The 122,001-nt window shown below is 44.4% G+C and overlaps 3 protein-coding genes, 3 non-coding genes and 2 pseudogenes across 8 annotated transcripts in view; 5 read left to right on the top strand and 3 right to left on the bottom strand.

Annotated features, from left to right (window-relative positions):
* Positions 1-1,322: 1,322 nt before the first annotated feature.
* GAB3 (GRB2 associated binding protein 3) lies at positions 1,323-91,106 on the bottom strand. 2 transcript variants are annotated; one of them, XM_032398748.1, is made up of 11 exons: positions 69,049-69,238; positions 46,332-46,635; positions 43,759-43,960; positions 42,857-43,311; positions 24,435-24,490; positions 23,770-23,989; positions 21,404-21,485; positions 20,187-20,289; positions 6,325-6,438; positions 5,093-5,205; positions 1,323-1,716 (listed from the first exon to the last, which is right to left on the bottom strand). In XM_032398748.1, the coding sequence occupies exons 2-11, from the start codon at positions 46,594-46,596 to the stop codon at positions 1,710-1,712; spliced, it is 1,617 nt and encodes a 538-aa protein (XP_032254639.1). In that variant the 5' UTR covers positions 46,597-46,635; positions 69,049-69,238; the 3' UTR covers positions 1,323-1,709. The 2 variants fall into 2 exon arrangements, with proteins under 2 accessions (XP_032254639.1, XP_032254640.1); XM_032398749.1 differs by lacking the exons at positions 1,323-1,716; positions 69,049-69,238 and adding an exon at positions 91,035-91,106 and having other exon boundaries at positions 1,723-5,205; positions 43,759-43,957.
* On the top strand, positions 14,831-14,977 carry LOC116628435 (annotated as a pseudogene).
* On the top strand, positions 32,455-34,034 carry LOC116628426 (annotated as a pseudogene).
* Positions 35,612-35,718, bottom strand: LOC116628436. The gene has a single exon (XR_004298622.1). It is a non-coding gene; the product is annotated as a U6 spliceosomal RNA (small nuclear RNA).
* A 13,813-nt stretch (positions 91,107-104,919) lies between the features above and the next one.
* Positions 104,920-116,726, top strand: DKC1 (dyskerin pseudouridine synthase 1). Its single transcript, XM_032398758.1, has 15 exons — positions 104,920-105,103; positions 105,867-105,934; positions 106,563-106,649; positions 107,976-108,067; positions 108,386-108,570; positions 109,196-109,260; positions 109,639-109,765; positions 110,001-110,131; positions 110,547-110,690; positions 111,639-111,759; positions 113,025-113,143; positions 113,824-113,927; positions 114,407-114,515; positions 115,266-115,385; positions 115,647-116,726. The coding sequence occupies exons 1-15, from the start codon at positions 105,088-105,090 to the stop codon at positions 115,710-115,712; spliced, it is 1,554 nt and encodes a 517-aa protein (XP_032254649.1). The 5' UTR covers positions 104,920-105,087; the 3' UTR covers positions 115,713-116,726.
* LOC116628437 lies at positions 110,230-110,367 on the top strand. Its single transcript, XR_004298623.1, has one exon. It is a non-coding gene; the product is annotated as a small nucleolar RNA SNORA36 family (small nucleolar RNA).
* Positions 114,205-114,333, top strand: LOC116628438. Its single transcript, XR_004298624.1, has one exon. It is a non-coding gene; the product is annotated as a small nucleolar RNA SNORA56 (small nucleolar RNA).
* A 699-nt stretch (positions 116,727-117,425) lies between the features above and the next one.
* MPP1 (membrane palmitoylated protein 1) overlaps positions 117,426-122,001 on the bottom strand; it is a 27,881-nt gene continuing 23,305 nt past the window's right edge. For both annotated transcript variants that reach the window (XM_032398752.1, XM_032398753.1), the window contains 4 exons: positions 121,700-121,780; positions 119,760-119,962; positions 119,483-119,557; positions 117,426-118,086 (listed from right to left, as the gene is read on the bottom strand). In XM_032398752.1, the coding sequence (XP_032254643.1) occupies positions 117,910-118,086; positions 119,483-119,557; positions 119,760-119,962; positions 121,700-121,780 (536 nt within the window). In that variant the 3' untranslated portion in view covers positions 117,426-117,909. The remainder of the gene's footprint in view (positions 118,087-119,482; positions 119,558-119,759; positions 119,963-121,699; positions 121,781-122,001) is intronic.

Here is a 122,001-nt window from a genome sequence, read left to right as displayed (position 1 = left end):
TCCCAAGTCCAATCCTATCTAACTTAGCAGCAACTGTCCCACGAATCCAAAAATGGATCTGAGCTTTTACAAAGTCTTTCTCATTTTCTTTTCTTTTTTTTTTAAGATTTTATTTATTTGAGAGAGAGAGAGAGAGATCACAGAAGGAGAGGAAGAGGGAGGAGATTCCCCGTTGAGCAGGGAGCCCAATGTGGGCTTGATCTCAGGACCCCAGGATCATGACCTGAGACCAAGGCAGAGGCTTCACCGCCTGAGCCACTGGGTACCCCAAGTCTTTCCCCTTTTCCAGGGTAGGTCTTGGTGGTTCTGAAAAGCTTTGGGTCTCTGGCTCCTGATCCCTAGAAGACTTTTTCACCCAGTCTTTCTAACTTTTGTTTGGGATGTTGACCTCATTCTTCAAGTTGCTTAGGGAAAACCCCCAGACTCATTCTTGACTCCTCTTCATCTCCTGGCACCTGTCCAATTCTTCAGCAGGTTGTTTCTATTCAAACTGTTTAGAATAGGACATCTCACCCCTTCTATTGATACCCCCGTGGGGGTCCAAGCAACTGTCTTCCGGCGGGTGTGAGTGCAGTAATCTGCCACCTGCTCTCCCTGATTCTAGTGTTAACCTCTTATACTCTATTCTCAACAGAGAAGCTACAGTAATTCTTGCTTTCAAAATGTTGAGTCAGATCATGTGTCTCCACTGCTCAATTCCCTTCACTGGCTCCATTCTCACCCAGAACATAAGCAAAGGTCTTAACATTGACCAACAAAGCCTCTTGGCTGTGCATTCAACATTCTAGGTTTTCTGAATTAGGGCCCTGCGGTCTGTTCTCCCTGCCGTGAGTGCTTGGTCACATGCAGCTCCTGGCTTACTCCCTCATCTCCTTCAAGTCTTCCCAAAGCTCATATTCTCACCCTACTTACTCAAGCAGCTGGCCCCCCACAGACCCACACACAGGCAATTCCTTTCCCACTGCTTTTTATTTTCCATGCCATTCACTACCTTCTAATACAGTAGAATGTACAAATTTAGTATTTTCAATTCCTGTCTCCCGTCTTGGGTTGGTGGTCTAGTAACTACCGTTACATAACAACCACACCCAAACCTAGTGACTTAAACCAGCCACTTAGTTGGCACACACACCTCCTGCTTGGGCAGTCCCCGGGGGTCAGGCTCACGTGTGCTCCACGGGATGGCGCGGGTGGTGGCTCAGTGTCGGGCTCCGAGAATCTGCTTCCAAGAGGCCTCAGTCCCACAGTCTACGGGCCAATGGCCTCGGTTCCTTTCCATGTGGTGCAGGCTTCCTCATAGCATGATGGCTGGGTCCTAGGGTGCATATCCCAAGAGAACACCAGCCCTGTGGGCCAACCTGCTCTGCTCTGGGTCAGGGGCTTGGGCTGGGGTGTGCTGGGAAAAAGCATTCATGAGGTCAGCCTCATACTTCTCAGGGGCAAGTAATTTCATGTGGCTTCTTCTCGTCTCTCTGCCTTTGGCCTGCTGCCCCAAACCTGAGCCCCCACCACTCCGGTTGTCCCTGCCTTGCTTCATGGCGTAGAGAGGCCACTGACCCAGTATCCAGAGCAGCTGGGAGCCTCAGCCATGGAGAGAGGGTGGTGGCCCAGGACACTTCCGCTGGGGAGAGGCAGGCTGGGGCTGTCGCTTTTTAAGGTCAGTAATGAGGAAGATCAGGGAGGGTCACGGACTTTGCCAATTACTGCAGTTAGTTTCTGATGAAGAAAAGAGGTGTCAAGATGGGGTTCGGCGGAGCACCGCTCAACTGTTCGTAGCAAAATAACGTGGATGTAGGTGATTCCCTGTGAGTTCGGTTAGGTTTGCTGTGCTTGCAAATGGCAATGGGGGCCTATGTTCACATACTCAACTTTCCAAGTGTGCTCTGCACTTATATCGAATGTCATCACTTTAAACAAATAAGAGAGAACTTGAGTATGATTCCCCCTTATAAGACTTTTATTAATGCCAGAAATGAAACAGTAAAAACATAATGAATTTTTTAACATCAGCATGATTATCGGTACAAGGATGGTATTAACAAGGACCGAGAAGGCCTCGAGAGGAGAAAGTCAGGCCTGAGGGGAGCCTTCAGTCTGACTCAGATCTAAAGGTCACAGTTCAGCGTATCCTTGCTCTAAGGAAGAGGCCTGGACATGGACTTCCACAGGATGATTCTGTGCCTTTGAGCTCTTCCCTCCCCAAGGAAAGCTTAACTCCCAAAGTTCCTGGGCTTGTGGCCTTAGGGACTTGCAGGCTTGAAACCCTTCTGCACTGCACAACCCGATTTGGAGGAATTTCCTAACGAAATGAGATGGAATAAAGCAAAAAGGAACTACGGAAAACTGTGGGATCGATGTCTGCGCTGTCCCGCTGGCTTCTGGGAAAGGGCACCCGGTGCAGCGTGCGCACATGCCGTGTCCACTTGACCCGGAATGCTATCTGGGATCATTTCCATTTTTCAAAAAGCCCCAAACCTCAGCCCTGGTCAGATGTGTAGCCCTGTTACACCTGCATTACCTCCGCAGGAAAGCAGGATTTGGCCGGCATCGTTCTGACCTTCACACAGAGAAAGGACTCTCTCAGGAGCATGCGCTGCTGTCAGCTCAAAGTGACCTGTACTTCGTATCCCTGAGTCCTCGTGCTTTTGGGTAACCATCCATTAGCAGCCTTATCAAAGCGGGACATAATCACACACACCCTGGGAAGGAGCGTGAAGGGCATCTTTTTTTTTAAATCCCTAATTAATTGCTCCCAAACAGGTCACACTAGTCGAGTGTGTACTGCTTCGTGTGGTCACTACTTCCAGGAAATATTCTGTAGAAAGAGGTTTCGGGTGTGGTCAATCGGCTGCCATTTCACTACTGACAATTTCAGCTGTAGTTTTCTTTTCTGATCTGTCTTCAGTCTGGGGTGGTTCTTGGCACTTGGGCATATAACTTTTCTGCACCAGCCTCTGTCAGGTAATCGGGAATCTAAACACAGGTGCCCCCCCCCCCCAAAGGCAGGTACCATCTAGAACTGACAGCCCTGGCCTCTTGCCTGAGGCTCTATGACTCTTCGCAAGTCACACAGGGAAGAAGGCAGCTCCTTACAGGCTCCGACCCGTGTGTTGTGTCATGGTGTGGGCTGCAGGGACCTCTCATTTCTCCGCCCCGGCTCATGAAGGACTCTTACATCATTTAAAGCATTCAACAATTTCCCCTCACTTTCCTCCGGGAAGAAAATGAGGTCACCAGGTCCTGCTGCTTTGAACGTCAGAAATACTTCTTTAATGGTCTGAAAAGCCAAGACTGACATTTACTTACCTTTGGGGCAGTTTGAAACCTGAAAACCCTACAGCAAAGCCTACAACTGCCCCGACTGGCCCTGTCATCAACCTGCCTGCCTAGTCAATCCATCCTCCTATAAGACACAAAGCCAGGCAGAATGGTGGACCAGTATCCGCTTACTTCCCAGGTGTTCGATTTGTCTTCTGGCTGCAGGTGCTCAGAACAATCAAGAAGGGCCATTAAATAAAACCCTGTGCCCGACTGAGACTTTTGTCTGGGTCCCCTGGGCCCCAGTGCCCCATCAAAGAAGGGGTGACACGATGCCTTCACGACAGAGTGGGACTGTTTGCTCTCAGGATTTAGTCATTGCTAAAACAGAAGGGAAAAATTCATTGGGAAATTTGAGGATGGAACTCATTGTTTTTTGTTTTGTCGTGTTGTGTTTGTTTTCTGGTCATAACTGTCTATCACTCAAAAGCTTGGGTCCACCATAAGACAGCCAGGGACGATTCGTGCCTTCCCGAGGTGACAAAAAATTCTTCCATCAGCACTAGCCAGCTCACGGGAAACACATTGCAAGGGCACCACGCAATCCAAGAACGGATTTCACAGTGATCGTCAAGAGGTATTTCTAATGGTAACTACTGATTATGTGAGAGTTTCCCATTTGAACACCACACAAAGAAAACCTGGCTTGACATGCATACCTTTCAAGTAAGAAAGCACCTGCTCAAAATCCTATGAAAGGGAGAGGAGATGCTGACTCATCTCGTGTCTGCACGGGTTCCTCATGTCTCCAAGGGTGACCAAACTGATAGATTTCATCAAAATCCTCTGAGGCAGTGTAAGATGGTAGAATGAGCCTGCGATGGGCAGCCAGGCCAACTCTATTCTAGGCCTCACTCTGGGTCTTGGCTCTGTGAGGGACCTTAGGCAGTGTTCCTTCTTCTGGTTCTCAGTTTTCTTTCCTTCCAAGTGGGGGCAACAATCTCTGCCAAGCCTAGCTTCTGAGGTTGTTTAGGAAAGAGATGAGATGATGCATGTGAAAACATGCCGAGAAAGGCCAGTGGCAATGGAAGTCCCAGCGTCATCCCATGTGCTTATCACAGAGCCCGGGACTGACTGCCCCTGTCACTTGAATTGTCTTTCTCTGGGGATAGAAATGATTTGTCTGTTGGACTCTTTGAGTAAGGAATGCAGATTCTGCCACCATCTATGGGTTTGATCCCCTCAATCAGGTCTTCAGGGGCTGGGGCAAGATGGTCTCCAGGAGCCTCTCTGCCAGTATAGTTTGTGACCCAGGAAGCACAGAAGAGAGGTCAGAATTTTCAAGCATGAGAGTCAAATGATTCTGGTGGGCAATACTGGCTCTGATCTGAACTCCCAATGCCCCGCTGGAGAGATTCTCAACCAAACTCTGGGGAAAATATGCTCCCAAGTCTTGTTTTTATTGATCCTATCCTGCCGGAATGAATGGCATTTTCTACATTACAGTCCGTGGCTCTGGAATCCTCCATCGCTGCCTCTCCTGTGTGCGGAGCCAACTCCAAGCATCCCGGAGGCTCTGGGCTAGCGTGCCTGGGGAAGGCCACTGCCGAGACGGGTGGGGGTGGGGCTGGGAGCTGGGAAACTACCTCCTCCTCCTCCCCATTCAGTGTGTACAAATACATCCTCTCTCCCCAAGGTTCTTGCCAAGCCCACAGAAATTACAGATTCTCTCTGGATCTTGACCTGCATTGACCATTGGTGCAATTCTGGCAAAAAAACTCAGAGCAAGCCCTGAGCTTCCCTGCCCCATACATGGCCCAAGCACATGTCTCACACTTTAGATTGCCTCTCATCCGTCCACTCCTGCTTTGTGCTCTGGAGGGCTTGGGTCTTCTGCTCATCCACCTGGACATAGTCGACTCTTTGCTCTTCTGAAAGGAGAAGTTTCTAAAGGGGGAGAACAAAAAGGTTTTCATTACATTGAATAAAAAAAAAATCAGGAAAATGTCAGCCCTTTTGGGGTAGATTACAGCGTCGTTAAATATTTGCTGTCCCTTCCTCCTGGGTCATTCCCTGCAGAACCCTTACACTTTGGGTAGATGGTTAAATATCTCTTTTCCTGGGCTCCCTTCAACTTCGTTCTAGCCATTCGGCCCGCTCTGACCAATATAACGTGAGTGGAGGTGACACATGCTGACCCGAAAGGGAAAAGACCTAGCACGTGATTCTGCCACGAGACCAGCGTGCCTCAGCTGGGGGGGCTGCTTCTCCTGGGCCCTGGATGGAAGATGACCTGGCCTGCAGCCGACGGGTCTGTGGGCAATAATGGAAAAGGCCTGGGGGGTTGTCTGTCCTGACTGCAGGGCCCTGCACCAAAACCGACTGAGGCACCCTCTTGTACTTGTTGGTCTCCCCCTTCTGACTGGTTTTTCTGGAATATCAGTTCAGGTTTGGGGAATGAAATTAAAGGTCAAGGAGAAGTGGGAGTTCATTTGGCAAAAGGAAAGGGAAATCTCCCAGATTTTTTTCTTGCGCACACACACACAAAATGGAATCATACTGTATATCCTGTTCAGCTAAATTGCTTCTCTCATCAAACAATATATATTGTTCGGCACATTTTAGATTTACAACCACCCCTTGCTCAAAAATATTTAGCTGTTTTGCACTGCTTACCATTCATTCATTCCGTGGCTTACACTGTGTAGTGGGTGACCAGCTAGGGTCGCTTACACGTATTAACTCCTTTCATCCTCACGACAGGCCTCGATGTCGATGCTATTATTTCTGGTCCCCACTTTACAGGTGAGAATACTATATAAAGGAGTCAAAACTGCCCAGCCTGGCATTTGAGGCTCTTTACTGAGGGGTTCCATTTCCAACTGAGAGCTCCCCAGAGTCTAACCAAACTACGCCGTTCCTTCTTCCCTAAGCAGACCCCTCCTACGCCGATACATATCGGTATATTTAAGATCTTCCAAAGAGAACATGCATGGTTGAGTCATCAGGAAAATCTAAACAGAAAAGGAATCTCCTGGGAATTCTCAGACACAAGGTACTTCCTACCTGCTGTATAGGGGCTGGTGATGCTGAATTGAAGTCCAGAGCTAAATAATCCAAGCTGAATTTCTTTGTCCATGTCAGAGCACCGCTGCTTAGGGAGTTGGCTGTTCTGTGATTCTAGAAACCAACATCACAGGACTCAGGTTAAGGATATCTGGCCGGGCTGCCCAAGGGAAGGAGGGCGAGTCACGTCTCCACTTGAGCATCGGCCATCAGATCACAACAGAGTGTGATGAGACCTGCACAGAGCAGCCTCCCTGTCTGAAATACAATATAGACAATTCAGCTTTCACACAAAGCTATACCTTTATTCACCACGGAAACAGTTGGCCAAAATCTCCCTCAAGAAGAAACTGTTTTAAGGATATGACAGGCCCAAGATACCTTAGAGACTAAATCCCCAAAAGATCAATCACATTTATTAAAGTTCTAGTAAAGTTGCCCCAGATGCACTCAGACACTTTATACAATGTGCACAGTGTAACGTGTGCGACACACACCGCTGGACTCCCCACTCAGCCTCAGAAGCACCTGTTGCCCTTCTACGACCTCCTTCTCTCCTCACCAGAGACTAAGCACTATATTGAATTTTGCCTTTACCACTCTTTTCAAATACGGTTTTGACAGTGTGTAAGTACCCTTAAATCACATACTTTAGTTTTGCCTGTTTTGAACTTTTATCTCCGACTTTACTATCACCAAACTATTTCTTTTTTTTTTTTAAGATTTTATTTATTTATTTGACAGAGAGACACAGCGAGAGAGGGAACACAAGCAGGGGGAGTGGGAGAGGGAGAAGCAGGCTTCCCGCGGAGCAGGGAGCCCGATGTGGGGCTCAATCCCAGGACCCTGGGATCATGACCTGAGCCGAAGGCAGACGCTTAACGACTGAGCCACCCAGGCGCCCCTATGATATTTTCTAAATGAAGAGTCGTTCCCACTTTTAATGTAATATTTTCCCGAGTGGCTTGTTTTTGTATTTTAAGGAATCCTTCCGATGCTGAGGTCGTAACTTGTTGCCCCATATTTTCTAAAATTATAAAGTTTTGCCCTTCACATTTAAGTAATAATGTAGCCTGAGCTGATTTTAACCTATGGTGGTGAAATAGGGATACAGGGACGCCTGGGTGGCTCAGTTGTTAAGCGTCTGCCTTCGGCTCAGGTCATGATCCCAGGGTCCTGGGATCGAGCCCCACATCGGGCTCCCTGCTCGGCGGGAAGCCTGCTTCTCCCTCTCCCACTTCCCCTGCTTGTGTTCCCTCTCTTGCTGTGTCTCTCTCTGTCAAATAAATAAATAAACTCTTTAAAAAAAAAAGAAAAGAAATAGAGATACAATCCATTCCTTTTTTGTTGTTTTTACCCCACATGGATAGCCATCCTTTCTCCTGTGATGCAACCTCTAGTCACATATTAAGTTCCCATATGTGAATAGATGTTGAGTTCTATCAAATACTTGTTCTGCATCTGAGATAATCACGTCATTTTTTCCTTTAGTATGTTAATGTCTTGACTGACTTAAAAGATTCTTTTAATTTATAGTTGTTATAGCTCATCTCTCAGAAAATATTAAGGAGTGCACTTGTTGCAATGAACACAGGGTATTGTAGGGAAGTTTGAATCGCTATATTGTACTCTGAAAAACCAATATAACACTATGTTAACTAACTGGAATTAAAGCTTAAAAAAAGGTAATAATAGATTTTTAAAAAACGTTTCCCCTTCTGGCACAGTTTTTGTTTCCTCTGATCTGTTTTGGTCTCTACCCTTCACGCCAGAGCTTTCCAGAAAGGTCTGATGAAATCATTGGCTGTCTGCTCATATTTAAGAGCCAGAGACCCTAAAGTTGACTGGAAGCTTTGAGTACATTGGTGGTACTTCTCAACTGCGGGGTTCACTTCAGGGGGATCCTACTGGATGGTTTTCTTGGGTAACCCTCAATGTCAGGACCTAGGTCTTCCTCGGGCTGCTCAAATAGCCCAGAGAACTATCTTCTGATCTCCAGGACTCAATTGGAAAGGTCTGATTGTCAACATTGTGGAAAAGAGGGGCTAGGGAAAAGGTTCGGGAATGGTTCTCATATCCATTAGGCATATTTACCTCATCACCTCGTGTTTAGTATAGTATTCTTGGTCATATGGGTCTAATGTCTCCCCCCACCAGTCCAGAGAACCCTTGTTTTACTCTCTCCAGAGACTACACTTCAACTTTTCTGTAGAGACGGGAAGTCATAGAGGTCCACCACCATGCAGTGAGGGAGGGGCATTTTGAGATTTACCTGCTGCTTAGGCGGACTTTGGACCACTACCTCTTCTTTTCCTTTCCCTTCAGCCCCACTTCCAGAACTATGTGCCATGGACAAGTCCTGAACCTTTTGGTATTCTGTAATATATTCTGCCTACCCCCCCCACCCCGGTGTATTTAGGTGTATTCCTGGGTCTGATAAGTCATTTACCACACATCCATCTGCTTTCCAGTTTCCAGTGTCACTGCTATTATCTTCTTCAATTTTCTACGCCCTTACGGGTTTATGCCTTTAACAAATCCCTTTACTGGCATTTTAGAGGCTGTTTTGGGATGGAGGGAAAACAGAAGCCTGTGGTCAATCTGCCATCTTTACGGAGATGTCCAAGAACAGAATCTGAAATGTTAAACCCACTTTGTATACCTGGGATAAGTTCAACTTGTTTGTGTATATTCTCAGCTTTTCATAGTGCTGGATTTATTTTGCTAAAATCTTCTTTAGGGCTTCTTTTCTAACAACTTTATCGAGCTGTAATTCCAGACCATACAACTCTCCCATTTAAAGTGGTGCTCAGCGTATGCCCATATTTGTGCAATCACTGTCTCAATTAATTATAGAATATTTTCATCACCCCAAAAAGAAATCCTGCACCCCTTGCTGTCACCCCCAGTCTCACCATCTCCCCAAGCTCTAGGCAACCACCACTAATCTATCTTCTGTCTCTAAAGACTTGTTATTCTAGCCATTCCATACAAATGCAATCATACAGTATGTGGTCTTCTGAGAGGACTGGCTTCCTCTCACTCAGCATACTGTTTCCGAGGTTCACAAATGTTGTTTCATTGCATGGCTGCATAGCATTCCACTGGGTGGCTATACCACATTTTATTTACCACGTCAACAGCTGATGAACATTTGGGCTATTTTCACTTTTTGGCTATTAAGAAAGTGCTGCTGGGGCGCCTGGGTGGCTCAGTCAGTTAAGCATCTGCCTTTGGCTCAGGTCATGATCCCGGGGTCCTGGGATCGAGCCCTGCGTCTGGCTCCCGGCTTGGCCGGGAGCCTGATTCGGGAGCCTGATTCTCCCTCTCCCTCTGCCTGCCCCTCCCCCTACTTGTGCTCACTCTCTCTCTGTCAAATAAATAAATAAAATCTTAAAACAACAACAACAACAACAAAGGATGGGGCACCTGGGTGGCTCAGTCGTTTAACTGTCTGACTCTTGATTTCGGCTCAGGTCATGATCTCAGGGTTCTGGCATTGAGCCCAGCATGGGGCTCCATGCTCAGTGGGGAGTCTGCTTCTCCCTCTGCTCCTCCCCCGCTCGTGCTCTCTCTCTCTCAAATAAATAAATAAATAAATAAATAAATCATTAAAACAAAGGACAGAAATGGTTGAAGAAATAGACATAATGAAATAAGAATTGAATGACTGTATTCAGGGAAAAAAGTGAAGAGAAAGATAAAATCAGTCTCAGAGATGAAGCCTAAGTCACAAGATTCCCAGGGAAAAAGAGATTCAACTGAAAATTTAATGAATGTCATTGAAGAAATGCCAGAAAACAGCTAAGAGAATAAAAAAGAAAAAGAATCACAGAAAAAAAATGGTTGAAATAGAAGACAGGCAAACAAGATGCAGTATACATATTTATTATTAGATTCCTCATAGAAGGAAAACCAAACAATGGTATAGTACTAATATTAAAAACTATAATCTGGGGCGCCTGGGTTGGCTCAGATGGTTAAGTGTCTGCCTTCGGCTCAGGTCATGATCCCAGGGTCCTGGGATCGAGCCCCGCATTGGGCTCCTGGCTCAGCGGGGAGCCTGCTTCTCCCTCTCCCTCTGCCTCTCCCCCTGCTCATGCTTTCTCTCTCTCTGTATCTCTGTGTCTCAAATGAATAAAAAAAAAAAAACTATAATCCAAGAAAAAGTCCACAGATAAAGTAACACCTGACGCTGCATATTGGAAGGGCCCACCAAGTACCTGGATTAACTGGATGGTCAATTTTACCCAAGATGGTAAATTCTATTACAACGGCTATATTGATAAAATGCCAGAACAAAAATAAATAAATTAGGGACGCCTGGGTGGCTTAATCGGTTAAGCGACTGCCTTTGGCTCAGTTCATGATCCCAGGGTCCTGGAATCGAGCCCCACGTTGAGCTCCCTGCTCGGCAGGGAGCCTGCTTCTCCCTCTCCCTCTGCCTGCCATTCCGCCTACTTGTGCTCGCTCTGTCAAATAAAAAAAAGTGCTGCTATGAACATTTGTGTGCAAAATTTGGTTGGACATATTCTTCTTTAGGATATTTTAATCTGTGTCAATGAGTAAAATTGGTCTATAATTTTGTACTTATGTTATCGCTATTTGTATCATGTTATTTTAGCCTTATAAAATAAGGTGGGTAATATTTCCTCTTTTTCCATTCCCTGGAGGCATTTGTATAAGATTGTAATGATCTCTTCCTTTTGGTAGAAAGTGTTTGTACAATTGTTTGGGCCTCATGATCCTTTGTAGTAGAATTTTCCCTACTGATTCAGTTTCTCTAGTAGTTATATAATCATTCAGGTTTTCTATTTCTACTTGAATGTGTTTTTGGATATTTTCTGATAATTTGCCTATTTTCACCAAAGTTGTCAAATTCACTGGCATGGAGTTCAAAATATTCTCTTATCATCAATCTCTGGCATATTTGCAATTATTACCTCCTTTACATTTTTAATATTGTTTATTTGTATCCATTGCTTTTTCTTGATTAGTTATGTTCAATTTTAGTCTTTATTTTTTTTTTAAAGATTTTATTTATTTGACAGAGAGAGCACAAGCAGGGGGAACAGCAGAGGGAGAAGCAGCCTCCCCACCGAGCAGGGAGCCTGACGCGGGACTCAATCCCAGGACCCTGGGATCACGACCTGAACCAAAGGCAGACGATTAATGGACTGAGCCATCCAGGCGCCCCTAATTTTAGTTTTTAAAGAGCCAATTAGGTCAGCGTTGATCCTCTCTAATTTTGTTATTTTGTTCATTTCTGTTCTTGTCTTTATTCATTTTCCTGGGGTTAATTTTTTTCAATTTATTATTATGAAAATGTCCTAATAATCAGCCAAAATAAAGAAAATATACTGTGAACACCCATATCCCCACCATTTACATTCTACCACTAACATATGACTACATTAAATTGCTCGTGAGTCTTCAGACTGAGGACTAGTATCTTTCATGCATCGTGAGAAACTCTGCCATTATCCCTTTACATATGGTTTCTCTATCTTTTTTATTATCTCCTTCTAGAACTCTGACTGGACAAATGTTTGATCTTCTCATACTATCTTCCATGTCTCAAATTTCTCTACGCTTTTATCTCCTTGTCCTGATTTACTAGTAACTTCTTCACAACGATCTTCCAGTTCACTAAATCCCTCTTTGGGTTTAATTTGCTCAACCCATCCATTGAGTTTCTAATTTCTTTTTTTTTTTTTTAAGATTTTATTTATTTATTGAGAGAGAGAGAATGAGCAGGGGGGAGGGGCAGAGGGAGAAGCAGGCTCCCCGCTGAGCAGGGAGCTGGATGCGGGGCTCAATCCCAGGACCCTGAAATCATGACCTGAGCCAAAGGCAGATGCTTAACAGACTGAGCCACCTAGGCGCCCCCACTGAGTTTCTAATTTCATCCCAATTTTTATTTCTAGAAGTTCTAAATGGTCTTTTCTAATCTGCCTGGTCATTTTTTTAAAAAGATTTTATTTATTTGACAGACAGAGAGGCGGCGAGAGAGAGAACACAAACAGGAGGAGCGGGAGAGGGAGAAGCAGGCTCCCTGCTGAGCAGGGAGCCCAACATGGGACCCCGGGATCATGACCTGAGCCGAAGGCAGACGCTTCACCGAGTCGAGCCACCCAGGCACCCCTGGTCATTTTTTAATAGTATCTTGTTAGTCCAACTTTCAACTTATCTTATTTCTTTAAATATATCAAACATAACTATTTTATTTTCAAAATCCAATTATTTCCAATAATGGCTTACTGCTGTATTTGATTCTATTGTTTGTAATTTGTATCAATTCTCAGGATTTGTAATTCCTTGACATTTTTGGTCCCAGAGATTCCCCTTCCTTTCTTGTCAGGTGAGTTTTGTTTTACAAAAATATATTCTCTATCATTTTAAGATATTTGATGTGGTGGTCTGTGATTTTCATGGTAGCTTGCCTACTGAAGCTCCCCATCAAATTAAAAAAAAATAGAACAAATGTAGTTCCACTTCCTTTTGTTTAAGATTGGGTTTTTAAGTAATCTTTACACCTTACATGGGGTTCGAACTCACAACCCCGAGATCAAGAGCTGCATGTTCCACCAACTGAGCCAGCCAGGCGCCCCAATGTAGTTCTACTTCTAATGTTGGATTAAATAGTCTTGACCACCCTTCCTGCAAAGAACAATATTTCATTTTTGGTAGAATTTGGTGAATTGTTTCTAAAGGACCAAAATAGCCACAGAAACCTGGAGGAAGATAAACAAAGCAGGAGGACTTATTTTCCTCGATACCGAGACTTACCAAGCTACAGTAACTAGCATAGTGTGGTACTGTCCAAAGATAGACACGTAGACCACTGGAACAGATTTGAGAGCCCAGAAAAAGACCCATACACACACGGATACTTGATTTCTGGCAAAGATAGCACTGCAGGATAGTGGCAAATTACAGTAACTTTAAATAAATGGTGACAGATCAATTAGAGAAACATATTAAGGGAAAATGAAACTTGACTCCTACCTCAAATCATACACAGAAGTTAATTCCAGGTGCATTGCAGACCTAACCGGGAAAGGTACAACTATAAAGCTTCTGGCAAATAACCAAAATTCACCCAAGATTACATAGATCATGTTAATGGTCCTGCAACTATTAAAGAAATTGAAGTCACCCACATGGTTTCACTGATAAATTTACCAAAAAACTTAAAGAATAAATAACACTAATTCTACACAATCTATTCCAGAAAATAGAAGAGAACACTTCCTGAGGATTCCAACATTACCTTGATAACAAAACAAGGCAAAGACACTATGAAAAACCTGCAGATCAATATCCATCGTGACCATGGATACAGAATACTCAACAAAATGTTAGCAAATCAAATCCAGCAATAGATAAAAAGAATACTACACCATGACCAAATGGGATTTATTCAGTGAATACAAGACTGATTCAATATTCAAAAATAAACCAGTGTAGTCCACAATATTTACAGTCTAAAGAAGAAAATTAATGATCATATCAATAAATGCAGAAAAGCATTTGATAAAATCCAGCATCCATTCATGATAAAAAAAAAAAAACTCTCAGAAAACTAATAAAAGGGAACTTTCTTACCCTGATAAAGAATCACTATAAAATACCCACAGCTAACGTACTCAATAGTGAAAGACTGAATGATTTCCCCCTGAAATGGAGACAAAGAGATTCATCTCACCACATGTATTCAACATTGTACTAAAAGTGTCAGGCTGGTGATAAAGCAAGTAAAAGAATGAAGGAGCATACAGATTGAAAAGGAAGGAATAAAACACTGTATTTACAGATGAGATGATCATGTAAACAGAAAACCCCAGGGAATCTAAAGAAAATAAACCTCCCATATTTAATAAGGGAATTTAGCAAGGTCACAGGACATGAGGCGAACACACAAAAAACAATCATATTTGTATATACTGTCAATGGACAACTGAAAGCTGAAATTACAAAAATGCCATTTACAATAGCTCCAAAAGGTGAAATACACAGGTAGAAATCTAATAAAACATGATAACATCTATATGTTGAAATTATAAAATCCTGAGGAAAGAAATAAAGAAAATCTGAATCAATGCAGACATGCCATATTCATGAATTAGAAGATTCAGCATAGTAAAGATGTCAATTCTCCTCAAATTTATTCACACTTGATCTTAGCCAAAAGGCCGAGAAGCGATTCTCCTCAAATTTATTCATAGATTTAATACAATTCCAATCAAAATCACATCAGGTTATTTTGTTAGATAATGACAAGCTTATTTCCAAAACTGGAAAGGCAAAGGGGGCAGAATTAACAAAAAAAATTTTTAAACAAGAATGAGATTGGAGAAAATATGCTTCCCATTTTAAGATTTACTCTAAAGCTTCAGTAATCAAGACTGTGGTATAGACAAAATGATAGACACATAGATTCATGGATCAGAATATAAAGACTACAAAAATATGCCCAAATGATGTTTTACATAATTTGAGGAGAATCGCTTCTCGGCCTTTTGGCTAAGATCAAGTGTGAATAAATTTGAGGAGAATTGACATCTTTACTATGCTGAATCTTCTAATTCATGAATATGGCATGTCTGCATTGATTCAGATTTTCTTTATTTCTTTCCTCAGTGCAAAAGTGCAAAGGCAAGTCAATGAAGAAAAGATTGTCCTGTCAATAAATGATACAGGAACATTTTGGACAATCATATGTAAAATATCATCCTCTGGGGCGCCTGGGTGGCTCAGTCGTTAAGCGTCTGCCTTCGGCTCAGGTCGTGATCCCAGGGTCCTGGGATCGAGCCCCACATCGGGCTCCCTGCACCGTGGGGAAGCCTGCTTCTCCCTCTCCCACTCCCCCTGCTTGTGTTCCCTCTCTTGCTATGTCTCTCTCTGTCAAATAAATAAATAAAATCTTTAAAAAAAAAAATCATCCTCAACACCATCTCATACCTTATATAAAAAGTAACTCAAAATGGATTACAGACCTTACATAAAACCTAAAAACATGATACTTTTAGAAGAAAACATGAGAAAATCCCAATGACCTAGTAGGGTTAGGCAAATAGTTCTTCGACATGATAACAATCCGTCAATGAAAAAAGTCCATATATATATATATATATATATATATAAAGAAGAAAGTCAATAAATTGGGCTTAATCAACAGGCAGTCATGTCTCCGCCACCGGCTGTAGCAACATTTTCCTAGCTGTGTCTCCTGAGGCAAGGGAAATAAAAACAAAAATAAACTACTGGGACTACATCAAAATAAAAGGCTTCTGCACAGGGAAGGAAACTATCAAAAGGTTAAAAGGCAACCTACAGAATGGGAGAAGGTATTTGCAAAATATATAAAGAACTTCTTATACAACCCAACACCCAAAAAAACAAACGATCCAATTAAAAAATGCGGCAGAAGACATAACAGACATTTTTCCAAAGAAGGCATCCAGATGGCTAACACACACACGAAAAGATGCTCAACATCACTCATCATCAGGGAGATGCAAATCAAAACTACAATGAGGTATCACCTCACACCTGTCAGAATGGTTAAAATCAGTAACACAAGATAGGGACGCCTGGCTGCCTCAGTCAGTAGAGCATGTGACTCTTGATCTCAGGGTTGTAAGTTCAAGCCCCACATTGGGTGTAGAGATTACAAAACAAACAAACAAAAAAACAAAACAAACCCACAAGAAACAACAGGTGTTGACGAGGATGTAGAGAAAAAGGAACCCTCTTGCACTGTTGGTGGGAATGCAAACTGGTGCAGCCACTCTGGAAAACAGTATGGAGGGTCCTCAAATAGTTAAACATAGAACTACCCTATGATCCAGTAATTGCACGACTGGGTATTTCCCCAGAAAATACAAAAACACGAATTCAAAGGGATACATGCACCCCAACATTGATAGCAGCATTATCAACAATAGCCAAATTATGGAAGCAGCCCAAGTGTCCATTGACTGATGAATGGATAAAGAAGATGTGGTGTGTACACACACACACACACACAGGAATATTATTTGGCCATAAAAAAGAATGAAACCTTGCCATTTGCAACAACATGGATGGAGCTAGAGAGTATAATGCTAAGCAAAATAAGTCAGTCAGAGAAAGACAAATAGTATATAATTTCACTCATATGTGGAATTTAAGAAACAAAACATACGAACAAAGGGAAAAAAAAAGAAAGAGAGGCAAAACAGGAAACAGACTCTTAACTATAGAGAACACACCGATGGTTACCAGCGGGGAGGTGGGTGGGGTGAAGGGTTAAACAGATGATGGGGATTAAGGAGGGCACTTGTGATGACCAGTGGGTGTTGTATGGAAATGTTGAATCACTATATTGTACATCTGAAACTAATATAACACTGTATGTTAACTATACTGGAATAAAAATAAAAACAAATAAATAAATTTGGCTTAATTAAATTTAAAACCTTTGCTTGCAAAAGACAGAAGAGAATGAAAAGGCAAGCTCCAGACTCAAAAGAAAATTTTTGCAAGTCACATATCCATCAGGTAACTTGTACACAGAATAGATAAAGAGCTCTCAAAACCCAAAGTAAGAAAACAAACAACCCAATTAAAACTTGGGCAAAAGGATCCAACCGATAGATACTCCACCAAAGAAGATACATAAATGCTGAATAAGCACACAAAAATGAGTCTGACGTCATTTGCCATGAGGGAAATATATGTTAAAACTACAATGAGATACCTCTACCTACATGTTAGAATGTCTAAATTAAAAAAACCAAAAAACTGCAGGACCAAGCATGCTCCAGTGGAGCAACTAAAACTCTCATAAATAGTTGATGGGTGTGCAAAATCGTACAGCCATTATGGAAAAGGTTTTGGAGTATCTTGTAAAGTTACACATACAATTGATGACCCAGTTAAACATAGTTGATAATCCAGCAATCTCACTTCTGGGTATTTACCCTAGACGAGGATTTTTCAACAGTGGCATTATTGACTTTTGGAGTCCGATAATTCTTTGTTGTGGGGAGTTGTCCTATGCATTATAGGACATATAGCATCATCCCTGAACTCTTCCTGCTAAAATGCTAGCACCACAATCCTCTGTGTCAACCAAAATGGTTGTGGCAACCAAAAATGTCTCTAGACATTGCCAAATGTCCCTTATGGGGCTAAGTCATCCCCCATTTCTGCTCTAGAGAAATGAAAACTTAGATAATGCAAACTTATGCCCACACAAAATCTGTTAAAGGCCCTCAAGATCAGGAACAAGACAAGGCGGCCCACTTCTACAATTGCTATTCAACAAAGTATTGGAAGTAGTTTAATGGGTACAGAGTTTCTGTTTGGGATGATGGAAAAGTTGTGGAAACACATAGTGATGATGGTTGCACAACATTGTGAACATAGCTTAATGCCACTGAATTGTACATCTAAAAATGGTTAAAATGGTACATTTTATGTTCTGTATATTCCACTTTAGTAAAAGATATCAAAAAAACCAAAATCTGTAAAAGAACGTTGCTGGGGCACCCGGCTGCCTCAGTCGGCAGAGCATGCGACTCTTGGTCTCGGGGTTGTGAGTTCGAGCCCCACATTGGGCATGGAGCTTACTTAAGACAAAAATTGTATAATGTTAGTAACAATTCTATTCATAAATGCCAAAAAACTTGAAACAATCCAAATGTCCTTCAGTGGGTAAGTAGATAAACTGTGGCACATCCATACACTTGAATAGTACTCGACAATAAAACAGAACTGCTGACATGTGTTATGACTTGGGTGAATCTCAAAGACATTATACTGAGTGAAAGAAACCAGTCTCAAAAGATGGCATACTCTATGATTCCATTTATGTGGCATTCCTGAAAAGACACAACCATAGCGACGAAGAATAGATCAGTGGTTGCCAGGGATTAGGGTCGTGGGAGGGTGTGACTATGAAGACGTAGCACGAAGGAGTACCTCGAAGTTGTTCAGTGTGCTGATTGTGGTGGTGGTTACGTGAATCCACGTATATGTTAAAATTCATAGAACCGCACACCAAGAGAAAGTCAGTTTCACTGTAAGATAATCTAAAAACTAAAAAGTATTATAATGCCATAATAAAACATTTAATGTGAGATTGAGGGTTTAGAATTCTACCATAAAAGTCTTACAAAACTATTGAAATTATAGAATGTGAAAGTCCTGTAAAAAAGAGATCACATAAGTTAAAATTTTCATTCTTCTAAATTTTCTATAATTTCACGAACATTGAAAGAAACTAAAAAATGATACATAACTTTAATAAAGCAAAACTTGTATTTCAGCCCCTGGCCTAAATTTTTACATTCAGATCAGACCCTGTTCTCAGAGAGAAAAAAAGTTAACATATACGATTATGTGCAAAATCAAAATCAAACCCTATGAGTCATGTAGGCTTGTTACGTGGAACAAGTGAAATGATGTAACTCAAAGTCATTTGAAATTATTATATTACTACAGTTGAAGAGACATACAATTGAATGAGATGGGATAGGCTTTAGATAGGCTTTAAACACACCTATATGGTGCTTTCCCCACAGCTACCTGCCTTCAGCCAGTATTCTGGGCTCTTAATCTACCGTGTCATATGGCCTAATAATGCCCAGACAGTCATTAACTAATGATTATAAACTTAGGCAAGAAATCAATCCATAACTGTGCTGTTAATTAAATACTGGGCTTTCTCATAACCTCAAAGATCAGGGATGAACTGCTAGTATCTGGAATGACTCTGCATTTGCTTCTATTAGGTTAGAGATTCACTTCCCTTTTCTGTTCTCTGGAGACAGAGCACAGCTGGTCAGTATCCTTTATAAGAGTGTTTTCTTCTAGAAGTTTCCCAAGGGCCATTACTAAGTGTGAAAAACATCGGGAAGACCACAGCAGATTTGTATATGAGTCACCTTCCATCTGCATATGGTTAAGTGAACTTACAGCACAATTTTTATCAAATAGAAAGGTAAAATGAAGCATTTAATTACTGTTTCACTGGAGATGACCGTGTTTAGATTTTCACTTGCCTACTAACCTCACGCATAGGAGGGCCACAACTGTCTTTTCAAAAGTACATATAGTCACAGTGCCTTGAATAGCAGTCTTCTATGATCTCTTTTCAAAACTTCATCGGTCAAACACAGATTCTCTCTGGAGTTCCCTACATTAAGTTCCAGAACAGGCTCGGTCCTGGCTAACGTGCTTCATAATTCCCAGAGGTGCTAAAAATCCCTCTGTCTTCAAAAACCCATGCTGCCAATAGAATCCAAGGTAAAGAGAACGGAAGGAACAACACAGGGCAGGAAGGGGAGATTAATTACTTAATTAAAGGATAGAGATGTCACGTCCCTATCTGCTCAGATCTACAGAAAGACCCTATAGCCCGAGTCTCCAGAGACTAAGACACATTCACAGCCCAGGACACTGTACTCCCTCCCACTGGGATTCAAGTGACTCATCCTTCAGGTGGTTTGGCAGAAAGGAACACAGGGTATGTGAGTTTGCTCTGCACATCCAAGGAGCTACAAAGTCATTGAGATCAAACAGGATATCACAGCCTTGGTGAAAAGAATGCCCGACATTTCCATTCTCCCATTACACGTGCCTCAACCCTGGGTGCTCTTGCAATAGCACAGCCTCAAAATGCTAGGAGGAGCTGGATATTGCAGGAAAGAAAACCAGCTTCAAATCGATTTGTTCCCAGTAACCTGGTATCACATTCAAGTGACTGTTTTCAGATTGCAGGGGGCTTTCTCAAGTTCATGTTTTCTTTATAATGAACTCTTAAGAATATACATTGGGGTGAAGCATATGAAGAGTGTGAAACAGAGGATTACCATTTGGATGTAGCTTTCTTCCTCTTCTCTGGAAACAGAATTGGCAAAAAATCTTGCAGAATTAATACCGTTTCTTTCTGGAGACAGAAATCTGGTTCGATTGCTGAGAACAAAAATATAGATGAGGTCAAAGCAATGTCTTACAGCTGCTCTGAAAGCCAGCCAGGAACTGACATGGTCCCCATGGGCTTTTCAGCCCTCCCCTTCCAGATACAATTTCCTTCTGGCCAAAGCGATTCCTGAAGCAGTAGAGACTGCCCAGCTTCTGTCCCATTCTGGGGCGAATGGCTCCCAATTCTCAAGGGTTACTTTTTTCCAGACCCTCCATGTGTTAGAGCTCACAAGCTTTCTAGAAACAGACCAAGGCATCATATCATTTAGAAAAAAAAAAAAAACACAAACAAAAACAAAACGCTCCTTTGGGGCTCTCTTGTTTCCCCTCAAAGTTTACTGGCAAAAGTAATGAGGTGTGACCATTCCTCTGATGGGATGAGAACAAGACTGCAAATCAATTTTCACCCTACTCCTGAGTCAGAAGCACAGACTGCATCTCTCTGCAGTCATGACTGGAAATAGAGCTCTTTGCAGGGGTGTGCTTTGCAAAGTAACTGTATCCTGTGGCCTAGAGAGAGAACCAGGAAACTACTGGGCCAGGCCCACGACTCTGAAAATACAACCGCTAAAAGATGAGATGAGAGAGTGCAGACACATTTGGGGTTTGTCTGCCAGGTCCACGCACCATCCCTCTTTCTCTGAGAAGTCCCTCCTCCTACTCGTTCACAAGGCTGGGCTTCTGGAAGCCGTACTACTGGCCCTGCCCCCGGGCCACAGGTGACTCCACTCAGGCTGGGGCAGGCCAACTCCCTCTCCCAGGAAATGTGAGTTGGGGTCAAAAAAGAGCCTATCTCTGCTGGTACTGGAATTATAGCATGTAAATAAGCTCAGGATCTACGGTCCTGTGAAGAGAGAAGCAGACGTGAGAGGTGGAGAGTTCTTTGGGTTCCCAACAGCTCGTTCCTAACTCCAGCATCCTGGGACATCCAGTTATATTCCTTCCTTTGTGATCTACAAAATATTTCTGGCTCATGATAACAAACCCCATCTCTCCTTTGACTTAAGCTAGATCAAGTGGGCTTCAGCTACATTTAATCAGAGTCTTAACTAAAACCGGGAGTGCCTGTGCTGGATGAGGTCCCTTTGAGCAATCAAAGACATACCAAGGTACAGTGCAGGTCCTGGTTAGAGACGCATGTTCCCGGATGGTGGAGAGGTTTCTCAGGTCCAGGGGAGGTGGCCGTGCTACAAGATAATACACGATATCCAGTACAGTAAGTTCTCAGGAGTTAAAGGCCAGAATCGAAAGACATGCATGGTTCTACTAGGTGTTGGGAGGCACAGTGTGAGCGAAACAGATGAAAGTCTCTGACCGTATGTAATCCCAACACCCACCTTACACTCGGCATGTCCAAAATGGAAATTCTACCTTTCTTACTACAGGCAGAGATGATCACCCAGGTTCTAGTCTTCCCCTCTTCCAGTTCATTGTCTACCTGATAGTCTTTCTACCTAGAACATTCTTCCCCATCTCTCTGCCTGGTTAGTCATCTTCAGATCTCAGCTCAATGTCTCCTGCCTAGGAAGGCCTTCTTTGACCTCCAGACAAGATCAGGCCCCACATCATGGGCTCTCATGAGTTCTTGTATTTACCCTTCATAGAGCTCCTTGCAGTTTGTAATGATATATTCATCTGTGATTATCTGATTTGGGTCTAGACTGTGCTCTGGGAGGACAGGGATTTTTTGGCTCATGTGTTGCAGTAGCCTTGGCATGTGGAGAAGCTCTTGGCACCGGACCCTTACTCCACCTCAGTCGTCCACCTTGTTGAGTTGGTGATGCATGTATCCCTCTACCAGGGCCTTGACCAGGTTCCTTTTGTTTCCCCCACTAGACTACATGGTAGAGACTATTTAAGTCCCCTCCATAGCATCAGAGCCTCAGTTTCCCAGGAACCTCTGAGCTGGGCGAGGTACTGAGCTGGAAAGGACATGTGAGTCACATAGTCCCTGGGGAGAAGGTCTCTCCTGGTGGCATGACACCCTGGCATCGGTCTCACCGACCAGCCAACTTGCGGCTACTCCCCCTGCCCTCTCCCTGTTGGGCCCCAGGGTCCACCCCTGTCAGAACCTGTCCTCTTGGCCCAGGTGTCCATCTTCACAGCCACCCAGTGAATCCCCAGCCCTGAGTCCATCCAACGTGTTCATGCCTCGGATTGCCAGGTCCCACAGAGCTGCACTGGCCATACATGGCTATCTAAATTGATATTTCTTAACATTAAATAAAATTTAAAATTCAGTCTTGGGGATGAAAGGTATAGCATGGGGAATATAGTCAAAAAAATTCAGTTCTTCAGTTGTACTAGCCACGTTTCAAGTGTTCAACAGCCACATTTCTATCATCACAGAAAGTTCTGTTGGATAACACTGCTACAGAAAATTAATTGAGCAAAATAAATAGCGACCTCAAAGTTACATGTCCCTGTGAAATTACTCCTGACCAGAATGAATGATTGTTTCCTCTGAAACTCCGAAGACAGCGTTTGTTCTCTTATTCGGTACTGACTGGATCATTTTTCTTCCTCCAGCTGGTTCTTACCGATCTTCCTCCCCCTCCCACTGAAGAACCTGCTTCCTCATCTTTACCTCCCACCCAGTGCCTAGCACAGCGGCATACCCACAGCAAACGTGCTGTAGATGTGATCTGACTCGAACTGAAGGAGGGGAGACTAGAACGACCAGGCATGAGTAGGGGCCTTGGTTACCAATTTGGGGCAAGGCCGCCTGAAGCAGTAGTTTTTCCAAAGAGCGAACAGAGGTGGGAACCAACCAGAGATCACAATCATTGTACCAAATAGTTCCTAGTAATCACACACACCTACTGGGCAGGTGGCAATGGGCAAGAATGAAGTTAGCAAGTTACTTTGACCTGCTTTTCTTTCCCTCTTCTCCTTTCTCCCTCTCTGTCCATGCTGTTTGCAGACCAGAGAAGCTGCCTGGGAACAAGGCAGAAGCTTCGAGGAGCTCTGGGCCTATAGGATCCAGACTGCTCATTGCCCCCAGACACCTCTGCTGATGGGCATGTGCAAGGCAGTGAGTGAGAAATTGCATGTGACCAGGTCTGGCATTCAGGAATTCCTGTCAAAAGTCATTCTTGGCTACCTCACTGTGATTATATTCAAGTCTGTTTAAACAAAGAGATGCCAGGCGGGTTTCATCACCATCGCTTAGTTCTGGGCCTTTGTTAGGGAAGCAGCTGAAGGTGAGCCCTCTGGAATGAACTTGGCTTTGCAGGCTGTATTTGCAGGACCACAGTGCCTTAAGTCCTATGCCTCCTTTTCTCAGTCTGGGGTGGCAAGCTTTCCCAGCCCTTCCCATGCAGTCTCGGCCATTGCTCCTTACACTTCCCAGCCCTCGGAGGTGGTTCCTCTAGTGCTTTCTTCCCAGAGTGTCAGGAAGGAAACTTTTTCACATGGCCTCTAGGACCCGTACCCCCTCTCCTGCATGGCGCGCCTGGTCAAGTGGCTTACGTTTCCTCTGAGGCTTGAGATTTCTGTTCACTGGCGGAGGCTCCAGGTCCACAGGCAGCTCAGGCAGCGGGCTTGAGATGCTTCCTGGGCTCATTGGGATGTAGTCGTCATGGCTGCAGCGGGCTCCAAGACCAGAGACGGCCGCCTGGGGGCCCATGGGCACGTAGCCGTCTTCGGCCCCGCCTGAAGCCGTAGGGGACATGGGGGAGAACCTGCACGGCTGCAAGAAAACAGAACGGTCATGCAAATGGCTGCACACGGGGCTTTGGTTGCAAATTATCCAAGAATAACCTCGAACTTCCTTAGGAAAGTCCAGTAAGCTTCCAACTCCAGCTCTGCTTCTGTACCTATTGCATGAGGTGAGTGAGACTCTCCTGAAGGTGATGCTAGAAGACAGTGGGTTAGGACTGTCTGCAGAGGCTCTACATATACTGTGATGCCTGAAGTCCCGCCCCGAGCCAGACAAGGGTCTGAACCATTAGAACTGGCAGGGTCCTCACAGAACACTCAGTCCAGTAGTTCCCAGACAAGTGCAAGCCTTAGGGGAGACTGAAAGGGTCCTCAGAGACTCAGTGCTGAGTCTCAAAAGACCTAAAGGGAACATATGTTGGTCAGGCTATTTTTGGTCAAATTGAGGCTTAAAGGAACTCAAGTGCCAAACTTACCAAATTTAAACTAAGCCGCTTGTCTCGGTGTCTTAATGATTGGCCTTCTACATCAGCTGTAAGAAACAAGCCAGGGTGGTGAGAAACGCAAGACGGTATCAGTTGAAACTAGGTTCCAAGTCCCTATGGACCTCAAGTCCCTATGGCCCTATGCTCAGCTCTGGAGAGGAAGAGAAGCATAACACAGTTTCTATACGCAAGGCTTGCTATTACGTCTAGTTGGGCAGTCAGAGCACATTCACCAACAGATGGAAATCAGACCAGATTTGGAAGTTTCTGTATCATGGCTTCAGTTCTCTTAATGAATTAGGAGGACATATAGCAAAGAGTTAACAAATGCCTGTTGCATTTATTATATGAATTTTCTGAGCATAGAGATGATAGAGACAGAGAGGGAGGTTTGAAGAGAGAAGGTGTACAAGATCCCTTGTGATAAGCAGACAAGGGGCAGCACCACAGAGCATCACTGAGGGTGAACTGGAGACCTGTGATCATGATTTTCTGCAGCAATAGCCAGCCACTCAGGTACAGGCATGGAGAAAGAGGAAAGTTGGGTTAATCCAGGACTAGAAACTTCTCAGATGGATGTGACAAACAGTGTGACATAAACATTTAGAATAATTGTTGAACTGAAAGAAGACATGTCCAGAAAGCAGAGCAGTAAGATAAATGGGCCTAGACTCAAATGAGATATGATTTTTGGGAATCAGCAGCTTAGAGATGGCAGTCAAAACCATAAGAGTAGATGAGTCTAGCTAAGTTGCAAGTGTTGAGAGCAGTTTAACTACAAAACCCTACAGAATCCCAATATTCAAAGAGCAGGAAGATGAGCAACCACAGAATAATGTTAGAAAAGTCCAGTGCTCTCAGCAAGTGGGTACCAGGGAAGTGTTCCTCAAGGACTTGGAGATATGAAAAGTCAGGTTGCCTTGGAAAAATATACTGAAGAGTAAACATCATCTTTTTTCAGGGAGGGGGGCAGAGGGAGAGGGACAGAGAGAATCTTAGGCTCCACGTCCAGCATGTGAGCCCAACGCAGGGCTCGATCTTATAACCCTGAGATCATGACCTGAGCTGAAACCAAGAATCGGATTTGGTTTCTGATTGGTTTCTGAGCCACCCAGGTGCCCCAAGAGTCAACATCATCTTAAAGTGAGAGAATAATTCCCAGCTCAGAAAGATGTAATGGGAGATTGTGCATTATAAACAGATCTTCCTCAACTTCCTTTATCGGTGATGTCCTGATAAAGCCACCCTAAATTGAAAATATTCTAAATAAAAAATGTGTTTACTACATCTAACCTACCAAACATTACAGTTTAGCCTAGCCTGCCTTAAACGTGCTCAGAACACTAACATTCACCTACAGTTGGGCAAAATCAGCTAAGACACAAGCCTACTTCATTTTATTTTTATTTTATTTTCCTGCCTGGGAAAGATCCAAATTCAAAACTCTAAGTACAGTTTCTTTTTTTTTTTTTTTTTTTTTTTAAGATTTTATTTATTTGACAGAGAGAGACGCAGCGAGAGAGGGAACACAAGCAAGTGGAGTGGGAGAGGAAGAAGCAGGCTTCCTGCGGAGCAGGGAGCCCGATGCGGGGCTCGATCCCAGGACCCTGGGATCATGACCTGAGCCGAAGGCAGCCGCCCAACCGACTGAGCCACCCAGGCGCCCCAAAACTCTAAGTACAGTTTCTATGGAATGCACATTGCCTTTGCACTATCATAAAGTAAAAACATCCTAAATTGGGGGCGCCTGCATGGCTCAGTTGGTTGAGTGTCCGACTCTTGATTTCAGCTCCGGTCATGATCTCAGGGTCCTGGGATCAAGCCCCACGTTGCCCACCCCTGCCCCGCTCAGTGGGGAGTCTGCTTGTCGCTCTCTTCCTCTGCAGTGCCCGCCCCCCACCCCCGCTCGTGCACACATGCGCACTTTTTCTCTCTCTTTCAAATAAATAAATAAATCTTTTTTTTTTTTTTTTTTTTTTAAATCCTAAATCGAACCATCATAAGTCAGGGACCATCTGTATACATACACACATATTTTTATTTCTTTATATATTCCTTTTTAACACAAATGGTGGCATATTATACTCCCAATTCTGCAACTTGATTTTTTCACTTAATATCTTGGAGATCAGGGCAGAGAAACACAATCAAGAATTTCTTCATTCTTTTATTCACTGGTATTGTGTTTCATTCTACAGATGGATCATAATTTGAGTATTCCTCTAATATTAGGTATCAATTTTATTTCTAACACTTTGCTTTAAAACAAATGATAGGCGGCACCTGGGTAGCTCAGTCAGTTAAGCGTCTGCCTTCGGCTCAGGTCATGATCCCGGGGTCCTGGGATTGAGCCCTGTGTCCGGCGGGAGCCTGATTTGGGAGCCTGATTCTCCCTCTCCCTCTGCTTGCCCCTCCCCCTACTTGTGCTCACTCTCTCTCTGTCAAATAAATAAATAAAATCTTAAAACAACAACAACAACAACAACAACAACAACAACAAAAAAGGATAGGGGCACCTGGGTGGCTCAGTCGTTTAACTGTCTGACTCTTGATTTTGGCTCAGGTCATGATCTCAGGGTTCTGGCATTGAGCCCAGCATGGGGCTCCATGCTTAGTGGGGAGTCTGCTTCTCCCTCTGCTCCTCCCCCGCTCGTGCTCTCTCTCTCTCAAATAAATAAATAAATAATCATTAAAACAAAGGACAGAAATGGTTGAAGAAATAGACATAATGAAATAAGAATTGAATGACTGTACTCAGGGAAAAAAGTGAAGAGAAAGATAAAACCAGTCTCAGAGATGAAGCCTAAGTCACAAGATTCCCAGGGAAAAAGATTCAACTGAAAATTCAATAAATGCCATTGAAGAAATGCCAGAAAACAGCTAAGAGAATAAAAAAGAAAAAGAATCACAGAAAAAAAATGGTTGAAATAGAAGACAGGCAAACAAGATGCAGTATACATATTTATTATTAGATTCCTCATAGAAGGAAAACCAAACAATGGTATAGTTACTAATATTAAAAACTATAATCCAAGAAAAAGTCCACAGATAAAGTAACACCTGACGCTACATATTGAAAGGGCCCACCAAGTACCTGGATTAACTGGATGGTCAATTTTACCTAAGATGGTAAATTCTATTACAACGGCTATATTGATAAAATGCCAGAATAAAAATAAATAAATTAGGGACGCCTGGGTGGCTCAGTCGGTTAAGTGACTGCCTTTGGCTCAGTTCATGATCCCGGGGTCCTGGGATCGAGCCCCACGTTGGGCTCCCTGCTCGGCGGGGAGCCTGCTTCTCCCTCTCCCTCTGCTGCTGCCCCTGCTTGTGCTCTTTCTCTCTCGCTATCTCTCTAACAAATAAATAAAATCTTTTTTTTTAAAGATTTTATTTATTTATTTGACAGAGAGAGACACAGCGAGAGAGGGAACACAAGCAGGGGGAGTGGGAGAGGGAGAAGCAGGCTTCCCGTGGAGCAGGGAGCCCGATGCGGGGCTCGATCCCAGGACCCTGGGACCATGACCTGAGCCAAAGGCAGACGCTTAACGACTGAGCCACCCAGGCGCCCCACAAATAAATAAAATCTTTTAAAAAATTAATTAATTAATTAAATACCCAGTTCAAAGCTAGAGAAAGAACAACACAGAAAACCAAAAGACATTACAAAATAAAGATAAAAGAAAACAATAGAGTGTAGAGAAAGAGTAGACTTAATTTTAAAAAACAAAATCTTTGGGGTGCCTGGCTGGTTCAGTCGGTGGAGCTTGTGACTCTTGATCTCAGGTCTGTGAGTTCAAGCCCCACGTTAGGTGCAGAGATTACTTAAAAATAAAATCTTAAGGGCGCCTGGGTGGCTCAGTTGGTTAAGCGACTGCCTTCGGCTCAGGTCATGATCCTGGAGTCCTGGGATCGAGTCCCACATCGGGCTCCCTGCTCAGCAGGGAGTCTGCTTCTCCCTCTGACCCTCCTCCCTCTCATGCTCTCTGTCTCTCATTCTCTCTCTCACAAATAAATAAAATCTTAAAAAAAAAAAATCTTAAAAAAAAAAAATCAAAATCTTTGTTTTCTGCAGAAAAAAATAACCAAAAGGCAACCGACTAGTCAATCTAATCAATAAGGGGGGCGGGGGTAAGCACAAATATCCAAATAAGAACTGAAAAGGATCAAGTTATCACTGAAGCACAGGAAATTAAAAGAAACACAGAGACAATTCTGTACCAATTTCTATACAATTTTAAAATCTAAATGAAATGGATAATTTCCTAGGAAAATAAAGTATACCAAAAGTGACCCAAATAGGAATAGAAACCTTGGGGCACCTGGGTGGCTCAGTCGTGAAGTGTCTGCCTTCCACTCAGGTCATGATCCCAGGGTCCTGGGATGGAGCCCCGCATCGGGCTCCCTGCTCGGCGGGAAGCCTGCTTCTCCCTCTCCCACTCCCCCTGCTTGTGTTCCCTCTCTCGCTGTCTCTCTGTCAAATAAATAAATAGAATCTTAAAAAAAAAAAAAAAGGAATAGAAATCTTACACATATAAAGTACCACAGAATAGAAAAAATCACCATGGTGCTATCTCCCCAAAGCACCAGGACCACATGATTTCCACAGAGAATTTTACCAACCTTTCAAAGACCAGTGCTACACAAATTGTTCCAAAGCATAGAAAAATAAAAACATATTTCTAATTCTTTTTATGAAGTATAACTTTGGTAGCTCAACCTGATCAAGATAAAGCAAATCAGAAAACTACAGATTAATATCACTTGTGATTATCAATGTAAAAATCCTATATAAACTATCAGCAAACAGAGGAAGGGAGGACTATTAAATTGGTTGAAGAAAGAGCTCAGCAAAGCCATGCCCCAAAAAGCAATGATAAAACGGTACATAACTATAAAAAAACAACTATTTTGGGACTCTTCAAATTTACCGAAAGCATACAACAAATTGAAAAGCATTTATTCAAGAAAAACTCCTGGATACCAGATAAGAACAGTGTGAGTCTGTGGCATTTGAGCTTGGGGAGCTCCCAACCCCCTCATGAAGACCAACAGCTCTGCTGTCCAAGGGGACTCATTTGATTTGGATCAAGCATATAAACACCCCACCCTCTAGGTGTTATCAAAAGCAGTGGCGACCAGTGACAATCATGGTGAGCAGCAAACAAGTGGACCAGCCAGAAACACAGCAAGATGATCTAGGCAATGAGTCAAGCAAAGCGTACCTTGATGAAATCCCACACTCCCTTGGCAGGTCTGGGAAGCTGTGTGGACGCACGAGGTACACTCATTTAGAAGAGGTCAAAGAGGTAGGTAGCTACATGAGGCCTTGCCCACATAGAAAGTAAGAGCTGGGACAGACTTGTAAACAGACTGAACTTTGAATGCATTTCCCATCCCATGCAGTGATCCGCTGGCAAAGGGTGGAAGCCTCGCTGGCTCAAGAGTTTCAGCATATACTCTGACCGACCACTGCTGACCAGTAAACTATGCTGACCCAGACCTCTAGGAAGCCAGAATTAAAAATAAAAGTAAGGAACACAAAAGACAAAAACTAAGCAGAGATTTCAGCAGCTGCACATTGTGTGCAGAAGTAGACTCCAGAAAATTAGTCTGAGCAAGTCATTAAATAAACATACACCATAATAACAAATCCTAGGTGGAATCAGAATGCAGTTGCTATAATATATTATCTAAAATAGCCAGTTTTTAAGGGCTCCTGACTAGCTTAGTCAGTAGAGATGCCACTCTTGATCTCAGGATTGTAAATTTGAGCCCCAAGTTGGGGATAGAAATTACTTAAATAAAAATCTTTAAAATAGTCAGTTTTCTTTTTTTTTAAGATTTTATTTATTTATTTGAGAGAGAGAGAAAGAGAGAGTACACAGAGGAGAGTAAGAGGGAGAAGCAGGCTTCCCGCTGAGCAGGGAGCCCGATGCGGGGCTCAATCCCAGGACCCTGAGATCATGACCTGAGCCCAAGGCAGACACTTAACCGACTGAGCCATCCAGGCGTCCCATTTAAAGAAATTTTTATTTTATTTTTTATTTTTTTTAAAGATTTTATTTATTCATTAGAGAGGGAGAGAGAGCACACAAGCAGGGGGAGAGGCAGAGGGAGAGGGAGAAGCTGACTCTCCGCTGAGCTGTGAGCCCGACATGGGACTCGATCCCAGGACCTGGAGATCATGACCCGAGCCAAAGGTAGACGCTTAACTGACTGAGCCACCCAGGTGCACCTAAAATAGTCGGTTTTCAACAAAAAATTAAAACAGACACAAAGAAGGGGTAAAATAATGATCCATACACAGGAAAAAAATCAGTCAATAAAAACTGTCTCTGAAAAGTTCTAGATATTGGAATTAGCAGGAAAGACTTCAAAACTGCTATCATTTTTTTAAGAGTTTATTTATTTGAGAGAGAGAGAGAAAGAGAGAGCACAAGCAGGGGGAGAGGGAGAAGTAGACTCCCTGCTGAGCAAGGGACCTGATGCAGGACTCGATCCCAGGACCCTGAGATCATGACCTGAGCCAAAGGCAGCTGCTTAACGACTGAGCCACCCAGGCGCCCAAAACTGTTATTATTAATATGTTCAAAGAACCAAATGGAAACCATGTTCAAAAAATTACAAGATAGGGGCACCTGGGTGGCTCAGTCAGTTAAATTGCCTATTCTGGATTCCAGCTCAGGTCATGATCTTGGGGTCCTGGGATAGAGCTCTGCATCAGGCTCTGCATTCAGCAGGGAGTCTGCTTCAGGATTCTCTCTGTCCTTCTCCCTCTCCCCTGCAAATGAATAAATAAATCCTTAGGGGTGCCTGGGTGGCTCAGTCATTAAGCATCTGCCTTTGGCTCAGGTCATGGTCCCAGGGTCCTGGGATCGAGCCCTATGCCTGGCTCCCTGCTCAGTAGGGAGCCTGCTTCTCCCTCTCTCCCTGCACCTCCACCTTGCTCATGCTCTCTCTTGCTATCTCTCTCAAATAAATAAAATCTTTAAAATAAATAAATAAATCTTTAAAAAAAGTTATAAGATAATATAACAATGACTCATCAATAAAAAGATAGAAATTGGAAAAAAGCAAATGGAATTTTGGAGTTGAAAAGTACAATAACTACAATGTAAATTCACAAGAAGTCCTCAAGAGAAGATTTGAACTGATAGAAAAATCAATGAACTCCAAATAGATCAATATAAATTGTCCAGTCTGAAAAAGAAATAATGAGAATGAAGAAAAACGAACAAAGCCTCAAAGACTTGTCACCATCAAGTGTACTAACATACATGTAATTAGAGTCCTACAAGGAGAGGAGAGAAGGGAGAAAAAAAAAGGAGGAAATTCTTTTGAAGAAACAATGGCAGAATACTTCCCAAATTTGATGAAGAACATTAATCTACATCTAAGAAGCTCAAAGAACTCCAAGTAAGCTAAACACAAACACATCAATACCTAGACACATCATAGTCAAATGTTGAAAATCAAAGGCAAGGAGAAAATCTCGAATGCAGTAAGAGAAAACCAGCTCTCTAGGTACAAGAGAATCACAGTAAGATTAATAGCAGACTACTCATCGGAAACAATGGAAAGCCAGAAGGTAGTAGAATTAGAAATTCAAAATGCTGAAAGAAAAAAAATCTGTCAAACGAGAATTCTACATCCGGCATAACTGTATTTCAAAAATGAAGGTGAAATAAAAACATCCCCAGAGAAACAAAGATCGAGAGAACTTACTGCTAGCAGATCTTCCTTATAAGAAATACTAAAGGAAGACTCTAATACAGGTTGAAAGGGAAATGACACCAGATGGTAATGCAAACCCTCACAAAGAACTAAAGAGAATCATGTAGGGTAAATATAAAAGACAACAGAAGTATATAATTTTCTCATTTCTTCTCTTAACTGATTTAAAAGACAAATGCATAAAACAATAATCCAAAACTTATTTGGGGAGAAGAGACACCTCCACAGTTGCCGCCGCATCGGGGATTTCTGGCTCTTTTTTCGTCGCCTTAAATTCGGATGTCTTTTATGAATAATCAAAAGCAGCAAAAGTTAGCGCTATCAGGCCAGCGTTTTAAAACCAGAAAAAACGATGAAAAAGAGAGGTATGACCCAACTCAGTTTCAAGACTGTACTATTCAAGGCTTCACTGAAACTGGTGCTGATTTGGAAGCGGTAGCAAAGTTTCTCGATGCTTCTGGAGCCAAACTTGATTACCGCCGACATGCAGAAACACTCTTTGACATTCTGGTGGCCGGCGGAACGCTGGCCCCAAGCGGTATACTGGCGGATGACATGATGCGTGCAGATGTTTGTGTGTTCGCAGCACAAGAAGACCCGGAGACCATGCAAACATTTGCTCAGGTTTTTAACAAGTCAATCAGGCGCTACAAATACCTGGAGAAAGGTTTTGAAGATGACGTAAAAAAGCTGCTGCAGTTCTTAAAGGGTTTTTCAGAGTCAGAGAAGAACAAGCTGGCTATGTTGACCGGTGTTCTTCTGGCTAATGGGACACTTAATGCATCCATTCTTAATAGCTTTTCTAATGAGAATTTGGTTAAAGAAGGGGTTTCAGCAGCTTTTGCCGTAAAGCTCTTTAAATCATGAATACATGAAAAAGATACCTAGGGGCGCCTGGGTGGCTCAGTCGTTAAGCGTCTGCCTTCGGCTCAGGTCATGATCCCGGGGTCCTGGGATGGAGCCCCACATCGGGCTCCCTGCTCGGCCGGAAGCCTGCTTCTCCCTCTCCCACTCCCCCTGCTTGTGTTCCCTCTCTCGCTGTCCCCCTATCTGTCAAATAAATAAATTAAATTAAAAAAAAAAAAGATATCTATGCAGTAGCTGCAAGTCTTTTTTCCTGCCAATAAACATAGCGTTGAACACTTCACCAAGTATTTCACTGAGGCAGGCTTGAAAGAACTTTCAGAATATGTTCAGAATTAGCAAACCCGAGAGCTCGAGAGGAACTCCAGAAAGAACTTCAAGAACAGATGTCCTGTGGTGATCCATGTAAGGATATAATTTTGTATGTCAAGGAGGAGATGAAAACAAAAACAAAAACAACATCCCAGAACCCATTGTCATTGGAATAGTCTGGTAGCAGAGCAAGCCATCAGGCACTTGAAGCAATACAGCCCTTTACTTGCTCAGTCTGAGCTGACTGTTACTGAAGATTCAAGAGTATTGCTATGACAACATTCATTTCATGAAAGCCTTCCAGAAAATAGTGGTGCTTTTTTATAAAGCTGAAGTCCTGAGTGAAAAGCCCATTCTGAAGTTGTATAAAGATGCACATGTTGCAAAGGGGAGAAGTGTCTTCCTTGAGCAAATGAAAAAGTTTGTACAGTGGCTCAAAGGTGTTAAAGAAGAATCTGAGTCTGAAGCTGAAGAAGGTGACTGAATTTTGAAACTACACCCTCAGTAAAGCGAACAGGCGTTGTAGATAAAATGTCATGTCTCATGTGTCCTGGTTCTTGCATCTTCCTACCTCCCTATATCAAGCACGATGTAAGGGCTTTCATGGCAAATTTTAACTGTTTCTATGGTTACTGGAAATGTTGGGTTTAGTTTCTAAAACCAGGTTTTTTTTTAAGGTTTTATTTATTTATTTGACAGAGAGACAGACAGTGAGAGAGGGAACACAAGCAGGGGGAGTGGGAGAGGGAGAAGCAGGCTCCCCGCCGAGCAGGGAGCCTGATGCGGGGCTCGATCCCAGGACCCTGGGATCATGACCTGAGCCGAAGGCAGACGCTTAATGACTGAGCCACCCAGGCGCCCCTAAATAAATAAAATCGTAAAAAAAAAGATAAAACTTAAAAAAAAGAAAAAGGACGTCCTTTTATATAACTGCAGTGCTTTTTATCAAATTCAGCAAATTCGACATTGATATAATATTATTATCTAATATAAGCAGAGAACTATCTGACTTTTTTACAAATATGAACCATTGCATTGAATGGATATAGAATAATGTATTTAACCATGTCTCTATTAATGAACATTAAGGTTAATTCCAATCTTTCACAATTTTCAATCACCAACCATGTACACATATAATTTTTTACATGTGAAAGCATTTTTTTTTTCTTAAGACTCTATTTATTTATTTGAGAGAGAGACAGACAGCATGAGAGAGAGCGAGCACCAGCAGAGGGGAAGGGCAGAGGCAGAGGGAGAAGCATGCTCCCCGCGGAGCAGGGAGTGGGGCTCTATCCCAGGACCCTGGAATCGTGACGTCATCTAAGCCAAAGGCAGCCACTGAAGCGACTGAGCCACCCAGGCGCCCCATTTCTGTAGGTAAAATTGCCCTTCACAGGAGTTAAACCAATCTACACCATCTACCAAAATTACAAATACTATACAGTCCCCATTCAAACACTGCTGCTGTCCCAATACTGTCCTTAAGAGCAACTGTAGGCTAAATTCCTAGAAGCGAAATTGCTGGGCCATAAGGTATGTTTCTACTAATGTAAAAAAATCACCAAGATATATTCTTTTTAAAATTTTTAAAGTTTTTTAAAGTTTTTATTTTGATCACCCAATGCCCATCACAAGTGCCCGCCTTCATCCCCATCACCTAGCTCACCCAACCCCTCACCCCACCTCCCCTCTGCTGACCACCAGTGTGTTCTCTATAGTTAAGAGTCTGTTTCTTGGTTTGTCTCTCTTTTTCCCTTTGCTCGTTTGTTTCTTAAATACCACATATGAGTGAAATCATATGCTATTTGTTTTTCTGTGACTGACTTATTTCACTTAGTATTATATTCTCTAGCTCTATCTATGTCATTGCAAATGACAAGATTTCATTCCTTTTTTCTTATTTTATTTTTAAGTAATCTCTACAACCTAAGGCTCAAACTCATAACCCCAAGATCAAGAGTCGCATGCTCTACTGACTGAGCCAGCTAGGCGCCCCTCATTCTTTTTTATGGCTGAATAATATCCAAGATATATTCTTAAGAGGAAAATCAATGGATACGGTAGAGTGTAAGAATGCTACTATTTGCATTAAAAAGTAGATTATATATGCATATTTTCTTGAATATCCAGAAAACTCTCAAGAAGGATATGGGAAAAGAATTGGGGGTAGGATTTGAAACCAGAAGGGTCCTCAGTTAGGTAGTCACTTATCAGAGCCTGTTTCTCCACCCATAAACATTAGAAAAGGAAAGCAAAATAAGGAATATTTCATGAATTTGCCAGTCATCCTTGTGCAGGGGCCATGCTGATCTTCTCTGTATCATTCCAATTTTAGTGTATGTGCTGCTGAAGTAAGCACTATGTACCTTCTTATAATAGTGATTTTGAAATATAAATATTCCTTTAAAAATTAAATAAATGAAATTTGGACTCAAAATATGAGTTATACAGCAGATTAGGCACAACCGAAGAGAGACTTCAAAAATTGAAAGAAATTACTAGAATTCAGTACAAAGAGATGAAAGATGTAAAAGAGAATTCAAGAAACACACAAGACAGAGTGTGAAATCTATAATACATATAATTGGACCCCCAGAGGAAAAATAGGGACAATGGAGAGGCAATATTTGAAGATATAGTAACTGTGAATCTATAAGCCACAAAAAGAATTAAAATCATCCCAGAATGAAGTTAGGAGATGCCAGAAGCAATGATAAACTAGCAAAATACTTAATGTAAGTGAAGCTTAAAAAAAATGACTGTAGGGGCGCCTGGGTGGCTCAGTCGGTTAAGCGTCTGCCTTCGGCTCAGGTCATGATCCCAGGGTCCTGGGATTGAGCCCCATGTCCGGCTCCCTGCTCGGCGGGGAGCCTGCTTCTCCCTCTCCCACTCCCCCCTACTTGTGTTCCCTCTCTAGCTGTGTCTCTCTCTGTCAAATAAATAAAATCTTTAAAAAAAAATGACTGTATAAAATAATACCAATGTTTATCCTATGGGATTTAAAGATAGAAGTAAAATATTACATGGTATACGCAAATAATGAATCATGGAACACTACATCAAAAATTAATGATGTAATGTACGATGATTAACATAACATAATAAAAAATAAAAATAAAAAAATAAAATACTACATGGTATTAGTATATTAAGTTGGGAGAGGTAATTAGGTCTAAAGCATTCTAATGTCTTTGTATTACGTTGGGAGAAGAGTAAGGATATTGATAAATTTCAGATATTAAGTATGCATGACAAAAATATAGAAGGTAATCACTAAAAGTAGAAATGGAATGTATAACTTCCAAATCAGTAGAGGTTAAAACTGAAAAGAGGTAAAAAACAAAACTGAAAAGAGGTAGCAAACTCAATTCAGAAGAAAGCAAGGAATGAGATTACATGTAAGAAATTTTGTACAAACAGGAAAAACAGAAACCACAAAATAAAATGGTAAAAATGAATCTAATTAATGTAAATAGGTTAACCTTTTTTTTTTTTTTAAGATTTTATTTATTTATCTGACAGAGAGAGAACAAGTAGGCAGAGAGACAGGCAGAGGGAGAGGGAGAAGCAGGCTCCCCACTGAGCAGGGAGCCCGATGCGGGGCTCGATCCCAGGACCCTGGGATCATGACCTGAGCCGAAGGCAGCCGCTCAACTGGCTGAGCCACCCAGGCGCCCCAATAGGTTAACCTTTCCAGTTAAAAGAGAAAGACTGTCAGACTAGATGAAAAATTTAAGTAACAATACAAAAAAATAGCTGTATGTTTTTTATAAGAAACGTATCTAAAATTTAGTCATGGAAAAGATGAAAGCCAAACAGTGAGAAAATACATACCATGCCAATACTAACCTGTTGGTTAGTATTTATTAGTAGTATTTAGTACTTAATACAGACATAGTTATGTTAATATCATATAAAATAGACTTTAAGACAAAAACATTACTAGAGAGTCATGTCAAATTGATAAAAGTTTCAATTCACTAGGAAAATATAAAATCCTAAGACGTATGTAACTAATAACATAGCTTTTAATGATACACAGAAAAATCTGACAGAATTATAAAGGAGAAAGAGACACTCACTCTTCAATCATAGGGGTAGACTTGAACATACCTCTCGGTGACTGCTACAATAAAGGAAACAGAAAAACAGTGCAGATAGAGGAGGGATGAACGACATGATCACTGAAGAACTTGACCTGAGTGACCTGCATAGAATACCTCACTGAGCAATTTCAGAGTATGCATACTTTTCAGGTATATTCAGATTATTCACAAAAATACCTGTGTATTGAGCTGCAAAGAAATCTCAAATTTCTAAGGACTGAACTAGAGGATGTTCTCTAACCAAAATATAATCAATGAGAAAAATCACTAGAAAATTCTCAGGTTTGGAAATTAAGAAATGCAGTTGTAAATAATGTATGGGGCAAAGAATAGAGACCACAATGAAAACTAGAAAATATTTTGAATTGAATGAAAATGAAAATATGACATCTCAAAATGTGTGGGATGTGGCTAAGACAATGTTTACAGAAAATCTGTAGCCTTAAACATGTACGTTAGTTAAAAAAGAAAGGCAGAAATTCAATAAGCCACCCATCCATTAAAAGAATTTAGGGAAATATGCAAATTACCTCCAAGGACGTACAACAGGAGTCAGGAAACTTTTTCTGGAAAGAACCAAATGGTATTTTTTTTTTTTTTACAACCCCTTAAAAGTGTAAAAACCATTCTTAGTTGGTGGGCTGTAAAAAAACAGGCCGTTGGTCAGATTTGGCCCATAGGCCACAGTTTGCTGACCCAAGATGGAAGGACAGAATAAAGATATGAGCAAAAGTTTATGCAACAGAAAACAAATATACAACTGGAAAAAAATTCAACAAAGCCAAAATTTGTACTCTGGTAAAAAACAAACAAACAAACAAAAAACAAAACAAAACAAAAACCAATGCAAAACAGGAGTGCCTGGCTGGCTCAGTGGGTAGAGCATGTGACTCTTGATCTCGGGGTCGTGAGTACAAGCCGCATTTTGGGCGTAGAGCTTACTTAAAACAAAACAACTAGTAAAAATGATAAACTGCCAGCAAGACTGATTAAGAAAAACAGATGAAGGCCAACATTATGAATATCAGGAATGAAAAGAAGCTATTATTACAGATCCTACAGATAGCAAGAGGCTATTATAATCAATTTTATGACAATAAATTTGAAAAATTAGGAGAAATAAACAGATTGCTTGAAAAATATAGAAAATCTGAATAGTCTATTAAAGACTAAAGAAAGAAACTGATTCCTTAATTTAAACACCTTTCCTCAAAGCAAACCCCATGTCCCAGTGGCTTTTGTAGTAAATTTTAGCAATCAACTAAGGTAGAAATAATACCAATCATACACAAATTTTTCTAAACACTAAAAAAGAAGAAAACTTTCTAGTTTGTTTTACGAAGTCAGCATAACCTTTTTCTCTCCTACCAAAACCTGACAGAGTTATCAGAAGAAAAGAAAAGTATAGGACAATCTCCCTCAGAAACACAGATCAAAAAACAAGTTCAAAACATGAGCAAAACAAATCTAGTAATTTATTTAAAGGATACCCTTTATGATGAAGTTGAGTTTATTTTAGGAATGCAAGGTTGGTTTGGCATTCAAAAAAAATCAACCAATAAACTTCCTCACATTAAGAAGATAAAAGAGAAAAATCATATGATCATAAAATGTTTCGGGGGGCCTAGGTGGCTCAGTCATTGAACGTCTGCCTTTGGCTCAGGTCATGATCCCAGGGTCCTGGGATCGAGCCCAGCATCGGGCTCCCTGCTCCGCGGGAAGCCTGCTTCTCCCTCTCCTACTCCCCCTGCTTGTGTTCCCTCTCTCGCTGTGTCTCTCTCTGTCAAATGAATGAATAAAATCTTAAAAAAAATAAAAATAAAAATAAAATAAAATAAAATAAAATGTTTCAACAAATTCAATATCCATTATGAGTTTTAAAAAATAACACTTGGCTAAGTAGTGTTATCAGAGAATGTCTTTAATCTACTGAATGGTATGAATGGTATTGACAAAAATCTGCAGGTCACATTATAATGGTGAAACGCTGGAATAAGAGAAGGATCCTTGTTATGACCACTCAGATTCAGCAAAGTCCTAGACTTCCTAGCCCAAGCAGGGACAGGAGAAAAAGTAAATGAAAGTATGTGTTATAAAAGATGAAATGCAGTTATTATTAGTATTTGCATGTGATATGATTGTAAACAAAGAAAATGCAACATAATCTCTAGTTTAGAAAAGCTAGATACAAAATCAAAACCTCAAACTAAATTAATTTTTTAAAGATTTTATTTCTTTATTTGACAGAGAGAGAGAGAGAGCACAAGCAAGGGAATAGCAGAGGGAGAGGGAGAAGCAGGCTCCCCGCTAAGCAGGGAGCCCAACGTGGGGCTCTACCCCAGGATGCTGGGATCATGACTTGAGCCGAAGGCAGACGCTCACCAACAGAGCCACCCAGGTGCCCCAAAACTAAATTAATTTTTTAAAAAGTTTTATTTATTTATTTGACAGAGAGAGACAGCGAGAGAGGGAACACAAGCAGGGGGAGTGGGAGAGGGAGAAGCAGGCTCCCGCTGAGCGGGCAGCCCGATGCGGGGCTCGATCCCAGGACCCTGGGATCAGGACCTGAGCCAAAGGCAGACGCTTAACAACTCAGCCACCCAGGCACCCCTAAATTAATTTTTAGATAGTAGCAAAAAAGTTATTAAAATACCATTGACAATAACATTAAAAAAAGAAGAAATATGTGGAATTACGTTAATAAGAGATATGCAAGACTTCACTAAAAACTATAAATCAAATTATAGACAGAAATCAAATAAGACCTATATAAATGGAAGGATATTTCCTGTTCATGAACTGAAAAACTCAACATTGTATGGATGTCAAATCTTCACAAGTTGGATTTGTGTCTGTATGTTTGGAACCTGACCAGCTGACTCTAAACTTGGCCTAGAGGGGCGCCTGGGTGGCTCAGTCGTTAAGCGTCTGCCTTCGGCTCAGGTCATGATCTCAGGGTCCTGGGATCAAGTCCCACATCGGGCTCCTTGCTCGGCGGGAAGCCTGCTTCTCCCTCTCCCACTCCCCCTGCTTGCGTTCCCTCTCTCACTATCTCTCTCACTCTGTCGAAAAATAAAAAAAAATAAAAAATAAACTTGGCCTAGAATAGGCATGGTACCCTTTAAGAACAGATGGGAAGGGGGCGCCTGGGTGGCTCAGTTGGTTAAGCGACTGCCTTCAGCTCAGGTCATGATCCTGGAGTCCCAGGATCAAGTCCCACACTGGGCTCCCCGCTCAGCAGGGAGTCTGCTTCTCCCTCTGACCCTCCCCCCTCTCATGCTCTCTCTCTATCTCATTCTCTCTCAAATAAATAAATAAAATCTTAAAAAAAAAAAAAAAAGAGCAGATGGGAAGACCTCAAGACAGAAATGTCAATAATTAAGGGATTGTGGCATTGGTGCAGACTGGACCATGGGGCCCAATGGGAGAGAAAGCAGAGCTGAGAGGCAGACCCTCCCATACACAGCATTTCCTTTATGGCAGAGGGGACACTGGAGAGTGTTGGGAATTTGAGGGCCTTTGCAATCGAGGGTGCTGGGTCACTGGACAGAGATCCATGTGGACAATAATGAACCTTGACTCCACTCTGCTGTTACACACAACCATTGATTCCAGGGAGACCTCAATGGGTTAGGCAGAATAATCAATTTGACGTACTCCCTCTGCTTTATTGGATCCATTTTGCTTCTATCCATCACTGTCGTTTTGGGTCTTTGTTTCATGGTCAAAACCTCTGTGGTTTTTTTTTAAGATTTTATTTATTTATTTGACAGAGAGAGACACAGTGAGAGAGGGAACACAAGCAGGGGGGAGTGGGAGAGGGAGAAGCAGGCTTCCTGCAGAGCAGGGAGCCGGATGCGGGGCTCGATCCCAGGACCCTGGGATCATGACCTGAGCCGAAGGCAGATGTTTAACGACTGAGCCACCCAAGCGCCCCAAAACCTCTGTTTCAATGAGTTTCATTTTGATGAGACTTTGTTGCTTTCATGTAAAAGAATACAACCTAATTGTTTTAGGTCTGTCTTGAAATTTTAAATTATTTCAATGTTTTGTTCTCCAATTTGAGACCTTTTTAAAAAGATTTCATAAGTGGGCGCCTGGGTGGCTCGGTTGGTTAAGCGACTGCCTTCGGCTCAGGTCATGATCCTGGAGTCCGTGGATCGAGTCCCGCATCAGGCTCCCTGCTCGGCAGGGAGTCTGCTTCTCCCTCTGGCCCTTCCCCCTCTCATGTGCTCTCTCTCTCATTCTCTCTCTCAAATAAATAAATAAAATCTTAAAAAAAAAAAGATTTTATAAGTAATCTCTACACCCAATGTGGGGCTTCAACTTACAAACCCCAAGATCAAGAATCGCATGCTCTCCTGACTGAGCCAGTCAGGCACTCCTTCAATTTCACTTTCCAAAATCTGCTTACATACTCTTTCAGTTTTCCCCTTTTGCCCACTGTTCACACGTTAGCACGTTAGGACCCTTTGTGTACTCAGCTACACTCATCTCATCGAGGTTGGCAGAAAGTAACGTGTAAAGGTCGCATCACTAAGGGCACTGGGGGAGGTCTCTGCCAGAGTGCCTTAGCTCCACAGTCAGAATGAGAAATTGACACAATTTGAAATGGGTTTGCATTCCTTAAACTTGCAGAATTCCTTTAAGATATGACCTTATTGGTAGCAGTGTGGGAGTGATTACATTGATCATATTTGGTTGGAACATTGGCGGGGGGCGGGGGTGGAGAGAGGGAGGGAGAGAGGGAGAGAGGAGGCAGCAAGGCAACCCCATCAGAATAAACAGCTTTACAGAGAAAGGCAAAAGAGGGCTCCAGGAGGGCATGCCAACAGACCAAGCTGATAGGGCTGGGTGAGAATGACCTTAATAGTGACAACTTGGTAAAAAGCTATACCACTAGCAGACAGTCAGCTAAACCTGGAAAGAACGTGTCAGGTGGGAGGAGGAATAGGGCCGATGGGATTGCTGGAAAAGAAAAGAGCCATGGTCTACCATCACACTTCTCACTAAGCACGTGAGAGCCAAAGAATGGAATCTGGCTGAACGGAGGCAAAATATATCACCTTCTATACCGAGCGGGACCCTGAGTGACTCCAAACAAACACCAGGAGCTTAGTCTCAGGTAGGGAGCTCATCACATGGACAGAGGCATGGCTAAGGGACAAGGGCTCTGACTTCCTTCAGCGGCCACAGGGACCTGAGGATCTCTACAGGTGGCCAGACTTGAAGGGGAATTTCGAGCATTCAGGGTGAGTGCTTCCACCAATGGCCTGGCTCTATTGGAAGACCAGACTGGCTTGAGTCAGGGACACCTGCAATGTCCTCGTGTGGACACAAGGAGTAAAGAGGAGGCAGGCTTCACTCTCACTGTCAGTATCCAACACTTACCTTTCCAGGTCCTCATGTTATCTAAACCGGAGAGAGAGATTCTTCTTGGTGCCATAGTGCACTCTGGCTTCTTGAGCTGCTTCTCTGGGCGCCGTTCAGAGAGATGGCTTGGCTTCGGGGGGCGGGGAGGTGGCATGTTGGACATGATGTCTAGTTCTTTTGCCTCATAGGGCAAGGAACCTTGGTTTTTATCTACCTGAATGGTGGAATTTAAGGAAGTTTCTGGCAATGGTGAAGAACAGTGATCCCTGGTTGGCCCATTGATATCTCTGCTCCATATCAGGGCAGCCTGAGGCCTCAGGGAAGGCGCCTTCTGAGAGCCACTCCCATGGCGTGAGGGGTGGGCCAAGTTACTGGGGGGCACGGGCTGCAGGCAGTCAACAAAAACGTCATCAAATGAAGTCTGTTCCAATGAGCGGTCTGAGTTTGACCAGCTATCACATCTGGTGGGCAGACTGGGGGGAAAAAAAGCATATAAATGTGACTGAAATGGAGCAAGTCCCTGGCAGAAGTCAGAAGAGGAAGGCCACCTATCCACGACAAAACCCATGCTGGCCTCTTTCCCATGCTTCCACATTCCCTCCACAGCCCTCACCAAGCCCTGGATGCAGGAACCAATGGTTTGTTGATTTTTGTCATCCTATCGGTGTCAGATACATATGAAAATTCAAGGTTAGACATGAAAGCCACATGCATGACTCAGCCCTCAGAGTGGTTGGTGGTGATCTGTCCCCACCTTGGCTGCCGCAGGAAGAGGTGAGGGGAGACACACCCGCTAGCAGATGCTACAGCTAAATGGACTGATTTGGTCAGGCATGCTGAGCACACATCTCAGCGCTAGAGCCCGCCAGAGAAGGCAGCGGAGGTTCCGCAGACACAGAGAGACGTGCACATGAGCATACCTGGCGTGCCGCGGTCTTCCAGTCTCACAGTTGGACAGAATCAGATAATCAGGAAGGGAGAGAAACTCTGACTCACTTCTGCTTTCCTCGGCGGCTACGGAATTCGTGCTTAGGTCATCTCTCGGCAAGGAGGTGGGAAGGGAGCTGGCAGGGGATGGCTGGAGGGAGCAGGGCATGCGAGAGAAGCTCTCCATGGAATCTGCTGGAGAAATCATTTCCTGGGTTAACGTTTAAGAATGGCTATAGCACTCACTCACAAATCTCAAACAGCATCTACGAGGCCAAATAGAAGATGCAAATCACAGCTGGTGTTTGTACTGATGGAGGAGACCATTTCCCCAAGCTATAAACAATGTCTGGGGAAGAAGGCCAATGTTCCAAGACTGAAGTGTTGAATCAATTAAGAGTAAAAAAAGCCAAGCATTCTTGGCCTAAAAATCTGCAGTAACATAGTCTACTCACAGCTTCTTTATGGCTCTCGGCCGTAGCCCTGCATTACTGTTTATTCACTCAACAAATACACACACACACACACACACACACACACACGTATATTTATGCATAACATGTATGTACATACTTACATATGCATGTGTGCAGATATGTACATCTGCATATGCAGATATATGGGTATTTCTGTCTATGCAGAATACCTTCTATTGCACCTACTATGCGCGCAGAACTGTTCTAACTCTGCCAAGACAGACTCTGCCTTCACTGGAGTCTACAGTCCGCTAGAGGAGACAGACAAATAAAACATAAATAAAGAATAATGGTAATGATGTGTAAGGAAAAGGAAAGAAAGAAATAGGGTGTGATGGCTGGTAAAGCCGACATTTCTCAAGGAGCATGATATTCAGAGACTTCCAATGAAAAGCCGGCTTTTATTTCCCCTTTGAACCACGCTGGCAGAAGTTCAGGATTCCTGAGTCCGAGTGGCCAAGAACTGCCTGAGTTCAAGTCCAGGCTCTACTGGAACCGTAGGCCTGCTACCTACCTGCTGCAAGTTTCCTTCTTTGTAAAGCACATACACCACAAAATCGCTCTGAGGATAAGCTGAGCTAATACACAAGAGCATTTAGCAGAGCTCCTGGCTAGAGTGCACATGATGCATTGACTAGCTAGGGTCGCTGGATACAGGACCAAACACTGTATGTGAAAAGCCACAAGAAAGGCCTCTGGGCGTGGTTCTCAGATGAAGAGGACTCTACTCTTACATCCTCTTAAAAACTAAGGGGGGGGGGTGGGCTATAGGGAATGATAAAGGTCATAGGGGGTGGTTTCTGGCTTCCTCCAAATTCCCACCAGACCTGTCCACTTTCTGCCTGGTGTCTGACTCATTCCTGTTCCACTTTGGATACTGGGAAACATGTTATATATCTATGTTTTAGGATAACTCCTGGATGAGGAAAGAAATAGAGGAGACACATAACATTGCACACGGATATGTATGTAGTTTGGGCTGAAGGTAGGGACTAAGGTGGCAGAGAGCGAGCGGCAAGCCTGGAAGAATTGGTCAGGGACACTGTTTGCACCGAGTTGGACTCTGGCCGGGAAGGATTCACTGCAGCTTTGCAAGTAAGCTTCATCTGTTGTAGCAAGGATAAAGAGCTTGCCATCACTTCATTTCCTTTTATTTCAGTGCTTTCGAAGCTCAGTAATGTGACTGAATAGCTAACTGCACTTACTAAGCTTCCCAGGTTCATGAAAAGAAAAGGATTTTGTCCTCAGGAAGCACACGGTCCCGTGCCACCCTAGAGAGCTGCAGCTGACTCCCCACCGCCACCTAGCGTTCCAGTGTGTGTTTCCGTGGCAGGTGATAAACACACAGTAAGGGTGGAGACGTTGAAGCCACTGGAACTTAGGACTGATTAACATGCTAAAGGAAATCAGCGTCAAGATCTCACAGGTTGAGGATCAGGGGCTCCACAGCAAACTCCATGAAGGTAAGTGAATTGTAACGCTAGGTGCACAATACATAGGAATACATGTGCTTGCACGTGTATGAAAGAGAGAGCAAGAGTGAGCAAGCCCAGGAGCGGCCCAGGGCAACCTCAGAGCTAATTTGTCCTGCACACAGCTCAAGCCGACTGGAGATATGAGAAATTCTTCCCTGCCTATGAGAAGTAGCCGAGTTCTGTCTTCCTACCTCCCCGGGCTGAACAACCCAGTCGACAACAGAAAAACTGGAGTTCCGTGAATTACCGAGAAACCCTGATATTTAATATTTCCCGGAAATCAGCAGCAGCAACAGCGTGGGGAAAACCAGAGCCCTCCAGGACATCCTCACCCACATTCTACTTTTACTGCATCTGTTGTCTGTGGCTGATGCAAGCAAAGCTGTGGAGTGGCTTCGAAGCCACTGAAGTCACTTGTAACGTTCAGGCCTGAAATCTAGAACCAGGTGAAAGGAAGGCACCTCTAGCCGCGTACTTTGTGGGAACAATTCTGCTATCAAGCGGCCTGCGCAGACACGCTCGAGGCGGCGGGGGGTCCCGGCCCCGGCCCCGGCCCCTCCCGCGGCCACCCCCCCACCGCCGCCCCGCGCACGGGAACCCCAGCTCTGCTCTCACCTGCGCCATCCTCCAGCTGGCCGAGGTTGCAGACCTGACTGATGCTGTACACCCACACCAGCATTTCCACCTCGGTCTTGGCCACCAGATAGAAGGTACGAGAAGTCGTCTTGACAATGAACACGAAATTATTCTGAAACTCCTTCCGCACGAAGCCGGGGCCCACGTGCTTCCAGACGGCGCACTCGCTCAGGTCGATGGCGCGGATGGGCTTGCTCGCGTGCTTGCTGCGGTAGTACTCCAGCACGTCGGGGTTGCCGCTCATGCGGCCCCGCCGGAGCACAAACCAGCGCCTGCGCCAGGCCTGCGGAGAGGCGATGCGACAGCCAGTTACTGCACGCACGGCGCCTGCCTCGGGACAAGGACGGCGGAGAAATCAACCGGCCGTTCCGACAAGGAAATGCACGGCCACCCAGCTTTGGATGAAACGACTAATGCACCATCTTCAAGTCTGTTTTATTCAGTGACCGTAAGGACGGGTCCTCAGGACTGGAGTCGCACAATCGTCACCGTGGATGCGGCAAAGGTACGTAAAAGAAACGGATGTATGCTCACGCTGAAAAAAAACCTCAGTGACGAATAAGAAAGCTTTCTTACCACCATCCGGCTCAGTCCAAAAGCCAAGATCAGACATTCAAATCAGACACAGATGAGGAGTGCCCACCATCGTATCATCTAACACTGTTATTTAACTTCTAGAGAATGGCTCAACAAGAAAGGAAGAATCATACACATTCGACTTCATCATCTGAAGTTGACGACTGTCTTTCTGTAAACCCCCAAGTGCTTTACCAGAACCCATTTAGTCTCCAAAACCATCCTATGGGAGAGGTAACTATTTTTATGTCCATTTTCTGTATGAGAACATTGAGGTTCAGAGAAATTAACTAAGGTGTCCAGCTGCAGGAAGGGATTTGAACTCAAGTGAGGATGGAAGAACTAGTAATGAGTGTGAGGTAAAAGAAAAAGTAGAGAAGGGGAGTATAGCCAATTCTTTAGGGTTGTCTGACTATAAAGTGGGAGAGCTCTGGGCCAAAGGATGTTTTTAAATTTTATTTTAGAGACAGGGCAAACAGTGGGACGGGGAGACAGAGAGGGAGAGAGAATCTAAAGCAGATTACACGCTGAGCACGGAGCCCGACTCAGGGCTCAATCCCATGACTCTGAGGTCATGACCTAAGCCTAAACCAAGAGTTGGTCGCTCAACCGTATGTGCCACCCAGGTGCCCCCAAAGGATTTTTTTAAAAAGATTTTATTTATTTGACAGCGAGAGAGCACAAGCAGGGTGAGCAGCAGAGGCAGAGGGAGAAGCAGGCTCCCCACTGAGCAGGGAGCCCGATGTGGGGCTCGATCCCAGGACCCTGGGATCATGACCTGAGCCGAAGGCAGACGCTTAACGACTGAGCCACCCAGGTGCCCCTTGAATTTTTTTTTTTTTTAAAGATGGAAGACACTTAAGCATTCACCTCGTAAATCACAGTGTTTCCCAATCCGGGATTAGGACGCCCCAGAGGGCATCTGACAAGAGGCGTGTTTTGCATGTCCTAAAGGTTGGGGGTGGAGCAGGACAGGAATTGTCTGGCCCAAAGCTATCATGCCCTGTTGAGAAACACTAAAACAATTAAAAGGAACTTTCCTCAGTGCAACAGGAATCTCAGAAAGAGCCAAGCATTGAGGTAAAATGATCAGGGAAAGCTTAGTCCATGCTCAGAAAAGAGAATGATGTTCCAAAGAAACATGGCTCTGCATGCCACAGGAGCTACTAGGGAAGACTTAGGGCTCCTCGGCTCCCCACTTACCCCTGACCTAGAATGAGCTACGTCCTTGGGTATGAGGCCTAGGAAAAGATGTTTATTTGCAATTGACCGTGGCCCCGCCATTCTAAGGAGTCCTCAGTATCTGTAAACTTCCCTGCCCTCTCCTGGAGAACTTCCTCAAGTTCCCCATTTTCTCACAGGCTGACGGGCCAGCAGCAGGGCTCTTAACCATTGGAGATACTCACTGTTGCAGTTGGCAAATGCCAAGTGGAGAGATTTATAGCTCTGTGGTTTGCTCTTCTGAGCAGGGGCATGTGTGACAGCAGGAAGTGTGGGCTTCTGCCAGGAGGCATGGTGACCACTGGGACAGGAAGTCTTGTATCTCGAGCTTCATGTATGCCTGACACATTTATAAGCCCACCAGCTTAGACCAGGATGCCAGGGGAAAAGGAAAAGCCGCTGTCTGGAGTGTTCTCAGATCCCTCCCTGCCCAGGGCACATGAGATCCAAGGCAGCAGAGAACCTGGTCAAGCACTGAAAGGGGGAAGGCCAATCATCACAAATGGCCTACTATGTCTCCTCAGACTAGAAAACCCTTTTGAAGCCATGGCAAGGGGCAGCCATGAGAAGGTGGGCAGCCGCTTCACGCTGGGTTGGGACAAGGAGGGGAAAACGGTGCCTGGCAGGTGAGCCCTGGCTTGGTTCTGCCTTTACAGACACTGTAAACCTCTGAGGAGACGTTTGTCCACTCGGAAGGGGGACAAACCAGTGTGATTAAGTCCTTGTTTTTGAGACAGGAGAAATAACAGCATGTTTGTGTGCTCATGGGAATGATGCAGGAGGACGAGAAAAATTACTGATTCAATAAATTCCTGTTGCAAAAACATGGCATCGGATGGGGTGCGGCCACTAAACAGGAGAGAAGGAGCTCAAGCGTCACTATGGGCTTTGGAACATGGGGGGATGGGAAACTGGGCAAACAGGAATATGAGCCCTAATCCCTGGCTTCCCCGAGATGGTGCAGGCCCAGGGAAGGGGTCCAGAGGATGAGGGAACACCACGTGTGCCTGCTAAGGAAAGCCTTCATGGGGATCCTGGGGTACCCCAAACTTTCCAAAGGCGACTTTGGTAGGGAAATGTGAAGAGGAACTTTGTTGTACTTCCCAAAAATGATTCTAAAAGAGGAAGTCAAACCGAGTGCAGAACCAAGTTTTAACTTAATTGCTCTTAGTTCTATGGGAACAGCTTTCTCATCCTTTAATAGTTTTGGGGGGGGGAAAGTAATATCAAGAATCACCACGCATCCTGCCAGATGATGGAGACAGAGAAGGGGGTGAGAGCTGGTCCCTAAAAGAGCCTGCTATCTGGCTGGGATGGTAAAGAGGTAGAAATATGAAATGGGTAGATTTCAACCCAGGGCAATGACTGCAGCGGCAGAGGGGTCAGCCAGGAGCAGCAGGAGTGCGAAGAGGAGAATGACATGGACATGTCTCGGCTCCACTCATTTGTTCAACAACTATCTCTTGATGGCCTACCATGCAGACCGTGGGAAAACAGAAGTGCACAAGGCACACGCCCTGCCACTCAGTCTTGTGGGCAGCAGGGCAAGCGGGCAGATGGATAAACAGACAATTGTTTAGGGAGGTAAGCACTATGATAACGGAAAGCCAAAATTCTAGGGGAACACACAAAAGACACAACTCTATCAGACTGGTGGGCCTGGGGAAGCTTCCAGGATGGCTAAGCTGAGCCTGAAGAAGGGCCAAGGAAGCAGCCAGGGCAAAGGCACTGTGGTGAGAGCTTATATTCCAGCTATTTTGTTTCTTTTTTGTAATGCAAGTGTCTGACTTAAGCTTTGATTGCTGAGGCATCCATTTCAAAGAGGCTTCTACTTCAAAGACACTTTCTCCCAGGAACACATGGCCACAACAACAAGATGGAGAGCAGGGCCCCTCACCCCACCGAGGCACCGAGGTTTTAGAGATCGCGGTGGATTTTGGTAACTGACCATTTGGGCCGCTTGTTTTTTCTCTTCCCACGCTTGTGTTTCAAACTCACCAATAGTAAGCCCATGAAACCCTATGCCCCCACCCTTGACCCTAATAAACGCATAACCCCAGGCCCCCGTGAGCACTCTCTCTACCGACGACCTTGCGGTGTAGCCCCAGGGGTTCTGCGTCATTTCCAGGCCTCGTAAGTAAAACACTTTTATTTCTTCAAAATTTCCTAATGGTTGTTGCTAAGGGGCATCTTGCAATCATAGTAAGAACCACAAGGGCTGGTCCAACCACAGCAATGGTTACTGAGGGGCTGAGACCGGCCTGACAGGCACCAGGATGGAAGACGCACGGACGGAGAAGGGCAGGTAGGTGGCAGGGCTGTGCGGCAGGCATGGAAGCAGAAGGAAAAATGACAGTCACCCAGTAACTTCAAAAGGAAGCAGCATAACTCACCAGCCCGCCCTCCCTCAGGGTTTTATTTTACTTTTATTTTGTATTTTTTATTTTTTTTAAAGATTTTATTTATTTATCTGGCAGAGAGAGACACAGCGAGAGAGGGAACACAAGCAGGGGAGTGGGAGAGGGAGAAGCAGGCTTCACGCTGAGCAGGGAGCCCGACGCGGGGCTCGATCCCAGGACCCCGGGATCATGACCTGAGCCGAAGGCAGACGCTTAACGACTGAGCCACCCAGGCGCCCCTACTTTGTATTTCTTTTAAAGATTTTATTTATTTGAGAGAGAGCATGTGCGCGCACGAGTTGGGGGAGGGGCAGAGGGAGAGGGAGAAGGAGAGGGACAAGCAGACATCCCACTGAGCAGGGAGCCCTTCTGGAAGTGGGAGACATGTGACAAAGACCCCTGAAAGCAGTTGGCCAGCACCAAAGCCTGGCTGGCTCAGTCTTGATCTCAGGGTTGTGAGTTTGAGCCCCATGTTAGGTGTAGAGATTACTTAAAAATAATAAACTTAAAAAAAAGATACAGTGAAACAGTGCCACAAGGAAGTTACCAGATCTGACTAGGGTCATGTCAGAAGGACTCTGGAGTCAACCTAAAGAAGCTCCCACTGGCCAAATATGGAACAATTTGAGCTTTAATGAATATAATAATTACAGTGGCTTGAAACCCCTCAACTATGTTTAAATCCATGCATTCATCATGATATTAAAAGAGAAGAATTTTTCATCCTCAGAGGATGTGAGGGAACCACTTCATTAATCCTGCAAGCGGGTAAGCAAAGGGAAAGGAATTGATCATTATCCTGCTTCTCCTAGACAAGCCATACCACTGGGAAGATGAAGGGAAACATCTTTTTATAAATGTATTCTGACTAATAAAGGAAAATAAATGATAGAATTAGAATATCACCATTTTGCTATCCCCAGAGAATTAGTAGGGATACGTATTAAGCATCAACAGTTGCTAGCTCAGGAAGCAAAACAGGCAGACGTTCTGTGCCTTCAATAGCCTGGCATTCGGGTGTAATCAGCCAAAACCCAGACTGTGGGAAATTTGGCATCTCAAAGGCCCAGGTTCTTCCCCAGATAAACGATAAGAAAAAGAAAGGATGGGGGGCAGGCTGTCTATGAGATCAAAACTTTATTTACTTTTAAAGATTTTATTTATTCATTTGAGACAGAGAGAGAGAGAGAGCGAGCACATGAGCGGGGGGGGGGAGAGGCAGAGGCAGAGGGACAAACAGACTCCCCACTGAGCTGGGAGCCCAATGTGGGGCTTGATCCCAGGACCTGGAGATCATTACCTGAGCCGAAGGCAGGCGCTTAACCATCTGAGCCACCCAGACGCTCCAAAACTTTATTTTGTTTTTAAAGATTTTATTTAGGGACCCCTGGGTGGCTCAGTCGGTGAAGCATCTGCCTTCGATTCAGGTCATGGTCCCAGGGTCCTGGGATCGAGTCCCGCATTGGGCTCCTTGCTCAGCGGGGAGCCTGCTTCTCCCTCTCCCTCTGCTGCTCCCCCTGCTCATGCTCTCTCTCTCTCAAATAAATAAATAAAATCTTTAGAAAAATAAAAATAAAGATTTTATTTATTTGAAAGAGAGCGAGCGAGCATGAGCGGGGAGAGGGGCAGAAGACAGGGACAAGCAGGCTTCCCACTGAGCAGGGAGCCCGATGCGGGGCTCGATCCCAGGGCCCTGGGATCATGACCTGAGCCGAAGGCAGACGCTTAACCGACTGAGCCACCCAGGTGCCCTGAGATCAAAACTTTAAATTATAGTGCTTAGGGGATGCTCATTGGAGTGACCAGAACATTAAAAAATTGCAAAGAAGAGATTTCTACACATGCCAGGGTAAGACTAACGTACAGGGAGAAGGAGGTCGTGACTGAGGTGAGGTACATGGAGACGTTTCCGCCCGGGGTGGTAACATTATCTGCCAACTGGCTGGTGGTTAGAAGGGGGCTCATCTAATAATAATTAAACCATAATTTGTTCTATGTGGTTTGCTATATTTGTGTTTTCTTCTGTGATAAAAAGGATTTTATTTTATTTTTTAAAAGATTTTTATTAATTTATATGAGAGAGAGAGAGTGTGTGTGTGAGAGAGAGAGAGAGCGCGAGCACACGGGGGGGGGGGGGGCAGCAGGCAGTGGGAGAGGGAGAAGCAGGTTTCCTGCGGAGCAGGGAGCTGATGCGGGGCTCGATCCCGGGACCCTGGGACCATGACCCGAGCTGAAGGCAGATGCTTAACACTTAACCGACTGAGCCACCCAGGTGCCCCAATAAAAAGGATTTTAAAACAATTCCTCTGGAGAGGGCATGTTCACGGATCCATTCGATAAACGGTTATTAATTGCCTACCACGTGCCAGGCACTGTGCACAAAGGGAAGAAGAGAATTTCTAGGCCCACAGAGGGGCCTCACATCCTCTGCTGCTGTCTCTTCTCACTTGGGAGCTGGCTTCCATGGCTGCACTGAACTCCACCTTCTCTCCCCTTGGACCTCCTCTGCCGGGCAGCTCATGAGCAGCTCGGGAAGCCAAGATGGAAAGGTGGGGAAGTCAACAGTTCTGCATAGACTGTGAAGACGAGCATGTCCTGCACCAAGAGGATCTAGAAAGCAAAACCGCTATGCAAACAATGAGCCACAATTATGACTCAGAGAAATAGAGTACAAGAAGGGGGGGCTGGATTAAAAGTCAGAACCTGCATTTGAATTCTGATTCTACGTCTGACTTTCTGGGTGACCTGGAGCAGTTAACTTGACTGCTGCGAACCTCAGCATCTGCAAATGGACATGATATGCCTTGGCCTGCAGTGAAGCAATGAGAAATGGACAGCAAAACATTATCAATTTGAAAGTAAGTTATAAAAAAAAAAAAGAAAGCAACTTATAAAATGATGATGGGACTTGTCACCAGGGCACAAGGCACTGCTTGCCCTGGGGAAACTGCTTCTCCTCTTCTGGAACCCATACCCCCTGCCGTGCAATAGTGGGTTCTGAGGGCTTTTCCAGTTCTGATAATCAAAGATCTGTTTCCCATCAGCCTTTCCTGCCACAGCCACCAAGCTGACTCATGACCACCCCACCAGTATCATCTCCAACAACAAAAACCTGCAACATCCTGTAACCTTGCGGAAAAGTGTTTATGCTCATTCCTAGAATCTGAGAGAGGCTAAAACTGAGCTCCTCCAGGAGGGTGTGTCTAGATCACAGGTCTGTTCATTTCTATGGAATTGTTAGCGGAATAACTGAATCTCATCCTTCTAAGAGTAGAAGCTATGTGTTGTTCTCCTCTTAAACCAACCCAACTTGCTGACTTCATAATTTACAAACACCTCCTGGTTTGTTTCTCGATACACAGTGACCCACCAGGTTAAACAAAAGTGCAAGTGCCGGCAAGGCTGAGGTGGGGCTGTGCAACGGTGATCTAGGGAAAGGGGGCTGAGACTTGAATCTGAACTTCTCCGTGTCCCCCGCCCCCCCCAGCTCATATGCTGAAGTCTTAACCCCCAGTGCCTCAGAGTGTGACTGTATTTGGAGACAGAGGCTTTACCAAGTTAAAGTGAGGCCATTAGAGTGGGACCTAATCCAATACGACTGGTGTCCTTATAAAATGGAAAAATTGGACACATACATAGAAGGAATATATCGTGAAGATGCAGAGGAAGGAGACGGCTATCAACAAACCAAGGAAAGAGGCCTGGAATAGATCCATCCTCCCAGCTCTCAGAAGGAACCAATGCTGCCGACAGCTGGGTCTCAGACTTCTAGCTTCTGAAATCATGAGACAATCAATTTCTGTGGCTTAAGATCCAGCAAAGAAATACATTCCTCAGCCTTTATTATGTATTTGAACCACCTGGGAGAACTTTTATTTCCAGCCACATTGGTGTACCTGGCACTGAACTTATCTCCTACCCATAAAACCAACTAGAAAACTACACCAAGTATATGCAACAATTGCTTTTAAACACTGGATGACAGTCAGTGCAGGGCTGGGACCTGCATGAGAAGAGAAACAAAAGAGGTCAGCCCAACGACCACCCTGGCTTTCAGCCTATAGGCCCATTTCCAGACTACAGTACAGGGAGGTGTCCCAAACAGATTACAGCATTCTTGCAGAGTTGGGAAGACAGAGATAAAAATTCTGGATGGTTGAGATGGCTGAACTTCACAGGGAAAAGTACCAGAGAGGAGGGAGCCAGGTAAGTAAAGAGTTCCAGAAATCCACATAGGAATTCCCTCATAAGACTTCAGCTGAATACTAACAAGCACGTGCGTGGGGTTAAACTCCATGAGGTGAATGCAGTAACAGCTACTGGAGACCCACAAACTGAACAACCACCAGAGCTCACACAGGGCTGGGACATGTCTGAGTTCTGATCAGCTAGACTAGAAAAACCTGAAACATTCAGTACATACTCTTAGAAAGGCCACAGCTTAGAGTTAGAAATAGGCCAAACTAGCCCTGGAGTGTAACTACTCTAGCTTTGCCCTAAGAAAGCTTAAAAAGAAGCCTTGAGGGGGCGCCTGGGTGGCTCAGTAGGTTGAGCGTCCGACTCTTGATTTCAGCTCAGGTCATGATCTCAGGGTCCTGGGATCGAGCCCTTTGTGGGGCTCCCTGCTCAGCGGGGAGTCTGCTCAAAATTCTCCCTCTCCCTCTGCCCCTCCTCCTGCTCTCTCTCTCTCTCTCTTAAATAATTAATTAAATAAATAAATCTTTAAAAAAAAAAAAAAAAAAAACAGCAGCAGCAGCCTTGGAATGATCAAGCTGATCTTCAAGTTACTTAATTGCCTGCCAGAACAAAGTTCAGCACTTTGTAAAGGAAGATAACAAAATCCAGATACTCTACAATATAATATTTACAATGTAAATAATCCCCCCAAAACTACTAAAAATGGAAAGAGTCAGGAAAATGTAGCTCATAATCACGAAAAAAATCAGTTAATACACAGAAGCCTAAAAATCACAGAGATGACAGAATAAGCAGACAAGAATTTAAAACAGTTATATTGCTTGAGGTTTAAAGGAAAACATGTTCATAATGAGAGGAGAAATAGACAAGAACAAAATCGAACTTGTGGAGGTAAAAAATACATATCTGAAATGAAACATTCATTGGATGGGTATAACAGCATATTAGACACTGAAGAAGTGACCGGTGAATGTGGAACACAGAAAGAATACCTGGGAGAGAACAGAAACACCCAGGGAGCTGCTAAAAATGCACAGAGACTAATTCAGCAGGCATTTGTAATGAATATCTCGGCAGACTGGGATGCATAAAAGCAGCCCCCCTTTCTTTTTTTTTAGATTTTTAAAAAATTTATTTATTTGAGAGAGAGATAACAGAGGGAGAGGGAGAGGGAGAAGCAGGCTCCCTGCTGAGCAGGGAGCCCGACTTGGGGCTCAGTCCCAGGACCCTGAGATCATGACCTGAGCCGAAGGCAGATGCTTAACCCACTGAGCCACCCAGATGCCCCTATTAATTTCTTTTAAAAGATTTTATTTATTTATTTGACAGAGAAGGAGAGAGCACAAGCAGGGGGAGTAGCAGAGGGAAAGGGAGAAGCAGGCTCCCCGCTGAGCAGGGAGCCCGACGTGGGGCTCGATCCCAGGACCCTGGGATCATGACCTGAGCCGAAGGCAGACGCTTCACCGACTGAGCCACCCAGGTGCCCCTAGCAGCCCCCCTTTCTAAAGGTAAGTGGCCAGAGATGAGAAGAAAGGAAGGAGTCAAGAGACATAGCATACACAAAATTTGAGCAGAGAATTCTAACCTTTTATGGGTTATGAACCCCTTAGAGACATGATGAAATACACGGACCTTCTCTCATCAGAAACACGCAAGTGCCCGCATGCTCTCTATCTTTCTCTTGCTCTCATTCTCTCCCACACACACCCCCACCCCCCACCCCCCATCCCCATTCTGGACTGCCTTCCCTTATCGAACTACACAACACTCTCCTTTACTGGCCTCTTCCAGTTTCATATCCCTTAACTACCATGTATTTGATGATGATTCACAAAATTATGTTTCCAACCTGGATTTTTCCCAGGAACTTCAGACCCATATAACCAACAATCAGACATCTCCACTTATATATCTATCTCTTAAACTTAACATGCCCCAAAACTAAGCTCTCAATTTCATGCCTCTCAAATGTACTCCTCTTCCAGCCTTCCAATACCTCAGTAAATGCTACCACCATCCATTCATTTTCTAAATCCAAACCTTGGGGTGATCCTTGCTTCCACTTGCCACATCCAATGCATTAACAAGTTCTTTTAACTCTACTTTCAAAACATTCCAAATCAACCCACTTCTCTCTATGCATCCCCTACAACCACCCTGGTCCGAGTCACTCACATCAACTCTCAACCCCAATAAATTCGTTCTCAACAGAGAAGTCAAGGACCTTTTAAAAACCTAAATCTGATCATATTGTTCCATTGATTAGCCCCTTCCGAAGGTTTCCTGATGCCTTAATAGTAAAATCCAAACTCTAACGTGGCCCAGAAAGTCCCACATGAACTGGCCCTGCCCATCTCAATCACCCTCTTGCTCTTTCACACTGGTCTTTTTGATGTTCCTGTCACTGAGACTTCAACTTCATTGTCATCTCCTCGGAGACCTTCTCTGATCATCCAAATTAAAGTGGCCAGCCACAATCATTCTCCACAACATCACCCTATCTTCATTTCCTCCAGGCCACTTTCAATACCTGGTATTTTTCTTGTTTGTTCGAGATTTGCTGTCTGTTCCCCCACCCCCCCACCCATCCCCCACTGCTTTGTTCTGTGGGCTTAGCACTGCCTGGCACAGAAGAGTTGCTCAGTAAATACTTGTTGAATGAATGAATTCCACACAATTTCACGGTATCATAGACCTAGGTTTAAAATACTACTCTTGAGAAACAGGACTAGCTTTGTGGGTTCATAACAAACCTAATCACCAGGATTTCCTCTTCATATATCTATGTGCCAAGAACTGGGGATGTGATGCTGAACCAGGTAGACATGATCTCTAAGCTGGACTTTAGGCAGTCAGGCAAGGCTTGGTACTGGACCTTTATTTTTTTTTTTTAAGATTTTATTTATTTATTTGAGAGAGAGAGACACAGCGAGAGAGGGAACACAAGCAGGGGGAGTGGGAGAGGAAGAAGCAGGCCTCCCACCAAGCAGGGGGCCCGATGCGGGGGTCGATCCCAGGACCCGGCATCATGACCTAGGCCGAAGGCAGACACTTAACGACTGAGCCACCCAGGCGCCCCTATTTATTTTTTTTAAAGATTTTATTTATTTATTTGACAGAGAGAGAGCAAGCACAAGCAGGGGGAGCGGCAGGAAGAGGGAGAGGGAGAAGCAGGCTCCCCGCTGAGCAGGGAGCCCAACGTGGGACTCGATCCCAGGACCGAGCTGAAGGCAGATGCTTCACTGACTGAGTCACCCAGGCGCCCTGGTACTGGGCTTTTAACTCAAACACTATAAATGCTCTATATCCAGACACTGCAGCATGTTGTTCAGGATTAAACTGGGGTGTGAGAGTGATCAGTGAAGCATACCTAAGATGAGCTTTTATCAGTTACTACAACAGATAATCAAGGCTGAAGTTTATAAAGGATCGACCTTAAAAGTTTGAGCACTTTATTCGTGCACTCAATTTTACTTGTACAATAAGATAAACCTGGCTGGGTTCGAGCAAGTTTCTTGGGCTCCAGAATTCACTCCAATAAAACTGCAGTGGCCCGTCTGGATTGTGTCCATTGTCGAAAGACACTGAAATGAACTGAGAAACATCCTGAAAGTCTCTGAGGCTGTAAAAAGACACCTCGGGTTTAAACTTCTTTTCTGGCCAGAGTGATTACTGGCCCTTTGTTTCAGCGGAATTGGCCCCCTGCCCCCTCTGCAGTGGTGAAATCCCAAAGCTATGAAATCATTTCCTCCACATACGCACAGGATGGGTCAGCAACCTGCCTTCGTAGCCAGGCTTTCCAACTCAGGCTGAAGGAACAAAACCCACATGTAGCTGAGGTGTTGACCCTTCAGCATTGCTGTCCTCTCAGCGATGGCAGGTTCGGACTTAACCTGTCAAGCGACTGTGTGGGCCTCTTCGCCTTCTGATCCATCAACGTGCTCCACTCTGTCCTGGCCAAGAGTATCCAGAGCTCCAGAATTTGCTGCTCTGATTCCAACTGCTCCGATTGCTTCTAAGCATTGCTCTCCTCCTGAGCTGCTCCTTCAGTGGCTGTGGGATATGCCTCCGATTAGAAGAGAGCTGTTGCTACGAAGCTACTCTCTGGGCGACTTAAGCCTGTATGCCCTGGGATGGCAGGAACATGTCCTGTTTGGGTCCCTGAAGTGCCTCCAGCATCTTTAACAGTCTTGGCAACGCCATACATATGTGATGTGTGCTTGGGGACTGACGGACAGCCTGCAGCATGGGGCTGTAAGGAGTTAATAGGAAGGACCCTCGTGTTGGAACACGACAGCAGTGGGGCTCACGTGAAGCTCCATGTGCCGAAACCGCATGCGAATGAGACATTGATGCTGGTCGTGCAAGAAAGTGACACTAAGGGAATGAGACGCCACCAGCCTCCTCGGGATCTCATGAAATAAGCTTACAAAAAGATCCTCGATCCACAAGAAATCAAGAAAGCACAGAAAAGGGAAACCTCGAAGACGTGGGGCAAACAAAAGGCACAAATCAGATGCTTGATTTCAATCCAAGTGCATCAACGCTTACATTAAATGTAAAGGGACTCAAGGCTTCGGTGAAAAGACATTTATTGAATGGGATGTGTGCAGGGGATAGAAAGAGAAATAGGACGCAGGCTCTGCTTTTATAATGCTCACAGTGGTCTTGTGGGCCAAGTGCCGTGACAGAATGTGCTGCGTGGATGAATTCACAACTGCAGAGACAGAGGACGAACCTACAGAGGTGGCAGCTGGGTGGTGGAAGATGTGGTGGGGGTAGAACTGATAGGAACTGGCATTTCTTTCTCTGACACGTTTATCAACTTATATTCATAGTGCTGTGAAGCGGTCAAGGCAGCTAATTTTCCAGAAAAGGAAGCTGGTCCTCAGAGACATGAAGTGTCTTGTTCATTAATCCAAGTTTCATGGCTCCTCTTTCAGTGTTCAAGAACATTCTTTAACTTAAGAAATTGAATAAAAATTATTTGAAATTAGAGACACCTGGGTGGCTCAGGCGGTTAAACGTCTGCCTTTGGCTCAGGTCATGATCCCAGGGTCCTGGGATCGAGCCCCACCTCGGGCTCCCTGCTCCGCGGGAAGCCTGCTTCTCCCTCTCCCACTCCCCCTGCTTGTGCTCTCTCTCTTCTATATATATATATTTGACATATATATGTGTAATAAATAAATAAATAAAATCTTTTTAAAAAATCAGTTGAAATGAAAGAAAAGGAAAACAGTAGGAGTTGGTTGGTGACCCAGGAAGATATCTTAAAATGTCACCAGGCAGGTTTTCAAGCTGGTTGCTCCTACCACTCCTGCAGTTTACTAGGAAGTGTGTGGGGGGAAACAGTGACAGAGTATTACCCTCAAAGTCACTCGTTAGAGCCCTTTCCGCAAAGACTGTGTTAGCCCACAGAACTGTCAAAACCATTTCCCCTAATTTAGCTCTGTCTTCCAAAGTGGAATATTTTTGTCTCTTTACATACATTCTTCTCTAGAGTCCAGAAGACACGGAGGAAGAAAAGACAAGAGAAATAAGACTTGCCCTTGTCTGATTTACTGACTTCATTTCCTCTTGCATTCCTCCTCATCACTGTTCCTCTATGAACAGGTTTCCCCCATTGGGTTTTTCTTATTGGTGTGTTGCTATTGAAGTGGACTTAGTGAATGCTAGTTAGTGTTTAGAAAACCTAACAACTCAATCACTGCCTGCCATTTGTAAGGGCCCCCAGGAATGTTGGATGTGGTCCCAGAACATGAGATGAAGGGGAGCATTTGGTAACGACTTGGAGCTCCCATTCTCTTCCCAGTGGTTTCACCATGAAAACGCTCAGGAAGTTTGGGGTGTGTTTATGGGTTGCAAAAGGTGAAAATCATCAAAGAAACAGAATTCTGGATAATGTTCTACTTTCTCTCCGCCTTCTACTTCCTTGCCAAGGGGGACGGCAAAAGCCATGGGACCCAAGGGCAGCAGGTTGGGAATTTCCAGGAGCACGTTATACTGCTCCTCTTTGTCCTGGCTCAGTGCCACTAGCCCTGGGATTGCTGGTGACCCTTCAGCCTGATGGCCTGTAACCTTCTGTTCGCTGCCAGATAGAGCTAGGACTTGTCCCAGGCATGGAATAACTTCCTGTGATTGTCCTGGAGATGGCCTGGCCCACAGGATCAGCTTCCATGGTTGTCAACAGAGGCAGAAAAGTCCCGTATCTCTGCAATGTGGTGAGCCTTGGAAGGAGGAATCCTGAGGAGGAATGTTCAGCAGAGATAAGTGTGCCACACTACATGACATGGACTTGACCTTCCTCATGTATTGTCAGTCCAAGTGCCACTGACTGTCCTGGCTAGTTTCTCATTAGTTCTTACATGGCAGATTCTTAGAGGTCATTAAGACCAGCTAATCAACTTTGCAGGTGTTGTGAACCTGGAAGGGTCACCAATACATTAGGTATCAGGCTCAGGATGCAAAATGATGGGTTGGAACAATGGGCCAAAACCAACACAGGAATAAACAGTTGTTTGAAACTAGTAACTAGTTTCTGTGATAGATTAAGAGTCTGAGGTAGAACCGAAACACAAAGGAGGTGATCAAGTCTGAAGGAACATTTGAAATGACAACTTGACCACTGAGCTGGTTGATGGGGAAATCTTTTAAAGCAGGGTACCTGCAAAGGCATGAACGTAGAATAAACTTTTAAAAATCATCCTCATCCCAAAGTGTTGGGTACAGATAATGGTGATGGTTATACAACATCATGAATGTATTTATATATTTTTTTTTAAGATTTATTTATTTTAGGGGTGCCTGGTGGCTCAGATGGTTAAGTGTCTGGCTTCGGCTCAGGTCATGATCCCAGGGTCCTGGGATCGAGTCCCGCATCGGGCTCCCTGCTTGGCAGGGAGCCTGCTTCTCCCTCTGCCTCTCTCTCTCTCTGTCTCTCATGAATAAATAAATAAAATCTTAAAAAAAAAGATTTATTTATTTTAGAGAAAGAGAGAGTGAGCACAAGAGCAGGGGGAGGGGCAGAGGGAGAGAGAGAATCTTCAAACAGACTCCCCGTTGAGCACGGAGCCCGACTCAGGGCTCAATCTCTCGATCGTGAGATCACGACTTGAGCGGAAATCAAGAGTCCAACGCTTAACCGACTGAGCCACCCAGGTGCCCCATTAATGTATTTAATGCCACTGAGCTTTACACTTACAAATGGTTAAAATAACCAATATTCTATTATGTATATTTTACTACAATAAAAAAGTGACAAAGCAGTACTTGCACATCCATGGGTGTCTGTCCTCTAGGGACATTCCCCACTGCTCAAGGTACGAGGGCTTCCGGGACTGTCACCGAAGTACCAGAGCAACAGAAAGATCTGAAGTGACACAGATTTCGCAAAATACACAGCAATAATAATAGTTAACACAGGTGTCCCAGGAACCATTCTAAGTGCTTTGGATGGATTGAATTAAATCATTTAACCTTCGCATGGACGCTGTGAGGTACACACTCTTCATACATATGAGGAAACTGAGGTGCATGAGCTAACATGCGGCAGAAGTGGGCTTTGAACTCAGACCATCTACCTCAGGAGCCCGGGTCTTAACAGTGTGCTCTAGTGAGATCAGAAGCTGCTATCCACTGACTACAGCTGTGTAAGTCAAGGAGCTTAGAACGCCCCAAGAGTGAGTCAGGAAGAAAGGAATGAGGGGAGTGCTCACTTCACATTGGAGCAACGCAGAGCAGATTAGCCTGCGTAGGGCTGTGTAAGGGTGGCACGCAAATTCGTGAAGTGCTCCCCAAAAATGAAAGGAATGAGGAGAACTGGGATTGGGATTGTGGGAGAGTGTGTATTTGGGTTACAGGGTCTAGGAGAGGAGAAAATACAGCACCATTTTATCAAAATGAGCTCAGCCTAGCAAGAGATCTTCTCATTTTCCTCAAATACAGGAATTTGGAAAGCATTTGGAAAACCTGGTCTCTTGGGTTATTAGATATAAGATATCTGAGCTTTAATGCTGAGAAGAATCTTTTTAAAATGCCCCAACAGTGCCTGATGCCTAGAGGGAGCTCAGTAAACCTTGCTGAATAAATTAGTGAATCTCTCTATTTCACTGCCTGGATTGAAGATTCACATTTAAAAAGGAAATTAGAGGGACGGCTGGATGGCTCAGTGGGTGAAGCATCTGCCTTGGGCTCAGGTCATGATCTCAGGGTCCTGGGATCGAGCCCCACGTCGTCTGGCTCCCTGCTCAGCGAGGAGTCTGCTTCTCCTCCCTCTGCCACTCCCCCTGCTTGTGTGCTCTCTCTCTTTCTGTCTCTCTCTGACAAATACATAGATAAAATCTTTTTAAAAAAAGAAATAAGATAACTAAAAAGGAAATTAGAACAGTATTGCAAACACAGAGGTGGACATTTACCTAACCCTGGCAGCTGGAAATGCTTCCTAAAAACATGGTACCACTGCCAGAAATGCTGAAGAGAAGACAGTGCCACGGATGAATTCCTAAAAAAGAGAGATGTCTGTGCTTGACACACGTGTGTTACGTGCGAGCCTGGGGTGTAGGCAGGTGGAAGGGAAGGGAAGAGAGGAAAGTGAGCAGGAGACGGAGGGAGCCATCCTCGAAGGGTCCAGCTTGGATGGTGGCAGCACGTCAGGGCGGGTGGGGCATCAAGCCCTCAGCGACAGCTCTAAACACTCTTCTGACTAGAGGAAGTTGCCAAAACCACCTCCCAGCCTCTGGCCAGCACAAACTGTGAATCAATAGAAGCTACTCCGCCCAAGAGACCACAGGGCACCCGTGTTTATTTAAGCTCCTGTCTCAGCACGGGAGAAGTGAAGATCCCAGACGGTGCCAGCCTGGACGCTTATCCCTGGAGAGTAAAAGAACGTTCTCAGTTTCAACTTGGTTTCATTACTTCCTTTGCTCAAGGCACATACATCTGCTGCGAGGAAGAACCCTTTATTGTTTACAGTTAAGGCAAACCCCCTTGGCCTCCTCACTGCTGACCCAAATGCCCTTCCTTTCCCCCAGGAACACATGTGCAAGTCAGGGTTCAGAAATGTGTGTTGAGTGAACTGATGAGAACTGGTCCAGAACAGATGCACTCAGACAAGATGACACTAACCAGACTCACTTCCAATTCAGTGTATGAGTGTGCTCAGCTCAGATGGGCCCTCGGTGCCAGCAGGTCATCGTGATGCTCCCCCCCCCACCTCAGCATATCTCCCCTCGCCTTAAACCCACTGTCTTCCCATCACTGTGATTCCGAGAGTCCGGAATGGACCAAGTTGAGGATTTTTCACTGGAATCCTTGAGAAATCACTTTCTTATTTTGTCAAAACTGCGCCCTCCGAAGAGGGTGAGGAGATGTACAACTGACCTAGGGTCTTTCCATGAGTTGGTTGGATCTTCCTTTTGTATTCTGGGTTCTTTTCATTCTTTTCGATGAGTTTCACGGAAGGGGATTATGTGCAAACATGTACTCAGAAATATGTTCCTTCTTTCTGCCAGCTTTCTCAGAAACCTCTTCTAAAGCTCTGGTAGTCTCATAGACCAAAGCAAAAGAGTATCTGGTTGTTTAAATTTGTGTAATGAGGGGCGTCTGGGTGGCTCAGTTGGTTAAGCGACTGCCTTCGGCTCAGGTCATGATCCTGGAGTCCCAGGATCAAGCCCGACATCGGGCTCCCTGCTCAGCGGGGAGTCTGCTTCTCCCTCTGATCCTCCCCCCTCTCATGCTCTCTCTATCTCATTCTCTCTCTCAAATAAATAAATAAAATCTTTTAAAAAAAAAAATAAATTTGTGTAATGAGGTTGGATGTTATTTCTTATGTGTCATGTCTCTTTGTAGACCTCCTTCCGTAAACAGCTGTTCATATGATTTGCCCATTTTTCTACTGGGATGCTGATCTTTTTCTAATGATTGAAAAGGATTATTCATGAAGGTAAAGGATATGAACTTTTTGCTTGCCACACATGATACAAAAATGTTTCACTGTTTGTCATTTGCCTTGGAAGTTTATATTGTTTTTGAAGTACCTAATGCCTAAAATAGTGCTTGGCAACATTTAGGAGGTGCTCGCTAAGTATCTGTTGAAGGACTAACTGAATGAATACACGAATAAACAGAAGTTTTATTTTCATATAGCAAAGGTTTTCCCTGTCCCAAGATCAGACTGACATTCTACAACCTCTTCTAGAAATTTTGTCATTTTCTTACATTTAAATACAATACATCTGCAATTAGTTTCTCGTATCTGTAGTACATGGGATTGAGCTATAATTTTCTTTCTTTTTCTTTTCTTTCTTTGTACTGGAATCTCCTTACCTAACTTGGTGTCAGGGTTATTGAAGAAGTTTCATTTCTTTCATAGTTACAGTATAGAGCCAGATAACACGTCAGGGCCTAAGACTTTGGCAAGGCAACATTAGAATTCTCATTTGGGGTAAAAATTTGGGTGAGGTTAAATGACCACTTCAACTTCAGTTTAATTTCTAATTACATGGTTCTCACGACCAAAGACCCTAAACCACTGATTTATTGTCAGCACTGAAAGCCACAGTGTAACAGACTTGCTTCTTGTGAAATAGGAACTGGTGGTGATGAACTGAAACAACTACCGAAAAGGGACCACAGAGCAGCCTGCTGGGGGACCCCGGCAGCATGTCGCTGCCGCTGCCTTTTACTGAGCAACAGCGAGGTTATTTGTCTCCGTGGGAGGCAAGGAAAAATTCTTACCTGTGAAGAAGGCAAAATAAGCGGAGTTACCAGAATAGAATCAAGTCTCCAGTGACAGGCATACAGACACGAGTAAGTCACACAAATAACCCCAGTATAGCGTGGCAGACGGAAGAGAGGCAAGGCCAGTGGGACAGACTGAAGAGGCTCCATTTGGCAGGAAGACAGGGCATTTTCAGGCACGGGGCACCAACCAGCAAGGGAAGGAACCCTGACTTTGAGGTCAGTCACTCTAGGCACTTGGGGAGAGAACACTGAGCAAATCTGCTCATGGGCTCACCGCGCAGGGAGCGAGACAGACAAGTAAACAGAGGGGGTGCTCTGCAAGGGAAGGAAACTGACTTTGATCTATTTCCACTCCAACACCCGCCCTCAGCTACTGAGACAGCAGATGTGGAGCCACCCCAGCCGGGGCCTCCCAAGATGCTTCAGGGCCGGGTTACACAGGGTCTCTGGGCATATCCAGCCTGACACAAGTTGGAAGCCTTCTGCACTCCATGATTATAAAAAAAAATTTTTCTATATTTTTCGTTAATCTTTTATTGTTTAATTATTACAGGAACACAATTGTGAGATGCTGGACAACTCACAGAAACTATGTAGGAACAGAGCTATAGATTTGCTTACAAAAAAATAAAAAATACCTACATGGTGAAAGACTCCTTGAACAAAGTTGAAATAATGAATATATAGTCAGCTACAATTTAATAAACAAAACACACAAAGAGCTTCTATGAAACACTAAGATAAATATAAGTGAGTAATAAGAATCAGCAAAACATATGAATAAGCATTTGACAGAAGACACAGATAGCCCGAAATCATATAGCCAGACACCGCTAATTAAAGGTGTGATACCTTGGAGCGCCTGAGTGGCTCAATCCATGATCTCAGGGTCGTGAGATCGAGTCCTGTGACAGCCTCCATGCTCAGCGGGAGTCTGCTTGAGATTCTTTCTCTCCCTCTCCTCTCCTCCCCCTGCTGTGTGCTCGCTCTCTCTCTCAAATAAATAAATAACATCTTCTAAAAAATAAAAATAAAAATGGGATACGTTTGCCTATCAGATTGGCAAAAAATGTTCAAACATGTGCAGAATGCTGTGTATTCATTGCTGTTTACGTTGTTATTTGTAATGGCTAAAAATCAGAAAGAAACTAAATATCCATCAAAAGGGTGAATAAATTGTGGTATCAATGTGCAAGCCACACACATATCCCCCTGTTACTCTCCTTTGTTGTCATTCGTTGAGTTCCAATTTCCTCATCCCACTTACAAGTCTGAATGAAATGAAGAATAAAGTTCCTAACTCTAAAACAGAAGCTAAGTGTCAAAAAACTGAGAAGAGGCTTTTCACAAGACATCTTTCTGTAATGTAGCCCTCTGGGTCTGTTCCTTGCACAGGCTTCCCAATCTCAGTATATGGCAACTCCACCCTCCAAATGCTAGAGGCCAAAACACCCTGGAATTCTTGATTCCTTTCTTTTCTGTCACCAAAAACCAATCTATCCTAAACGCCTGCTGGCTCTACCTTCAGCATATACCTCCTCACACTGCCCCCTCCCTGTCACCTGGGTCACTGCAGCCGCCTGTCACCTCTTCTACAATCTGTGCTCAGTGCAGCTGCCAGGCTGATCCTGTTACAATTCATGGGAAATCATGTCATTTCTGTGCTCAGAGCCCTCCAGTGTCTTCCCTCCACCCTCCGAGGAAGAGCTAAAGGCCTTAGTACGCATGTAAGGCCCTGCTGGAGTCCCCCACTCCCTCCCATCCCCTCTGTGACCACATCTACTTCGTCTTCACTCCCTGGGCTCCTCGTGTAAGGAGTGTGGTATGCAGATTCCCAACCCAAAAGGTCTCTATTACAACAAGAGCAATCCCCCAAACAGGAGCTGCAGATGTTGGAAGCAAAAGGCCACATCCTCCAGTATCATTCTGTGGTACTAGTCCTAATAGTGGTAGTTGTAAAATATTAACTGGCGACATTTACTGACCACTAACGAAGTCTCTAAAACAAGAGTGAATGAGAAAAAGAATATCACCATTTATAATCCTTAATGAAGTCATCACTCGAGGCATTAAGCATCAGTGACGGCTGCAAGCACAAAAAGACAACCAGGGGCGCCTGGCCCTGGCTCGGTCGGAAGAGCACACGACTCCTGATCTCAGGGTTGCGACTTCGAGCCCCACGTTGGATGTAGACATTATTCAAAAACAAATAAATAAGGGGCGCCGGGGTGGTTCAGTCGGTTAGGCGTCCGACTCTTGGTTTCGACTCAGGTCATGGTCTCATGGGTCGTGGGATCAAGCCCTGGGTCGGGCTCTGCGCTCAGTGGGGAGTCTCTCTCTCTGCCCCTCTCCCCACCGGCATGTGCGCGCTCTCTCTCTCCCAAGTGAATAAATAAATCCTTAAAAAAAAATAAACAAGTAAACTTAAAAAAAAAGACAACCACATATGATCTCCCTCTTGACGGAAGAACAAGAATACCACCTATAGAAGGCATGAGGACTACGGAAATGGGTGATGGACTCATTACGTAAGTCTCCCAGAAAACAACATATTTGAGTGCTAACTATTACAATCTACAGGGAGGTGTGTCTCAGCATGGGACAAAGCGGTGGTGGAAACTGCTTCCCTCTCCCTTGCTTTCAACTAGCATCTCCTGTCTCTTCTCCTTCACCACCACACTTCTACTGTCCTCCCTACCCATTTCCTCCTTAACCACTTTAGGACTATTGGGAATCAGCATCACCAGAAAGAGTAGGAAGCCCCACTACGGCAGTCTCCACTGCGGCTTGTGTCCCTGTCTGCTGGAGCCCTGGGAGGCAGGGGGGCCGGCTGGCACTCCCCTGCAAAACTCACCTCTCGTCTCTCCCAGCTTCACTGACGCCTTTCCTCTTACCCTCCCAAAGTTCCACCCTAGGCCCCTTTCCTTCTTACTCATCACATTCTCTTTGAATAATCTCCTCTACCTCCATGATTTCAACTACTATCTATCTATACCCCAGAGACCACCCCTGAGCTCTGCACAAATCTGTCCAAACGACTGCCGTATGTCCCACAGTCATGTCACACTCAGTACGCCCTAACCTGAATGTGGCAGCTACAAGGACTGACCCCCAAACTCAGGTCTTTTCTCCCAGTGCCTATATGACATAATCAGAGTCCAAAAAGATCTTCACAGACTGGCATGAAGACTAACTGCAGACAAAGAAGATGAAATCTAACAGGAATAAATGTTAAGTCCTGTTCCTGGACTTAAACAAAACAAAACAGCAGTCCTGGGGATGGGATGTACAGCAACGGTGACTAAAGCCAATAATATTGTATGACAAATTTGACAGCTGCTAAGAAAGTAAATCTTAAAAGTTCTCAGCAGAAGAAAAAAATGTGTGACTTTGTCTGGCGAGGCACGGTAACTAGACTTATCGTGGCGAGCACCTCACGGTGTACACGAACGGGGAATCGTTGCTGTGCCCCTGAGACGAATATAATGTATGTGAACACAAAAAAATAAAGGAAACACAAAACACCAACAGCACAAGAACAGACTGGAGAAAAGACAGCTTACCGAAAGCGCAGAGGAAAAGTCAGTTCAGTTGACAGGAAGCTCAGGGTGAGTCAACAGCGCGGCGCGGCCGCCAGAACAAAGCTAATGGCATCTCCAGCTGCCTGGGCCGCAGCACAGCAGCCAGAGCGGACGCGAGCAGGACGGAGCAGCTCGGGCCGTGCGCACACCGGGCCTCCCCGGACGGAGCAGCTCGGGCCGTGCGCACACCGGGCCTCCCCGGACGGAGCAGCTCGGGCCGTGCGCACACCGGGCAGAAGCCGCCGGCGGGACGGTGCGGGGCCTCAGGAGGGGGAGCTGGCTGCACGCACATCGCAGGGCTCTTTCAAGGGGGCAGAGAGCGAGCTGGGTTCTCAGAGAGGTACCACTGGCACCGGATTCTCAGCCACAGCTGTCACACGTTATGTAACCAGTAACAACGTGGCCAGCACTTAATTAGACGGCCGTTAATATCCCTTCAAATCTACTTTACAGCGCTGCATTGTGACTGGTGTCGCCAACCACCGTTCTCGACACGCTCTCTCTCTCACATACCTTTTAATTAAGCACTCAACAAGTCCCACTGGCTACTTCTCTAAAATCATTCTCATCTTTTCTTCCCCTTCTGCCACATTTCTGTGAATACCCTTTCTTTTCCAGTCTCCCTCAACATTGTTTCTGTAGACCCCACAACAGTTTTTTAGCCACCTAATTAAATAACCATCTAGTTACCTGAAATGAATGGCCCCTTGAAGAGAAGGGTTTTCTGGGGGTGGGATGGGGAGAGGGAGCTCAGTGTTCAATACCACAGAAGAGCAATAAAGGGCATGAGGCATTTGCTGCCAAATGTGCTGGAGATGTGAAAGAAAAGGGATGACGAGCTCAAAGACCTAAACTCTTGGCCCAAAACATGAGTGAAAAACTTGCCTTTCTAGGACGGTGCGAAAAGAATCTTTTATCTCTTACACCCCCAGGCTGAGATAGCTCAAAAGAAACCTCAGACTTCAATACTACAAGATGCCGAATTATTCCACCAGGTCATATATGTGAAATCGAGAGCATGCTTAAGAAAGTCGGGGTGGGGGGTGGCGCCTGGCAGGCTCAGTGGGTGGAGTGTGTGACTCTTGATCTTGGGGTCATGAGTTTGAGCCCCCACGCTAGGTGGAGATATTACTATAAATAAATAATAAACAAACAAACAAACAAACAGGTAAGACTGGGAACCTGAGAATTGGAATGGAAACATCTAAGGGCATTTGGGGGATTCTGAGTACCCCAAGCTCCCACCCCCCAAAACATACTGGTGGTATCACCAAGGAGTCAGAATCCTCAGGAATGAAGGTTCAGGTCACCTCACCAGGTGAAGATCCCTGATCGGTTGAGGTACTGGCTGAGCAAAAGGGGAAGAGGACTCTATGACATTTTAGTAATTTTCTTTTTCTTTCCTCTTTCTTTTCCATACAATTTTACTTAGAATGTGTTGGTGACAATGACCTTGACTCATGACAATAGTGATAGTAGATGGTCGGCAGCACTGACAGCAGATTTCTCACCAGAACTAGTTCTGAGTTGTGGTTTGGGGTGTTTTTTCCTGGCTGTTTAACCTCAAAGCTGGTTCTCCAGCCCTTTCAACATTTTTGTGAGCTACCCAATATCATTTTGATAAGCTCCTTTTCTGCTTAAATGAGCCAGGGTCAGCTTCTGTTGCTTGCATATTAAAACTCTGACTGGTACAACATCTATATGGAGAATGTGATCAGTCTGAGTTTCCCCATCTCTAAAATACGCCAAAGCTAAAGGAAGAAATTAATCAATAGAAAAGGAGAAATTAAAGAGTTAGAAAAATTAAAATGTAGACTAATCAAAAAGCTGGTTCACGGCAAAAATGAAAATCAATAACCTAGAAAAACCAGGAGCTTAATCTAACCAACAGGGGAAAAGGGGACAGAGCAGAATTCACAACGACAAAGAAGAAATAGCTCTGGAAAGAGTAAAAAGAAACTTAATAATTTAAGAACCATTTTGTAAAATTATACACAGATGAATTTGATAGCCAGAATGAAACAGAAACTTATCTAGGAAAAGTAGAATTTACAAAACTGACTTGGGGAGACACAGACTAAACAGACAAATCCACAGAAGAAATAGGAAGAGTGGACAAAGATCTAAACACACACAAAAAACACCAGATATAGTTTAAAAGGGAATTCTGCCAAAATTTTAAAGTGCTGTTAATTCCAACTCTACTTAAAATATTCTAGAAGAGGAGGTGCCTGGCTGGCTCAGTGTCTAGAACATTTAACTCTTGGTCCTGGGGTCATGAGTTCAAGCCCCACATTGGGCGTGGAGCCTGCTTAAAAAAAATATTCTAGAATGACAAACTTCCAAATTTTTGTTATGGACCAAGTATAACCTTTTAGTCAAAATCTGCTAAACATTTGACAGAAATAAATAAAGCCAAATTTAAAACCAAAGACCAGTTTCACTTATGAATACAGATGCAAAAATCCAGTGGAAAATAGCATGCATAATCCAGCAACACAATAAAAAAAGCACGCTGTCCAGCTGGGGTTTATTCCAGAAATGTAAGGATGGTTCAATATTACATAATTTATTAATAGAATGCATTGCTTTGCTAGATTCAATGAAAAAATCATATGATCATCACTAGAAATGCTGAAAAAAATTTTTTTAAATTTAACAATGATTTTTGATGAGAAAAACAGTAATACAGAACTCAGTGGAATGTTACTAGCTTGAAAAAAATTCTCCTAGCCCCAAAGCCATTACTTTAAAAACAAACAACACAGCTTTGTTGAAGTGTAACTGCCATACAAAGAACAGTTCGATGAGTTTGAACATATCCATCACCTCCAAAAGGTTCCCTGTGTCCACGGTGTGGTAAAAACACTTAACATGAGATTACCCTTAGAACAAATTTTGAAGTGTGCAATACTGTATTGTTAACTATAGGCATTATGCTATACAACAGATCTCTAGAACTCATCCATCTTGCATAACTGAAACTTTATACCCATAGGAGCCAGCAATCTCACTTCGGGGTACATACTCCGAAGATCTGAAATCAGGATCTCAAAGAGGTATCTGCACTTCCGTGTTCATTACAGCATCATTCACAGTAGCCAAGATAGGAGAACACTCTAAATGTTCATCAAAGGATAAATAAAGAAAATGTGGTAATATCCATACAGTGAAATAGCATTCAGCCTTAAAAAGTTAATTTAGGGGCACCTGGGTGGCCCAGTCAATTGAGCATCCGACTCTTGGTTTCTGCTCAGGTCATGGTCTCAGGGGTCGTGAGATGGAGCCCCACACTGGGCTCTAGGCTCAACGTGGATTCTGTTTGAAGACTCTCTCCCTCTGCCCCTCCCCCCCACCCGTGCGCACACACTCACGCGCACGCTCTCTCTCTCTCTCTCTCAAATAAATAAATCTTTTAAAAAAAGTTAATTTAGAAATCTAACATAACCCCTGCCCCAATAATAACCGGTTTTCTTTTGAAACTAAGCAAGCTGATTCTAAAGTTCACATGGGAAAACAGAAATCAAAAACAACCAGGAAAGCTCTAAAGAAGAACAATAAAGGGGGACAAGCCCAGAAATAAAGATAGGAATTTCATATATGATGAGGAAGGGCAGCATTTCAAATCAGTGGGAGTACAGATGAACTTATTTTTTAAAAGATTTTATTTATTCATTTGAGAGAGAGCGAGCACAAGCAGGGGGAAAGGCAGAGGGAGAGGGAGAAGCAGGCTACCAGCTGATCAGGGAGCCCGACGTGGGGCTCGATCCTAAGACCCTGAGATCATGACCTGAGATGAAGGCAGATGCTTAACCGACTGAGCCACCCAGGTGCCCTAGATGAACTTTTTATTTATTTTTTATTTTTTATTTTTTTTAAAGATTTTATTTATTTATTTGACAGAGAGAGACACAGCGAGAGAGGGAACACAAGCAGGGGGAGTGGGAGAGGGAGAAGCAGGCTTCCTACAGAGCAGGGAGCCCGACGCGGGGCTCGATCCCAGGACCCTGGGATCATGACCTGAGCCGAAGGCAGACGCTTAACGACTGAGCCACCCAGGCGCCCCTAGATGAACTTTTTAAAGTAGTGCTGGGACAACTATATAGAAAATATTGACAAATTTTACTAGATACAATTTTTTTTTGCACACATGTACACACAAATTACATAAGCAAAATCAAAATACAAATGACAAACTGGGAAAAATTATACACAGCTTTTCTCACAAAGGACTTATCAGCTCCCAAAAATTGAGACTAAAAGACCAATGGTGGAGGAAGAGCACATAGGTCACAAGAAAATAAATAAACAGGTCAAAAAATGTTCAGCCTCCCTCTGAATAAAAGAACTGCAGGGGCGCCTGGGTGGCTCAGTCGTTAAGCGTCTGCCTTCGGCTCACGTCATGATCCCAGGGTCCTGGGATCGAGCCCCACATCGGGCTCCCTGCTTGGCAGGAAGCCTGCTTCTCCTTCTCCCACTCCCCCTCTGCTTGTGTTCCCTCTCTCGCTATGTCTCTGTCAAATAAATAAATAAAATCTTTAAAAAAAAAAAAGAACTGCAAATGAAAATGACACCAAAATACAATTTTTCACCTATGAGATGGCAAAAGTCCCACAGTTTGACAACACATTCTTTTGGCAAGGCAGTATTGTACTTTGCCAGTAGGAATGCAAAATGGGACATTTGGTAATATTTACTAAATTTATAGATTCACAGACCCAGCAATCCCAATTCTGGGAATCATACCGAATGATATACCTGCACAAGTACAAAATGTCACATACATAAAATTCTATTAGTTGTGGCAATAGTTGCAAGAAGAGTGAAAACCACCCAGATGCGTAAAATAAGGAACTGGTTGAATAAATGTGGGATAGCCACAAAACAGAATATCATACAGCTGTCAAAAACAGTGAAGACTGGGGGGCCTGGCTGGCTCAGGCAGTGGAACGTGTGACTCTTGATCTCAGGGTCATGAGTTCGAACCCCACATTGGGGGTAGAGATTACTTAATAAATAAAGGTTTTAAAAGAGTGTTAAAAACAGTGAAGAACTCTGGTCACTGACATGGAGAGAATTATAAATTTTTTTGAGAACTTTTAAGATCTTAGCAACTTTCAAACATACAAATCAGTATTACTAACTAGTCACCATGCTGTACATTACATCTTCAGGACTAATTTATTTTATAACTAGAAATTTATACCTTTTGACCACCTTCACCCATTTCACCCACCCTGCCCCGAGCCTCTAGCAACCACCATCTGTTCTCTGTATGTATGAATTCAGGGCTTTTTGTTTGTTTTTGTTTTTAGATTCCACATATAAGTGAGATCATACACTATCTGTTTTACTCTGACTTATTTCATTTAGCACAATGCCTTCAAGGTTGATTCATGGTGTACAAATGGCAGGATTTCCTTCACTGTGGCTGAATAATATTCCATTGTGCACATATACCACAATTTCTTTATCCATTCAACCACCAACAGACATTTAGGTTGTTTGCATGTCTTGGCTATTATAAATAATGCTGCAATGAACATGGGAGTGCAAATATCTTTTTGAGTTAATGTTTTTGTTTCCTTCGGATATATTCCCAGAGGTAAAATTGCCGGATCATAGGGTAGCTCTATTTTTAACTTTTTGAGGAACCTCCACACTGTTTTCCAGAGTGGCTGCACCAGTTTGCATTCCCACCAACAGTGCACAAGGGCTCCCTTTTCTCCAAATTCTTGCCAACACTTACTATCGCTTGTCTTTTTGGTACTAACCATTCTAACAGGTGTGAAGTGACTTTGCATTGTGGTTTTGATTTGAATTTCCTTGGTGATTAGTGCTGTTGAGCACATTTTCATGTATCTGTTGGCCATTTGCATGTCTTCTTAAATCAACAGACTACAGTGCAGAATGGTATATACGGTAAGCTACCTTTGTGTGAAAAAGGGAAGAATAAAAAAGCAAATACATATTTTCTTGTATTTATATAAAGAAATACTGGAAGGGGGTGCCTGGGACACTCAGTTGGTTGAGCAACCGACTCTTGGTTTCAGCTCAGGTAGTGATCTCAGGGTCGTGAGCTCAAGCCCCCTGTGGGCTCCGCGTTCAGCAGGAGTCTGCTTGAGACTCTTTCCCTCTCCCTCTGCCCCCCTCCCCGCTCATGCTCACACTCTCTCTCAAATGAATAAAAAAATCTTAAAAAAATACTGGAAGGATGAAGGAAAAAACTAATAAAAATGTTTACTTCAAGGAAAAGGGTGATCAAGATGGATGAAGACAGAGGTGCGGATGAGGTTTCTCAACGTATATTTTAAATATACTTTTCATTTTTGTGGGGCGCCTGGGTGGCTCAGTCGTTAAGCGTCTGCCTTTGGCTCAGGTCCTGGTCCCAGGGTCCTGGGATTGAGCCCCGCATCGGGCTCCCTGCTCAGGGGGAGGCCTGCTTCTCCCTCTCCCACTCCCCCTGCTTGTGTTCCCTCTCTCGCTGTGTCTCTCTCTGTCAAATAAATAAATAAAAATCTTTAAAAAATACATACATGCTTTTCATTTTTGAAATATGTAAACATATTATTACCTATTCAATACCAGTTTAAAAGCCAAGACAAAAGTGTAAGGAAGACAGGAAGATCAACTGAACAAAACTGCCCCAAAGTAGACTTTGATCTTACGATTTATGTTGCATTTAAGACCACGTTAGAGACACAGAAATACAAATAGCTTTTACATATGCAAAGATGCTCAACCTCACTGATAAAGAAATTCAATTAAAACAGAATACCACTCATCAGCTTTTGACTTTGCAAAGATCAAAACATTTCATAACATTTGAGGGGTTGCAGAGGGACAAGCGCTTTCATGCACTGGTGCTGAGAGTGAAAATTGACACAGCCACTTAAGACAGTAATTTGGTATCTATTGGCATTTTATATTCACATACACGTTGACTCAGCAATTCCACTTCTAAGAGTTTTTTCACAAGCATAATTGCACAAAACCACAAAGACCGATGTACAAAGATATTCACTGCAGCATTGTACACAGTAGCATGAAGACTAAAAACATGAAAATGTCTATCATGGTACCTCCATACAGTGAAATATGAAACTGTCAAAAATAATGAGAAATATCTATATGTGCTGAAAGGGAACAATCCCTAAAATATATTGTTAAGAAAGGGGTTATAAAATAGTGACTACAGTATGCTACCATTTATGCAAAAAATATGCTTGTACATGCATGGAATATGTATCTGGAAGGAAGAAGCTGGTCCCAATGCCTGCAGCTGGAGAGAGAAACCAAGTGGCTGGCACAAAGGGGAAGGAGGGAAACTTATTTTAATATGCTTTGATTTTATATCAAGTGCATATATTCCTTAAAAATACAGTCTCTGGCAACAAAAAAGAAGAATGTACAGGGGCGCCTGGCTGGCTCAGTCAGTGGAACGTGTGACTGTTGATCTCGGGGTCGTGAGTTCAAGCCCCATGTTGGGTGGAGAGCTAACTTTTTTAAAAAAAAGTAAGATATGGGGTGCCTGGGTGGCTCAGTCGTTAAGCGCCTGCCTTCAGCTCAGGTCATGATCCCGGGGTCCTGCGATCGAGCCCCGCATCGGGCTCCCTGCTCCGCCGGAAGCCTGCTTCTCCCTCTCCCACTCCCCCTGCTTGTGTTCCCTCTCTCGCTGTGTCTCTCTGTCAAATAAATAAATAAATAAATAAAATAAAAAAAATTTAAAAAGTAAGATATGTATAGAGGAAAGACTGCTCAACAAATGGTGTTGGATCAGTTGATTAACTGTAAAATAAAATCATACCCTCATCTTACACTAATATAGATACCAACTGAACTAGAGAAATTAAAAAGTTAAAAAAAATGAAACCAGCCAAGGTGATGATGACCATGTAAATCTGAAACTTTCAACATATCCTCTAAACACAACTCAGAGGCTGAGATCATCCAAATGTCAAAAGCTAAGAACAGAAATGAATAAACACCAAGAAGAAATAAAATAATAAAACAAGAGTTGATTAAATTCAGAAAAGAAATAGAAAGGGTTTCTGTTTCTGCCTAAGATGTAGAAAGTTGCAAGGAATATCCCTTCCACCCTGACAAGAAACACAACAAAACACAGAATTTTCATTTTCTTGAGCTCATCCAGAGCTGAGGTCACAAAGCCCCAGGGTAGACAGGACTCATGGCAGCAAGCCCCCTTGGTGGTGATCCTAAATATAGAGACTTCCAGGTACTCTCAAAGCCCACACCCCAGAACACAAACCCAAGTACTGGCCTTCCTCTTCACCGTAACAAGAAACAGGTTCCTGCAATTAAAACAGATGTTTGCCGGGGTGCCTGGGTGGCTCAGTCAGTTAAGTGTTGGACTCTTGGTTTCAGCTCAGGTCCTGATCTCATGGCTCATGGGATCGAGCCCTGTGCTCAGCGGGAGTCTGCTTAGATATTCTCTCCCTCTGCCCTTCCCCTGCTTGTATTCTCTCTCTCTCTCAAATAAATAAATAAATCTTAAAAACAACAACAACAACAACAACCAGGGGTGCCTGGTGGCTCAGTCGGTTAAGCTTCTGCATTCGGCTCAGGTCATGATCCCAGGGTCCTGGAATCAAGTCCCGCATCGGGCTCCTTGCTCAGCTGGGAGTCTGCTTCTCCCTCTGCCCCTTCCCCCAGCTCATGTGCTCTCTCTCACTCTCAAAAATAAATAAATAAAATCTTTAAAACAAAACAAAACAAAAAACAACAGCAACCAGATATTTGTCAACAAGATTCTCATTTCAGCTGAAGACACTGTTCAATCTGCAATAGAATTTCTCACCCTTGGACTACTGACATTTTGGGCCAAATTCTTTGTGGTAGTCATCGCCCTGTGCACGCAGGCTATTTAGCAGCATCCCTGGTCTCTATGCTCTGGATGCTCGCAGCACCCTCCCTACCGGTTCTAACCACAAAAATGTCTCCAGATGATGCCAAATGTCTCCTGGGGATAGGGTTGACATACTTATACTAAAAAAAAAAAAAAAAAAAAAAAAAGAACTTGTTTTTCAGAGCGCCTGGGTGGCTCAGTTGGTTAAGCATCTGACTCTTGATTTTGGCTCAGGTCACAATCTCAGGGTCCTGGGACAGAGGCCTGCATCGGGCTCCACACTCTGTGGAGAGTCCGCTTCAGGATTCTCTCTCCTTCTGCCCCTCCACCTTCCCTAAATAAATAAATAAATCTAAAAAAGTACTTCTTTTTATCATCTGAAATTTAACTTTTTATTTTTTGCTAAATATGGTATCCCTACCTGGCACCCCCACTGAAAACTATTGATCTAGACCCTCAAATACAAACATGAGCAGAAAACCAAGAATCACCAAGCATTTGAAGAAGATGAAACTGAATTCAAAAAGCTCTTCTTCAAATATGGCAAATATATTCTTCTGCCTCAGGGCCTTTGCACTTTCTGTTCCCTCTTTCTAAAAATCTGTTCCTCTAAATATCTGTATGGATGTGAGGGAGAAAGCCAGGATATAATAAATATGCTAGGGAAAATTCTCACAAGATAAGATATCCAGAAAAGATGGGAATGCTGATGTGAAAAGGAAACAGTTCTTAGAAATTAAAAACATGACCACCAATCAATGGGCTGAGCAGCAGAAAGTTTACAACTTATCAGTAAATCAATGAGCTAAAAAGCTTGACTTGAGTCTCTCAGAACACTGAGCAAAAAAGGACAGGATGATAGTAAGTATGAAAGAAAGATTGGGACATATCTGGAGAGTAGATCTACTCCTCTGATTCTGGGACAGGACGACCAACTGTATTTCTCAGACTCCCCTTCTGGATGTCTTGCTGTTGGGTTCTGCTAATGGGAAACACTGGTGGAAGAGTACAAGGCAGGAAAAAGGGAGATGGGACTCTCAGCATCCATCAGTATCCCTCCAGTGGCAGAAGACAGCACCAGCTCCAGCTGCCAGCTTCCTCTAGCCATCTCTGAGGCATCAGCACTAACTACATTAGCACCCTCTTCATCAGGAGTCAGAGCAATAGACACATGGCTACACGTACCCCTCCTGTAAGCTCTTAGCTTGTGGTCATGCCAAACTTCACCTTTATGCCCCAGTTCTTTCAACAGTAACTGCTTTCTGTAGTTACTAATAGCTGAATGCCTCCTTTTTTGATCTTCTAGCCTTCTAATATCTGTGTAAACCATAGCCTATATGGAATTATCTCTGTTGAATACCTCGTATAGCTTCTGTTTTCCTGTCTGCAGCCTGACTGATAGTGTTTATTACCAGAAGTAGTCCTAGAAAATGAACTCGTACAATGACCTTGAACTACAGACAAAGTAGAATTCAGAGCAAAGAATAATATCAAGAATAAATAAGCTAGTTTCATAATGATGGGTTAATTCATCAAGATAAAATAACAATCCTAAACATGTATGCAACTCATGACAAAGTTTCAAAATATGAGGCAAAAACTGATAAAACTTCAAAGAGAAATAGACAAATCCACAATTATAGTCTGAGATTTCAACACCCCTCTTTCAATCGGTAAAACAAGAAGACAGAAAATCAACAAGGATGTAGAACTGAGCAACACTATCCACCAACTTGACCTAATTGATATTTATAGAACACTCCACCCAACAATAAAATGCACATTCTTTTCAAGTGCACACAGAACATTTACCAAGATAAACCGTATATTAGATCAAGTCTCAACAAATTTACAAGGATTCCAACCATACAAAATATGTTTTCTAACTACAATGAAATGAAATTAGACATCAACAACAGAAATATGCCTACAAATTAAATACCCAGGTCACAGAAGAAATAACAAGAAAAACTAGAAAATATCTTGAAGTGAATACAACATAACAGAATTTCTGGAATGCCACTAAAGAAGTGCCAAGGGGGAAATTCATAGCACTGAATGTCTCTATTAAAAAATAAGGTGTGGGTACTGCAGAAAACAATATGGAGTTTCCTCAAAAAATTAGAAATAGAACCACTAAAAAAAAAAATAGAACTACCATATGATCCAGCAATTCTACTTCTTGGTATTTACCTGAAGAAAACGAAAACCCTTATTTGAAAAGATGTATGAACTCCTATGTTCATTGCAGCATTATGGAAACAACCTAAGCGTCCATTGATAAACAAATGGATAAGGAAGATGTGGTACATATACACAGCCATAAAAAAGGATGAAATCTTGCTATTTGCAACAACATGGATGGACCTAGAGGGTATTAGCTAAGTGAAATAAGGCAGACAGAGAAAAACAAATTACCCTATAATTTCACTTATATGTGGAATTTAAAAAAATAAGACAAATGAACAGACAAACAAAAAAGCAGAAACAGAACCATAGATACAGAGAACAAACTGGTGGTTGCCAGAGGGGAAGGGGTTGGGGGAAGGGGCAAAAAAGGTGAAAGGGGAGTGGGAGGTATAGGTTTCCAGTTATGGAATGAATAAGTCACAGGGATGAAAGGTAGAGCACAGGGAATACAGTCAGTGACATGGCATGGTGACAGATGGCAGGGGCACTTGTGCTGAGCACAGCATAACAGAGAGACTTGTCAAATCATTATGTTGTACACCTGAAACTAAGCTCACATTGTGTGTCAAGTATAGTTCAACAACAACAACAACAGAAAATAAGAAATGTCTCAAGTCAATGACCTCAGGTTCTACCTTAAGTGAATTTCAGAAAGAGTGCTGGCTGTTGTGTGGTCAGTGCTAAGGGAAAGAAGCCAAACACAAAAGATCATACGTTCCATTATTCCATTTATAGGAAATTATCAGAAAAGGCAAATCTATAGAGACAGAAAGCAGATCACTTGCTGCCTGGGGCTGGAGATGCGAGTGAGGATGGACTGCAAACAGGCCAAGGAAATTTTCTCAGGGGATAGAAATGGTTTAAAACTGGACTGTAGTAATGGCTGCACAGCTACAGATTTACTATAAACCATCCAACTCTAGACTTACAATGGGTGAATTCTATAGTGTGTGTGTGTGCGTGTGTGCGTGTGTGTGCCTCAATAAAGCTGTCTTTAAAAACCATTGGAATGTGTGGGAATGCATTCCAAGGACAGTAGGCCAAGCAAGACAGAATATAATTCCAGATCAAGCTAAATGTGTTGATATGGGTGTGCTTACCAGAGCTTCTAGATTTAATGTGTTAGCTCAAGCACTTAGAGTGTTCTAACAGTTTGCCTGACAAAGACATGGACTAAATGGTGACTACATTCAATGAAGTTGAGATACTAGAGGTTCTTTTTCATTATGTAAAAGGAGAAACACAAAGGCGTAGGGAGGTAGAAAGATGTAATGGATTCCCCATGTGTGGCCTCTTCACTCACCCATCTCCACCATATCTCCCGAAAGAATATTTTAGGAAAGTCAGATGATAAATGAAGTTTTGACCTAATTCAATCTCAGGGTGGGCCCATTGAGTTTATGGCAATTTCTCCAGTTCTTGACTGTGTAATTGGAACAACATCCCTGGCAACTGATCAAATCCCTATATCAGCCTTCTGATCTGTGGAGTGAGGACTTTGATAGTAGGAAGGGCACAAGTCATTGGAACTCCCCACACTCACTACCAGAATAGCAATTCAAAAGCAACCCCACATGCTTGGAGGAACTGCAGAGATGAGCCACCAACAAAGACATAAATATGTCCCTGGGATGCCTGACCAGCTCAGTCAGAAGAGCATGCAACTCTTGGTCTTGGGGTCTTGATCTTGGGGCTCATAATTTCGAGCCCCATGTTGAGGTTAGAAATTACGAAAAAAAAAATAAATTAAAAATAAATAAATATGTCCCACATATTCAAGAAGGCAGAGGAAGAATTAGCATATTAAGGAGACATGAAAAATAAAAAAGATAGAAATTTAACTTCTAAAGAAGAAAAATATAAGGTCTGAAATGAAAAATACACTGGATGACATTAACAGCAGATTAGACACTGCAGAAGAAAAGACAAGTAAAAAACTGAAGATATAACTATCACCAAGAAATAACTATAGACCAGGGCGCCTGGGTGGTTCAGTCGGTTAAGCGTCTGCCTTCAGCTCAGGTCATGATCCCGGGGTCCTGGAATCAATCCCTGTGTCGGGCTCCTTGCTCAGTGGGGAGTCTGCTTCTCTCCCTCTCCCCTTGTGTTCTCTCTCTCAAATAAATAAATAAAATCTCTAAAAAAGAAGAGAAGAAATAAGTATAGACCCACAGATCCAAGAAGCTCAATGAAGCCCAAGTACAAGAAACATGAAGAAAATAACACCAAGGCACATCATAATCAATTTACTTAAAACCAGTAATAACAGCAGCTAGGAAAAAAAACACGTATAAAGGAACAGAGTAAAAATGCACATGAGAAAACGGTAAAGCAACATCTTTAAAATACTCAAAGGGAAAAAATTAAGCAAAAATTCTTTACATACCAAAAATATCATTCAAAATTTGAGGCAAAATAAAGTTTTTTTCTGACATAAAAAAAGCTGAAAGATTTCATCACCAGCAGAGTTGCAGAACAGGAAAATGGTTCCAGATGGAAGTATGGATATTCAGAAAGAAATGAAGAGTACTGGATATGGTAAATATAAATACATTTTTCCTATTTAAATTTCTTTAAAAGACAACTGTTTAAGGCAAAAAATAACACTGCAGTGTGGCTTTTATAAAATGTAGAAGTAAAATGTATGACAACAGTAGCACAAAGCCTGAGAGGGGGTAAATGGGAACATACACTTGTAAGTTTTTTTATACTGTATGTCAAATGATATAGTATTACTTTAGGGTAGACTATGATCAGTTAAAGATATACACTATCCCCTAAGGCAACCACTATAAAAAACACAAAGAGGTATAGCTAACAAAGAAAATTAAATGCAATCATAAAAATTGCATTTAAAATTCAGCCCCAAAACAGGGCAGAAAAGAGGAAAACTGAAAGAAAGAATAAATGAGACAATTAGCAAAATGTATATTGAAAATACAAAAAGATCTAAAGTTGAAGGTCACGTGGACATTGAGAAAGAAGCCTTGGCAAGCAGCCCCTATCCTAAATAGAAGATATCACTAGAAGAATCTGAAGACAGAAGACAAAAGAGTGAGATCTTAAGGTGTTGAAAGCCAAAAAACTTGTCAACCCAGAATTCCATGCCCAGTGAAAATATTTTTCAAAAATGAGGGAAAGTAGACATCCTCAGGGCACCTGGGTGGCTCCGTTGGTTAAGCATCTGACTTCGGCTTAGGTCATGATCTCAGGGTCCTGGGACCAAACCCACGTCGGGCTCCCTGCTCAGTGGGGAGTCTGCTTGTCCCTCTGCCCCTCCCAGCCAGCTCATGCTCTCTCTCTCTCAAATAAATAAATAAAATCTTTAAAAATAAATAAATAAATAATAAATAAATAAATAAATAAATGAAAGCAAAATGCAAAGTCAGAATTGGAAATATACTGTTATAAGGTCCTTACACTATTCATGAAGTGGTATATTATTATTTAAAGGAAGACTCCAATTAATTAAAGATGTATATTTTACACCCTAGAGTAACTAGTAAAAATTAAAAAGTTATGATTGTCAAGTTAATAGTGAAGATAAAATTGAATAATAAAAAGGTTTGATTAACCCAAGAGAAGGCAGAAACAGAAGACAAAGGAAACAAAGAACAGATAGAACAAATGGAAAACAACTAGCAAGATGGCAGATTTTATTTGAAACATTTCTATAATCACATTTTATGTGAATAAACTAAATATACCAATTAAAATGAAGAGGGTAGGATTGCATAAAAAAGGCAAAATCCAGCTATATGCTGTGTGTAAGAAACTCATGTTAAATATAAAGACACTTGGGGCACCTGGCTGGCTCGGCCTGTACGGCATGCAGCTCTTGATCTTGGCATTGTGAGTTGTTTGGTTTTTTTTAAAGATTTTATTTATTTATTTGACAGAGAGGGAGAGAGAGTGAGAGCAGGAACACAAGCAGGGGGAGTGGGAGAGGGAGAAGCAGGCCTCCCGCTGAGCAGGGAGCCCGATGCGGGGCTCGATCCCAGGACCCTGGGATCATGACCTGAGCCGAAGGCAGACGCTTAACGACTGAGCCACCCAGGCGCCCCTTGGAGTTGTGAGTTTGAGGCCCACGTTGCGCACAGAGATTATAAATAAATAAATTAATTAATTAATTAATAAAATTTTAAAAAGAGACAGATAAGTTAAAAATAAAAGAATGGAAAACGATATAACATGCAAGTACATATCAAAAGAAAGATGGGGTACTTATATTTATATAAGAAAAAAATAGACTTCATGGGCGCCTGGGTGGCTCAGTCGTTAAGCGTCTGCCTTCGGCTCAGGTCATGATCTCAGGGTCCTGGGATCGAGCCCCACATCGGGCTCCCTGCTCGGCGGGAAGCCTGCTTCTCTCTCTCCCACTCCCCCTGCTTGTGTTCCCTCTCTCGCTGTGTCTCTCTCTGTCAAATAAATAAATAAAATCTTTAAAAAAAAAAAGAAAAAAATAGACTTCAGAACAAGAAATGGCATCATGGATAGAGAGAAACATTTAATAATGACAAAAATTCTCCAAGAAAACCTAATAATTCTGAATGTGTTCAAATAACAACAGAGCATCAAAATACATGAAGCCAAAGCAAACAGAACTAGAAGGAGAAATGTATAAATCCATAGTTAACAGATGGAAACTTTCACACTCCTTTCTCAGTACTTGACTGTAAAAGTAAGCAAAAAAACAGTAAGGATACAGAAGAACTGAACAACAATATCAACCAACCTGACCTAATTAGCATTTATAGAACACTCTGCACAACAAGAGAAGAATGCATGCTTTTTTCAAGTGCACATGTAATATTCACCAAATAAAACTTTATTGGGAGCCATAATATAAACAACAAATTTGAAAGAATAAAACTCATACAGAGTTTGTTCTTAGATCATAATGGAATTTACTAGAAATTAAGAACAGAAAGATATCTAGAAAATCCCCCAATATGTGGAAATTAAACAAAGACTTCTAAGCAACCCTTGGGTCAAAGAGGAAATCTCAGGGGCGCCTGGGTGGCTCAGATGGTTAAGCGTCTGCCTTCAGCTCAGGTCATGATCCCAGAGTCCTGGGATCGAGTCCCACATGGGGCTCCCTGCTCAGCGGGGAGTCTGCTTCTCCCTCTCCCTCTGCTTCTTCCCCTGCTTGTGCTCTTTCTGTCTCAAATGAATAAATAAAATCTTAAAAAAAGAGGAAGTCTCAGAAGAATATTAAGTAATATTTTGAAATAAATGAAAATGAAAATATAACATATCAGGGGTGCCTGGGTGGCACAGTTGGTTAAGTGTCTGACTCTTAGTTTTGGCTCAGGTCCTGATCTCAGGGTCATGGGATCAAGCCCCACATCAGGCTCCCCACTCAGCATGGAGTCTGCTTGAGACTATCTCTTCCTCTCCCTCGGCCCCTCCCCCCACATTCTCTCTCTCTCTCTCTCTCTCAAATAAATAAATAAATCTTAAGAAAAAGAAAATACAACATATCAAATTTTGTGGAATGCATCTAAAGCAGTGCTTACAGGTAAGTTTATTAAATTCTTATATTAGGAAATATGAGTAATTAGTAATTTAAGCTTCCACCTTAAGAAAGTAAAGATAAATTTAAATCCAAAGCAATCAGAAGAAAGTATATAATAAAGATAAGAGGATAAATCCATGAAATGGAAAGCAGAAAAATACAGATCAATGAAACTATAGGCTGGTTCTTAGAAAATACCAGTAAAATTGATAAAACTTACCCAGACTGATCAGGAAAAAAATAGACAAGAAAGAAACTACAATATCATAAATGAAAGAGGAAGCATCACTACAGATCCTATAGACATTAAAAGGATAAGGGAATATAACAAACAACTTTATGACAATTAATTCAAGTACTTAGATGAACTAGAGAAAATCCTTGAAAAACATTAACTACCAAAGCTCATTCAAGAAGATATAAGTAATCTGAATAGTTCTATTACCTGTTTTTTTAAAAGATTTTATTTATTTATTCATGGGAGACAGAGAGAGAGAGAGGGAGGCAGAGGAAGAGGGAGAAGCCGGCTCCCCACAGAGCAGGGAGCCCAATGCGGGACTCAATCCCAGGACCCCAAGATCACAACCCGAGCCAAAGGCAGACGCTTAACTATCTGAGCCACCCAGGCGCCCAATCCTATTACGTGTTAAAAAGAAATTATATTTGTAGTTAATAACCATCCCACAAAGAAAAGTCTAGGCCCAGATGGTTTCACCAGTGAATTTTACCACTTAAGGAAAAAGGAATAGCAATACTACACAATATCTTTCAGAAAATTAGAAAGGGGGGAAACACTTCCCAAATCATTTTATGAGGCCAGCATTATGCTAATATCAAAGCCAAAGACAGTACGAAAAAGGAAAACTACTGACCAACATCCCTCACAAAGACAAATATCCTCAGCAAAATAAAAGCAAATTAAATCCAGCAATATATGAAAAAAATAACATATTACAACCAAGTGAAGCTTATCCCAGAGATTCAAGGCTGGCTCAACATGCAAAAATCAATCATCAGAATAATTCACCATAGTAACAGACAAAAAAGGAAAAAGTATACTATTATTTTTGTAGATGCAGGAAAGGCATTTAACAAAATCCAATTCATAAAAAAAGTCTCAGCAAACTAGCAATTCAAGGGAACTTCCCTGACTTGATAAAAGGCAACTACAAAAAGCTTACAGCTACCATACTTAAAAGGTAAAAGACTAAATGCTTTTCCCCTAGGATCAGGAAAAAAAAAAAAGTCAAGGATGTCAGCTCTCAACACTTCTATGCAACATTGATAGTACCACAGGTTCTAACTATAAACAAGGCTACTAGAACTAAGTATGTCAGTTTAGCAAGGTTGCAGAATACAAGGTTAATATACAGAAATCAATTGACAACCTGATTCTGAAATTGATATGGAAAGGCAAAGGACCTAGAATAGCCAAAACAACTCTGAAAAGAAAAACAAAGTTGGAGGGCTAAAGCTGCGCGATTTCAAGAATTATTATAAAACTACTGTCATCAAAACAGCATGGTATTAGCATAAAGATGAACAAACAAATCAATGGAACAGACTACAGAACACAGAAATAGACCTACAAATCACAACCAATTCATTTTTAACAAAGTTACAAAAGTAATTCAATGGAGTAAAGACAGTCTGTTCCATAAATGGTATTGCAACAAAATGAGTAAGATAGAAAATAAACCATAACGTAAATATCATTCCTTTGACAAAATTTAACTCAAATGGATCATCGATCTAAATATAAAATATAAAAGTATATAACTTTTAGGAAAAAAAAGAGAAAATCTTTAGGACCTAGGGCTAGGCAAAGAGTTCTTAGATTTGACACTAAAAGCACAATCCATAAAGGAAAAATTGATAAATTTTAAAATCCTCAAAACTTTAAAATCCTTGTTCTACAAAGATACTATAAAGAGAACGAAGGGAAAAAAAAAGAGAGAGAGAGTGAAGCGGCATCTGGGTGGCTCAGTCAAGTTAAGCGTCCAACTCTTGATTTTGGATCAGGTCATTCATTATCTCAGGGTTGTGAGATCGAGCCCGGCCTTGGGGGCTTCGCGCTCAGTGGGGAGTCTGCTTGTCTCTCTCCTTCTGCTCCTCCCTCCCTCCCCCCCAATGCGCTCTCTCTCTCTTTCAAATAAATAAATAAATAAATAAATAAATAAATAAATAAAATCTTCAAAAAAAACCTAAATGCGATAATAGAAGTCAGGTCCTTAGTGTAATGCATGACACATACAAACCATTCAATAAATGTGAATTATTGGGGCACCTGGGTGGCTCAGTGGGTTAACTGTCTGCTTTCGGCTAAGGTCATGATCTCAGGGTCCTGGGATGGAGCGCTGTGTGGGCTCCCTGCTCAGGGGGAGTCTGCTTCTCCCTCTCCCTCAGCCCCTCCCCTGCCCCCACTTTTGCTCTCCCTCTGCCTCTCTCTCAAATAAACAAGTAAAATGTAAAAAAATAAATAAATGTGAATTATTATAATTTATTATCATTATTGTTACAGCATTCTTTAAAATTGAGAAAATAAAAGACAAATGTTCATCAATAGAAAAATTGTTAAATTATGTTACATCTATTACAAGAATCTTAGGCAATGGTTTAAAAGAATGAAGTAAATTTATATGTACTAATCTGGAAAGATGTCCAGAATTATTGTGAAAAAAGCAAACTGCAGGACAATTTGTATAGTATGATCTCATTTGTGTAAAAATAAAATGATATGTTTTGAAGAAATTTTTCTAGAATGATACTCAACAAACTGCTAGCAGTTGTTATCCCTAGGGAGGGGGAGTCGAATGAGGAGGGGTTCAGAGAAAGGGGGTCTTTCACTTTTTATTCTACTTATTCCTAGATTGTTTGAATTTTTACCAGAATATATTCCTATATTTTTGAAACAGAAAACACAAAAGAGTCAACTATCTTTTAAAAGAGCAGTGATAAAAATAACTTTCTGATTGCCTTGGCTCATGGATTCAAGAGGATGAAGCACGAGCTTACCTTGGACTGAAATATTTACCTAAAAATAGACTCAGCTTCCATTTGTAATTTAACAAACATGAACCGAGTGCGGCTTGTTGGCCTAGCAGAGCAAAGAACTGAGTCATTGCCCCGGCTGTGCCGCTAACTAGCTTTGTTATGTTATCTTGTTACAAACGTTAGACTGTGGACTTCTTAGAAACAGGGATCAATCTCTTTTCTCGGTCTCTCTAGCCCCGTGACACAGGGCTTGATTCAGAGTCGGCGCTCAACTGAAATAAAGAATTACTCCTCACGGCAATATCGGAATTAAAGGTGGCTGTGTAGAACAGCGCTGTCCATGCCCCGTTGAATCGACACATGATCGCCATCTAGTGGCAGCAGGGATTCCTGCGGAAGCCGGAGACCCGCAGAAACGGACTAGGTGTGTTCTGGGATGCCTTTTAACAAAACACCACTGCCTCTCTAAAAGAGCATGACCCTCAGAAAAAGTTGACAAGCACCAGCTAAAAGGTCATGGTTTATGTCTTGGAGTGTTGGTAAGATGACATCTAGGTACTCCTGTGTTTTAAGTCTCCTCCATCACCATCCCATCATCAGATGCCCCCCACACCTATAAGCTGCGCAAAGGCCACATTGCTACATCTCCATTCCAACCAAAAACAGCGAACCACATATGGTAGTAGGTATGTACATCCATGCTTTCCCCAAACTGATGAAATACTCATAACCTTTCCTAAGCCAGTCTGGTCGGGACAAGATACAAAACAAGACCAGAAAAAGAAATCTTCCATAAACTTTGCCCTCCAGGTGCACCATCTTTCTGAATCATCAGAAATCATCATGAGAGTGAGTGCCACTCTGAAAATATCTAGTGAGCCTTTAAAATGTCTCACATGCCAAAGGGCCACAAGGAAACCCACCCTGAGTTGGCTTTGTAAGTACCTCTTTGTGACAAGCCCTCACCTGCCCCTGCAGATTTCAGGGAGCAGGTTTTCTTCTCTTGCCTCCTTTGAGTACCAATGAGTCTTCCAAGTAGCTTCATTGATAGGGAAGCAGCTGAGTGATAACAGTCTGAGAAATACTAGAGCTTGTGTTTATGGAGTAGGGGACTCAAAAAGAATAATGAAAGGACACACTGGTAGTTAACCTGAAAAGTGTCCCTGCTAAGTTGAACAACATTCTTCTAAAATGTTGCTCAGCAGACGAACGCCCGGCTGGCTCGGTTGGTACAGCATGCAACTCTTGATCTCGGGGTTGGGAGTCCCAGCCCCGCGCTGGGTGTAGAGAGATCACTTTTTAAAATCTTTTAAAAATTAAAAATAAATAAAATAAGTAAATCTTTACAAAGATTTTTAAAATGTTGCTCCACAGAACAAACAACAAAAACTTCTCAAAAACTCCTAAGAGAGGGACACTGTCTAGTTCAGGGTCAACGGGGAAAGTGGCCGAGGAAATTTAGGATCAGAAACGGGTCCTGTCATGATTAAAGTCTTTACAATCCCACCTCCTGCAGTTTGACACAGTATGTGCCTCGGAAACGTGGGAAGAAAAACAAAGGTGCAATTCGGTGGAAACGGGGACACCGGTTTGGGAGCACGGCACACACAAGAACACCTTATTTGGGGCGGGTTGCTTTGGAGCAAAGCCAACACGGGTGCGTTCGTTCCTACCACCGTGTTCTGGAGTTGCAGAGAAGTTAGGAATTATGACCAAGATGGATCCATCCAACTACTCCCGGCCTAAAAACAGCAAGAAGCCCTAATATCTATTTATATGCAATTCCCTGAGGGCCGAAGCGGTTCTTCCTAAGGGCTGGAGAGCACTCCGTAACAATCAGGTCTTGCGGCGGAATGTTTTTAGGACCGTGTCCTGAGCGTGCCGACGGAGATAATGCACTCTTGAGCGGTCGGCAGTGCATTGAAAATGGAAATGGAAAGTGTAGGAAGATGCGCTCTTCCGAGCGTCCCGGATTTCGTACTAGCAAAAGTCCTTGGTTCCTGCTGGTACTCGGAAAGCGCGGTGTCAGCATAAAGAGCAGAGAAGCGACACCATGAGAACCCATGAGCCACCGTGGAAGGCTCCAGAAGAGGAGTGTCCGCTGACAGCCACACGAGAGAGCGCCCCAGACGGTGCAAGGGGAGTCCGGAGCCTCGGCGCCCGGCCGGCCCGCCAGGCCCGGTCCCGCGGCCCCTCTCCCGGTCCCCCCCCCCCCCCCCCCCCGCGCGCCGGCCTCCCCGCCGCAGACCGGGAGGTCTCCCCGGCCGCCTCCCTCCTCTCGGCTCCGCGGCGCTCCGGAGCCACCCGGCCCGGCCGGCCGCGGGGCGCAGCGGCCACACCGGCTCGACGTGCGACTTCGCCGTGCGTCCGTCGGCCCGGCCCGAGGACGCCCCTACTCACGTAGCGCTGCAGCTTCCTCTCGGGGGGCGACTTGACGAGCCAGCCCGTGCACACGGCGTCGCCCGCACTCATCGTGGCCGCCGCCGCCGCTTCCTCCAGCTGGGTCGCCGCGGCAGGAGGAAGTCGGGCCGGGGATGCCGGCGGGGCGGGCCCAGCGCCGCCCGCCCAGCACCGCCCCGAGCCCCCGCCGCGACCCCCGCCCCCGGCCCGCCGCGGCCCCCTGGGGCGGGGGGACGGCGCCACCGCCCGCGGCCCAGACGGCGCGGGGAGCGGGCGGCCCGGCCGGGGAAACCCCTTCGAGCGAGCGAGCGAGCGAGCGAGCGCGCCGCGGCTCCGGGCCCCAGGGTTACGGGAGCCGAAGCCGCGGACCCGCACCTGCGAGGGACCCGGTGAGGGAGGAAGGGAAGCAGGACTCCCCTGCGACTTCCCCGCTGCCCTAGATTGTTTGCCGAGGAATGGCTCGCGTGCGCCCCTCCCCCCAAGATCATTGTATTTCAGCGAGAAGCTCGGCTGCAGAGCTATTCAAATGTCCTCCGGAACCCGGAGCATCCCAATTCAAAAGGTTACAACTTGGAGGTGCTGTTTGCAGTCTCCAGGCCTCTAGGGTTTGCAACGCTGGGTCTGAGAATGGTCGTGCCACAGGGTGCGCCGAGCACTTTAAATAATACCAATAACAACAATGAGCTAACATTGATTGAGCTCGCAATAATGAGCTAACATTGATTGAGCTCCCAATAATGAGCTAACATTGATTGAGCTCCCAATAATGAGCTAACATTGATTGAGCTCCCAATAATGAGCTAACATTGATTGAGACCTTCTGCAGTGCCAGTTACTATGCTCAGCACTTGGCGGGCATGATCTTAGGGGATATGCACAATCAATGGGCCTTCTCATTGCCTCATTTTTGCTTCTGAGTAAAATGAGAAACAGGACAATAACATCACCTGTCCAAACCCACACAAATAGGGATCACGGGCCAGGGGCCAGGGCCAACATACTTTGTAAACAGAAAAGCACTGATAATCACAGTGAGGATCAGCACCCACGATGCTCATCTACCTGAGGGTTGCTACCACCTGGCCACCACCCTGACCCATAGTGCTCTTTTCCCGTGGTGTGATACCTCTCACTTGAAAGTGACGCTTGGAAGAAATAAATGCGACGTCATTTCTAGGACTTACAAAGAGACTTCTCGGCTCCAAGGTCACATCACTCAGACACTATTACTCTCGCAAAGCTGGACTCCAGCTACTGCCTGCACTCCCACCTCTCAGAGCCCACTTGACCTTCACCACCACCGCAATCCCCGACTTCCCTCCCGCTTTCCAAATCTCGCACTAGTGTATCGGATTAGCTGAACCTAATTCGCATCTAGAAATCCAGGTTCAAGGGAGAATGGTAAATTTCTTTTTATTTTTTTAGCTCTCCCGCCTTTCCAAATAGGAGGAAAACCACATATCCACCACAGTCCACCCCCTAGCTAGTCAATACTATAGACACCCTGTGCACAAAATAAACTCACTAAAGCCACAACAGTTTGCTCCCGCCCAAACAATGCTGCTATCCCTCCTACAAACTGAAAAGCACTCCTTAAAACAGGAGACCAAAAGTTCCGTTGGTCATTGTAGCCATCTCTAGGGGACAGTCATTGCTCTTCTAGTTCCGACATCACCCCACCTCAATATCCTACAACCTAAAGAAAAACACTATAAAGCTAACCTCTATCAGCCTATATTTGATATGTATAAAATATAGAAAGAAGATTGAAAAACTTTGTATGTACACACACACACACACACACACACACACACACACAGTTACTACAATCCTTATTTCTGTAACTGGTCTTCAGACCATAATTGGTGTTTATAATCTTCCTTCTTCTACTCCCCTCTCTGTCCTCCCTTTGTTCTCCAGCCAAGAACTCAGGTGGTCAGAATTCTTTATCTTGTGAGTGACCCAAACCTTTATTCTCCCCACCCCCACCCCCCCACCGCCGAGTCTTAATCCTCAGTGGTCCTGCCTAGCGTGGCTATAGTCGGAGGTGTCCAGAGGATCACTTGCATTGCAGATAGAGTCCTTCCCAATCCCGTTGTTTAACAGCAACACTTTTCCACTTGATAACCAACAGTATCAACCATCAAGCCAGCTCAGTAGATCCATGGTTTGCCTGTTGATTCAGTGGCATAAACAACCCTAAATGGCCAGATGGCAATCTCAACTTGCAATTCAATAGAACCAACGTCGTGGCCTTGGTAGAAGCACTCTTTCCTTGGGAACCAGCCGAGCTCAAAGCTGTGGGGATGGAAAGAAACACCTAGGCAGTAGATTAGGTGTGATAGTAGAGAAGTTGCTCCCACTTTCACCTCCTGATTCCTGAAACCAGGGATTCTGGCTATGGAGAAACTACACCATAGAGCACCAGTTCAAAGTATTTCCCTCATCCTCTAAGACAGAACCTCCACCTTTCAGCATATTTTCCCCCAGCCGCAGTCTCATTCTGCCACCAGGTAGCCGGCTGGTCACCCCAGGGAATGCTACCTTACTGGGGGCTGTCACTCCTGTGGGCAGGTGGAGTACATAGCAGTGGCCGTGGCCGTGACCATATCACCTGATGCCAGGCCCTGGGAGCCTCACCACTTAGTTGCAGATTCCCTTAACCTTGCTCCCACCTCTGTACAAAAAACAAACCCTCATGCTCTCCTCAGTTCAACCCACTGAGCCTACCATTCGCTTCCCCCTGAGACTCCGACCAATACACCTAGTCACGGACAACTCCCTATGAGGTTACAAGTCAAGGAAAAGGTTGCCATACAGTAGTAGGGCCCCCAGAGATGGGAGCCACTTGCTCGAGCAACTTTCTTATACCTTCCAGACCTGCTTGAGTCTGGTCTCAAATACTCCACTTGCCCTGGATGATCAGTTAGCACCCAATTTATCAGGGACAGCTAAGGTTACATGGTTCCTTGGTGCTCCATGGCAAGGCATTCAGACTTTACCGCAGCTGTTGATCCAAAGGAAAATACTTCTTTTGTGGTAGAATGTATTGTTTGCTTCAAAACGCCGGTGGTCCACTGAATGTTTCTCCTGTTAGGACGGGCCAGAGGCTCCCTGTACCCTGCCAGCGTGTCAAAGGCTCTAGTTATATTGGATCTACGTCATCGTAAAGGTCAAGTGGCCCGGACCTGCTACAGAGTCTTTCCCTGCCCTCTGTGCTGCTGAACACACGCAGCCTCACAGATTACCTGTTCAATGCATTGGTATAGAACAGTTTTGCAACTTTTGTTTTTTTAAGTAAATGCTACCCCCAACATGGGACTCGCATTCACGACCCTGAGATCAAGAGTCTGGCTCTACGGACTGAGCTGGCCAGGCACCCCAGGCGTGGAACAATGAAATGTAGTGTATGTTGCCTACAGAATCCAGAGAACCGCACCAAATGCTGTGTCTCTTTTTGGGTGGTAGGTAGCATGAGGTGCAGCAACCTGTTGGATACCCAACATGGTCCAGCCCATCTCAAAATGTTACCGAGGGCCAGGCTTTTGAGTTTTCATGGGCTTTATCTCCCGTCCTCTGGCATACATGTTTATTAATAAAGTAACTACCTCTTGATCCACAAGGTCCAGTAAGCATAATGTCTTCAATATAATGGACCAGCCTGATGTTCACCATGATCGTTGCAAAAATGGAGTTCCACTCACCCTGGATTAGGGCAGGGAGCCCGAGGAGAGACATAGCCCTGAGGCAAGGCACTAAAGCCGTACTTCTGTTCCCGCCAGATGAAGGCAAACTGCTTCCGACAGTCTCTGCTGATTGCAACAGAGAAAAGAGCATTTGTCAGGCAAATAGCTACTTACCAGGTACCAGGGGCTGTGTTGATTCGCTCTAGAAAAGCAACATCATCTGGAATAGCAGCTTCAAGTCACAACCTGATTAATTTTACAATTACCCACTACTCATCTCCAGGCTAACCATGTCGATTAAATAAGGGTGTGATATGGACAATCATTCTTGCATCTTTCAGGGGGCACTGTTCTCTCTTCCAGACGAATCAAAATTGCTTCTACAAGGTTATTCCCCCTAAATTTCTAGGGAGAGATGACCTGTTTGTATTGCAACTTTTATTTTCGTTTCATCAAGCCCCTTCCTAGCTTCTTTGCACTCCAGCCTGGGGAGAGGAGATCCATTTGAATAACAAGTGGTTTTCAGCACCTGGATTCCTTAGCGCGGCTTCCCCATTTATTATGATTTTAAAATAGGTTTGGCTTAGCCTTTCATTAAGTACTATAAATCTTAGAACTAGAAGGATTTGCGAACATAAATATCTACTATTAAGAGTTTCTACTTTAGGGGCGCCTGGGTGGCTCAGTCGTTAGGCGTCTGCCTTAGGCTCAGGTCATGATCCCAGGGTCCTGGGATGGAGCCCCGCATCACATCGGGCTTCCTGCTCAGCAGAGGGAGTCTGCTTCTCCCTCCCCCACTCCCCCTTCTTGTGTTCCCTCTCTCGCTGTCTCTCTCTCTGTCAAATAAATAAAATCTTAAAAAAGAAGAGTTTCTATTTTAGGGGTGCCTGGGTGGCTCAGTGGGTGAAGTGTCTGCCTTTGGCTCAGGTCATGATCCCAGGGTCCTGGGAACCAGCCCCACGCACGTTGTCCGCCTCCCTGCTCAGCGGGGAGCCTGCTTCTCCCTCTGCCTACTGCTTGCTCTCTCTGACAAATAAAAAAATTAAGATAAATAAATAAATATTTTTAAAAAGAGTTTCTATTTTAATTATGTTATGATGGGCAAAATGGCTGTGAATCTTATCCTCTGTGAAAAGAGAAAATTTGAGGGACGCCTGCGTGGCGCAGTCGGTTGGGTGTCTGCCTTCTGCTCAGGTCACGATCCCAGGGTCCCGGAATCGAGTCCCACATCGGGCTCCCTGCTCAGCAGGGAGTCTGTTTCTCCCTCTGCCTGCCGCTCCCCCTGCTTGTGTGTTCTCTTTCTGACAAATAAATAAACAAAATCTTAAAAAAAAAAAAAAAAAAGAAGAAGAAGAAAATTTGAAAAGAAAATGCCTCTCTCGGGGCACCTGGGTGGCTCAGCCATTAAGCTTCTGCCTTTGGCTCAGGTCATGGTCCCAGGGTCCTGGGATTGAGCCCCGCATCGGGCTCCCTGCTTGGTGGGGAGCCTGCTTCTCCCTCTCCCACTCCCCCTGCTTGTGTTCCGGCTCTCGCTCTCTCTCTCTCTCAAATAAATAAATAAAATCTTTAAAAAAAAAAAAAAAAGAAAATGCCTCTCTGATTTCTGGATCAGGGACAGCCACGAGGGGGGATGACTGCACATGCATGTTCAAATCATCTATGAAGCATGTGAACTAAAGGCCTGGAGTGCCATGGTACAATTTCAGATACAGAAACTTTCTTTTTTCCTCTATGGACCTCTGTAAAGGGCTTCTCTGAAAGTGAAAGCAACCCAATTTCCACCTAAATTTGAAATTTGACTTTGATATTACCAATGATAGTCTTTTTCATGTCTTACAAAAAAAAATCCTGACATCATATCCATTATTGTTATATTTAAAATAGTATGAAATTATCGTCACAAGTCCAAATCAAACACTTCTGAACTCATTCTATGAGGACTGTGTTACTCTGATACCGAAACTGGAAAAAGACAGTAAAACAAAAAAAGAAAAGAAAACTACTGACAAATATGCCTCATGAATCTAGATGTACAAATCCTCAGCAAAATACTAGCAAGTAGAATTCACAACTACATTAAAAGGATTATACACCATGACTAGGTGGGGTTTATTCCAGAGATGCAAGGCTCATTCAATATATGAAAGTCAATCAAGGGCCCCTGGCTGGCTCCATCGGTGGAGCGTGTGACTCTTGATCTCAGGGTTGTGACTTTGAGCCCCACATTGGAGGTAGTGGTTACTTACAAAAACAGAAAAGAAATCAGTGCAATCCACCATGTTTTTTTTTTTTTTTTTAAGATTTATTTATTTATTTATTTGACAGAGAGAGAGAGAGAGAGAGACACAGCGAGAGAGGGAGCACAAGCAGGGGCAGAGGGAGAGGGAGAAGCAGGCTCCCCGTGGAGCAGGGAGCCCGATGCGGGGCTCGATCCCAGGACCCCGGGATCATGACCTGAGCCGAAGGCAGACGCTCAACGACTGAGCCACCCAGGCGCCCCTGCAAGCCACCATGTTAACAAGCAAAAGAAAAGGGGCGTCTGGGTGGCTCAGTCGGTTAAACGTCTGCCTTTGGCTCAGGTCATGATCCCGGGGTCCTGGGATCGAGCCCCGCATTGGGCTCCCTGCTCCGCGGGAAGCCTGCTTCTCCCTCTGCCTGCCACTCCCCCTGCTTGTGTTCCCTCTCTCACTGTGTCTCTCTCTGTCAAATAAATAAATAAAATCTTTAAAAAAAAACAAACAAGCGAAAGAAGAAAAGTCACATGCTTATATTGATTGATGCAGAACAAGCATTTGACAAAACCCAACACCAATCTGTGACAAACACTCTCATAAAACTGGGAATGGCAGGGGAGCTTCTGCAACTTGAAGAACGTGCACAGATGTTCCCTTAAGATTGGGAATAAGGCAAGAATATCTGCTCTCACTGTTCTTATTCAACATAGTGTTGAAACTTGTAGAAACAAAAGGCACACAGATTGAGAAGGAAGGAATAAAACTGTCTCAATTTGCAGATGATATAATTGTCTTCGTAGGAAATCCCAAGATATCCGCAGAGAAAAACTCCCACAATTAATAAGTGAGTTTTACAAGGTTGCAGTATACAAGATCAACACACAAATCTCTTTACATGATTTTGAGGCTTATATAGTAGCTCCAGTAATCAAGACTGCGTGCTATTGGTAGGGGAATAGACACATAGACACATAGGGAATGAAATAGTGAGCCCAGAAACAGACCCACATAAATCTGCCCAGCTGGTTTTTGACAAAGGCACAAAAGCAATTCAGTGGAGGAAGGATAGTCTTTTCAACAAACAGTGCTGGAGAAATTGGACATCCATAGGCAAAAAAAAAAAAAGAACTTTAACCAAAACCTCACACCTTATACAAAAATTAACTCAAAATGAATCATATATTTATATGTAAAATGTAAAACTATAAAACTTTTAGAAGACAACATAGGAGAAAATATTCTTAGATACAATCCATAAAAGAAAAAATTGATAAATGGGACTCCATCAAAATTAACACTTTTGTTAAGAGTATAAAAAGACAAGCTAAAGGGGCGCCTGGGTGGCTTAGTCGGTTAAGTGTCTGCCTTCGGCTCAGGTCATGATCCCAGGGTCGTGTTGGGCTCCCTGCTCAACAAGGAGTCTGCTTCTCCCTCTTCCTCTGCCCCTCTCCCCTGCTCATGCTCCGCCCCCCCCCAAGTAAATAAAATCTTTAGAAAAAAAAAAAGACAAGCAGCGGACTGGGAGAAAATGTTTGCAAAGCACATATCTGCTAAAGGACTCACATCAAGAATATATAAAGAACTTTCAAAACTCAGTAATTAAAAAACCCCAAATCACTAATAATCCCATCAGAAAATAGATAAAAGATATGAAGAAACAATTCATTGAGGATGGTGGCAAACGAGCACTCGGAAAGATAGTCAACATCATTAGCCATTAGGGCAATGCATATCAAAACCACAATGAGATTCCACCACATACTTATCAGAATGGCTAAAATTGTTAAAAATCAGCAGAATGCCCACACTGATTCCTGATCCATGGAATGAGGCAATCATGGCAGAAAGGCCCAAGTAGAAATCTCCGGGGCTTTGCCTTTCTATCAAAGTGTAAGTCAAAAGAAATAACATATACTTAGGGGACAATGTCAGAAATTAGTTCAAAGACTTGAGAAATGCAGGGAAGGAAATTCCTATCCTATCTCCATTTTTTTTTTTTAAAGATTTATTTATTTATTTGAGAGAGTGAGAATGAGAGAGAGAGAGAGAGAGAGAGAGAGAGAGTACATGAGAGGGGGGAGGGTTAGAGGGAGAAGCAGGCTCCTCACCGAGCAGGGAGCCCGATGCGGGACTCGATCCAGGGACTCCAGGATCATGACCTGAGCCGAAGGCAGTCGCTTAACCAACGGAGCCACCCAGGCGCCCCTCCTATCTCCATTTAATTCACTATTTGGCTTTGCGCAGCAGTTGGTTAAGTCTTCATGAATGTGACAGTTTTAAGCCAGGGCTCCAAAATTCTTTGACACTCCTCTCATTGAAAGGTGGGGTTGATGCCTTCTCCCCTTGAACCTGGATAATCTTGTGACTGCTTGAATCATACAACACAGCAGAACTGATTTATGGGACTTCCAGGGCCAAGTTACAAAAGGTTATTCTGACAGTTTTATGCCTTATCTACTCCAACACCTGCTTTTGGAGACCTGAGCCACTAAGTCCAGAGTCTGACTACTCTGAGGCTGCCATGCTATAAGGAAGTCCAAGCCACATGGGCAGACTCCTGTTCCAGTTCCAGTTGCACCGGGCCTTCCAGCTGAATTCTCACCATACTTGTAATCTGTCAGCATTATAACATGTTTAAGGACACGGAGTTTTGGGATGGCTTGTTATTCAGCTGACACATTATGCTGAGGAAGTCAGACAGGACAAAGTAGAATGTCTTCTCTCTGCTCCATAATGTCTGGGGCCTCAGCTGAGATGACTCAGTGGCTGGGGGTGACCAGATGGCTAGAGGCTATAATCTTCTGGACGTCTCCTCCCTTACATGCCTGTTACCTGTGTGAGGATGCCTATTCTGGCTATTTCACCCGAGTGGGGTCATATAATATTTGTCCCTCTATGCTTACTTCCTTTAGCATGGTGTTTTCTTCTTTCTTTTTTTAAAAAAGATTTTATTTTTAAGTAATTTTCAGCCCCAACGTAGAGCTCAAACTCACAACCCTGAGATCAAGAGTCACATGCTCTATTGGCTAAGCCAGCCAAGCGCCCCTAGCATGATGTGTCCAAGGTTCATCCATGTTGTAGTATGTATTAGCACTTCACTCCTTTTTATGACTGAATAATACTCCATTGTATGGATAGACATTTTGTCTATCCAGTCATCTGTAGATGGACATTTGGGTTGTTTCAACCTTTAGGCTATTGTCAATAATGCTGCTATGAATATACATGCACAAGCATCTGTTTAAACATCTGTTTTCAAGTCTCTTGGGTATATACACATAGGAATGGAATTGCTGAGTCATATGGCCACTCCGTGTTTAACCTTTTGAGGAACCACCAGACTGTTTTCCCCAGCAGCTGCACCATTATACTTGACAGCAGAGTGCTGCCGCTCACGCCTGACTTTGTGGCTTGCTTGGCCAAACAATGCTCAGTTCATGATGTGCAGCTCAGGTCTTAAGATCACACAGTTATTCAGTTTCAACCTAGGACGAAAGAAAGTCAGGGGCTTTGCCTCCCAGTAAATTGGTGCATGTTTAGGTCCTAGTTTCATTTTTTTTTTTTTTTCAATTAATCTTTATTAAACATGAGAACTAATGCCTTTCTTGGTCTGTCTGGGCATCAAACCCACAACGTTGGTGTTGTTAGGTCACATTCTACTCAACTGAGCTAACCAGCCATGTGGCCAGTGCTAGCTTTATTTTTATCCCAAATTCCAGAGGCCTGAACTGTGATTCTCTTATCAAGGCTTGGAAAAGGCTCTGTGTAGCATCCTAATGGGAGATGCCACCTCCAAAAAGAGGCCCACCAAGCACTGTGCTTCTTTCTTAGAGGCTGTGGACTTGAGGTATGGCAACTTGGTTTTCACTTTGGGGAACCATCTCAATATGCCTCAGCCCACTGGATGCCCAGAAACCTCATGGAGGTGGTGGGCCCCTAAATTTTCATGGGGCTTATCTCTCACCCTGAGATGCAATATTTGTTCAGGTTCAGTTGGCAGGATACCATTAATGTAATGGACCAGCATGATGTCTTGGGGGACAGCGAGATGATCAAGTCAGTCCCTGGGGACTTAATTACAATAATATGCCAGAGAATTGAAGGGACAGTTCCAGGGGCTTCCTTTTGAGTTTTCTTTCCATAATTGTCCTCAATCCTTGAGTCAAAATTCCCCTGTGGGAATTTTTCCAGCTGCGGATTTTTCCAATTATACAGTTAGGAACTGGGGAAAAAGCCACAGGAGGACCCACAGTGAGAGGGACACAGACTAAGTCTTCATTTCTGACCAGTGGACCACAGTGGCAATCTATGTCCCCCAGGGAAAGAAGGATGAAGGTTTGAAGTATACACTAGTGGTGTATGTACCTGGCCTAGTCTTCACTTGAGGGCTCTGAGCCTGTGGGCGACTGGGTCTGGGGATTAGATGAGGGGCCATGTTTTCCACTGTGGCAATTCAAGGCAGACTGCCATTCACCAGACCTAGAGTTTTTGTTGTTGGGGTTATATGGATCATGGTCTATTATAGGTGGCTTATTTTTTTTTTAAAGACTTTATTTATTTGACAGAGGGAGGGAGAGAGAGTGTGCACAAGCAGGGGGAATGGCAGAGGGAGAGGGAGAAGCAGGGAGCCTGATGGCGGGGCTCGATCCCAGGACCCTGGGATCATGACCTGAGCCAAAGGCAGACGCTCAACTGACTGAGCCACCCAGGCGCCCCAGGTGGGTTATTATTAATAGGACATCATGACCAATTAGCCACCACCAAAGATTCTTGCGGATAAACCATTCTGGTTCCAGCTGCCAGTCCTGCTGCCAATCATGATGCCCCCAGTTGGCCGCTGCTGCTCCAGGCTCCCTGTTTCTATGGCAACACCTCTCACCTCCTTTCCTAGATTAGTTTTCCAGAACCTTCACCAAAGCACTTCTCAATGTTTGGATGAAAGGAATGTCCTTTGAACGTTCTCTGGGGATGTAGTTAAGGGTTGAGCCAGTAGGTTGCACATGACAAGTTCATTCCAACAGTTCCGCCTACCCAAGTCTTAGGATTGGAGACAATGAGGGATGTGAGGAGTTAGGGCACAAGGACAATTGGCATTCTCTTGCTCAGGTGATTTTATCACAAGATCTCCAAGAAAGACAGGATCAGCCTCACCAGATGGGGGTGGGGGGAACCCCTACTTCTGCTGGTAAGGGAAGGTCCAGGGGGTTTCTGGGTTCAAGACACAGATCCATTAAACAAAAATACTTACTGAACATCTTCTAGGAGCTGGATATATAGCAGTGAACAAAACGGACAAACACTTCCTGGCTCCGTAAGGCTAACATTCTAGTGAAGAGAGACAATAAACAAGATTCATTTAAGGCAGAGGGAAGAGTGGGTGCAAAAGACCCGAGAAGGGGGTGTGCCTGGAGTAGGGTGAGTAACGGTGGAAGGAGTGGACTCAGAAAGAGAATGGGGAGCAGCCATCATAGACACTTTGGCTTCTTTTAAAATATTTTATTTATTTATTTATTTGACACAGAGAGAGAGCACGCGTGTGAGAGAGCACAAGCAGGGGGAGCGGCAGAGGGAGAGGGAGAAGCAGACTCCCCACTGAGCAGGGAGCCCAACGCGGGACTCGATCCCAGCTCCCTGGGATCATGACCTGGGCCGAAGGCAGACGCTTAACCCACTGAGCCACCCAGGCGCCCCAGATACTTTGGCTTTTACTCTTAGTGAGATGGTGTTTTGGTTTCCTAGGGCTGCCATAACAAATTACCCCAAACTGGGTGGCTTCAAACAATAGAAATGTACTCTCTCCCGGTCTGGAGGCTGGAAGACTGAAATCACTTTAGTCTCTGCCTACATCTTCATTTCTTTTGCTTGTGTGTCTTTTCCCTTCTCTTCCCTCTCTCTTTTTTTAAAATATTATTTATTTATTTATTTATTTGAGAGAGAGAGAGCAGAGTGAGCAAGAACATGAGTGGAGGCGAGGGGCAAAGGGAGAGGGAGAAGCAGGCCCCTTGCTGAGCAGGGACCCCGATGCGGGGCTCGATCCCAGGACCCTGGGATCATGACCTGAGCTGAAGGCAGACGCTTCACCCACTGAGTCACCCAGGTGCCCTACCTTCTCTTCTAAGGACACCTGTCATTGGATTTGGGGTCCACCTGAGTAAGGCAGGATGATCTCATCTTGAGATCCTTAACTTAATTATATCTACAAAGACTCTTTTCCAAATAAGGGTCCAGGGGTGAGAATATACCTTTTTTGGGGGGGACACTTCATCCCACTACAGATGGGAAGTCATTGGGCTTTGAGCAGAGGAGGGACATGGCCTGATTTACAGTTTAAAAGCACTTGCCAGCTGCTATGTTAAGACAGTATAATTGGACAAAGTAGAAGCAGGGGGATCTGTAGGAGCCCACTGGAAAAATAGAGGAGAGCCATAATGATGGCATGGACTACAGTGACAGCAGTGAGGGTGATAAAAACCATCAGAATCTGGACCTCTTTTGAAAGCAAAGCTGAGAGGTTTTGCTACCAGATTGGATGAAGAGTTTTGGGGAAAGATGAAGCCCATAGGAGAACCATCAGTGAATACCTCAAAGTTATTCAGTGAAATATTTACCAATGAAGCATTATAAAATAAGGGGGGAAGTAGTGAACTACTCATGGATTGGCTGATTCTGGGGACTTTGGTTATCTATAAAAAGTCAATTTACATCATTATTATTATTACCTTGGCTTACACCTAAATAAATTCCAGATAGAATTAAAAGTGAGGAAAAGCCAATCACCAGCTGTTTTTTAAGCCACAGCGAAATAAAATCTTTGTATGGCCGAGGAGAAATGAAAGAAAAGCAGCAACTCATTAGAAAATATAATGGCAAAAGATTCCATTTACATTGCAATAAGGAATTAAATAAATAGAGCTTAGTTAAATCCACAGGGGTTAGATCAAGAATCCCCGCTTGAGAGATAGAAGAGTGAGAGGACACCAAAGAAGGAAGGGAAGACAGTTTGAACCACAATTCGCTACTTCCTGCTGTCAGATATTGCAGCCATTAAGCGACTTTTGACTATAGAGCACTTGACATGGAGCCCCGTCCTGGAGTTCAAATGCAGGTGCGCTGTAAGTGTACAACACACACTGGAAATTCTCCCTGAAATTCTTTTTTATCTCACCCACACACACAAACACAAATGTAAAATATTCCATTCATGAAGTGTATCGCTTATATGTTGAAAATGCTAATATGTCGGATCACTGGGTTAAACAAAATTCGTTATTAAAATCGATTTCACGGGGCGCCTGGGTGGCTCAGTTAAGCGTCTGCCTTCAGCTCAGGTCATGATCTCAGGGTCCTGGGATCGAGCCCCGCATCCATCGGGCTCCCTGCTCGGCGGGAAGCCTGCTCCTCCCTCTCCCACTCCCCCTGCTCGTGTTTCCTTTCTCACTGTCTCTCTCTCTGTCAAATAAATAAATAAAATCTTAAAAAAAAAAAAACAATTTCACCTTTTTCTTTTTACGTTTTTTTTTTTTTCCCATGTGGCTGCTGGAAAATTTAAAAGTCCACAAGGGGCTCGCACTGTATTCCTATTGGCCAGCACCACTCTAGCTAGATGGGAATTGCAAGCAGCGAAGGACTTTCAACCTCTCTGTGCCTCAACGTCTTCATTTTTCAGTCAGGACTGTTCCGATACCAACCTTAAAGGGTCGGCGAGAGGAAGCAGATAGCTGCTGTGAACAGTGCTCGCGGTATAGCCGGGTGCCCAAGCCCGCGTCAAACACAGCAAAGGTCAGTGAACTGTGGCCGGGGCCACGCCCATAGGCTATGGGCCGCGGGGGCGGGCTGCGCATGCGTCTCCAACCCGGGCAGCCTAGGGCCGGGCGAGTGCCAAAGCGCACGCGCGGACGCGCTACCTCGGGAGGGGGGCGGGGGGGCGAGCCAGCCAATGAAGTTGCGCAGGCGGCCCGCGCGCGCCTCGGGCTCACCTCCCCGAGCCTGGCCCCGCCCCTCAGTCCCGCGGCGCAGCACGCACCCGGCGTCGCACAGGTGGGCGGGTTTTAGTGGCGCGGCCTGTGGGCGGCGGGAGTCTGTGCTCGCTCCCTCGGTGGTGGCCCACGCGGCTCGCACGCTGTGCGGGGCAACATGGCGGACGCGGAAGGTAAGGGTCGTTTCCTCGTGGGTGACCGGGCTAAGTACCAGCTCCGCCGCCCCGAAGAGCTGGGGGTGGGAGGGTGACGGCGTCGGGGGCCGCGTTCTCCGCTGGTTTGCCGCCAGGCCGGTCCCGTCGCAGCCGGGCCTCCTGCTGGCCTTGCCTCTTGGCCTTGGGTGTACGGTTGAGGGCAAGGGATGGAGGGGTCTTCTCAGTGACGTGGCTCCGCGAGGCCCGGGCCTCCCGCCGAGGCACAGCCTCTTCAGGGCCCGGGTCCCCGTTGAAAGGCGTCGGCCGTGCGGGCTTCCCCGCCGTGACGGGAGACCTGGCAGTGCCTGTACCGCCGCCAGCCCTGACGCCGCGGTCAGCACCACGCGAAAGGGCGGTGGGAACAGACGGGGAAGAATAAGGGCCGAGGGGCTCCGGCGTGTTCGGAGCTCCAAGTCGCAAGAAAGTTCTGGGGGCCACAGAACCGGGTAGGGGGCAGTTGAGTGGTCACTTACGGAACTTTGTGGCCGTGGGCCGAACACTTGTGCGGCAGGTTTAAGCCCCGCCACGGCCACGTGGTGAACCGGAATGGAAGCCGACATGTGCGACTGCCTGTGGTCGGTTCCCGAGCCGTGCAACCCACGCGTTTGGCCTTACACACTTTGTTTTCCCCAGTAATTCTAGACCAAACGTCCATTTTCTACTTGTTCTGATTTCATTCTCTATTTTAAGTTTTGTTACTCTTATTTTCGGGAAAAACTCCCAAATCTCTTGTCTGTTTTAGTATTTATTTTGCCGAAGAAACATAAGAAGAAAAAGGAGCGGAAGTCTTTACCAGAAGAAGATGTAGCGGTGAGTACGAATGTTTTATACTTTGCTTTAACTAAAGTGAAAGGTTACTTAGGTAACACATTACATAAAGAGACTGTTTTTAAAAGTTTCTGAGGAATGGGTTGGAATTGGGTAGTGGTTGTGTAGTAAACCACACAGCCCCAGCCACCTAAATCTCTCCTGTCAAGTATAGTTTGCTGAATGGTGTTGACCACATCAGCTCCTCTCCCTGAAATTCTTTTTTATCCCACCAACAGACCCACTATCCCTCTTTCTCTTTAAGTACCTTTCCCCATCTTTTTTTTTTGAAGATTTTCTTTCTTTAGAGAGAGAGAGAGTGTGTGTTGTGTGTGTGCATAGCCAGACACGGGTCTCCATCTCAGGACCCTGAGATCATGACCTGAGCTGAAATCAAGAGTCAAATGCTTAACTGAGCGAGCCACCCAGGCGCTCCTAGCTGTCCCCATCTTGGTGGCACTTCACTTACCCTTCTGAGGTCCTGGTTCATTTCTTTTTCACTTGGAAGTCCCAGTGAAGAGGCATAGGGACTACCTTGTTTTCTATTTAAGAGGCTTAGACTTACATGGTAGTAACGGAATTGTACAAAATCAGGTGGGAAGTCTAACAGTGTATTTCTGTCCTGTGTAAGGAGATACAACATGCTGAAGAATTTCTTATCAAACCTGAGTCCAAGGTGGCTCAGTTGGACACATCTCAGTGGCCCCTGTTGCTCAAGGTATGTGGCTAGGATTATGTATCAGATCAATGCCTGGCTTTTACGTAATTTAAGTGTTAAGCGGTTCATTAAGAGTGATTAGCACTAGCATCTTTGACTTAGGAAATGCCAGATGATACTGTTTTAGAGCAGTGTTCTTCAAAGTGTCTGACATGAAGGACCAGATTTTGTTTCATTTTTCATTTCCAGTGCACCCAGTGCTGTAGTAGAATACAGTTAAAATGTCACAACAATGCCATACTGCCATTAAAGTTTATAAATAATTAGTTCTTGGTTTCTGTATTTAACTCCACCGTACAGACTTCTACCTGTTTGTGGGCCACACTTGGAGTAGGACTGCTTTAGTGCTTGAGGATATGTGCTTTGAAGCCAGACCAATTTGAGTCAGACAGTGTATGACTTTGAGCCAGTTATTTAACCTCCAAGGCTGTTTGCTTACGGTATCTTCTCTTAGGAAGGCAGGCTGAGGGCTGTAGGAGGTAATCCGTGAAACGTGTTTAGCCACAGTGCCTAGCATGTAGGTCCTCTAGAAATTGCTGACTGTTGTGTTGGATTTTAAATAGAGTGGCTCAGTAATGAGTTGAATTACAAATTTCACAAGCAACTTAGTAGGCGCCAGGTATGAGATTAGGAGAAAGGGTAGGGTAGAGGAAGTTACTGAGGCACCTCTTGACAAAGTGTTATAGTAAATCAATATGTATGAAGTAAACAAATGAGATTTGCTTATATAATTCAACACAGTTGAGTTTCTGCTTGGTCAGATAGGTCTACCGTTTAATACATCTGCTTTTCTATTGTAGGCTCTGAGGATAGGCTAGTGAACTGGGTAGGCCAAGGTCCCTACTATCTTGGAATTTAAAATCTCGGGGTGGGAGATAGTGAAAATTGCTATTTGTGATAAGTACCATAATGAAACTAAACTGGGCAACATGAAAGATAAGCTTTAATTGAAGGGAGCTTTTTTAGACCTGTGGTCAAGCCTTGGAAAGGAGGAGAATGAAAAGGAGCAGACCTGGGAAAAGCAGAGATGGGAGTATCTGGAGCAGGAACAAGCTGGTTGTGTTTGAGAAACGTTGCCAGTCTTTGTACCCCAAGAAGTCTTTCTAGAGGAGTGATCAAATTTGTCTTAATTCTATTCATATGGGTAATTTTTCCAGTGTGTAAGGAGGCTTAACAGTCTATCACACTAGATAATGAAAATATAGGAGCAGAATCCAAGTTTATAAACTTGCGGGTTAACCATAACATGGTTGATGGTGCTGATTCTTGTTTTACATATGTTAATGGTTTATTAAGTTTATTCTGTGTTGTATCATTGCTTTCCAGAATTTCGATAAGCTAAATGTAAGGACTACACACTATACCCCTCTTCCTTGTGGTTCAAATCCTCTGAAGAGGGAGATTGGGGACTATATCAGGTAAGTGTTGGGAGCATGTGGTGTTCAGACTTCTGTTCTTTTCAAAATGACCTTTTCAGGGGCGCCTGGCTGGCTCAGTCGGTAGAGCATGGGACCCTTGATCTTGGGGTCATGAATTTGAACCCACATTGGTCATAGAGTATACTTAAAAAAGTGACTTTTTCACATCAGTTGTTCAAGAAGGTAGTGGCATTTTAGAAATGCCTAGAATTGCTGTAAATACATAACCTGTACCTGTGGTGAACTTTTTTACTCTTCAGATTTAGTTTTTATTAGAGGGCCAGAGATGACAGCGCAGTGATTTCTTTTCCATTTTAGGACAGGTTTCATTAATCTTGACAAGCCTTCCAACCCCTCTTCCCATGAGGTGGTAGCCTGGATCCGACGAATACTTCGGGTGGAAAAGACAGGACACAGTGGTACTCTGGATCCCAAGGTGACTGGCTGTTTAATCGTGTGCATAGAACGAGCCACTCGCTTGGTGAAATCCCAGCAGAGTGCAGGTATGTGGAAGAGGGAATAAAAAGAGGCAGCTCCTTTGTTATTGGAAGGCTTTCTATGTTTCCCTTCCTTCTACTTTTTGGCCCTTGGAAATGGTGTCTTCATTAGTTAAAAAAAATCCTAAGCAGGGATACTCTGGTTTTGTACCTTCTGTCCCTTGCCAGATCCTAGTGTGTCTGCCTTTCTTGGAGTTCCAGGTACTGGACATGTGCACATCAAGTTGACTAGATCTGTTCCCAGGACTGAGACAGGGCTGTGTCTGGTCCCGCTCTAGGCTTATCACTCCAGGCTTCTTGGAGTCTTCGCTGCTGCTTCTGCCTAAAGTGCCCTTCCCTCATTTTCATCAGGGGAAACTCCTACATGACCTTGCGAGGTTTTGTTCTAAGCAGGCTCTACACTGCGTATTCCAGCTGTTCCTGTCAGCACATTGGAAGTTGAACCCCCAGTGAGAGGAAGCATCTTCACTCCTTTCCCATGTCCAAACCATGAAATCTGTCTTCATGGAAACTTTACAGAAAGAAGTCATCAAACTGCATGCTTTTCTTGCTGCACAAAATGGGAATATGAGCATATAAAAGTACAGAAAACTCAGTGGCCATACCTGACTACTCTTTTGTCATTTTTCAGGCAAAGAGTATGTGGGAATTGTCCGGCTACACAATGCTATTGAAGGGGGGACTCAACTTTCTAGGGTAAGTTTGTGATTACAGGGACGGCACCTTTTGGTGATGTGGGTGTCTAAGTCCGTAGACATCTGGAGACAGGCCGGCTTTCCTGGCTGTCCTGTCTTGTGCCCTTTTCAGTGGGCTGCTCACGCCAGCCTGAACAGGTACTGCGGATTGACAGGGGCACTTCTGGCCATCTCCCTTCTGAGGAAAGGGCTCGCTGATAAGCACTGAATCATTCCTGTGTCACTAATAAAGAAGCAAAAATGGAAAGGACGTTTTAGGTCTTAAATGATTGAAAAAAACTTTTTCATTTGTGTCCTGAAACTGCCACAATAGGCTGTTTGCTCTTATTTGAGAATCTGTACAATGAGAGTCTTCATTTTGGTTTGTGCTTATTCTCAGGCCCTAGAAACTCTGACAGGTGCCTTATTCCAGCGACCCCCACTTATTGCTGCAGTAAAGAGGCAACTCAGAGTGCGGACCATATATGAGAGCAAGATGATCGAGTATGATCCTGAAAGAAGATTAGGTGGGTCATTAGGTCTGTGAGGAACTGAATTGACATTGACCACATGTGGATAGGAATGCGTTCTTGAGAATTACATTTTCTTGTTAAGAGTAGGTGCCCTTAGTATATGGTGTAGTCGGAGCCTGTTTCTATTGTATTTAGTCTTGCTGGTTCAAAGAATAACTCTGGGTTTCTCAGTCAGTGATGTGTTTACTTTGGACAATGTGCTACTTTTGTGTGTGTGTGTGTGTCTTAGGAATCTTTTGGGTGAGTTGTGAGGCCGGCACCTATATTCGGACGCTGTGTGTGCACCTTGGTTTGTTACTGGGAGTTGGCGGTCAGATGCAGGAACTTCGGAGGGTTCGTTCTGGAGTCATGAGTGAAAAGGTACACCGTTACGGGGCTAGAAGTCTTAGAGCTGGTACTTAACACCTTCCCGCCCTTGGTGGAATTCCTCACCTGCTTCACATCCTGGAAAAGGCAATTTCCAAAGTGTTGAGTTCAGTTTCAGGGCAGCTTCCCTGTTCTGTTAATTAAACTTTGGAACATTGAAACCTGGGCTGTGGGAGATGATTGGATAGAAAGCATTACTCTGTTCATTTACTACCTCCCAGCCTACAAAAATGCCTACTTAGATTTCAGTATATCAGTAGTTACAGATGTGTAGAAGAGAGGTGATTCTGAAGAGACTGAAGACTAATGAGTTTGGACTAAATTCATTCAGGTTTTGGAAGTTTGGGGTCTGTTGGACTATTTCAGAGACAGTGACACTGAATAGTTTTCATACATGGCTGCTTTTCAGGACCACATGGTGACAATGCATGACGTGCTTGATGCCCAGTGGCTGTATGACAACCACAAGGATGACAGTTACCTGCGGCGAGTTGTTTACCCTTTGGAAAAGCTGTTGACTTCTCATAAAAGGCTGGTTATGAAAGACAGTGCAGTAAGTTCTGGGTCACAAGTTCACATTTGCACAAAATGTGACTCCACAAGGATGAGATGCAGTCTGTGTTCTGAAATCCTCATTCTGTGTGAAGAGATGAAACATGTGAACTTATTATTTTCCTTTATTATTACCCAACGTGGGTCTCAAACTCAGAACTCTGAAATCAAGAGTTGCACGCTCCACCGACTGAGCCAGCCAGGTGCCCCACAAGTAGTTCTCTTAATGATGTAATTATGTCAGGGACAAAGGATAGCCGAGTTGAGGGTGTTTGATGCATTTTTTTGTACGTTATCCTTCATAATAAGAAAAAGAAAAATTAGGTATCCTAAACTATGCCATTATAATAGTTGAAAAAACATAATTGTGTGAAGCAACAACATAAATGTGATGTAGCCTCCTCATGCTGGGGTCAGACTGGTACCCTCTGGGTGAATTTAAGGGGGAGGTGGAGTGTGGTCAGCAAGAGATATAGGTAAGTGAAGACAAGGTGGCACAAGCCATTGAGCTCAGGGAGAGGTGGCCTTAACTTGCATGTGATTGGTTCAACAGGCCTCAGTAATCTTGCTTGCTGGTCATTTTGAGAGCCTGTTAGAGGCCCGATCTCCCAAAAAAAGCAAAAACGCTCCTGATTCTGTCAGGGTTTCTCTCATCAATGATAAAAAAGAGAGGAGTGATTAAGGAAAAGTAAGGCTGGGTTTTTGTTTAAGATGAAAATACCTTTAAGTCCAGTGGAGGAATGAGGAGTAGGTATTTAAATTCCCCTTTAACATTTCTGAGTCAGTGTGTATAAGGTGCCTAGCCCATGGTGGAATGCCATTAGCTCCATTTCGCAGGCCCCGTTCCCCACCCCCCAGCCCCATTCTCCTTTGTGCTGGTGAGGGGAGGGATGGCGGGCAGGGGCTAGTGCAGCAGCTAGGGCTCTCACGTGTAGTGCTATCTCTGCAGGTGAATGCAATCTGCTATGGGGCAAAAATCATGCTTCCAGGTGTTCTCCGATACGAGGATGGCATCGAAGTCAATCAGGAGATCGTGGTCATCACCACCAAAGGGGAAGCAATCTGCATGGGTAAGAGGGGAAGTTGCCCTAGTTCCTTCTGCACCATCACAGCCAGGCTCACTAAGGGCAGGCCCCCAAGTCCTGGCCCCTCAGGTTCATCTAATCCTTGTGTTGTCTGGGGCCTGTTGGGGACTGTGTTAGATGGGCATAGGTGAGGAGGAGGTAGATGAGGCTTCCCCTTGCCCCAACTGGCTGCTATTAGAGGGCGTGTCTCAGCAGCTCGGCTCCAGTGGGGAGAGGGAAAGTCCTTAACGAAGGGAGTAAATGTCTGTGGTAATCGAGATGAGAAGTTTAGCTCATTCCTTGTTTGCCTGTAGCAGTTAACTTGTGGACCTTTAGCTACTGTTGGATTGTCCTTAAAACTTCAAATGTTCCATTGCCCTGAAGGGGCTATGCAAGCTGTTCCCCGTGTGTGGCCTGAGCCCCAAGCCTGGTGAGTGTATCTTTAGGGTGCCTTACTAGAGGTGTTCCCTTCTGGCTGCTATCCATAGATCGCTGCTTGCACCCGAGAAGGGACTCTCATGACCTTCACGTGACATGCTTTCTTTCTGGTGGTGCAAATTAGGCATGTTAAATGAATAGCTCTGATTTACTTATTAAGAGGCCTCCTGAGGCTCTAGGAAGCGTTGATTTTTATGTGGTTAGTATAAATATTTTTTTAACTGACAATCGTAATATGGTTTCAGAGCTTTTTTCCCATAGCAGTGGATTTTCTCCATATGAACATCCTCAGCAAAGGAAACCTCAAGGCAGTAGAGCTTTGAGTTTTAAATGGTTTTTTTTTCTTTGTAAAGATTTTATTTATTTATTTGAAAGAGAGAGAGCACAAGCGGGGTGAGGGGCAGAGGGAGAAGCAGACTTTCCGCTGAGCAGGGAGCCCGATGCGGGGCTCGATCCCGGGACTCCGGGATCATGACCTGAGCCGAAGGCAGACACTTAACCGACTGAGCCACCCAGGTGCCCCTTAAATGTTTGTTCGTTTTTTTAAGATCTTGAGAGCGTGCGAACACACGCACAAGTGGGGGGAGGGGCAGTGGGGGAGAGAATCTCAAGCAGATGCCACGCTGAACACGGAGCTCGACGCAGGGCTCGATCTCATGACCCTAAGATCATGACTTGAGCCGAAATCAAGAGTTGGATGCTTAACCGACTGAGCCACCCAGGTGCCCCTAAAATGGGGTTTTAAAATTTATATAAAACACTGGAATTAGGGCTCATAATAACGAAGTTTCTCTCTTCCCAGTCATTCTTTAATCTCTTTCTAACACCTGCAGCTATTGCATTAATGACCACAGCAGTGATATCTACCTGTGATCATGGTATTGTAGCCAAGATCAAGAGAGTAATCATGGAGAGAGACACTTACCCTCGGAAGTGGGGTTTAGGCCCAAAGGTAAGTGGGACCAGGTGTGTGCTCTGCTGTGAATTAACTCCTCATTTTTGTGTTGTTGAATACTCATTGGGTGGCTCTCAGCTATGTCCCTACCACCACAACCTTGCCGTGTACCTGGGCTCTGGGGAGTGATGGTGAGTAGAAATGGGACCATCTCAGACCTTAGAGATTTTAGTCTAATGGGGAGAAGCAGATGGGCGTCACTCATACTGCACAACGAAAGCCAAGTTGAAGGGATATCAAAGAGTACAGAGAGGTGCCTGGCATCTCGGGAGTCCAAAATGAGGGGTTTGACTTGGCTGGGGGGGCTGGGTGAGGGATCTTCGCTGGAGCCAGGCTAGCACAAAGGACACAGTGTTATGTATTGATGAAGTGAAGAAAGGAAGGGAGAGTCTGGGGAAGCTGGAATCGCATGTGCTGCAAAGGCCCTGTGGTGGAAGAATGGGGTGGGTGGGGGTGCCACAAAATGACATTTTGGAGGTTCTCACTGATAAAGAAGGCTTGATGACTTTTGACAAGTCCCATGTTTGCTCCTGTTGGAGAGCGTGAGTTCTGAGTGCTTTGCAGAGAAGTGTGAGGCCCAGCTGAGAACACACAAGGGAGGAGCCTTACTTGAGCCACCATAATACCTGCTTCATGTGTCACACTGTTCTAATGCTGAAATCCTGACGATCCACCAGGCAAGTCAGAAGAGGCTGATGATCAAGCAGGGTCTTCTGGATAAGCACGGCAAGCCCACAGACAGCACGCCTGCTACCTGGATGCAGGAGTATGTGGACTACAGGTGAGGGCAGGGGGTTTCAGAGCCCCAGGCGGGCCGCCTGGATGCAGGAGTGCATCCACTACAGGTGAGGACGGGAGGCCGTAGAGCTCAGAGGGGTAGATGCAGCATGGCGGCTGCCTACATGAGCCAAGGCAGGAGGTCATGGAACCTGGGTATGGGGAGCGGGGCAGATTTAATTTCGGGGAGAGCTGCTAACATGTGGGACTCTAGGAACCTGCGTGGTGCTCACGAGACCTTGGGGGCTGTAGGGACTGCCCCTTGACTGCTCAGGCCTGCTCAGCAGACAGTTATCCCTTTCTAGTCTGGCTCGTGGGACTCTAGAGGGAGTCAGTCTGCAACAGTAAGTGGTGAGTTCTTCTGTCTGTCGTCAGTATTTTGATGGTGGCTTTAGACTTGCCAGATATCACTGGTTGAGGATACAGCACTACCTCCCTGGAAAGCCGTTCAGTGCCTCTCACCTATTGCTGTCTGTCTTTCAGTGACTCTGCAAAAAGAGAGGTGGGGGCCAAAGCAGTAAAAGACCCACAGGAAGTTGCCGAAGTCGTAAAAGCCCCAAAAGTAGTTGCCGAAGTGGTAAAAGCCCCAAAGGTGAGTGACATGCTGTGAGCAGTTGGGAGTGTGCTTTGGGAGATGGTTGCGGTCTAGGCACGGGTCGTGGCTCAGTACGGCAAGGCTTCTTGGGGGCGCGATGCAGTGTAGATAATGTGCCATACCTTGGGGTACTCGTTTGGACGGTGTGGGCTCCAATTCACCTTCCCTGTTGTGTCTGCTGGGGGGATTGTGGGCTCCAGTCAGGGGCCTCGGCTTCCACCGCGCTGAGGCGACAGCACTGGGTCACAGTGGGGGTGTGTGTGCTTCTGGCTCCGGGGCAGGTGAGCCGTACGGAACTCAGCGGGGAGCAGAATCACCAGAGGCTGACAGCCTCTAGATCGCCTTAGCTCTGCGTTTGAAAAGTTCCAGGAAAGTATGTGGTAGCACCTCAGCTTGTCAGGGTTGGGGGCACCGCTGGCATTAGAGCACAGAATGGGTGCGCTCAGTGAGCTGGGAAGAGCTTCTGGCACGCATGGGGCCTGTCCCAACTCCTGGGTTGCCCGCCGCCTTTGAAGACCTGCAGTCCGACTTGTCACAGCCCCCGAGCTTTGGTGCTCCTGCTGTGCGCATGGGGATGAGACCGTGTTTGAATTCTCTGTAAATTCAGGTTGTGTTGGGGTTTGTAATTAGAAAACTTACTCTTGGATTTAGTCAGGAACTTCTCTGGTGATTCCCCACCTTCTTACTGAGCGTTTCTCATCCATTTTTGCCCAAGGTCTAACATTTGATCGCTTGTCTCCACCTTAGCGGAAGCGAGAGAGTGAAAGTGACGAGACCTCTCCACAGCTGGTCAAGAAGGAAAAGAAGAAGAAGAAGGATAAAAAGGCCAAAGCTGCGCTAGAGAGCGGGGGCGATCCAGGAGATGGGGTATGTACTTGAAGGGGGAGCAGCAGCGTTTCCAAGTAACTGCTCATAGTTGGAATGCTGCTGATGGTGAGGGGGAATCTGAATGGTCCTGTCCGTAAAAGTAGACCGCTGGGGCATCACTAAAAAGCTCAGGGCTTGTGTTCTGTGCAAAATTTATTTAATCCAGAATATCCTCCCAGATCCTGAAAAGGCTTATTGGGCTCTTGGAACTTCCCTCATTTGGTTGTTAACAGATGCAGTGAGGCTTTCTCTTTCTCTCAGGACAGTGACAGTACCAAAAAGAAGAAGAAGAAGAAGAAAATAAAAGTGGAAGTGGTTTCTGAGTAGTGGACACCACTTTGAGCACTGTGTCCAGGTGGGAGGAGAAATTAAAGCCTTATTGAGAAAACAGAATTCCTTTTGTTCTTGAGGGAATGGAACATAGGTCCCAGAAAGGGTGGAGAGTTCCGGCACATTTTAGCTGCTACGTGAGAACTCAGTGACGTTCCCTGGTGTGGTCATCCCATCCTGTCCTGTTTTAAGGATATGGGTGAAGGAGGCAGGTTTGATGGCACCCACTTCTCTGCTTGGGAGAGTTGGGAATTCTCTCCTTCAGACCCAGCACAGCCCAGGAGCCATCTGCGGCTGGTGCCCGATGGCTGTTTTAACAGCATAGCTCTCTCCTGGTTTGCACCACCCCTCAACCCATTTTAAAAGTTTCTAAACATTGCTCAGTGAAATGGTGTAGATCAAGTAAAAGAAGAGAACTGAACCACATTGTTCACTGGGGGGATAGATCTTTCCTCCCATGTCCTGTGAGGACAGTGGTCTGTTCTGGCCACGTGCAGGCCGTCTCGTCAGCCATGTCCACTCCATCTCTGTCCTCCTTCATAGCCTGTGTGTACAGCCTAATGCACCTGAGTCCATCTGCCTACTTGTGTTTGTGACAAGCTAAAATACTGTTCCGTATTCTCTCTTAATTTTCCTTTACTTTCAAAGGATGCACTCACTCACTGCTGGGAGAAGGTTGTACTTTTTACTTATTAAAGTTTATTTGTTTTTAAGTATTTCTGTTGGGTTTTCTAATTGTTGGGGATGTCAAACTAGTAGAACAAAAGATAGAAACTATTTTAATTAAAAATCTAGGAAACTTTATGTCCTGTTTGGAATTTGATGCTTTTTCCTTTGGTTATTTTCTCTGGTTCTATGTCTTGCAGCATTCATCTTGGGGCCTATTATCTGGTATGGGACCAAATACTCTAGAATCTTCATTCAGGACATTGACTAGATAAAAAGGGGAATCATCACAAATCCAGTGATCTCCCCCAACAGTCGAGGGGAGGAAGGGAGAAGTATTTATGTAGTGGGTCTGGCAGGAGGTACCAGTGTGTATGGGGAGGGATTCTGAGCATAGGCCTGAGGCTGGGTTTCCCTCTACTGGAAAGGAGGTCAGAATGAAAGCCTCTGGCAAGTCAAAGCAGGAAGCTGCATGTGTGCACCTGATGGGTTCTCGTCCAGGATTAGAGCATCCTGTGTGCATGTCTATGTGGGCACCAGCCTCAGAAGACTTGGGGTGGGGGGGTTTTGAGGGCATGGGTGTTTATAATCTCAGCAGCTAGCTGCTGTGTGAGCAACGGAGTGGAGTAATTCCCTTTGGGTACAGATTAATTTGGGCAGCCAGTCGTGGGGTGCTCTGGAAACCAGGTCTTGAGAATGAAGAGAAAGCTGAGAGGAATGGCTGCCAGGAGGAAAATGGGGGAGATGCAAGCGGAAGCAAAGCATTCAGAGCACTCTCCCCATGGAGTAGAAATGGGATGATCACACCTTTGCTCCCAAACTTGTTTTATAGGTTACATGTCTGTGTGTGTTCAGGTCCACCCGTAATGTACCAGATCGTGCCCTGCCCAGCACACACCCCCCTCATGGGAGGGTGGCTTATCTTGACCTGTGTGTGCTGAGGGAGACTTCTGAACCCAGGGGAGGCAACTGGGGTTGACAGGGGCTGCCATTTCCCTCTCCAGAGACTCGTGCAGGTGGAGACCCAGAGACTTACAAGGTATCGGCATTTGAACACAGCAACGTTTTTATTGCTTTTGAGGGTTTCCCTAGAGCAGACATCATTCTATTGCACAGCCGCTTCATTTTGGCATTTTAGAAAGTTGAGGTTACAAATAGCTTCAAAGACACATGAGATGCCTAGTGTAATTAAAGGTGAAGGAGCACGGGCTTTAAAGAACAAGGGCCATTGCCTTTTCCTCTCTGTGTGCACCATCTTTGATTAGCAGTTGCATTTTGATAGTACTTTGGGCCTCAGATTTCCAGAGATCCTTCTGAAACCCTGATCAGTGGGGCTCCATCGATCAGGAAAATCGGAGCCCAGCCAAGGAACTTGAACAAGACTGACACCCACTGGCCTAATTAGGATAGATGCAGAGCACTGGAAGCTGACAAACTAGGTGGAGTGTCCCTGTTTGTCTTAAAGCAAGGAGAATGGAATTCAAACTGCTAGAGAAGGGCATAGAGTAGCTGCCCTTCTTCTGCAAGCTTAGTAAACCCAGGAGACAGGCACCCACTGTGGAGAACTGCACGCCTGGTCAAAGGCTTCTTGCAGTTTCTTAAGGGTTTCGTCAATGCCATTATTGACCAGTGAGAGGTCAAAGTAGTGTGCGTACTGGCTGCGGATGGCTTCGGAGTCCTTTTGCAGCTGCTGCAGGGCTTCCGTCTGCAAAGAAAAGAGAAGCGTGGATGAAGCAGGCCCCACAGCACGGCAGCCCAAGAGGTCAGTGATGGGTTTTAAGTGCACCCTGGTTGTGGTGACCACTGCCTGGCTCAGAGTCACCTGCTTAAAGACTCCAGCCCTGAAGACCTTCCTTGAGAATGTTTAATAGAGTAGGGCGTAGAGAGACACTCGAGCACCGCAATTCTGGAGGATCTCAAACTAACCCTGATGATAAATCATCAGAGCTCGGGAGGCCAAGAGCTCCGTCGCTGTGGCGTGGACGTGAGCAGCTTCTCCCCACTGCCGCAGCCGCCACCACCAACCACCACCACCAACCACCACCACCACCACCACCACAGCTGAGGGTGACTTACAATCCCAGGCCTCTTTCTAGAATCCCAAACAAGTGGCTATGAAAAGACTGATTACTCCATAAAAGTAAAAATGTTTGCACAACAATAAGTGCCAAAAGACATGCCAAACTGGGAAAAAGATGTTTACAACTGATGTCACAAAGGGCTAATTACCCGAATACAGAGCTCCTAGAAAGCAGTAAGAAAAAGGCCAATAACCCAAGAGAAAAATAAGCTAAGGACAGGACCAGGCAGTTTGCAGAAAAGATAAAACACGCAGCCACTTAACAGTAAGAAAAGTACAGCGAGACTACATTTTTCTAGTAGATTGGTCAACAAATGAAACTTTGGCTAACAAGCAATCTCCCAGGGAACTCTCCATTCCCACCGCAAGCATCCTGGGACCTGGCAGTCCTGCCTGGAGTTTCTCGTACAGATCGAGCTGCACATACGTGAGACGCCACGTGCACAGGCCACGGAGTGCGGCGGTGTCTGTGACGGTGGGAGGGAAACAGCCCCGCCGGTGTGCGCAGTGGAGGCCGCGCGGCAACTTCTCTGTCGCATTTGGTGAAAGCAGGTGCAGGAACTCGGGTGGTGAGCAGGGAGCGGCTTTTCAGTGTATCCCTGGTCCCCTAGCTCTTCGCCTCTCCCCACAGCCACACCACACCCCTGGCGGTGGGTGTGGTGGGTTCAGTGCCACCTCTGTCCTTCCCACTTGAGCCCACGTCGCAGCAGTGTCAGGATCTGCCAAATTGCCCCTCTCTGCCACTGGACCCCAAGCACTTCTGGAACTATGACTGTCTGATTTATTTTGTCCCCGTTACCTAGCATGGGTGCTGGCCTACCTAGTGGTTTAATAAATGTCTGCTGAGTAAATCAAATGTGCCCATGCCCTTTGGCTTGTTGGCCTCGCAGGAAGAAGGATAGCAGTAGCCAGGAGGCTCATGGGAGATATGGGCACAAGCTGAGCTCTGGACTGATGTCCCAGTCCGGGCAAACCTGGAGAATGAACCTCCACCCACCCTGTGTAACCCCGTCCTTCCCACCTGAGCGCCCTGGTCAGTAGGTGCGATGAACACAATGAAAGGTGACAGTTCGGCCGTGCGGACAATCTTCAGGGTCTAGAGAAAGAGGAAGGGGAGGAAGGAAGGAGAGAACCAGAGTTAGCTATCATGATGGCTTCCTTCTAATACATATCTTTGAGCATCACCAAGCCCAGTATCATTTCCATCACTTCTGGTACAACTATTGTGGTTTTAGGTGACCCCAGTGAAACTACGTGAACCAAACCTCATCCATGCCTGCCTTGTCAGGCCTACCCACCTGGGGCTCAATGTCAAGGATGGCAATCTTGTCCTGCTCATGAATCTGGTGCACGGTTTCAAATTTGGTGCCAAACATATTGCCCTGGTAGCTGCCAAACTCCAGGAATTCATTGGCAGAGATGTTCCTGGTCATCTCTTCGGTGGAGATGAAGTGGTACTCCTTCCCGTCTTCCTCATTCTTCTTGGGTGGCCGTGTTGTATCTGCACAAGAACCCAAATCCCTGACCAAACTGGGGGTCCTCACCATCTCCTAGGGGCTTGGCCCATGGTATCTGTATGTAAATCCCAGCTGCCTTTGGTGCAGAGAGTTTAATAGGGGGGTTTCTCCCACAGGGTCCCGAAGGGCTGACAATAGATGATGCAGAGCAGGAAATGCCCTGTCCATCCAGAATGTGTTTAACTTTCAAGAGGCAAAGCCCAACGTAGAAAATTCCTATCCCTTTCCCTATATGAAGTTACATCTCTTAAATCACCAACCCCAGGAATTAGAGCTCAGAATTGGAGAAATGACAGCTGATTATATATATATTTTAGAGATTTGATTTGTTAGAGCACAAGCAGGGGGAGCGGCAGGCAGAGGGAGGGAGAAGCAGGCTCCCCTATGAGCAAGGAAGCTGACAGAGCTCCATCCCAGGACCCTGGGATCATGACCCGAGCCGAAGGCAGATGCCCAACTGACTGAGCCACCTAGGCGCCCCCGATTATAGTTTTTAAACAGATCTATGGGCTATGGTTTGGATTTCTTGAAAGCGTATGTAAAATTTCCTTTTTATAGCTTAGAAGAGTACTCTGGTTTGGTTTAAACTCATTTTGTTAAATGTTGGAATATTCTTAAGTCACAACATTTACTATCATTCATATAAACTGTCCTCTAAAACGTGCTCCAATAAATAATAATAATAATAATAAATAAATAAATAAATAAATAAATAAATCGTGCTCCAGAAATCACAGCTTGAAACATAACCCCTCACACTCCTCCCCAGTGGACCTCTCCTGCATCCCATGTTTATCGAGCCCCCTATCCCCTTGTCTTGTGCATCCTCTGCTTGTCTCTCAGTCCACAACTGCACATGCCTCTCTCTCTTCCCATCTTACAAAACAACAACTCTTCTTTAGTGGCTATTTCTACTTTCGAACTTCCCCACTCATTCCTCAACCCAGGGCCATCTGCTTTCTGCCCCTAGTTAGGTGTCACTTATCCCTAAAGGCAAAATGTAGAAGCAAGGAGTAAAAAAATACTAATACCAGATTCAGAATCCAGTTTTCTACTCTGATAAGCAGGATCTCTTCCTGGGAATATACACAATCATACTATGCAGATTCACTTCTGGGAATGCAGTCATCTGATTCCCTACCTGGCCACTGGCCTGATTGTTCTATTGAGAAGAATCCTACTGCCGAGACTGTGCCTTTCCTGAGCGCTGCTTTGATTCAGAAGACATTTCAGGAAAATTAGAGGCAGCCTAGATGTCAAGCAATAGTGGATAGCTAAGGAAATTACAGTATAGCCACTCAACGGACTGAGATTTAGGCACATGAGAAAATATTTATAATATAAAGATGAAAAAATAATTTTTTAAAGATTTTATTTGTAAGTAACATCTCCACCCAGTGTAGGGCTTGAATCCCCAACCCAGAGATCAGGAGTTGTACGCTCCACCAACTGAGCCAGCCAGGCGCCCCGGTCATATATGTTTTCAATAATATTACTTGCTTGCTTATTTAAAGCAGGATAAAAGTATTTTCAACTGCTTCTGTTACGCAGGCATACAACATAGTTAGCTGGAGCGATTATATGTACACATTTGCATCTTTCCAAATTGTGTTTTGTTTTTATAATCAAACATTTCAAATAAAGTCACACATAGAAAAGACCACTTTGGTATCTCAGAGTGGTGCTCCCACCTGTCCTCCAAGGACCGCCGAGGTACTTACATGGGGCAGGGTATGCGAACTTGTCCGGGTTCTGGCTGAGTAGGGCATTCTTAATGTGGCTGCGACCCACCCCACTGGCTCCTGGGGAGGGAGAAAAGACAGAAACCAGGTTGCTATTATTCTCATGAAGGCTTCCATTTCTTTCCCCAAAGACAAAGGTGGGGATAGGTTTAGAAATGGGACGTGGGTGAGAGTGAGTGAGCAGGTGTGGCTTCCAGACTGGGGTCAGGGAGTGGCCAAGGCCCCCACTGGGAGACAAGGCTCCAAGGGCTAAGGGTCAGGACTCAGAACATAACTGTTGT

Source organism: Phoca vitulina, unplaced genomic scaffold (genome assembly GCF_004348235.1).
Source record: "Phoca vitulina isolate PV1807 unplaced genomic scaffold, GSC_HSeal_1.0 scaffold119, whole genome shotgun sequence".
Classification (NCBI taxonomy): domain Eukaryota; kingdom Metazoa; phylum Chordata; class Mammalia; order Carnivora; family Phocidae; genus Phoca; species Phoca vitulina.
This window is presented reverse-complemented; position numbering and strand designations above follow the sequence as displayed.

Coding starts and splice junctions, on each gene's coding strand:
- DKC1 (XM_032398758.1), top strand. Junction 108,068..108,385: donor GAGATTGGGGACTATATCAG/GTAAGTGTTGGG, acceptor TTTCCATTTTAG/GACAGGTTTCATTAATCTTG. Junction 108,571..109,195: donor GAAATCCCAGCAGAGTGCAG/GTATGTGGAAGA, acceptor GTCATTTTTCAG/GCAAAGAGTATGTGGGAATT.
- GAB3 (XM_032398749.1), bottom strand. CDS start 91,106: ATGAGTGCGGGCGACGCCGTGTGCACGGGCTGGCTCGTCAAGTCGCCC. Junction 43,958..46,331: donor CCAGCTGGAGGATGGCGCAG/GTGAGAGCAGAG, acceptor TTTCTCCAGCAG/ATTCCATGGAGAGCTTCTCT. Junction 23,990..24,434: donor AGCGGCTTAGTTTAAATTTG/GTAAGTTTGGCA, acceptor GTTTTCTTGCAG/CCGTGCAGGTTCTCCCCCAT.